The 144179-nt window shown below is 40.6% G+C and overlaps 2 protein-coding genes across 11 annotated transcripts; one reads left to right on the top strand and one right to left on the bottom strand.

Annotated features, from left to right (window-relative positions):
• Positions 1–12672: 12672 nt before the first annotated feature.
• On the top strand, positions 12673–23547 carry FAM151A (family with sequence similarity 151 member A). Of its 2 annotated transcripts, XM_087960321.1 has the most exons (7): positions 12674–13357; positions 15577–15723; positions 20655–20807; positions 20900–21059; positions 21953–22177; positions 22683–22822; positions 23205–23547. In XM_087960321.1, exons 1-7 carry the CDS (start codon positions 13222–13224, stop codon positions 23246–23248), a joined length of 1005 nt encoding a protein of 334 aa, XP_087816447.1. In that variant the 5' UTR covers positions 12674–13221; the 3' UTR covers positions 23249–23547. The 2 variants fall into 2 exon arrangements, with proteins under 2 accessions (XP_087816446.1, XP_087816447.1); XM_087960320.1 differs by lacking the exon at positions 22683–22822 and having other exon boundaries at positions 12673–13357.
• A 7846-nt stretch (positions 23548–31393) lies between these two features.
• On the bottom strand, positions 31394–132316 carry ACOT11 (acyl-CoA thioesterase 11). 9 transcript variants are annotated; one of them, XM_087960313.1, is made up of 16 exons: positions 132292–132316; positions 78065–78251; positions 71700–71769; positions 66861–66921; positions 63634–63735; positions 59532–59667; positions 57147–57303; positions 53998–54117; positions 53338–53482; positions 51202–51257; positions 39730–39796; positions 38755–38838; positions 35469–35602; positions 34410–34541; positions 33677–33803; positions 31394–32535 (listed from the first exon to the last, which is right to left on the bottom strand). In XM_087960313.1, exons 1-16 carry the CDS (start codon positions 132292–132294, stop codon positions 32380–32382), a joined length of 1737 nt encoding a protein of 578 aa, XP_087816439.1. In that variant the 5' UTR covers positions 132295–132316; the 3' UTR covers positions 31394–32379. The 9 variants fall into 9 exon arrangements, with proteins under 9 accessions (XP_087816439.1, XP_026521705.1, XP_026521706.1 ...); XM_026665920.2 differs by lacking the exon at positions 132292–132316 and adding an exon at positions 104154–104392; XM_026665921.2 differs by lacking the exon at positions 132292–132316 and adding an exon at positions 104203–104392.
• Positions 132317–144179: the final 11863 nt, after the last annotated feature.

Genomic DNA, 144179 nt, shown 5'->3' with positions numbered 1-144179 from the left:
GAAACAATCATTCCAGAATTGTACTGCAAAACAGCAGGTTTTGCAGCTTTTTGCCTCATCCACTTCCAAGCAGTTAACAGAATATTTATACAACATACAAACCCTCAGATATTGCTCTCTCTCTCTTTCTCTCTCCCTCTCCCTTCCTGTCTCCTCTTTTTCATTCCCTCTCTGTGTGTATGCACACACACACACACACACACACACACACACACCTCACATGGTTAGAACTTACAGTTCTATTAAGGATATAATACCTGGCCTGCAGACTCTTGGACAATCACCAGCAAAAAAATCACTTTGTCACTAGTAAGTCTTCTTTTGCAGCCCTGGACATAGTTCCTGTGTCACACAGAATATAATAGAATAATTCATTGGCCAAGTGTGATTGGGCATATAAAGGAATTTGTCTTGGTGAAAATGCTCTCACTGTACATTAAGAAAAGATACATTCGTCAAGAGTCAAGAATAATAAGGTGCAACACTTAATGATAGTCACAGGGTACAATAAGCAATAAAATACTAGGAAACAGTCAATATAAATTATAAGGATACAAGTGACAAAGTTACAGTCATACAGTCACAAGTGGGAGGGGATGGGCGATAAGGAGTGATGAGAAGATTAACAGTAATAGTAGTGCAGACTTTGTAATAGTTGAACAGTGTTGAGGGAATTATTTGTTTAACAGAGTGATGGCTTTCGAGAAAAAACTGTCCTTGTGTCTAGTTGTTCTGGTGTGCAGTGCTCTGTAGCGTCATTTTGAGGGAAACAGTTTATGTCCGGGGTGTGAGGGGTCTGTAAATATTTTCACAGCCCTCTTTTTGACTCGTGCAGTATACAGGTCCTTGATTGAAGGCAGGTTGGTAGTAATTGTTTTTTCTGCAGTCCTAATTATTCTCTGAAGTCTGTGTCTGTCTTGTTGGGTTGCAGAACCAAACCAGACAGTTATAAAGGTGCAGATGATAGACTCAATAATTGCTCTGTAGAACTGTATCAGCAGCTCCTTGGACAGTTTGAGGTTTCTGAGTTGGTGCAAAAGAACATTCTTTGTTGTGCTTTTTTGATGATGTTTTTGATGTTAGGTGTCATTTTAGGTCTTCTGATAGGATAGGACCTAGAAATTTGAAGGTCTCTACTGTTGATACTGTGTTGTCTAGTATTGTAAGAGGTGGTAGTATGGGAGGGTTTCTCCTAAAGTCTACCACCATTTTTATGGTTTTGAATGTGTTCATTTCCAGATTGTTCTGGTTACACCACGAGGCAAGTTGTATGACCTCCTGTCTGTATGCGGATTCGTCATTGTCTTGAATGAGACCAATCACTGTTGTGTCATCAGCAAACTTCAATTTTTTAACAGATGGATCATTTGAGATGCTGTCATTTGTATTTAGGGAGAAGAGAAGTGGAGAAAGCACACGGCCTGGGGGGCTGTGCTAATTGTACAGGTATCAGATGTGATTCTGCCTAGCTTCATCTGCTGCTTCCTGTCTGTTAGGAAGCTTATGATCCACTTACAAGTGTGTTCAGGTACCGCTAGCTGGTTTAGTATAGTTAAAAGAATATCTGGAATGATGGTATTGAATGCTGAACTGAAGTTTACAAAGAGGACCCTTGCGTAGGTATTTGGAGATTCAAGGTGTTGTAGGATGTAATGCAGAGCCATGTTAACAGCATCATCTGATGATCTATTTGCTCGGTATACAAACTGCATGGGATCTAACAGCGGATCCGTGATGGTTTTCAGGTGGGACAGCACTCACCTTTCAAAGGTTTTCATAATTACAGATGTTAGAGCAACTGGTCTGTACTCATTCAGTTCCCTGATGGAGGGCTTCTTTGACACTGGGATGATAGTAGAGCGTTTGAAGCAAGAAGGAACATAGCACATCTCTAGTGATCTATTGAAGATTCAGGTGAAGATGGGGGCCAATTGATCAGCACAGACTTTTAAGCAAGAAGGAGTTATCTTGTCTGACTCTGGTGCTTTTCCTGGTTTTTGTCTGTGAAATAGACATGAAATAGACATAAACCCAGAAAACTGAATTAACAGGATGCTTTAAATTAATTATGGGTACACCACCATTCAAACATAGCTTTTTATAGTTTTTTTTCCCCCTAATTGAAAATCTATAGGCTTTTTTTCTAATTGAAAATCTCATTTTCTAATTGAAATCTCCACATCTGGCAATAATAGTTTCAACCTATAGCAAAGGCGGATGACCTTTTGGTGGCCAGGCACCCCTCAACTTTTCAGAGCCCAGACTACAACTTCATGTACCTTCCATTCAAATTGCTTCATTGAATTTCTGTTAGCTATCTTAATAGAGCACCATTGGCTAGTTGCCCACTACCTACCAGTTGCAGGAAAGAAGAAGGGTGCAATTAGAGCCTTGCCGAAGGAAATGTTTTTGGTCATCAAATCCTATTGGGAAAGTATTTCCACCAAGGATACTGTGATCCTTGGAGGTTTCAAAGGATGCAACATCCTGAACACAGCCAATTGGAATGGAGGCCGGAAGGCAGCTTTCCAAGTTTTAACATCAAAAGGCCCCCAGGGGTATTTTGCCTTTAGCCTGGAACACAAAGTAAGCTCTGATACAATTTCATAGCCACTTTCCTGTCAGTCCTGCACAGGATTGTACTCTGAGAGATGAGCAATAGAAGAGAGACACAGCCTCCCCAAGGATTTTTCAGATAATAAACACATCCTGTTTGACAATTAGGAGGACATGAACATTGTTGTAGTTCTTTTCTTTTCTTTTTTCCTGGAAAAGTTAATTCAGAAGGACGGCAGTTCCTGTTCTGGTAATAAAAAAAAAAGTGAAACATTCTAGGTTAATCAAAAATGAACAGATAGAAATAAGGCCATGCCCAAATCCATTAATCTTATTTTTTTTTAAGACAAATGCTCGAAATGGGAATGGAGTCCAGCAGTGCAACCAAACATGTTTAAAAATAAAAAGGCTGACAAGGAAGTAATCTAGCTTCATAGAATTTCACCATTGCCAGGAAAAAGGGTTGTACAGTACATTTAACATACATATATTTTTCATGGTGTAACTAAATTTTTTTCCAACCCAATATTGTACTATAATTTGGAAAACCTTAAAAACGCCAAGGGTAAGCTTGTAAAATTATAAACTAATGCCCAAATAAGGAAATTCTACACTATTCTCAAAGTAAGTACAGTACCTTCGAAAAAATACATTCAAGAAATATGCATTCAATGCTAAATACATACATTAATCCAATGCTTTTCAAACTTGGCAACTTGAAGATGCGTGAGCTTTAACTCTCAGAATCCCCTAAGCATGCTTGCAGGGGAATTCTGAAAGTTGAGAGCCACACATCTTAAAGTTGCCAAGTTTGGAAAACACTGGTTTATATCATTACCTGTATAGTTGAGAAACAGAGAAAAACACACTGGGCCCCAATTATCCCATCCATGCTGGGTGGAAAATGCAAGCTTTTCTCCAATACATTGAAAAGTTGCTTGCTTGAGGAATAACTCCTATGCTAGTCTGCTTTAGCTGATTCAAACGAGATCCTTTGGGATCTCATGCACTCTTAAGCAGCCAGTTTTCTATAGAACAGGTACTCTGGGGCCAAAGGGGCAAATATTAACCCGACTTTGGCCTAGCAAGATTGTTATGAATTGGATGGGAAGCACATAACACCCTCCCCCCCAAAAAAAAAATCAGGAGAAAAGACCAAGGGTAAACAGGAATACTGTACATTAAAAAAATTGGGGAGTTAACCGTCAAAAATGCTACCAATCAAAATGATTATGCAGGGATTCCACTTTGCTCTTCTTCATAAATTTATTGCTGGTTAAAAAAAGATATGTTGTAAATACTCAAGAGGGTTGCAAATGAATGAGGATACCTGGGCCATCTCTAAAATTCTGTGAATGGTGTTTGGTAATTACATAATCAAAATCTTGTCTAGAGGCATCATTAAACCCATAAACGCTGAGTTTGTGCCATGGTAACTAGCTATGCTATTGTAGTAGCACATCAGTCTGCTATAACAGAATAACAGAATTGGAAGGGAACTTGGAGGTCTTCTATTCCAGCCTCTTGCTCAGGCAGGAAACCCTATACCATTTCAGATAAATGGTTGTTCGATCTCTTCTTAAAAACTTCCAGTGCTGGAGCATTTACAACTTCTGGAGGAAAATTGTTCTATTGGTTAACTGCTCTCACTGTTAGGAAATATCTCCTTTATTCTAGGTTGCTTCTCTCTTTGATTAGTTTCCATCCATTGCTTCTTGTCCTGCCTTCAGGTGCTTTGGAGAATAGGTTGATCCCCTCTTCTTTTTGGCAACCCCATAGATATTGGAACACTGCTATTATGTCACCCCTAGTCCTTCTTTTCATTAAACTAGATATACCCAATTCCAGCAAACGTTCTTTATGCTTTTTAGCCTCCAGTCCCCTAATCATCTTTATTCCTCTTCTCTGCATTCAAGAATCTCAACATCTTTTTTACATCGTGATGACCAAAACTGGATGCAGTATTTCAAGAGTGGTCAAACCAATGCATTATAAAGTGATATTAACACTTTGCGTGATCTTGAGTTATCCCTGTGTTAATATGCAGCCTAGGATTGCGTGACTTTTTTGGGGAGCTGCATTAATGCAGCTCGTATTTAAGTGATTGTGCACTGGGACTCCAAGATTCTTCTCACAGCTATGGCACACTGACAAAGATTGTATTACACAAGTCCACTTCAGCAGTAAATGGAAAGCTGTAGGTTGACCATATTTGGAGGATGTTGTTGTGGTTCGCTGGCAGCAGGTGTGGATGGCTGAGGTCTCGGAGAGCGAGGACTCAGACGAGCGGCCTGTGTGTGATGCAGGGATGGGGCCAGGACCATCAGGGAGTGGAATGCTGCCTTCAGGGATTGTGGAGGCTGGCAGCAGTGATGAAGAGGTCCCCGAGGAGCCTGTGCCCAGTGTGTGTGCACACAGGACTGCTCAAAGGAAAGAGCAACTGCAGCAGCACGGGCAACTCGGGAATAGTGAAAGGTAATGGTCCCTCCCTTAAGAGATAAAAGCCAGCTGAGAAACCGGAGTTCTTTGCAGGAAGCAAAGAAGTTTTTGCAGTCAACCCTTGTGGACGTTCGGAATAACTTGGTTGGTGTTTGGAGACTCTTTGTGTTTGAAATATTTCTTAGTAACTTTATCTAGGGTTCTTGGCAGCCTTGCACAACCTTGGTAAGGCTCGTTCTTATCAGAGACAATTAGTTTGAAACAGCCTTTTAACCGTGAAGGAACTGAATTCATAAAGAATCATTAAAAGATTTTGCTGTTACCTTTGCTTCGTGTTTGTTTCCTTGGAACAAGGTTTGGGTCATAACATTTTTCCCATTTAGGTGTTGGGTCTTGATAAGTGTTTGTTACTCTTGAGCAATTATCGGGGAGAGGGGGAGAACCATATCATCGAACAGCAGCTGTTCATACGAAATTATGTCTCCCTATTTTACCTATATGTCTCTCTCCTCAAGTGATGCTATGTGCCTGTTTACATGGGTGGGATTCATTTTTTTTAAACAACCGGTTCATGGCTTAGTTGGTGGGTATGGCTTGGTAGTAATGTGACTGGCTGGGTGTGGCCAACTCAATATCACTCACATCGAGGCACGCATCTCCTTGCCTGGCCTCTCATGACTGTGGGGATGCTGCAATAGTCGTAAGTGTGAAAAACGGTCATAAGTCATTTTTTTCAGTGCCATTGTAACTTTGAATGGTCACTCCACACAAGCAAAGTACCAGTAAAGGAGCGGGGGGAAAAACTCCAGAGAAGTTCCTGAGATAGGAAGTCTAGTCCTGCCAAGAATGTAATAAGAGTTAATGGAGAGCCAGTTTCTGTAAGCAACACCAGAATGTTTCCTTCCTGCCTTCCTTACAGGATTAGGCCAATAATTTCTTCTAACAACCGGTTCTCCAACTGCACATTTTCTTGAAATCATTTTGGCAAGATCTTATCCTCTTACCTTTGTGCTACAGGATTTTGGAAGCTGCACAGTGGGGAGACACTTTCTTATATATAGTTTATTGGAAGAAGCACTTTACTGATGCTTGACCTATCCTTTGGTCTGGATGTGTTTACACTCTCACCTTGATGTTATTCAAAACATCAAAGTACATACAGGACTTTCTAGAAACTTTATTACTACCCTTATTTTCCTACTTTACAAGTGTTAGAAGTAAGGTGACTTTACTCTGAAGAGAACACTACTAAAACAAACAAAAGTCACTGGAAACTTACTTTGAGAATTTTAAGGGTGCAAACTAAGTACAAATCTTTTTCTCTCTCAACCAAAAGCTCAGTTACCAAAAAAAAGCCCACCCCTTTCAATGACCAAACATCTGTTCTCATGGAAACTGTAACCAAAAAGGCAATGGCTATGATCAAGAGTTCTTGCTAGGTTCAATCTCTGCTGTTTCCATAGAAATGAATGACAGAATGGTAACGACAAGGAAAGGAGAAAGTACAATACAATGCAAGGTTTTATAAAGTTTGCCCTCTGGAGAACTGGATGAAAACCTAACGAGCTGAAAGCAGAAATGGGACCCTCAAGTGGCTTTTACAATACATCTGAGACTTTTAACCTGCTCCCAGTTTAATTTAGTCCTTTATAAAAGCAAAGGAACATCCCTGCCCAATATATGTATCACACTATCCTTGTTCAAATGGTCCATAAAAATATGACTTTTCCATCAACTCTGGCAAGAAAAGTGTTTTGACCCAAACCCTTTCCCAATAAAACAAATACGAACCAAAGGGAACAGAAACCTTTTAATGATTCTTACGAATCCCCGGTTAAAAGGCTGCTGCAAACTAATTAACTTCGGTAAGCATGAGCCTCACCAAAACCATGCGAGGCTTGCCAAGAATAACAGATAAGAAATATTTTACAAGACAAGAGTCTTCAAATACCAATTTAAGATACTGCAATGTCCACGAGGCTGGAGTTTCAAAACGTCTTTGCTTCCTGCAAAGAACATCCGATTCATAGCTGGCTTTTATCTTCTTAAAGGAGAGGCCATTACCTTGCAGCCTTACTCCCGAGTCCCCCGTGCTGCTGCAGCTGCTCTTTCCTGCGAGTAGCCCTGCGTGCACGTGCATTTGTCACAGGCTCCTCGCTAATCTCCTTATCGCTGCTGCCAGCCCCCACGATCTCTGAAGGCAGCAGTCCACTCCCTGATGGCCTTGGCCCCTCATCTGAGTCCTCGCTCTCCTCAGCCATCCACACCTGCTGCTGGCTAACCACAACAGAAAGACGTACAATGGGACAAATCTCATTTAACAGTTGTCTTGCTTAGCAATGGAAATTTTGGGCTCAGTGTGGTGATACGTCCAGGACTGCCTGTATGTTTGCAGCGCAGACTAGGTGCCGCTACCTGTTTTTCAGCTGAATGAGGAGGTCATTCATGAGAGATATATGTCAGATAGTAGGGACCTGATCCAATAATGTTAATATTTCTCATTTATTTCTCATTTATATGTTTCAAATATGATTTGGAGGAAGTGATCCAACCTTATGTGAAAGAAAACATCTGTCTTCTATTTGTCAAGGAAGCCCAACTTTTTTTTTTCCAGACGCTTTAAATCAGGGGTCTCCAACCTTGGTGACTTTAAGCCTGGTGGACTTCAACTCCCAGAATTCCCCAGCCAGCAAAGCTGGCTGGGGAATTCTGGGAGTTGTAGTCCACCAGGCTTAAAGTCACCAAAGTTGGAGACCCCTGATTTAAATGGTTGCAATGGGGTTCAAGGGTAGGGCTCTTTTGGAGAGTTTCCAAGAACGGAATCTGGACTCCGCCTGGAGAATTTTATTGCAGATCTGTGATCATTTGCAGCCATTCCTATCGGGCAATTAGGAAGAAACACAACAAAGGTTAATCCTTGGGCAGAACTCTTTGCTTCGGAGCTCGAGAAGAAATGGTGTTTAAAGTGATTTTAGAAAGAACAAAATGCAGTAGAACTGGCAGAGTTTGTCCCCATGCCAATAGGATTGCCAGAAGATGGCAGCATAAGGGAGCTTTTGAATGCCTGACAGTGCTGATGCACGGAGGTCTAAGAAAATAAATTAAAACCAACCTGCTCAGGAGCCACCCCTGCAGCCCATGAATCACGGATCAAGCTTCTTTTCCATTCTGTTTGATTGGGTGAAATGATGTCATTCCTCACCAGATGCAGATACATTTTTGGTATAAATTAAGGGACTAGGTGACAGCACAGGGGAGGGGGGGGGATGTGTTGCAGTTTGCACCTCCCTCCTTTCACTTGTGTGCATTAGCAAAACGCACGATTACCGAATCATTAGAATAACGGCAATATTAAAAGAGCAAAAGAAGACTGGGTCATTCAGGCGCAGGACTAATTACTGGATTTGTAATAGATATTAATGTGGTCTCCAACAATGATCTGCTGTTTGTATTAGACCTTAGCTCTATTGGCACGAAAATAATCAACTTGTTCTTTGTTCAAAAGCCCTGCTTGATACCTACATCCACAATTTACCTCTGATAGAGTAGGAGGAAATGGAAGCAATGAAAGGTATTTCATGCGTCCCTGCTGGGCAACCCCATAGCTTCCTGAAGTGTTATCAAGTAAAAGCTGTGTTTTTCAGACTAATTTACTTATACCCCTCCTTTATTGTTTTTTTAATCAATAGCTCAAGGTGGCAAACATACCTAATATTCCTTCCTCCTCCTATTTTTACCACAACAGCCACCCTGTGAGGTGGGTTGGGCGGAGAAAGAAAGTGACTGGTCCAAAATTACCCAGCTGGGTTTTTTGCCTAAGGCAGCACTAGAACTCAAATCTCCTGGCACCTTAACCAAACTGGCTCCTTCTGAATTGTTTCTCCTAAGAAGACCTTCTGAGTTTTAAGAAGGGAACCAGGATTTTCATTTAATAGTCTCTCTCTGCCCTCTCCCCGTCATTGTGAGTCATATTTTTTCATGTGACAGGATGAAGAGAAGCGTTTACTTATGCTACAGCAAAGTTGCTCTGGAATCCTCTTGACTAAAGAGAGGATGGTGTGATGATAGTGTGATGATGATGAAGATAGTGCGATGATGATGATGATAACCACATGGAAAATCTTTAATCTCAGGATAAAATTGTGTCAGGGAAACCACTGGACTGTAAATTGAAAACAAATCTGGCCATACAAATTGAAAACAAATCTGGCCATATGGTCAGATCAGTAATGATCTGGAAAATAGTACAGAAATGCTCAGGAAGGAAGAAATAAGATACTTATTGAGAAATTATTGCTGGACGAGATGATCACACCAAGCATGAACCAAACTGGTTCCATGGCTCTGTCAGGTTTAATGTCCAGAATAATTTCAGGTTTCCAAGTGATGAAATCCATTTAAAAAGAAAAGAACAAAGTCCATCTTCAAAAGAAATTTCTTTTATTTAGGAAAGCATCGAATTGGCAAAGTCCATGGTAATTCCGGATCTGACACAACCCGGAATTACCCCACAATATTACAAGTTAGAAACAACCCCCAAAAGTCACATTCTCCAATAGAAATAATTCAACGTTGCTCGATGTCATAAATCTCCACCTCAAGGGGCCCAAGCAAAGACAGCTCTTTCCCATTTCCCACGGGAAGGAAGATCACTCAGCCAAAACACTCTCTTTATCTCCACTCCTCCCCCTCTTAGGAATGTGGTGAGCACAAAACCCTTCCCCCATGACTGCCACAGAGAAAGTAAAGAAAAGAATATATATTAAGCCTGTTCTATATTCAGAGACTTGAAAGCCCGCATTCCCATTGGTCCATTGCAACCGCTACCTGATTGGACAGCCAGGGCAGTTATGATTGGCTCACTAAGAGTCTGCCGCGATTGGTTAAAACCAAGCGCGGGAGACTTAAAGCAGCATCATTGGCTGCCAAGCCACGGCCAGCTCTATAAAAGAGCCGCCGCGGCTGCTAGTTTTTTAGACTTGTTCCTGCCGATAAATAAAGAGCTGTTGTTGCTGAACTGAAGTCTCTCGTCTTTATGAGCCCGACCTTCCGAACATAACAAAGCCTAACTAAAATGGCTACACATATGTCAATTTCGGGCTTGACAGGCTCTCTCATTTTGGTTCAGGTGTAGATACCGGTATCTGATGCCTCTTTCAGTGATGCCTCTTTCCGGTTCTGTGGGCGTGGCTTGGTGGGCATGGCAAGGGAAGGATATTATAAAATCTCCAGTCAGAGGTGGTATTGGTTGGTTCTCAGAACTACTCAAAATTTCTGCTACTGGTTCTCCAGAACTGGTCAGAACCTGCTGAATACCACCTCTGGCCTCTTTTATATTTCTACCCGAGTCTTGTGGTCATCCATAGAAACCCAACTTAAATGTTGAAGTGGGCCAGGAGTGGGCCTTTTCAGTTCTGACCCAACTGCTGTCCAATGCATATTGATTCTCCAGACTTTTACATTGTGCTGCTTGTGCTGTTTTAAGTCAGTTTTCTGGCTTTAGCTGCTCTTTTATTCATAATTTTGCTATGTTTCTTATTATTTACTTAACACCCTGAAAACAATTCCTATACAGTGGCTAACACATTTTGGGAGGGGAAAATAAAATAATTACAGAATCTACTTCACAGAACATGTTGCGTATCTATAGCAGAACAAAACCTCTTCTGATCTTCTTGGATGTAACTGTAGTGCTGTGGATTTAATAATGGATCATGTCTCTTTTCAAACCACTTCAAAATAAGTGTCATAGAATTTAGCTCTCTCTGACTGAAGGCGAAGCAGCCAGGAACTTACAAAAGGGGAAACTGAGGAAACTTTGTGATCTTTAACAGTTGACACCAACTTGCTGGCATATAGTCAATGCGGCAGATGAAATTTGTGGGATCTTTCAAAATGCTCCTTTTTCTTTCAACCCCTCTCTGTGCTTGCCGCTGCTGATAGCTGGGCTACAGATTTACTGCTCTTATAGCAACAGCACTTAGACTTATATACCGCTTCACAGTGCCTTTACAGCCCTCTCTAAGCGGTTTACAGACTCAGCATATTGCCCCCAACAGTCTGGATTGTCATTTTACCAACCTTGGAAGGATGGAAAGCTGAGTCAACCCTGACCCTTGTCAGGATCAAACTTCTGGAGTGAGCAGTGAGTTACTGCATTCTAATCACAGCGCAGAATGCTAGACCTGATGTCAAAACCAGCATAATATATCATAGGCATGGAGCACTTCTCTGCCAGCAAAGTAGAGTTAATCTACTCTACTCTTTTATGAGCACCTAACCTCACACTCGATATTAAGAAAAGGGGTGTTTTCTTATGCTGGCATGTGATGCTTGGTGGGAGGAATAATGCCAAAGAGAACCATCAGTTGCTTAACTTGTCCCATATTAAATTTACAAAGATAGGCACCAGTCACTGGCCTCATTTCTGTGTCAGAATAGGGATTAGCATCAATAAGGGCAGCACAGTTTACGCTGGCATACTTTTCTGCCAGCTCATCGATTGGAGGAGAGCAATTTAATATTGTCACCTGGCTGTGCCCTAAAACACTTCCTCCTCCGTGGTGCTCTTGTAATTTTGCTACCTGGATCAGCTTGAGCTGGTTGCCATGGTTCTAACTTGACAACAATGAGAGAAGACTCAGGAGTTGGCCCAGTATATCAATTGTAAGCCCATCTTCACCTTGGGATATGCAAAGCCAGACAGATTCTGAGAGGCTTTATAGAGATTTGCTAGGGTTTTCCTCCAGTCTCCTGTATGTACAGTGGGATAAGTTCAATCTCTGCATCTCCCAGGATACATATAGCTGTAGATTAATATGTTTTTTTTAAAAAAAAAAAATCTGGGAAGGATAGGAAAAATGAAGATGTGATCTTATCACCGTGGTTTATTTATTTATTTTATTTATTTATTTGATTTGCCAATTGTTTACAAGATAATAAGTATAAATGTATACATAGTTGTGAATACATGAAATGGTTACATATAAGAAAAATAAAAGAATAAGAGAAACAATAGGACAGGGACGGTAGGCACGTTGGTGCGCTTATGCACGCCCCCTACAGACCTCTTAGGAAAGGGGTGAGGTCAATAGTAGACAGTCTAAGGTTAAAGTTTTTGGGGTTTGGGGAAGAAACTACAGAGTCGGGTAGAGTATTCCAGACATTGACCACTCTATTGCTGAAGTCGTATTTCCTGCAATCAAGTTTGGTGCGGTTTACTTTGAGTTTGTATCTATTGTGTGCTCTTGTGTTGTTATGGTTGAAGCTGAAGTATTCATTGACAGGTAGGACATTGCAATGTATGATTTTGTATACCATGCTTAAGTCAGACCGAAGACGGCGTAATTCAAGGTTTTCTAGGTCTAGAATTTCAAGTCTGGTGGCATAAGGTATTCTATTTCTAACCTGCTAATTTAAAAATGCAAGATTTTCTTTCTGCAAGATTTGGCGAGACCCAATATTTGCCCATGGAGTTTTGAAAAGCTTTCTGAAGAAAGCTCTCAACCCTAACTTTCACATCTATGGCTCCAATGCCACAAATATTTGACAGGAAAAACCTTCTTTCCATTTTCAGTTGTTGGAAAGATGGACTTTAAACTCAAAGCACTTGTTGAGTTGATTGACACGGAATGAAGGAGGGACTCAAATTCCATCTATAATAGGCATAACCAGAGAGGCTTTTTGCAGAGTTCTTCGTGAGCCACAGAGAAGTCATTGTTGTTTGGAGTTTCCTTATGAGAACCTGTTCTGTTCTTCATTTTTAAATCCTGCTCAACAGCCTATAATTATTAGCAAGCACATTCTGCAAGGAACTGAGTATCTGTTACAAGATTTTTTGGGAGGTGACAATACCAGATGATCAGAAATTTTTCAGCCATGTTATAATTCTTCAAGAAAGAATGGACAAACTGCATAGTGAAGTAACATGGGAATAGTATGACAGCACAAGAAATTTGTTCAAGAGAAAGCTCTACCATTACCATTGTTCGAATAACCACAAAAAGAATTGTAGATTTTAAAGAAGAGTTTTGATCAAGAAAATGCTCACTTGGACCATACCCTGTTGAATTTGTTTTGGATCCTGGTTTCATCAACCAGGGTTTCTTGCTGGAATGAAATTCTTCAGAATTCTTTTCGACTTCCATTGATTTTCTTGCCTTCCATTGGAAAAGAAGGTGTCATTGTTGAAACACAGATGCCAAGAAACTTTTGCACATCAAATATATGATCATTTCCAAGATGGGCTGTTCTTCTTCTGGAAGAAAAGGAACAGTTGTTGCTTTGATCAGTGCTGTGGCAGTGATTTCTGGCTGCATCGCTCTCTTAGTGTGGCTGGCCGTCAGAAAACAATTTCTAGAAGGTAGGAAATTCCAAGCTAAGCCAAACGCCTTTGAGCTGGGAGCCAGTGTTTTCAACGAGTGAATGATTGCAGGTTCAGGATTTCATATGATTATTCATATTTGGATTATATTGATAAGTGACAGCTGTGCTAGATTTTAAACATAACCTGACTTTTACTTTAATTCTTTATGTTCTTTATTACTGTACGCACAGTGTTTTTTTTAATTATTGCAAACTGCCAGAGTCAATGGTTGATTCAGCAGATTATAAAGGGCATTTTAAAAATTACCTTTTTATAACATGTCAGCTCTCCAAAAACAATGTGAAGGAGCTGTTCCAAATCTTTTCCTGACAAAATCTTGGCACATAAGAATCAGTTGTGCTAATAAGGAGCAATGAAATACATATGTATAAAACTTTTACATTCTTAATTCTGTTACAAACTACATATAGATATGGATACAGATAAAACAACTGTACAATATTAATTTTGTGAAGATTTGGCATGGTATATCATTTGTTTTCAAGGACTCAGTTGGGGTGCTGGAGATCTCCCCCCTCATTTAAACTCTCAAGTGTTTCATTTATTTATTTTTTCTTATGCTGGTATTAGAGATCTATGCTTTTATTTTGAATCTCACCATTTTTATTAACTGTTGGTTTTAATTTGCATCTTGTTCAGAGCCTAGGTTTCCTATTTCACAGAATATTTTGATTAGCAGATGATCCTAAGAAAGAATTATGTACAATATGAACACTTGCCCATTGTATATTGGACTGAGCTATTGGTATAATGAAAGATACCATTTAACTTTAGATTTAGATCTGCAGTAAAATATTCCTACAAGGTGCAGGTTTAAAAGTATGTCCCATTGAGAGAAAGAAGACTTATTTCAGTTTAATGGTGTATAGCCTTATAGAATCTCTCCTAGAGCTGAATTCATGAAGAAAATGACCTGAAACTATAGAAACTGTCTGTTGGTAGAATATACAGACTAACTCAGCTACCAACCATGGAGAAAGATACACAGTGAAAGTGATTCCAGATGGATGAGTGCCTTCAGAAGATACCTGAACAATTTCATCATTTCCTCCTTAAAATATTTTTTTTCTGAAAACAAAAATAAGCGGGGAAAACTGTAGGTAAAGATTAGAGGGTTTCACAAGGACATAACCATCTGTATCCAATAACATTTTGCAAATAAAGCAAAGTGATTGCATGCAAACATCCTACTAACCTACAATGCTCCTTTGAGTTCTTACTTTTCTTTCTCAATCAATCCAGTTTGTAAAGCACTTTGAGCTACATAGGCTCTGAATCTTTGCAATCTGAGTACAGAAGAAACTACGGTAAACCGTAGTAAGTCTTATGAAGCCAACTTTAGAATCCAAACATAGGTCCACTTAAGCCAGGTAATATTCTCATTGTTAGTCCAGCTTGGTAATTTCTCCATGCATTTGAACTACACAAGACTAAATGTAGGCTTGTTTCCAGAAACATACCTTATACGGGAAGAAAAAGTACTGAATATTCTTTCCTGACTGAAGAGAATGAAACGTGTTCCTATAAACAAAGATAAGAAACTTCGGGTAGTCCTCAACTTACAACTGAGCCCAAAATTTCTATTGCTAAGTGAGACAGTTGTTAAGTGAATTTTCCCCCCATTTTAGGACCTTTCTTGCCATAGTTATTAAGTGAATCACAGCAGTAGTTAAAGCAGTAACACGATTGTTAAGTGAATCTGGCTTCCCCATGGATTTTGCTTGTCAGAAGGTTACGACAAGTGATCACATGACCTTGTGACACTGCAACCGTCATAAATATGAGCCAGTTGCCAAGAGTCCAGATTTTGATTGTGAGACCATGGGGATGCTGCAATGGTCGTAAAGTGTGAAAATAATTCACTGTCTTCAGTGCCATTGTAACTTTGAATGGTCACTAAACAAAAAGTAGTCAAGGACTACCTATATGTGTTAATAGGTCCCAAATATTGATGATACCTTAGAGGTGGTTATGTTCCTTAAATGTTCCTCATCTTGGTCTGGAGCAGGGGTGTCCAACCTTGGTAACGTTAAGCCTGGAGGACTTCAACTCCCAGAATTCCCCAGCCAGCTTTGGGAATTCTGGGAGTTGAAGTCCTCCAGACTTAACGTTACCAAGGTTGGACACCCCTGGTAGAGATTAGTATGAATTGAATTGATTTATTTCTTGTACAATGTCCCGATTGAATCTTTCAGACATGGAACCGAGGCCCTCCTTTTATTCAGGCGGAGACGTATTAGATTATTTGCTTAATCTGAAGAGAATAGACAGAAAAGATGGATTGTTGGTCACCTGGTATCATGCTGCAAATAGTAAGAATGACATGGACGAGGCCTTAAAAGGTAAGATCCGTGCTTTCTCTCTAATTTGGACACGTGTAGCAAACAACATAAGGGACGTGGTGGCTCAGTGGCTAAGACGCTGAGCTTGTCGATCAAAAAAGTTGGCAGTTCGAATCCCTAGGTGCCGTGTAACCGAGTAAGTTCCCGTTATTTGTCCCAGCTTCTGCCAACCTAGCAGTTGAAAAGCATGTAAAAATGCAAGTAGAAAAATAGGAATCACTTTGATGGGAAGGTAATAGCGTTCTGTGCACCCTCGGCATTTAGTCGTGCTGGCCAGATGACCACGGAGATTTTTTTGGACAGTGCTGGCTCTTCAGCTTTGTAAGGAAGATGAGCAAAGCTCACCAGAAGCACTTTCATCAACAAGATGGGGCGCCGCTGATGTCGTAGCCGCCAAAAAGGTTGGGGATACCAGGCGTAGAGAGCCAGAAATGACTAGCATACATGTGCGAGGGGAACCTTTACCTTTAGCAAGCAACATGTGATCAAAAGTAAATCCCACTTAACTCAGTGAGTTCTCTTTCTAAATACATACTGTGTGTTTATAAATTTTAAGCCTAGATATACCAGAGAAAGAGAGAGCATCCCTATTTCTATTTTGGGAATTCTGAACCCTGAATTTGTTTTCAAAACAAGCATCATCACACACAAAAAGTCTCATTACAGAAAAATAAATCTTGGGACCAGAATAAATCCTGCAAATTTTTCTCATTTTTTTTTTTTTTTGCCATTTTCCATTATAATTGGCCAGGTTTTGTTCATGGGTGTATTGGCTGTTTTCACTGCATTTAAAGTGACTGCTATGCCAACAGTGCTGCCAGAGCTGAGCAGACAAGATGCCACAATTAGAAACTCCCAGATGCTCCTCAAATTTCTTTCTCTGGTGTGCTGCCTGTCTATTTTCCAGTCACTCCACTACACATTCCTCCTCAAATACAATGATTTTCCCAACCTTCCATTAGTTCCACACACCCAACATTTTCTTAGCAATCCCATCTTTTCCCATAACTACTCCAGTTCTTGTTTTTGTTCCCTTTATCCTGAAGTACTCTTTTCCCAGCCATTCCCAATGTAACATTTCCTTCTGCCTAACAACCAACCTGGCATTTGGTGTCTCCTCTCTAATCTGTTCTTGATTGGGGTTCTAACAGAAGTGGTGAGGACTGAGGAGCAGGGATGGGATCCGGTGGGTATAACTACGGGTTCTGTCGCTCTGCGTCATGCGTGCATGTGCAATTTACGAGCTGCTGAGCTGCCCAGATAGCTGAGCAGCGCTACGTGCAAGTGCGCAGCGGTTGCAAAAGCCCTTTTTTCCTGCTTTTTCAACCGCAGCTGTGTCGCGCAAAGCAGCTGCAGTTGAAAACGCAGGATATAAAAGTCAGGTAAGAGCCCAGGCGGGCGGGTGGGCCAAAACAGCAGCAAACATAGAACCAGTTCTACATATGCTCTCTTTTTGCTGCTCTCCAGAGCAACCGGTTCTACAGAAGTGGACAGAACCTGCTGAGGAGGCACTTATGTACACAGCAACTGTAGTGGAATACATTCCAATTTGTGGTGTAGCATTTAAGGTGCTAGGAGCTGGCAATCTAGGTTCTAGTCCTCTTCGGGATACACAAAATAGTTAGATAACCTTGGGTGAATTTAATTTTCTTTTTAGCCTTAAACAGCATTGGGTTCTGTGCCAACAGATAAATAAACCTTCTTATTGCATCATTCATTGATAAATTTCATTGCAAGAATTGATGAGGGAGCTGCAAAAATAAGTAAATACTCAATCATTGAATTAAATGCTAAGAAAAACAGCAGCAACAACTTATTGTAAATCAAAGGGTAGACTGAGCTGGCAGTCTTCCTTGTCCCACTCCTCCTTCTTTTATGCAGGCTGTCCAGTTTTGTTTTCCCCTTAAAAGTGAAGTGGTACATGGTCCAATTATTTCTGCATAATAAAATGTGTGCAAAATTGCTCTGGGGATGAGGATGTCACTTACACTGAAAACATTTCCAAAAGTTACAACCCTAATAGCTGTAATTGCTTCCAATTGTAGTGGAAATAGATTATAAATGAACTGGGAGTACGTCACTCACCATCAAATAACAACATGCCTGACTGAACAGGTTAGTAGCACTAAGTAAGCAAATCGTAACTGGTTCTACTTGCTTCCTGAAAAACAAATGCCCTTTCTTTTGTCTATTTGAAAAAAGAATCCAACGCTTTGAATTCTTAGACTCTTTGGTAACACAAATAAACATTATTTAATAGGCACAATGCTTGCAATATTTTATAAATTTATTTCAATAAGAAACAAACCATTTTTTAAAAACGTTCTGGTCTAATTTTAGTTTTATAGATAAAGACTGAACATTTCTTTAAATCACCAAGAAATGGATTATAAATTAAAAATTCTGTTAAATTTTAACACATGAACCAAATCATTCTTTGCTGTTAGTCAAGTCCTTGAAATCTTCCAGTGATGAGGAAAAAAGATGGATTAAACTCAGGGGTGGGATTCAAATGTTTTAACAACTGGTTCTGTGGATGTGGCTTAGTTGGTGGGAGTGGCTTAGTAGTCATGTTATTGGCTGGGCATGGCCAACTCAATATCACTCATATCGAGGCATGTGTCTCCTCGCCTGGCCTCTCATGACTGTGGGGATACTGCAACAGTCGTAAGTGTGAAAAATGGTCATGTCACTTTTTTCAGTGCCATTGTAATGTTGAATGGTCACTCCACACAAGCAAAGTACCAGCAAAGGAGGGGGGAAAAACTCCAGAGAAGTTCCAGAGACAGGAAGTCTAGTCCTGCCAAGAATGTAATAAGAGTTAATGGAGAGGCAGTTTCTGTAAGCAACACCAGAATGTTTTCTTCCTACCTTCCTTACAGGATTAGGACAGTAAATTCTTCAAACAACTGGTTCTCCAAATTGCTTAGAATGTTAACAACTGGTTCTAGCGAATAGGTGCGAAGTGGTAGAATCCCACCCCTGATTAAACTGGAATGATAATGATAAGTGAATGGTTTTAGTTGTACTCTACAAATATCTAGTATGCAAAACACTGCATTTTGTATGGAATTGCCTGAAATGACTTACCACCTTGTCATAGTTATAGGAAGGTAGAATCCTATGCCTTGTTTATCAAATTTATGTATTAAACCTTTTGAAACAAATCAAACATTTATTTGAGTATGAAGAAAATCACATATTTTATGAAGAATTGACGAATTATTGGGAGACAGGAACAATTGAAATTCCCTATTCATATAATAGATATGGTACAAAGTGTTATTCAGATGATGATTACCTAGCAAGATTACAGAGATGCCCAATAAGAGGAATCAAAAAATCCAACGCAAGCAGAAAATTAACATAATTTTACCTACTTAGGAAATTACTGGAGTTTAAAACTACTGTGTACTTTTTAGAATGGATTTAGAATGAAAAAAGAATCCCCAAAGCATGTGTCTGGTATATAATTTTTAAATAGTCATACCTCCATAATTTGGCTACCCCCCTCCCCCAAATCATTTGGGGAGCAGATGGAAAAGTGTTAGATATTCTGTTTTATATATAAAGCACCACACAAGGGCAAAAAAATAATACAGTCACCATGTACTTTACTGCTGGACTATATTACTGTAACAGGAAAACAAGAAACTCTACTTTGAACAAAAGAGCATAGAGCAGTGATGGTGAACCTTTTTGACACTGAGTGCCCAAACTGGAAAGTGTGAGTATGTGCGTGCGTGCCGGAGTGCTGAAACCTGAAGACCAGCTGACCGGTGCACAAGCACATGCCGGACAGGTGGCCTTCATGTGCACTGGAGTGCCAGAAACCAGAAGAACAGCTGGCGATGGTGCACATGCCCACTGAGAGGGCTTTGCGTGCCACTTCTGGCATGCGAGCCATAGGTTTGCCATCATGGACACAGAGCCATAGATCCAAACTTGTAAATACTAAAAAAATAGGGGCCAGATCTCAGAATGGTGGGTTGTGTAGCAAAAGCAACCAGGAGGCCTTGGCTATCTTCACAGCTTGTTAATTTTATGCATCCAAAAAACTGCCAGTCACTTTACATTTAGAAAACTGTGCCATCTTTTGCCTCATGTGTGCTGATTTTTTTCATTTTAAAAATAGCCAAAAATAAAAGTTGAAAGAGAAGCACAGACTTTATACAGTATCTATGGACAAGTAAGAAGTTATTTTACATTGAATTGGTCATTGACTTATCTAACTCATTAATGGATAGATGTTCTCAGTAATATTTTCAGCCCTGTGCAGTGATGCTAATAACTGAACCTGAGATTTGATATGCCAAAATCTGCTTGCAATTTCTCAAAAGCCCCTCACAAAAAATCTCCCTCCCTCCCTCCCTCCCTCTCTCTTGTTCAATGTTTGAGAATATCCTTTGAATTTTTCTTGGTAATGTTTCTGGGCTTATTTATTGTTGGAAGTGGCTTAGAATTAGCCCACATTTTCAATCTGAAGAAGACTATGGCAAAAGTGTTGTTATTGTGATATCCCTTGGATTTCAATTGAGGTATGGAAGTCAGGAAGGCTACAGATTGTTGGAGAGATGATGGTAGAATGTGATGAGTTATTGGACAAAATTGTAACTTAAGTAAGTACAGAACTATCAGACATCATTTATGAGAATTTCACTGAGTTTGTTCTTGTCTCTTGAAACAAAATCCTCAAAGCGAATGCTCTTTCAGGGAATCCCATAAAAGTTCTGAGCTGCATGTTAACAAAAATTACAGATGATTTGCTGCACAGCACTACTTTAATCCTTGTTCCCATCCCTTCCTAGGTCCTCAAATTTGAAATAAATCCTTGGTAATTTTTATGCATATAAGTTGTTCCAATGGAATTTCCATGAAAAGCCTCCCTTCATTTTTCAATGTTCTCTTTTTCTCCTTCTCTCTGAGGGCAGCTGATGTCATGGCGCTAGAATCTGATGTCACCCTTGAAGGATACAATACGCCCAATGAGACAGAGAAACCGATTATGGCCCACCCCCCTGTCATCTACAGTGACAATACACTTCAGGATTGGCTAACGACAGTGCTCAGGTTATCTGATAAAGGTATAACACTGCTATTAAAAAAGAGACATCAATTGGAATGAATGGGGAAAAGAAATAAAGCTTTCTCAAGGATTTCTTCTTCTTGCCGGTAGTGATCAAGCTGGACTTCAAAAACATCAAGACAGTGGGTCCATCTTTGGATATCTTACTAAAAACATCTTCTGAGTTGAATATTGACCGACCTGTTTGGCTAAACGCAGATATTCTGAAAGGGCCAAATGTTCCTATTGATATTGCAGTTAATGCAAGCCAGTGAGTAAAATGAACTTCTCTTATATTTATATAAAAGTATGTATTATACTACTTATTTCCAAGGACCATAAAAAGCCACCTTAAGCCAAGACAAACTATTGGTTCATTGACCACAATCCTATCTATAATAGCCTTTTTTTTCACTCTGGTGCCTTTAGAATCGTTAGCTGGAGATAAGAGGCATAACCCAAATATTTGATACCACGTTTAAAAAAAAAGTTGGTCAATGAAGCTTTGAATGGCAGTAATCTATTATGATAAACTAGGACTGAATCTATGACTTCTCATCCCTGAGCTATGACTCCTCCTTTCCTGATGCTATATATTAAGAAAATATTCTTTTATAAGAGGCATTAACTTTTATTGTTGTAGCCCTTATCTAAGACAAGTAACAGATTACTGTGTTTACATCTGATGAATAACAAGATAATAAACCTAATCTTTAATGAAGTTGTCCTAAAGATCTGAGATAGCAGATTGGCAGATTTGATTAGAAATGTACATGTGCCAGGATGTACCAGACACTTTGGCTGCCACAGTCAGAAAGTCACATGAGATGTCCACAAAGCACATGCCAAATCTGTCTTCTCCAAATGAAATTGTGGATTTATCATGTGAGTAAGTTGTCCCTGCATACTGATAAACTTTTCTGTAGTGCTTTCTAGATTTTAGCTAGGAAGATGTCAATTCAAGTCCATACCTTGTCAATAGAAATTCACTTGGAGCCAGACTGAATCTCTGGATATCAAATGTTATTTCTAAATCAAATTGTCCAATGGACATACTGCACATAAAATCATGCCTAGTCCAGTATGGAGAAGGCTTATAAATGGCTTTCTTCTTTTAATGCATATGGAACTGTGACTACATGGTTGTTACCGATTGCTTCTTAGATTCCTGACTCTCATTCAGGAGAAGTTTCCAAACTGCACTCTTTCTCCGGGATGGACAACCCTCTATTTAGCTCACTTTCCAAACAAGACCTATACGCAGAGTATGGTGGAGGAAATGCATTCCCTTGTGGGAAACCTCCCTCAGCAAATCACCTTCCCTGTAAGAGCTGTCATGGTAAAACCAGCCTGGACTCATCTGAGTTGGCTTCTGAGTCAATCCAAAAGGTGAGAGTTTTGATAGCATGGCTGTATCTTGATGTATTCAAACCATCCTCCCTCACTCATGTCTGTGCTTTACAAGTAATGAAAGAATGGTTCCTAGAATTCTTAGCCAAGTGACCAGACTGAATGAAAGTTCTGGAATTGGTGATCCCATCACATCTGGATTGAAAGCGCTCAATCAGAATTGGTTTCTCCCAGATACTTGAAGAAGAATAAAGAATAAATCAGAATTGGCAGAACAAGCCATTATTGCTTTCTCATCTGCAAGACTGACTGTAGTTTGTTCAACAAATCATGATTAAATCAAAGTCTCTCTCACTGTGTGTGTATGAGAGAAAGAGAGTGGGAAGGAGGGGAAAGAGGGAGGGCAGGAGGGAGGCCGGGAGGGAGAGAAGGAGAGGGAGAGGGAGAAGGGGAGAGAGAGAGAGAGGGAGGGAGAGGGAGAGGGAGAGGCAACTACATAAGTTCTGAAAATCTCTTTCAAGGCCCAAGTATCTTTTGTTTCTAGATACAGCCTGACTTTGTGGCAAGGGAAGACTGATCCAGTTACTGTGGAAGATCTTCTGTTTATTCGAAACAACAGCAAACCTGAACAAATCTACTATGACCTTTATGAACCTATTTTGTCTCAATTCAAAAAATTGGCATGTGAGTACAACAATTGTACTTCTTTAAATAAATAACAAGCCTTAATGTTTCCAACAAGATAAGAGCATCTGATTAGACAGCACAAACTTATTTGCATTTCAGGTAATCAAAGAGCATTACTCATTTTCCCTTTTCTAGGCAGTTGGTTATAAAAAGCTTTGCAGTAATATATATATTCCAGGAATCAAATAAAAGAAGTGTTTAAAACTATTATTTTTTAACTTTAAGTAATAAGTGATGAAATCAGAAATGATTCAGTCACAAAACTGTACATCAGAAACATACTTTAACAGGTATGGTTAATTTATTTTGATTTATTTTGATGTGGTTGATTTATTTTTCTTTCTTTCTTTTCTTTTTCCTTTTTACTATAACCTCAAAGTCTCTCAACCAGAGTCAAGTGCAAAAAGAAGATGGAGAAACTAAATGAAAAATTTTGGGAAAAAGAATGGAACCAATTAATGTACAGCCAATTTACAACACAGGGAATGTTTGACAATTTAAAATGGACTTTTCGGATTTTGGAAGATACAGACGTTGGAGACAACTTTATTACATGGATTCAATTGATACATACTTCACAAATTGTACAAATAAATATGAAGGAAGGTTGATCAAGCCTTGTCAAATACAAAAAGGAATGAGGCAGGAAAGCTCACTTTTTGCATAGTTATTCATTCTGGGTCTTAATGTTTCAAATAAAGCCAAAAGACAAGATAACAAAATTATCGGAGTGAAAGTTTTTTTTAAAAAAAGTGTATAAATGAAGGGCGCCTTTGCTAATGATTTGACTTTAATTTTGGGAGACCACCTAAAAGGGACAGCTGTATTAAAGAAAAAATCTTGGAATGTGGTGCATTGACTGGATTTAAAACTGAGGAAAAAATAAAGATATTGACAAAGAATATAAAGATGGAAGAGCAAAAGGAATTATCTATAAAAGCTAGATTTTGGATTGGGGAAAAAGGGAAATATTTGGGTATTACTATTACTACCATGTCTTGTTAGTTATTTCAAAATAAAATATGGAATGAAATTAAATTAAATAGGATTTATTAATGTGAGAAAAATGACAAATATCACTGTTGGGAAGAATGTCTTCATTAGCTAGAATGTTATTCTTATTTCAGACAATACCTGTTTTGAGAACTGATGTACCATTTGAACAGTGCAAACGAAATACCCAGGTTTAGAAGGCAGGAGAGAAAAAAATCCCAAAGATTAAATATAAGTTTCTCCAACATGGAAAAGAAACGGGAGGATTGAATCACCTGGTCTTAAATGGTATTTTCCTATCTGCAGTTTGGTTTGGATGAAGGAATGACTAGTGTTAAGAAATAAGAGACTTTTAGATTTAGAAGAACATGGTCTGAGGTTTGGATGGCATTGTTACTTATGGTATGATAAAGTGGTATGGTATTTTTAAAATGTAGATATTAAAAATAATTATATTAGGAACATAATACTAGGAATATGGAATAGATACAAACATGGGCTATACCATGAAATACCTTTGTTGGCCTCAACTCAAGAAGTGTTTTATAGACAAGAAACACCTGGCAAAAATAAATGGTTAACATATAAAGACTTCCTAGCACAGGAGAATGGGGAGCTTAAGTTGAAACCAAGCGAACAATTGACTGCAGAGGGATTTAGTTTTCAAGGGTTCTCATATGCAAATTAAGAAATTTTTTTAATACAGATTAAAAAACTACCAGGAATAGAATATGATACAATGGGATTTGAAAATGAATTACATACAAAGGATGAACATCTGATAGTTAAAATGTATGACTTTTTGTTGAGATTTGAAAAAAAGAGGAAGAGCAAATTTAATAGAATGTATGTTAAAAATGGCCCAAGAATTTTGGTGATAATATTCAGGTGGATCAATGGAATAGAATGTGATTAAAAGCAATAGCAACAGCACTTAGACTTATATACCTCTTTACAGTGCTTTACACCGTCTCTAAGCGGTGTCAGCATATTGCCCCCAAGAATCTGGGCCCTCATTTTACTCACCTTGGAAGGATGGAAGGCTGAGTCAACCTTGAGCCTGGTGAGATTTGAACTGTGAAATTGCAGCAACCGGCAGTCAGCAGAAGTAGCCTACAGTACTGCACTCTAACCACTGCACCAGCGAGGCCTGAAATTCACATTGTCTTACAATTTGGATAACACTTTTTAAAAATGGTATTGTGCTGTCCAGACAGTATATAGTTCATTGGGAATTGGGATAGATAAGAAGGAATTGGGAGCTGTCCCCTTAAGGGAATGCCTCATGGTAAATGTAGTTAATGCATCATGGGAAATGTAGTTCATGTCATGTGGTCACATCTGTAATCCTGATCGGTCATTGAATTGATCCTTGGTCGGGTTGGGGGAGTTTCCTTTACTCTTGCTTGGACTCCAGCATCGTGCTGGTGTCTCACCCTTTGCTCCATCATTATGGGATGAAGATCACTATATTTTCACAGTATGAAGTCAACTATGCAAAGATTTGGACATTAAGATGGATCTCGACATAACCATGAGTTTTGACTTTAACCATAACCTTGAGAATGCCTTGTGATCCAATAAAGAAACTTTGTATGGAAGCCTTTGTAGAGTTTGTTTGTCTGTCTTTATATTCAGCCAGCAGTAACAGGTATACTGTTGGTGTATGCAATCAGAGAAATTATCTAAGATGTATAAAAGTAATCTAATCATCATTGGAAATATGAAAAACACAAAGGGATATATTATCATGTATGATGGACTTGTGAAAAAGCAAAACAAATGTTTGATATACATATGGTAATGCAGGGAGTTCTAAAAATTAAATTTCAGATAAAAGCAGAACTTTTCTGATTAGGATTTATGGACAGTCAACTTTAAAAAATCTCCTGAACAATTAGTTTTATATATAACTGCAGTGAGGCTTTTATAGGCACAAAGATGGAAAACTATGGAAACAGCAGTAGGGGAGGAATGGGTTGTCAAGATAGCTGAGTTTGCAGAAATTGCTAAATTGATTTGTTTTGATTAAGTAGGAACCACTTTTATTTAAAAAAAATTGGAAACCTTTTATGGATTTTTGGCTGAAGATGAATAAAAATCTAGTGGGGATTTGGAGATTTACTGATTAAAAAGTATTTAAAAGATTTGTGTTTCTAACTGCAGCAAAGAAGACTGAAGTCGTTATTTTAAATGCCTTTTTCTTTCTTTTTTTGTTTTTCTTCACTTTTTCCATTACCCTTTCTTTTTCTTTTTACTTCGTCTTGTATGTTTCTGTAATTTTAAAAATCTTTGTAAGATATTCTTTCAATATATTTTTTAAAGAAGGAAAAAACCCACAAGGAATGGGAAGTTGTACAGATTTGTATTTTCGTTATCAAAGAATAGACCACCATACCACTGCTTTAAACCTGGTTGTCAGAATTACAAGATCTGGTGAAAAGTAACACACTTCTAAACAGCAGCTTTGCCAGCTGGGTAATACAGTGCAAATCTATCAGTAGACTGCAATTTATTTTCTGATTATGAGTTTTACATGAGCATTCTGCCAATTTCGTAAGTAGTATAATACTACACGTAAAGAGGACATAATGGACCTAAGCAGTGCTGGTGAATGTTTAAACTTCCCATTAAGAGTTCTTAGGACCACAAGGAATTTTAGGAGAGTTGATTTGTTCACCCCTATCAACATCAGAATGGAAAGTCCATCTGACTTTTGTTTAGAAAGTCATTCATTTCCCTACTGACTCTTGAAATAGGCAAATCTGTTTAAAACTACACAGGGGGATGTAATCTGAGAGTTCAGAGCAAGAGCCTAAAACACTCCACTTCAGGACATCACTTAATTATGAGCTTATTATACAGCCATAAATAAGCCAAGGATTCATAAGACCAGTACTCATTTACAAGATGGTGAAAAAAACCAGCACTTTTTGCACCTATGCAAACACCATAAAAAATAGTACTAACAGTGCATCTTGGAAACGGGCAGATAATTTTGCGCATGCCGATTCAGAGGTCCCAAGATTATTGAACCAAACTGTATCAAGGCTGAGTCATCCAACTCAGGTGGAGATGAAGTTCAAATTCTAAAGCAGGGGTGTCCAACCTTGGTAACGTTAAGCCTGGAGGACTTCAACTCCCAGAATTCCCCAGCCAGCTTTCAATTCGCTTAGCTGGACTGAATTCCCAAGCTGGCTGGGGATTCTGGGAGTTGAAGTCCTCCAGGCTTAACGTTACCAAGGTTGGACACCCCTGTTCTAAAGCCTCAGAGACTGTTTCTTGTTTTCAAGTTCTTGTAATATCAGAGCAAGTGAGCTAATGGCAAGCCAAAGGGATTTGGGAGCATTTTAAAAGCTTGGGCATTCTCAAACACGAACTGGATTTTCAGAGCCCGCTCGTATTTAATATGGCATTTATTTAAGATAGCTTTGGAGATTCACAAGAAACCCATCCTGCAAGCAGTTGGGTTGTGCATTTATAGATGTAAATACGAGTTGATACAGAAGGCAGCAGTTCACCTGCTTCACCCAATTGTACTGGTGGCTGGTAGGTTTCTCAGTACAGGGAGAAGCGCTGCCATTAATCTTTAGTCATATGTGGCATGAGTCTCTTTGAGGGAGATGGGTAATCCAGAAATGTGAAATATAAATATAAATAAATACACATCCTCTAAACAGACAAACACCCTCTTGTTTGTGCAGCTTTGAAGGGGATGTCATAGGTCTCCCATCTTTGAATATTTAAGAGAATGAAAGGCCAGAAGCAGAATAGCAGTAGCAATAGTATTTATACAGTATATATCGCTCCACAGTGCTCTGAGCAGTTTACAATGTCAGTATATTGCCCCCAATAAAGTGGATCCCGATTTTATTTTACCGGCCTCAGAAGGATGGAAGGCTGAGTCAACCCTGAACCATTCAGGATCAAACTCCTGACTATGGGCAGAGTTTGCCTGCAATGCTTCACTCTAACTACTGTGTCACCTTAAAGCACAGCTGTCAAACTTGCAGCCTGTGGGCCGGATACATCACATGCTGGCCACACCCAAACTCATGTGGTGACCATGCCCATACCAGTTTAGTGAAGGGGAGAAAAGTCCCAATATGTCACATCACAACATCGTGACAACGCGGGTTTGACACCCCTCTCTTAAAGGAGGGTCCTAGTCTTCTGGAATAATTGAATTCACAAGATGGCCCCTGATTTGTTAGCATTTCATCATGTGGGAAAGTATTGACCAGCTTTTCAGACTTCAACTATCTGGGCCATAAAGCTATTTTAAGGCTTATCAACCTATGGGTTGATTTGTGTTTTTCAGACAGCATTATAATGTGAGACAGAACTTGTTAAGTGATAGAAATGAATAAATAAAAAATGTAAATAATTACTAGATTTTAGTTGAATTTAATAAAAGCTAGCCAATTATCTGCCCAAATTATCTATAATACATTATTATATTACTTTACAGGTCCAAAGATGTGAAAAAGGCAGAGAAAATAGTGTCTGTCCTTGCATGCAGCCCTATCAATGGCAACTTTTCTTGTCTATCACCCAACTCTCAATGACTCCGTGGATGCTCCAGATTAATTAGCCACTGTATTAATTACCCAGTTCATTAATCAAATAACTCCAGAAGTTAAATGTAAAATAAACTATTGCAAAATTCTATTGTTTTAGGAAAGACAATTTCCCTCCCTCCCTTCTATGCATGCATGCACACACACACACACACACAGAGCAGGTTTGTAAAACACTATCTCCAAGAGGTGCTTTGAAGCACACAGAAGCATGAATGTAACACCTCTTTGTAACACCTTCATCACGTCAAGCTTATTTTTTCATACTTTCCATTAGAGTAACTCTACACTTCCCTGTAGCTGTCTGCAATGATTCTTCTCACTGTATTTCAAAATGCTTCCATATCTTCTTTCTTTACATCCACTTTGCATTAATTATCTTGGAGGATTAATTTATCTTGCTGTACTTTTTCATACATTGCTTCTATTTCCATTTTAGTTTCTTTCACATCTTTCTTTTTCTTTCACACTTACTTTTCCCCACAAACTATCCTGGTTTCCTGGAACTATCTGGTTATAATTTCTCCCACATTCAGTACTTACTGTACTTTTAAACTTTCACCGATTCTTTTACTATTTCATTATAGATAAGAAATTAATTATGCCTTTTGATTACCGTAATTCCTTCTTCAGGTACATATATGAAAAGAATGTACCTAGGCTTAAGCCATGTTTTAGAAATGGAAATTCAAAGAGTCACCATTCACATTCTTCAATCTCCAAATAACTAAATTGTTTCTTCTGTACTTTCTCAACAAGTTCCCCTTCATTCCAACTAACAGAATGATGTTCCCTGGAATGGAACATGTTAATTCAAAACGTTGCATTTTTCCAACATTCATCCTTCCATTATGTTCTATGTGCAGCAAAACTCAACTTTCACCAATCTGTCAATTCCTATTTTCATACATGCTCCCAACCACCTAGATCAGGGTCCCCAACCACCGGTCCGCGGACCGGTACCGTCCAGCGAACAAGTCCTACCGGCGCTGGTTGCTGGCGCCGCCATCTTTTATGAAAAAGTGCTTCCGGTGAGCTTTTCGGGTAGAAAGCTCACCGGAAGCTTTTTTCATCAAAAATGGCGGCGCTCGCACTTCGATGAGCTTTTCCAGGTAGAAAGCCATTTCTACCGGAAAAGCTCACTGGGCGCTGGCGCCGCCATCTTTTTGATGAAAAGTGCTTCCGGTGAGGTCACTGGAAGCACTTTTTCATCAAAAAGATGGCGGCGCCCAGCTGATGCGATAACGGGCCACGGCGCCCAACTGATGCCGGTGCCGGGCGCGGCATAAAAAAGGTTGGGGATCACTGACCTAGATGACACAATTACATACTTCTTACATACATTTAAGTCCTTTCTATTAAAATCAAAATTTTGTTTCTTTACATGTATTCACTTTATAAGATTAGGCTAGCTTCATTCACATCTATAATTCTTTTCCTTTCACTTACTTTCAGACATTAACCCCCTTTTCCTTTTCTCATACCATTATTCCTCTTATATTTGAAATTGCAGTCTTCCATATGCCATGGTCATTGTGGCTTTGTTTAATCCAGTAAGGCAGGGGTCCCCAACCACCGGTCCTACCGGGCCGCTGGCTTGCTGGGCGCCGCCATCTTTTTGATGAAAAGTGCTTCCGGTGAGCTTTTCCGGTGAAAGCTCACGGAAGCACGCTTTTCATCAAAAAGATGGCGGCCCTTGCTCGGTGAGCTTTTCCGGGTGAAAGCTCACCGGAAGCACGTTTTCATCAAAAAGATGGCGGCGCCAGCGCTTCGGTGAGCTTTTCCGGGTAGAAAGCCATTTCTACCCGAAAAGCTCGCCCAACGCTGCCCCTATCTGATAAGTGCTTCGAGGTCACCGGGCTGCGTTTTCATCAAAAAAGATGGCGGCGCCCAGCTGATGCCGGTACCGGGCCATGCGTAAAAAAGGTTGGGGATCACTGCAGTAAGGCACAAAGCACAAAGCAACCCACTTCTTTTTCCCACCATGCTCATATTATTCTATGTAAGATAGAATCTCTAATTTATACAATTACTTGCAAGACAACATATTATTGTCCATATCCCACAAATTAGGCAGTGCATGCAGTCTACAAACATGGACTTGAGATGCATTTATTATGATATGTTTTGAATCACTTTAATTTAAAGTCACCTTAGATCCCTTTCTCTGTTGTTGGCTGACTTAGAATTAATTATATAAAGAAAGAAAATTAAGAGTAGTTTTACTCATTTAACTTCCTGGCTTATATGGACATTAACCTTTGGTTTTTATCTTGATCGATACTTATTACAATTTTTCCACCAATGTATGCTTTCAGATTGAGTATTTAAAATGTCAATGTTACTCTGAAGATAAAAACTTGATATATGGAATACATAGCATAGCAAAAGAAATGTTGGCAAAGAAGCCAGAATTCACTGTTAATACTCATCCATTTTGGTTGTTGTTCACAAATAACACTAAACAGTAATTTAGCAAACCATAATGGTGGGATTTGCACATGATATTGAGCCTTAATACTAAGTAAAAACAACCTACATGGTAACCTTAGTTTAATACTAGAGTTATGTCAATAGAATATATAAATATCATAGATCATAGATTTTCCAGTGGAATTTATTCTAGTAATAGGTATATCCTTATCAAAATTATTAGCTATCTTTATTGATATACCACTGTTATTGGGACCAGAATCCAAGAATATGTGCATGAATGTAAGCCAGGAATGAGGAACTTAAATTCTTGAGAGGTTGTTGGACTTTGACAGGCTAGAAAGTTAAGGTCCATTGTCCCTTTCTGATTAATCTGTATTTATTACAGCCATGCTGGCTGGAGAATTCTGGGAGTTGAAATCCATGCATTTTAAAATTGGCTGGAAAATTTTGAGAGTTGAAGTTCACACATCTTAAAAGTTCCCAACACTGATTTATACTAAGAAAGGAACACATATGAATACTTGATATATTTTCCAGAACAAAAATAGGAGATATAAGATTCTTTTTCCTTTCACATAACTTTTATTGTCATTGATTTCAATAATCTTCCACAGCGATAGAAGCCATTTAAAAAGCTTGGGAAACTTGCATGACAAAATTTGTGCAAAACCTTAGGGGAAAAGAACCATCTACCAAAATAGATAAAGAGGTATTCTCTCATCAAAGAAGAAAATTTCTTCCAAAATACCAAAGATAAATCTGATAAACATTTTCATACAGGAATAATTCCTTTGTGACAAAATAATCAAATGTTGATAAAACATACCAGTAATTTCCTAACATTCAGGAGAAACTATGCACAAAGAATGTTTAAAATTTTTGTTTACATGTAACATGATTTTGGTAATTTGCTGTGTTTGTACAATGTGCTTTGAAGTTTCATACATATTTCATCGTATGATAACCCACCACCATCCCCAATGTTATGTTGTAGATTCTCCCGTTAAAAAATTCTTCCTATGACTTTTCACTCTTTCGAATCCTATTCCCTTGATTAAAAGGCACTTTAAAATACATTTCACATTTACAGCTTGCTTAAGCTGAATTTAATACAAAATTGCAATCTGTGCTTTAATTCCTAGTGTCCTGAACAAGGCAAAAATGGTGATAGAAGACCCTCACCAAAAAGTATCAAGTTTGAAGTTCTATTCTTCATCAGATTTTTCTGACCATCATAAATATAGGACTTCAACAGAAGCCAATGGAAGGCAAGTAAAGACTTGCAAAATCCCGGAAGAATCTTCCTATTTTGCTCCTTTATACTCTAATTACTAAAGTTTACTTAACCTGGATAGAAAATTCTAATTCAGCTCAGAGGCCACCATAAATGGGTTTTCTCCTATGACCGGCTATATAAATTGATGCATCCGAACAAGTCTGTTTCCAATTCTCCACTGTTCTTCACATACCCAATGGAGTAATTTCCGATAGTATTTGCAACATCATGGGACAGTTTTTTAAAAAGAAGGAGAAAGGATTGTGCAGCTAAGGATTCTGAAGCTCAACGGGGACTTTGTCTTTGTTCTTCAGGAGAAATTGCTCACAATCTTGAAATGTGCGATAGAAACTTGAAGACAGGCCAGCTATGTTTGTTGTGATATAGGAGAGCAGACCTGATGTGGCCTGATGATAGTATGACACCTAGAAACAAACAAAGTTTATCAGCCGATTCTTTGGAAACTCTGGGACCAAATAAATTCTGTTAATTTTCTCTTTCAACATAAGCATCAAATGGAATACCAGAAGATTCATTTTCAGGCTTAAACACAAGAACATGCTTAGCTGTCTCTGGAAATTGCAAATGTATAGACACTTAGCTCAAGAGTGAGCCATTCTATTGGCAAAGTGGTAGTGATCAAAAAAAACAACTCATGTAAGCATCCCGCTAGGGGTGAAACACAGCTTTTAATCTATTTTAACTGTATATCCTAAATTTATAAATGAACTCTTGCCTTTAAGGATTTCATAGTGGGTGCTATGTCATATTGAGGCTGAAATATTTTTGACTGGATGCAGTATCAACATGAGACCAATGAATAAATCATGGCATGTTTAAAACAATCATAATTGGTTGTTGGCTTCTTCAACCCTTAACTGTGTCGCTTACAACTTACTAATAATCATTACTGTTGGTTAAAAATATTTGTAAAGCCACACGTTGCTCATCCATAACTTGCAATGACATATATACCTATACAAATGAAGGCTGATTTCACGACATTATATATTTTCTACATAGCTTACAGAGAAAAACATTAACTGCTAGCATCAAATTACTTTTAAGAATAGATCCTAACAGTGTCCACATTAAGAATTCATCCCATCAAGAGTGCTCAGAAAGTGTCAAGAAATCTGAATAGATGTTTTCTTTATTAAAACAAAAACAGATGAATAAAATTAAAAAGAGGTAAAATTCATGAATAGAAAGGAAATCCCGAAGTAGTTCATTATTTAAGAGAGTTCACTCTGTGAAGAATATGCTAGGGAATTGAACTGAAATGCTTACACAAGTTGCAGTCCAGAGCAGCGAGGTGAGTTCTGAGATTTGTTGGCTCAAAGCTCACCAACATTTCAGGGCTCATATATCTTACAACCATGCTATAAATCATAAAAAATTAAGATTTCCAAACAATAGTTTGAAGGCTAGCAGAAACTGTAGTTGGTGTGAATTTGGTGCTGTAGAAAGCCAGAATTAGACTAACTGGGAGTGTGAAAGGGAACTTTTGCAAGTATGAACACTTTCATGATGCTACTGTTGTCTACTTCTAAGGCAAATGCTTACATTGGTAAATTTATCTGTTTCCTGCCAAAAACAGAAGCCAGAACATAGAGTCTCCCCTCGGGTATACTGTGGCATTATAGGATGTGTTGGCAATGTGACTGATCTGAATGCTAAAACAAAGGGGTCTCTGGAAAGGAAAGAAAAAAGAAAAGAAAACGTGGTCAGAACAAGCAAGGACAATCAATGCACCCTTATTCCACTTATCAAGTACCCTGGAACCCTTTTACTTAAAAAAAAAAAAAAAGGTTTCCAGCAGATGTTAAAATTTCAGCTTAGAACTAGCATAACCTCTGTAGATATGCAGGCACAAAACATTGATTTGGAGAATTCATGACAATTCAACTGAATCTCAGAATTCAATCAACTTTTCAAAAAATATTTGACAGTGTAGACTAAACTGTTGAGCAGAATAAAATTTGAATGGAATTTTGCAGATGAGTGGCCGTCTTTGTTTTCCTACTTCTACAAGTAAAAGGAACCATTCAAACTTCAGTGTCCATGAATCAAACTGATTCTCTATTGATTGTTTAAAATTCAAATCAGATTGGAGCTGATCAATAAACTTTGATGTATACAATATTAAAGCCAAACACAACCCCAACCTTCCCAATCTGGTGCCCCCAGATGAATTTGGGACAATACCCAATTGTAAATTCTGAAAGCCTTAGTCCAAATTCATTTAAAAGGAGGCCAATGAAAACAGGACTTTTGAGGAATAGCCTAGCTGACATACCCAGGGCTGCAAGGTTTTCTTCGTGATACCAGGACAACAAAGTCCATTGGCTTGTTTTCCTCACTGATAGTATGACTAATTACATGATAAATCATGTCATCTTTGTCAACTTGCTGGACAAGTTCACAGCTCCTGCAAAGAGAATGCAGACATATGAAAAGCACGTATTAACTCCAGCTACAACATTTTTATTTTTTATTCCTCTGAAGGTTGAAATATATAGATGTGTATTAAACTGTAACCATCACCAGAGAGAAAGCAATAAGTATTATTCTTGCCTTCTAATAACTAAAAAGTCTCATCCAAAAGGGGGAAAAGTTGCCCATCTCTGTTTTAGAATTACTGGTACAGTAATCGTCAACTTAGATCTGCATCCTGAATTATCCCATTTTGGGGCTGGCACAAAACATTAAATCAGAAATTAATTAAATTGCCAGTGTTCACACAACATGCACTCACAATAAACCAATATTTTAGCTAAACAAACTTGACATGTTGTATAAATGTAACCAGTAGTTTTGTAATTGGCTTAATTTAGTGTGTTGTATGAACACAGCCAATCAGATGTGACCTGTGTTAGGATTCTGCCAAATGCAAACAATGAATAGAACTACTGTAGAATTCTTTATTGACCAAATGTGATTGGACACACACAAGGAATTTGTCTCCGGTGCATAAGCTCTCAATGTACACAAAAGCAACGGGATAAATTATGATCATAATAACATATGATCATCATAAATCATAAGATACAGCATTCAGTGACAGTCATAGGAATATTAAATAAGCAATCAACATAAATCATAATAGGATACTAGATAAAAGCAATCAACATAAATCAGGAGATACAAACAACAAAGTTATAGTCATAAAATGCTAAGGAAATAGGTAAGATGACAGATGAGAAGATTAATAAGTAATATTTGAGATTATGAGAAACTCAAGATTTTTGCTATTATTGTTATTGTTAAACATCTGTGCAGAAATTTCCAAAGTTAAAAAAATGAAGTCACAACCTCCAATTTTTAAAAAAACACCAAGTTTTTCCAAAGTACTTACGCACAATGCCTATCCCACTCGTGTCTGTTCCGTAAATCAGACAGCAACAAGAAAGCTTGCAGTACATTACAGCAGATGGTCATCTCAATTCGGACAGAGAGAAATGTGTCCTCCTCCAGAATGTACATCTTGAACTTAAAATGATCGAGTTCAACATGTTACCACATAGTTTATCGCAAGTGTGAAAACATGCAATCATTGTTTTATTATCCATGAAATGAATAAAATAAGTGACAAAACAGCATCATCTGAATTCAATGAGGACCAGCATTACTTCTCAAATAATGTCCCTGCAAAGGAATTCATCTCATCAGTATAAGAGTCATTAGAGGAAGAACATTTGAGAATCATTAGAATATCCTCAACAGCTATATAGTGCCATGACGATTATTTAATAGCAATAACAATAGCAATAGCACTTAAGACTTATACACTGCTTCATAGTGCTTTATGGCACTCTCTAAGCAGTTTACAGTGTCAGCATATTGTCCCCAACAATCTGGATCCTCATTTTACCAATCTCAGAAGGATGGATGACTGAGTCAAACCTTGAGCTGGTCAGAATCAAACTCCTGGCTATGGGCAGAATTAGCCTGCAATACTGCATTCTAACCACTGCATTACTACAGTGCAGCCTTAAAGAACTACTTTAAACAGTCAGCCTTAGAGCAGTGGCCCCCAACCTTTTTTGTGCCACGGCCCGGTATCGGCATCACAAAATGATCCGCGGCCTGGTACTGGCATCAGCACGCATGGCAAGGCAAGCCGAGCGACCGGCCAGCCAACCGTCCCCCGCTTCTCCCCGCCACCTTCAACTCCTCCTTTGTACCTTTGTTGATGGGCTTCGGGACGGCTTCGGGACAGTCGCTCGGCTCGCCTTGCCTTGGGTGCTGAAAGAATCCTCGCGCCTTAGTTTTGTTTGAAGCCGCCCCCCCCCCCTTCGATGAAACTAAGGCGCGAGGATTCCTTCAGGACCCAAACGCCGCTTTCCAACTGGAAAAGCTCACCCGGAAGCACTTTCTCATCGAAACAAGATGGCGGCGCCCAGCAAACCGGCAGCCCGGTAGAAAATGTTCCACGGACCGGTCCCAGTCCAGGGCCTGGTGGTTGGGGACCCCTGCCTTAGAGCACTACTATCAGTTGCTATCAGGGCACTTCCATAGTATCACTGCCATCCACCATCATTTCTCTCTCTTTTTTTCTCTATCACTATTTAAACCAGACTATACAGACACAGGGATTTGCATCATGGCCTGAACCCAGTCCTGAAGTGGAATGCAGTTAGAAAGGTTAGCAGTTACTGCTAGAAATGTGTAGCTGATTTTTCTGCACCTTTTAAAAAAATAATGATTTCTGTTGTTAAGGACATCACTTCTACTCAACATGAATTTGATTTTTTTAATAATGGCAAGAGGACTGGCTATAAATACCCTGATGCATCTTACACATGCAAGCATCACTCCGGACCCTTTTAGAGACAAAGATGTTCTTGTCTCTTTGGAAAAGGAAAGTTCATTTGGGGCCTTTCCATATACAGTAGCTGTACTGAAGTGCGATCCATCCATCTGCCACTTGGCAGAGAAGTGTTATACTACTAAGATGAGCAACAATTTCAAAGGAGTGGCCAAAGCCCTTTAACTAAAGAAAGTAAAGTTCTCCTAACTCCTCTTCTGCCATTCAGCATTCCTATGCATTAGCTACATGAAGTGATATCTCCAACAAAAAAGGGGAAAGACAATGATTTTACTGATGAAAATAATCCTACATTTTAATTGATCATTGGGAGATATTAAAGCAAAGCCTGTTGCCAGGCTATATGGTGGAAGATGAGAATAAAGAATCAGCCTGAAACACCAAAACAATACACAGAAAAACTACAATACTAGAATGTTTTGTAAGGTTACCCAGGAGGACCAGTAAGGTTAACATTCTATTACTTTAAACTAAAAAAGATCACTGTGTACCAGTTAACTCAAATTAGCAATCAAAATGTTTAGAAGTCATTATCTCCCACAATGGTGTTGTCATCTGGGGCAATTTGTCAACTAGGATGGGAAGGAGACAAAAAACCCACTGATGTATAGAGGTTTTGAGTTTGATTCCGATCCAATGCAGTCCATAGCGAGAGTGGGTGGAAATGGTGGTTCAAACAATCTAGAGCAGCAGTCCCCAAACTTTGTGGCTTGGTGGCCCAGCTAGGAGGGGGAAGAGAAGAACTGGATCACATAATCCGTGGCCTATTTGGAGTAAGCGGCTGGCCGGTGCGCATGCACGCAGCTTGACTTGCATGAGTAGCGCATAGACTTGCAGGGCCGGCGCATTGTGCAACAAGGTCACATAGTCTCATAAGATTGGGACTGGGTTAGGGACTTCTGTCCTCACTGTGATTTGTGTTGGGGGGGGAGTGCATCAAGGGAGGCTCAGTCAATCTCATTGTACACATGTTGTATTATGACAATAAAGATAAGAATAATAATAACATACGCAAGTGCCCGCTGGCCCACCGCTTGCACAAGTGGAGCTATGTGTGCATGTGCATGCACTCTAGCCAGCCATTCATGTGCCCAATTCCAAATAGGCCACAGTCTGGTAGTAGGCCGTAGCCCAGGAGTTAGGGACCTCTGATTTAGAGGGACCAGACTGCCTTGTCTTAAAGATGGACAACGTTCTTCAGCCTCCTATCTTCAATCCCCAGAAATACAGATAGTCCTCAACTTATAATCACAATTGAGACCAAAATTTATGTTGCTAACAAGATATTTGTTAAGTGAGTTTTGCCTCATTTTACCACATTTTTTGCCACAGTTATTAAGTAAACCACTGCAGTTGTGAAGTTAATTATGTGGTTGCTAAGTGATTTTGATTTCCCTGCTGACTTTGCTTCTCAGAAGGTCGCAAAAGGTGAACACATGACCCCAGGACATTGAAGCCATCATAAATAGGAGTCAGTTGCCAAGTGTCTAAATTCTGATCACATGACCACAGCAATGCTACATTGGTTGTAAATATGAAAAACAATCCTAAGTTGTTTTTTCCAGTGCCATTGTAACAGTTCATTAAATGAACTGTTGTAAGTTGAAGACTAACCGTACAATCAAAATTGAGAATTCAGTTGGCTGTAATTTCAAGACACCTGGAAGACACCCAGTTGGGGGAAAGTGATCCACGATGATATTCTGTGCAGGGGAATTGCTACTTGGAGAGAGGGACCCTTGAGAACCTGAACACTTGATCATACATTGTGCCACTGGGGCTGAACAGAGCTGCTTGAAAATGGGTTAGTTACCTTTTCTCTTTCAGATGCAAGTTCCCAGTTGGCTTTAGCTACCAATGTTTTCAGTGCAGTAACGTTGTTATAGCTCAGATAAACCTGCATTGGGTATATATTAAAAAAAACAATCAACTTCGTGTCTTCTTCTAGCTTTTTAAAAAAAATGTTGCAACGCTATCTCCTTCTCTGATGTCCTCCCCTCCTCAGTGCTTTGACCTGTATGAAATCAGTGGACCATGGGCTTAACCATGCAGCTCAATGAAAGCACTAAATACCTGTCAAGGGCTCTAGTAATAAGATATGACTGCATTTTTTTTTTGCAACAGTTGCAACTACCGGGTAGAGGTGGGTGGGTTTGCGGTTCTAAAAATCCCAGAAAACATCAGTGGAATTTGCAAGTGTTTTTAAGTTTCTAAAACCAGGGTGTAAAATTAAACTGATCTCTGCAATGATAAACCAGCGGGAAATAAGTAAACTCTTTACTACTGAATGTTTGGTTTTCCAGACATATGAACAAGGTTGTGCCTGAAGAGATACATCACTGTAGAATCTGTATTTTGTATTCTGGATAGTGTAGTGCCGTTTCCAAGACAGCAGATAAGACACTGCATCTTGGTTGATAAATAACAATTCTAGGGCTTTTATGCCAGATAATTAATGCATGGAGCTCCTTACTGCTAGACCTGAACGTTTTGTTGAGAGCAACTGTAGGGCATGACTTATTTTGAGACCTCCCCACCCCCTACAAAAGCATAGTGTTTTGAAGATGCCATCCCATCAGCTCCAAGTCCCATCAGCTTCTGCATACAAAAGAGGCTAAAAAGCAAAATATCCCTAGGAATTTGAAGTGGAGGCTACAAAGGGAGAAGAAGAGATGTTTGGATCACTGTGGTGTTTGAAAGGAATGGAATGGAATCCCCAAGTCTAAAAATTGTAACAATAAAGTAAACAGAATCAATTGGAAGGTCAGAGAGGTAGATGAAAGCTTACCTTGTTACTCTGGTCCCAAGGCACAGATAAAGGTACTTCGGTATATTTGCAGGTAATAACGTATTTTCTGTAGAAAGCAAATGTAACATATTAATCTAACATGAATATGACAAAATGTATTAAAAACAGTTTCTCTCACACATGGAAAACAACAAACGTGCTTTGAATATCACCTTCCCCAGAAGAGTATGTAAGAAAAGACATATTTACTTTAGGGAACATAAGGCAAGTTAAGTAAGCCACCCTGGTATAGTGGTTAAAGAAACCAAGCTAGAAACTAGGAGGCCATGAGTTCTAGTTTCGCCTTAGGAACAAAGGTGACCTCGGGCCAGTCACTTTCTCTCAGCCCTAGGAAGAAGGCAACTGCAAAGCCCTTCTGAAAACCTTTCCAAGAAAACTGAAGGACTTATCTAGGTAGTCTACAGGAGTCAAAACGGACTCAAAATGGCTTTTTCTCATGAATTAGCAAAAGACCCACACTTGCACGAGGGATTATAGATCCTGTCATCTCTTCCCAGTCTGTTGCATATTTTGGCACTGAAAATACATCACTGTAGAATCTTGCCCAAGAAGCAATCTTGCTATTTATATGCTGGTTTCCAAAGAAAGCCGAGACCAGTTTAAAGACACTCAACTTTGTCTGCTGGGAAAGCAATCCTGGAGATTTTCCAGCTTTCTGAGCAACTGTGCTCATAGATATATGCAAATATATGAGAGGCCAGGTGCCAAACAAATGTGAGGCCAGGAAAGAAAGTTTAATTAGTAAATGATAACTACTAATTAAATAAGGCACCTATTTGTAGAATCCATGGCTGTCCCTTCTGTATACATGTACACAAAATATTATCATATAGAGAAAGGCATAAGTATAGACATATTCATGGAGAGGAAGAGAAACTGGAAATCTAGGCTCAGCAAGCATAAACATAGGAATACTTATTTTACAGAAACTCTCCTACCATTTAGTTACTCTCATTCTCAGTTAAGAATACACAGGCTGTCGTGTCCGTCGAGAAAGGAAGCTCGGAGTCAGTGACTTGGTTTCAGCTCTTTATTGGCTCCTGATACAGCTTAAGCTTGAAGGGAAAAACTGCGGCTTTTTATTCTCGAGCCGCGGCGGTCGCGGCCAATGACACCGCTTCGAATCTCCCGCGATTAGTTTCCACCAATCGCGGGGATTCGCAGCGACCAATCAGTGCGGCTCGCTTGACCAATCCGGTCGCCGCGCGCCTTAACCAATCGCGACGCGGGCTACGAGTATGTAAATTGACTTGTACAGAACACCCCTCCCCTCTTGGTTCGGTCCTACGTAATGTAGTCCCGTAGGTAGGCGGGGCTTCGTACTTGTCTACTTGACTTGCGCAGCTTAGTTGTTGTTTGGTTCCCGGCCGGTTCGGTCGGGACTTCTGTTTCTCTTGGCCCTGTCGATGGAACCTCCTGGAAGGTGTCGCTGGGCCTCTTGTTGCAGCTCCCTCCCGGTCTACCCGGGTTGGTCGAAACTGCGACTTTCGCCGCTCCTGCCTGGTCTTTCCGGGCTGGTTGAGCTGGCCTGGCTGTTCCTTCCTGGTGAGACTTCGGGCTGGCTGTTGACTGGTGAGTATTGCTGGTTATTTCCTATTTGATCCTCTGTGTCTTCCCTCCCCTCTTGGTTTGTGTTATCGGTGTCGTCTGTGTTTGGTTGCGTGTCGGTTGTGTTTTTTGTTCTTGATCTTATTTGATCGATGTGGCGTTTCCATGTTTGTCCGTCGGTTGTCCGTAGCCGGTAGGAGTGGGGTCCTGTCAGTTGGGTTATAGTTGCCGGTACCCATAGTGGGTCTCCGGTAAGGTTTTTTGCATAGACTGCGTCGCCTGGTGCAAAAACCCGGTGCTTGCTAGATGAGTCCGGGGTTTTTCCGGGTTGTATGTGGGGTGTAGTCTGTCGAGTGGTGACCTTAGTTTTCTCCCATTAGTAATTCTGCCGGGCTTTTGTTAGTCGTTGTGTTAGGGGTGATATGTTGTATTAGGAGCATTTTATTTATTTTTTCTTGTATGTCCCCGTGTTCGATCTTTTGGAGGGTTCTTTTTGTAAATTGAACCATCCGTTCTGCCCTACCATTGGCCGCCGGATGCGCCGTCGCTGTCAGTGCGTGTCGTATGCCTCGCCCGCTAGGAATCTTTCGAATTCCAGTGAGGTGAACTGGGGTCCGTTGTCTGACACGATGACATCCGGGAGACCGTGGGTTGCGAAGAGTTTGTTTAAGACCTTGGTTACTGCGTCTGTTGTGGTGGTCTTCATGTTGCTTACCTCCAGCCAGTTGGAGTAAGCATCCACCGTGATGAGGAATGTGTTCCCTTTTGTGGGCCCGGCAAAGTCTATATGGAGTCTCGACCATGGTCCCCTGGGCGTTTCCCATTCTAAAATTGGTGCTGCGGGGGATTTGGTCTGGTTTCTTGGCAGCGCGAGCACTTGGCTACCCAGGCCTCGATCTCCTTGTCCATACCTGGCCACCAAGCATAGCTTCTGGCTAACGCTTTAGTCCTCACAATCCCCGGTGCCCTTCGTGTAATAATTGTAATACCTTCCCTTGCAGTTTTTCCGGTATGACCACCCTGTCCCCCATAACAAACAACCTTTCTGTAGTGACAGTTCTGTTTGCCGGTTTCGGAATGTCCTGAATGCATCATCGCTGTCTTTCTCTGGCCATCCCCTTGCTACCCAATGTAATACCCGCGCCAGACGCTTGTCTTTATTAGTCTCTCGGGCAATGTCTGACGCGGTTATGGGTAGGTCCGGCAATGTCTCTATGCTGAGGGTGGTCGTCGTGGGAGCTGGATCGTCGTCTAGGTCGGGAAGCGGCGAGCGGCTCAACGCGCCTGCATGGGAGATCGTCTTACCCGGTCTGTGTGTGAGCCGGTAGTCGTAGGCGGCGAGGAACTCAGACCACCTTGTCATCCTGGGGGATAGGATGTTCGGGTGGCCTTGTTCCCCGCCAGGATGCCTAGCAGCGGCTTGTGGTCCGTGATGAGGGTGAATCGGCGGCCGTAGAGGTACTCGTGGAACTTCTTCACTGCTGCGACGATGGCCAGTGCCTCCTTATCTAATTGGCTGTAGTTTCTTTCGGGTTTGCTGAGTGTTCTTGAAAAGAAAGCGATGGGTGCTTCTTTTCCGTCTGGGAGTGTATGGCTGAGGACAGCGCCGACGCCAAATGGTGAGGCATCGCATGTGACGGCGATGGGTAGGGTCTCATTATACTGAATGAGAACGGCATCCGAGGTGAGCAGGTCTTTGGTATTCTTGAATGCGGTGTCCTCCCGTTTCCCCCAGGTCCATTTGGCCGTCCTGTCCAGGAGCCTATGCAAGGGCTCCGCCGCGGTCGCTTTTGGGGCAGGAACACATTGTAAAAATTTAGCAGTCCCAGAAATGCCTGCAGCTCTGTTTTGTTCTTGGGTGTGGGGGCTTCCTTTATGGCTTTGACCTTGCTTCCGGTTGGGTGGATGCCATGTCGGTCTAGGAGGTACCCCAGAAACTCGACTTGCTCTGTGTATAGCTGGCATTTCTCTTTCTTCACCTTTAGCCCGGCCCCTTTGAATTTTTCTAGTACCTCCCTTAGGCGACCCTCTAGTTCCTCCTGGTTGGCTGCTGACACCAATACATCGTCAAAATAGGGAACCACCCCCTTGATTCCTCGCAGCAGTCTCTCCATGAGGCTCTGGAAAATTCCTGGGGCTACGCTGACTCCAAACTGGAGTCGGTTGCAACGAAACGCTCCCCGGTGGGTGACTATTGTTTGCGCCTCGGCGGTTTCTTCATCGACCGGCAGTTGCTGATAGGCTTGCGCCAGGTCGAGCTTCGCAAAGACCTTGCCCCCCCCCAGCGAGTGCAATAGGTGTTGCACTACTGGGACGGGGTAGGCGCTTTGTTGCAGGGCGCAATTGAGGGTGGCCTTATAGTCCCCGCAGATCCTTACTGACCCATCTGGTTTGACTGGGGTGACTATAGGGGTCTCCCACCGGGCGTGGTCGATTGGCTGCAAAACCCCTGTTTGACGAGTTTGTCAATCTGCTCGTCTATTTTCTTCCGGAGTGCAAAAGGCACCCGTCTGGGTTTTAGGCGATGGGGGCGACATTTGGGTCTAGGCTAAAGGAGATAGGGGCCCTTTGTACTTGCCTAGGGTGCCGTCGAATACTTCTTGGAAGTCCCTCGCCAGCTGCTGCTCCCAGTCGGCCTCTGTGGTGTGGTTTACTCCCGTGACCTCGATCCCGAGTGGCGCGAACCATTGGAGTCCTAAAAGGCTGGGTCGGTTCCGGTCCACGATAGTCAGGGGAAGTTTCGCGGTGCGGTTTTTGAAAGTCACCACGAACTGTCCGGTCCCAATGACGGGGATGCGGTTCCCCTGATAGTCCTTGATGATCAGTTTCTGGTTCTCCAGTCCTCTTTTCTGGATGTTTGGCACCAGGCGCTTGAGTTCTTTCCAGGCGACCATGGAGAGGTAGGATCCGGAGTCTACCTCCATCCGGCATGGTTCGCCCTCGATGCTCACCTCCACGTAGACCTTCCGGGCATCCGTGGTTTCGGCATGGCCGATGGTGACCGTCTGGTGGGTTTCTTCTCTCTGTCGGCCTTCCCGCTCCGTCGTCCTCGGTTGTCTCGGCTCCAGCGATAGTCGGCTTGGCGATCTCTGGTTCTCGGGGGTGTCGTCTCGTCCCGGTTGCTTGGTTCTCGCCGGCGGGGGCTGTGTGTCTTTTGAGTCGGCAGACTCGGGCGATGTGGCCCTTCTTGTTGCACTGCCGGCAGATCGCGTCGATAAAACGGCACTCGGATCGAAAGTGGTTTCCCCGCACCCGGCGCACTGGTTCCCGACTTACGACCCCGTTGATCTCGCCGGTCCCGTCCTGTTTGTAGTCGGTGGACGTCTTCCTCCTCGTCCGTGGTATCGGAGGCGGAGTCCAGGTCCCCGTGGTGTGTGGTGGTTTCTCGTCGGCTTGTCTCGGGGGTTTCAGTGTGGTCCCCGTTGTCTGCCCTCCGAAGTCTGGCTGCTGACTTCCGGGTGGCTTCGGCTGCGGAAGCTTCGGCCAGGGCGTCCCCGAGGTCGATGTTGCCTTTCGCCATCAGTCGACTTTTTAGTGCCTGATCCCTGAGGCCTAGGACCACGCGGTCTCGGAGGACATCGTCCAGGTCCCTGAACTCGCACATCCCCCCTAGGTCTCGCAAGGCGGCTATAAAGTCGCTAATGCTCTCGTCCTGCCGCTGGTTTCGCCGATAGAACTCATCCCGCCGGATGAGGATGGGCACAGCGGGGGCGTAGTGGTTCCGAAGGAGTGGCTCGAGGTCGGCCCAGTCCATCGCCTTCACGTCCTCTGGCTTCGCGAGGGCTTTGGCCATCTTAAACACTGCGGGCCCGCAGTGTGTGAGGAAGACGGCCCTTTTCTTCTGCCCGTTCGCATCCTTCAAATTGCTACTTTCGAGGAACATCAGGAATCTATCCGTGTACGATTCCCAGTCCTCGGTAGCGGGGTTGAAGGGTGCTGGTGGGGTCATGCTGGCCATCTCGTCGGTCCTTTGTCTTCCTCGGGACACGTGCTCGGTGGTTATTCTCTGGATCCCACCTTCGTCGCCAGTGTCGTGTCCGTCGAGAAAGGAAGCTCGGAGTCAGTGACTTGGTTTCAGCTCTTTATTGGCTCCTGATACAGCTTAAGCTTGAAGGGAAAAACTGCGGCTTTTTATTCTCGAGCCGCGGCGGTCGCGGCCAATGACACCGCTTCGAATCTCCCGCGATTAGTTTCCACCAATCGCGGGGGATTCGCAGCGGACCAATCAGTGCGGCTCGCTTGACCAATCCGGTCGCCGCGCGCCTTAACCAATCGCGACGCGGGGCTACGAGTATGTAAATTGACTTGTACAGAACACAGGCTGCTTCTATGCTGCAAATGGATCTATTTACACCAGTTTCTACTTCAGATATTTCTACTTCATTTGCTAGACCTATACTTGAATACAGCTCATCAGTCTGGAACCCATATCATGTATCTGATATTAACACAATTGAGAAAGTCCAGAAATATTTCACAAGAAGAGTTCTCCGCTCCTCTACTCATTGCAGAATATCTTATGCCACCAGACTTGAAATTCTAGACCTAGAAAACCTAGAACTACGCCGCCGTCAGTCTAATCTAAGTATAGTATATAAAATCATACATTGCAATGTCCTACCTGTCAATGAATACTTCAGCTTCAACCATAACAATACAAGAGCAAACAATAGATACAAACTCAAGGTTAACTGCACCAAACTTGACTGCAGGAAATACGACTTCAGTAACAGAGTGGTCAATGTCTGGAATACTCTACCTGACTCTGTGGTTTCTTCCCCAAACCCCAAAAACTTTAACCTTAGACTGACTACTAACGACCTCACCCCTTTCCTAAGAGGCCTGTAGGGGGCGTGCATAAGCCTACCGTCCCTGTCCTATTGTTTCTTTTTATTTTTCTTATACGTATCCATCTCATGTATTCAAAACTATGTTTATACTTATACCTGTTATCTTGTAAGCAACTGACAAAACAAATGTATGTATGTATGTATGTATGTATGTATGTATGTATGTATGTATGTATGTATGGTATTCAGCTTTGTTTGGGTATTTTCCCACGTCATTATAGTTGTGCTTTTAAAGTTGTAGCAACGTTTCGGCAGAATCTCATCTGCCATCATTAGGCTTCTGTATTGTGTTCGAAACCCACACAGACGAACACAATACAGAAGCCTGATGATGGCAGATGAGATTCTGCCGAAACATTGCTACAACTTTAAAAGCACAACTATAATGACGTGGGAAAATACCCAAACAAAGCTGAATACCATACATGTAAGTACCCGCGAAAACTTAAGAAAACATGTATGTATGTATGTATGTATGTATGTATGTATGTATGTATGTATGTTTGTGGGGGTGGAGTGGCAAATTGATAAGAGATCTTTAGCATATCGAGCTGTGTTTTCTTTTTGTTTGCAGAAAGTAAGTAAATAAATAAATCCCTTTATACAGGTAGTCCTTGACTTATGACTTACAATGAGCCAAACATTTCTGCTGTTAAGTGAAACATTTGTTAAGTGTGTTTTGCCCCATTTTACAACTTTTCTTGGCACATTTGTTAAGCGAACCACTGCACTTGTTCAGTTAGTAACATGGTTGTTAAGTGAATCTTCCTTCCCTGATCACTTTGCGTGTCAGAAGGTCACAAAAGGAGATCACAGGACCTTGGGACACAGCAAATGATCGTAAGTATGAACCAGTTGCTGAGCATCTGAATTTTGATAACATGATCATGGGGATGCTACAAAGGTTGTAACTGTGAAAAATGGTCATCAGTCACTTTTAGCAGTGCCATTGTAACTTTGAATGGTCACTAAATGAACTGTTGTATGTCAAGCAATAGGATGCTTACTCTGTAACCAGTCCCACTTTTAGATACTTAGAAGAGTCCTGTTCAGTATCCTTTCTGCAGGTAAGTTTGTCCTACCAAAGTTTCGAGGATCCTGGTTTTTCTACAATCTTCACTATAGTAACTGTACTCCAAAGGCAGATTCTCCCCTGTAAGCTCACATTTTCTATGCATGGAGGATGGCAAGAGAAATGCAAAAGCTAAAGTGCAAAGACAGCAGCTCCTGTGTTTCTTTTAGCCACTGACTGCACCTCACAATCTCCAATCTTCTTCCAAATTCTCAGCCAAAGTAAGGTGACTCCCCACCCTCTCCAACATTTACAGATTTGGGCGAAATGTTTCATTTTCTTTTCAGATAAACAAAAGCCTTCATTTGGGGTTACTTCCAGAAAACATTTACTGCATACAAACGCTAATGAGAGTCCATTTTGGGAATCAAAAGGAAACAAGCTGCCTGCTGTATGACTCAATCCAACAGCCAGCAAAAACCTTGGACCCCAGGAACACACAAAGTTGCACAGTCACAATAGGCTCCTATGAGCTGCTCAACTATCAAGCCTTTACAATCTCTCATTCTCAGGGTCTTAGATAAAGAAATGTGGATAAGGAGAGATCTGGCAGATAACAGGTATCTATCATCTTCAAAAAGAGCAATGGTAAACAACGAAGTTCAACTTTGCCAAGCACAACAACTAGTCACTTTTTAAACGAAAGATCTGAAGAAGAGGGAAAAAGACAGGACAAAGTTCTCAAGCAAGCTGAACAAAGAACGCATGTAAGTTGCATGCATCTCTCCAGAGATACTGATTCTTAAGAAAAAAAATTATATATTACTTTCTGTTCCAATAGAGTAATCATTATTTAAAGATAAGAAGACCTCAAAGTTATAGAATATGCCTGTGTGTGTGTGTGTGTGTGTGTGTGGCTTATAGCAGCTACGGGTATGGATGACACAGTTCAGGCCCTAATACACTATCACACATACAGCAAAACACACACTGTGTCTCTCCCAAGGGCTTTCAACTTTAAAGCACTATTGTCCTCACCCCCACATAGTGGCTACAGCAGGGGCCTCCAACTTTTGGGCGCTAGGGACCTGTTCCGTGGAGAGAGGCTTTTCCGCAGACCGGATGGGGCATGATTTCGCATGCTGCCCGGATCACACGGATGGGGCTTCCCTTGTTTGCGTGGCCTAGTTTCTAGCAATGCCGCAGCCCAGTGCCAGTTCATGGACCGAGGGTTGGGGACCCCTGGGCTACTGGACTAAGACTAGAGCCTTCGTTAAGATCATATACCCAAGTCCATTTATTGAATACTTCTTTAAGACTTCTTATGGTGATTTACTTTATCAGGGGAATCACTTTTGAGAATTGAAGTCCACACACATGAAAGTTGCCATGGTTGAGAAACCCTGCTTTAGAGTATGGTGGCTTGCCTCTGTGAAATGGGTTTTGGGGACTAGTCATTGAGTTGGCCAGTGCCCCCAAGACTGTGACATAACAGTGAAGACACTGAACTTAGGAGAGAGCCCAAGTTCTAGGTCAGTTTCCATCATGGAAGCCCACTGAATGGCTTTGGGCCGGTCACTCTTTTGCAGTCCAACATATTACATGGATTTTTTTTTCTTGTGGAAGAAAAAGTGAGGAGGAAAGGCTATGTATGAGCATTTATATTGCTGGAGAAAAGCAGAATTTACCTCCATAAGCAATAAATAAATCTCATGAGAATGCCCATGATATTATCTCATGATTCCATCTATAGATCCTTTGCAACCCCCAAAAGACGGCAGCTCTTCCAATTTCCTACATTAAATGTTGCCTATCTTGACCTCTGACTCCTCCTAACAAATACATATTTCAGTCTAAGTGAAATATTAACAGCCTCCCTCCTTATCTCGACACTCCGGATATTCAAGCAAACAATTAAGATAAAGGATTCTTTAGATTATTTTTACAGTTCAGCCTGCAGCAGTTTCCCAATAGGCTGAATATACCTGGAATTCACAAGCTGGCCAGTGACAGAGACAAACGATTAAGCCAGAGAGAATGTCAAAAGAGATAGAATTCTCAAGCTGAAGAATGCTGTGAACCCTTAAGTTAGAGCAGGGGTCTCCAACCTTGGCAACTTGAAGACTTGTGGACTTCAACTCCCAGAATTGGAGACCTCTGAGTTAGAGCATCTTGTTTAATATAGTGGTGCCTCTTATGTTCTTCTCGTGTATATGTTCCCCGGCTCTTCCTAGCCTGCCTTTTCTCACTGATGCCATGAAGATGCATAAGCGCACCAACGTGCCTACCGTCCCTGTCCTATTGTTTCTCTTATTCTTTTATTTTTCTTATATGTACCCATTTCATGTATTCACAACTATGTATACACTTATACTTATTATCTTGTAAACAATTGGCAAATCAAATAAATAAATAAATAAAATAAAATAAAATAATCAGGTATTAATTCCTCAAGAAGAGTGGCCTCTAAGATAATGCCGGCTGTCTCCATCCATGTTCCTGGATAAATTATACATGAGAGATAACAAACAGTCAGGCTATAAATACACAATGAGAGCTCTGTGACATAACAACAGGCAAATGGGAGTGGGCTGTGCGGTAACCATAAAGCAGAACTGGAAGCAGGCAGAAATAAAGAGCTGAGGAAGAGGAATCCGTTTTATAAGTAATGTTGCAGCAGAATTAAAAATCTAAAATACAGAGAGATGAGTAAAGTGGAGGAAAATGCTGATCAGCTGTATTCTTCAGGCTTCTATATTTTCCTGCCTTTTGCTATCAGAATAATATAGGTTAGAGAAAATCCAATACGCATATACTGAAATCTTCGCCTACAATTCTCTTCCTGACCATTCTGGTTCAGTGGGTTTTTTTTTTTTTTTTGTACTGGAACATAGTACTGTAATTAGTGATCAACATAGCTCCTTAGGTGTTTTACATATAAATAAGTTTACATGTCTGTTTAAAGAAAACATGTGTCTGGACCTTATTCCTTATAAAATCATATTGGCAAGCACGCAAGCTGCGTTCACAAAAAAGCTGCAGCAGTCCAAAATCTGAAGTGTGCTTTGAGATGGGCGACAGACTGGCCTGCCCCTTCCAAGGAAGTAGGGGAGAAAAACCATAGTAAATCCTCAATTTAACAGATTGTTGGGTGAGAAGTGGTATGCTAAATCTAACAGCTGCTTTTTCTGCTCATCGTTCAAACCTCTGAAGCCACCATAGCAGCATGGAAGCCAACACACTAACAAGCGGAAACAGCAATATGCTAAGACTAGCAATGCAAGTGCAGAAGACAGAGATCCATTCCATGCACAGAAGAAATAATACTAATACATACAACAAAGCAAAAACTAACTGGACTATTTTGGAAGTACCAAACAAACATTAATTGCAGGCAGCATCCAAATGAAATATCCAGCTAATGCATCCCAAGTCCACTAAGTTGAATCTAAGCAGAAAAGCAAAAACACAAAAATCTGTCTCCTGTGGAATCCTCACAAAGCCATGCTGCTACTCATTAAAGCAGCCCCCAATTCTTTTCCGGAGTATGGGTGAGCCTGTAAAAAAAAAAACTTGCCCTTGTCTTAAAGAATCCATTCAGGTGACCCTTAAAGCAGCAGCCTCTTTTTTGTCAGGCTCAGCCGAAGCCTGGGGGAAAAAACCCCAGACTTCCTGTTTCCTTTAATGAAGAGCAGCCAAATGCTGTGTTTGTACTAGGTCTCAAGCACTTCTTCCAAATCATTTGTGAAGTGTGCACGACTCTAACACTCAGCCTCCACTTCCCTGAGGGTTGGTGGGTGGGGATGGCGGTTTAATTCACCGGCAAGTCTGAGTATGAAACCTATAGGTAGGAAGATTTAGTTATACATAAACTATTTCATCCTCCTAAATATGCACATAATTCTACCCTACAAATGTGCAAGAGGGAAAAAAAATCATACATGCAGTAATTAAAATTCTACAGTCTCCCTTTCACTTAACAGGCGTAGAGCTGTAGGGCAGGAAAAGAGTGCTGAAAGAGTAAGAAAACGTTTTACCAACCTGTCTAGTCTAATTTTTTGCCTTGCGCTAGCTTCTTTAAACCGTCTTTCTCCATCCTGTTAAAGGGAAATAAAATGAACGGATTACATTATGCACGCTGCCTCTTCAGGTCTCCTTATGGTGAAACTTTTGCCTCTGTAATCAAGTCCATCCAGCTTCCCGCTGGTTGCCTCTACTTCCTTTTCTTCTCTTTCCCCTTTCCCAGCATTATGGATTTCGCAAGGAAGCTGGATCTATGCACAGTATGCCCTCTTCACTTGACCCTTCTGTTTAATTAAAGCCTCACTATGTTCTTGTCTATTCAAAACCATAGCAGTTAGTCGGGTGAGAGAATCTAGAGAGGCTTTGTGGATGGCTCTTATAAGTCACTCACTGAGACTGGCACTGTTTTACTAAGAACCCAATTCAGTAAATATTGGTGGGATCTGCAATCAAACGTTAAAGGAGGAAGGTTTGTATTCAGTGTTTGCGGTTCCCTCTTTTAAAATACTTCATCCTATTTCGCTTTCAATCTGTGGGGTCCTTAGTACTCTCTGAGCTTCGTGGCTTTTTTTTGCAGTCGTTCCATTACCAAACTAGGTAACATCATCAGAGCACTGATGATATTATCTTGTTTGGTAATGAAACGTCTGCAAGAAAACCACCAAGCTCAGAGAGCACCAAGGACCCCACAGTTCAACCCTAAGCTACAATTATTCTCTTCTATTGGTCTCTTTCGGTCTGTTTATGAATTTTATGAGTCAATTCTTCCCAATTGGTCTTCCCAACGCTGCTGCCAAGTGAACATAGCAAATACAGCCATTCTATTGGAGGCAGACTAGAAGCATCTTTGCCTTGGGGAAAAATAACTCTTGAAGGATGACAAGTATAACCAACCAAGGAAGACTCTAAGGGGAAAAAACACAGCCATACATTTAAAAAAAACACCCTACTAGCTAATCAAGGCTGCTTCTACATAGGGCACTTATTGTAGTGAGGTACAAACAGTATTGCTGTATTTTCCTCATTGGTTTGGTTAGATTCATCTCACTATGTCCCACCAACTCTATAAGTATATTAACTGTTGTTTATAGCAAAGTAATAATAGAGGAAAAACAAAGTAAATCCAAAGACATATAGGCTGTGCTTGTGTAGCCTACCAATTCGGCTTAATTTAGCTATGGGTTCCTGAATTAACTCAGCTGCCTGGATTTGCACACGAGTGAGAAAAAGTACCGGCCGACCACATTTAGGACTGACACAGTGAAACAACAGCATATTTTAAATCTAAAGCTAGAAACATAAGAAGTCCTAGGATTCTGTCTTACTATGCAACTGAAACTTCAGCTTAGCAGTAACATACTTGAATCTTCTTAGGGCACAAGCTACTCTTAAATCTTCAAGTGCCGTAGCAAGCACTACATTTCACCAAGCAGAACAAAATAAGTGGGCCAAAAATAATTAAATATAGTTAATGACTTCATACATACAGGTAGTTCTAGACTTACAACCACAACTGAGCGCAACATTTCTGTTGCTAAGTGAGACATTTGTTGAGTTTTGGCCCATTTTACAACCTTTCTTGTCACAATTGTTAAGTGAATCGCTGCAGTTTAGTTGGAGACATGGGACGTTAAGTGAGCCTGGCTTCCCCATTGACTTGGCTTGTCAGAAGGTTGCAAAAGGTGACTACATGACCCCAGGATACTGCGACCATCATAAATATGAGACAGTTGCCAAGCGTCCGGATTGACCATGGGAATGCCAAAAGGGTCATAAGTGTGAAAAATGATCATGTCACTTTTTTCAGTGCCGTTGTAACGTTGGACAGTCACTAAATGAACTGTTGTAAGTTGAGGACTATCTGTATTGAATAGTTTTCCTTGCTATCATATTAAAAGTCACAGTTCAATGGCAACTTTTATTTTAAGAGAATTCTGTGGCTCCACCCAAGACTTGGGGAGAGTGTGAGCTTTCAAATGTCCATTCCTACCTTCACTCACAATTCTCATTCATTTTCCTCCAGGTGTATCATGTTTTTTAAGGTGGTTCCCAAACTGGAAATTGAATTTGCACTACAAATATCCTTGAGTCACACACCATTCTGGGCTACCAGTGTAATTTCAAAGCCGTGCAACACCATTTTCATTTTCTTACCCCTGGTTCTGGCTTCAGCACTGGAAGTATACGGGGCTGACGATTTTCATTCAAGACCACAAAAATCATGAAAGCACTATTTATATGTCTTTGTTTGAGTTCCATTTCATGTCGATAGGCCTCGACACACACCCCAACCTCCATGCTGCAATTAAGAACATTTTAAAATGAGCAAATAAGTAATTGCATGCACAAAATCTGCTGAGATCACACTGTATACGATGTTACAACCTGTTAGAATGAATTCTAGCCCATTTTGATTAACTATTTCTTGAATGAATTTCAAAACGCTTTCTAAAGAATACACAATGTCTCATTATATTTTTAATGTGCTTAGATCTAGCTTTCTATTTATTTTAAAGATGTCAGCAAATTTTAGAAGTTATCCATTCATGAAATAAGGGCTTATGGCTTTCCAGACATTGCCAAACCACAATGTTCTATATTGGGATTGTTTCGAGTTGTAGCTAATATAAGAATAAGTGAGGGGAATAAATGAGCCATTTCTTACCATCCTCTTTCAACCTTCCTCTTCAATGCTTTTGCATTTATTAGAGTAGATCATCAAATGGTTTAATATATGCAACTCCATCAAATTTCTACTGATTTCCGGACCAAATCCACTTAGCTCTAGATTAGAACAATGGTAGGAAGACATACCTGTTCTTAAATGCATTGTTAACAATGGCCTTGAACAGAAGGCGATCCCCAACCTGGGATGGTCCCCTGAACTGGAACATTTCAATGGTCTTCAGGGTGGGATAGGCATTGCACAATCGGCTGGAAGAACATAGAAATATAGAATCGAGTTTGATCACATTATAAACACCGTCCATCTAGCTGTAATGCATGTGCTGCTGAACAAACTATTTAAATACTGTTTGCCAATCAGCAACAGCTCAGATGGAAGTTATAAATTAACCCAAGTTTACTGTTACACTACAAGTGTCAAACTATGCCCGAGCTAGATTTATCAACTGGCCTGTTGTGAGAAAGGCTATCTGCCAGTTGAAAAGGTACTCCGGATGCCCGAGCAATGACAGAGAGAGAGAGAATGTGGGAAAGCTGCAAAGGACAGACTGAATTTCTCTTTTCCATCTTTTCCAGGTAATGATCATCCAAATTCCCAGAATTAATGGAGACACATCGCCACCTAAAGGGAAACAGCTAGTTTGTCACTAATAAGAATGAAAGACAATCTGGCAGTTTCAGAGCTTCAAGAAAAAGGGAGTGAAGAAGAATGTATGCTAAAAGATGAGTCAGTATGGAAGGAAGTGAATTTCTAAAACAGCTAGGCTAAGGTAGCTTCTGTTTTCCCTCACAAAAAGGACAGAATTTAGCTTTGGAAGTAGAAAAATCAGCATCTCTTGAGAAGGGATGTTTCCTGATGTCCCCATGAAATTCCAATGTGTCTCTACCAGAATCACACTTAAAAATATATCTGCCTTGATCTGATAATAACTAAGGAAAATTTATTAGCCAATTCATAAAGGTGCATTCACCATTATCCTTGGAAATTAACCTCTTGCTTTCATTAGCTTTACAAAAATTGCAGAAAGAGAGGAGAACAAAATTGTTCCAGCTGCATAGTTAAACACCAAACAAACTGAGGGGATGTGAAAACCACTCAAATAAATTCAAGATAGAATTAGAGCATATTAGTACTATTACCTCAATAGTTAAATGTAAATCAGGTGCAGTGGAAAATGCTGAACAATTACACCAGATCAACTGCAGGTAAACATAAGGCAACATATACTTGCAAATGTGGCCTTAAATGTGGATTTATTTGAATGGTATAAGAAATTATAATTCCAAACTTTACAAAGGACCGTTATCATCCATTTTTCAAATTCACACAGAGGCTGGTCTTTCCTTTCTTCCTATCCTCCTTCAATGACTGGACAATAAGTTTCCTTCAAGACTGTAGTTTTTTTTTGTTTTTTTTTACAAATTACAGACAATATACACTTCCTCCCAATTCTTTTTTTTATCCAATTAGGAAAAATAAACCCTATTACTACTGAAGCAAGAATGGAAGGTGTATAGGATCAGGAAATAATGATAATAAACTGGCCAATCAAGAATTGATTTCGGTCCAATACTTTCCCCTTATTTTCATGCCTCCTGACAAATCTAGAAATTGTGAAAAATTATTCTAATACTACCTATTGATTTTAAGAAAACTTCACAATATTAAGTCACAGTCCAAAAATTCAATGATACCGTTTATTATCTCAACAATCAGACTGTTGTGGACACAGAATATTTCCAAATAAAAGTTATGTATCACAATCCCGAAATCTGTCCCAGATTCGTCTGATGGTTCATGGACCTTTCTTGTGATCACAATAGCCTAATATCATCCAGATTATAGTCCATCTGCCTTCTTAAACCCTGCGCCAATTCTCTCATTTCTGCTTACACGTTCACTCAACCTGGCAGTCGGCGAGACATCAAGCCTAACAAACCAATACAGATCATTTATCAAATGTTTCCACATTGCTATCATTGGGATAACTGCTATCAGAGCTATAAGGGCCGTAGTAGCACAGTGGTTAGGATGCATATTGCAGGCTACGTCTGCTGACTACTGGCTGCCTGCAATTTGGCAATTCAAATCTCACCGGCTCAAGGTTAACTCAGCCTTCCTTCCTTCTGAGGTGAGTAAAATGAGGAACCAGATTGTTGGGGGCAATATGCTGACTCTGCAAATCGCTTAGAGAGGGCTATAAAGCCCTGTAATGCAGTACATAAGTCTAAGTGTTATTGCTATCAACCTTCAGTGGACTTCAAATGCAGTGCTTGTATCTTGGGTAAAAGGAAAATTATGAATGTTTAAGGCTGGAATGCTTAATTTCTATAGGTTGCTCCCAATTTTCATAAAGTGTGAAGAAAACCAGTAGTTGGATAACCTCAATATTGTTCTACTCCAAAAAAACAACAACTCAATATTCTTCTACTGACAATATTAATGACTCCAGTTGCCCTTCTTTGTCTTATATTAGAAAAACTTACAGTGCATGTATAGACAGACTTATTCTACAAGTATGAAAAAGTTTATTAATCTGAAAACAATGACCACGACAATCCCTAGTTCACCGCTGAGTTTTGCAGATAGTCTTCACTTAACAACCAGTCATTTAATGACTGTCTCAGGTTACGATGGATCAAAAAAAAGTACTTATGACTCAGATTCAAAGTTCTGACATTGCGGTCATGCGATTATATTTTAGGGGCTTGACAACCAGCCTGTATTTACAGCTATTTGCAAAGTCCTATAGTCATGTGACACTGATTTATGCTTTTCTTGTTGAAAACTGGAGTCTACAATGGGTTTGCTCAATGACCAGGGAATTTACTTAACAACTGTAGTGTTCACTTTATAATCGCTGTGTTCCCTTAATGACTGTATCAAAAAGAAAAAAGGCGTAAAATCACAATTGGTCACGTGATGACTCACTTAACAACTGGTATGTCTTACAGCTGTAATTTCAGACTCAATTACGGTGTCAGGTTGAAGGCTACCTATATATATATGTATTTGGGTTTTTAATGCTAAAAATAACAAGTTCCAGAAGGCAATATGTCCCATACTTCCTGTATAGTAATTTTGAAAGTGTGCCATATGAAAATGTCTTTATCATCAGCGTATAATGAAATGGGAATCCCTCAGTGAAGAAAGCAGGCAGTAAATTCATCCATTTAACTCTAACCTGATATGTAATTAGGACTAATTACATATAAAGCCAGATTTTAATCAACCACCATTATTTCATTTTTCCCTTCAGCAAGATGCAAGCACCTACCTTGCCGATATTGTGGCCACATTTTCCATCCACGCCATAATCTGCCCACCAAATGTATTTCCCTGATGGTTGGCATGTGGAGGTAAAATGAGTTCCACGCTTTCCACTCTGGTCTTTTCAGCAGGTATGGTCACATTGCATTCTCTGTTCTCGGGACCTATGAGAGGAAAAAGATACGCTCCATCAGAGGTGTATCTGCACAGGAGCAACCTTCTCAGGGTTAAACTACCAGGTAGGCACTTGAAGTAATGCTCAGGTCTCTTCTTTTATCCTCCAACTCCAGTATATGTAAGCTTCACCTGGTGGAGAGTGAAACTGCTGTCGACCTGTTGTCATACACAGCAAGCAGTCAGTATAATCTAAAGCTGCAGGATCCAATCTGAGTCGGCCATTGGGACCAGAGGTTTTATCTTCCAAGCTTTCAGACTGATATTGGAACCCATCTTCAGGAAAGCCCCAAAAGTGGTTTTTCAAGAGGCAACTGGATTTTCTTTCTTTTTCTTTAAAGATGTTTTGCTTCTTATTCAAGAAGCTTCTTCAGCTGAAGAAGCTTCTTGAATGAGAAGCAAAACGTTTTCAAAGAAAATCCAGAAAATCCAGTTGCCTCTTGAAAAAGCACCTTTGGGACAACCATGCACTGGATGACTAAGAATCTCCATAGACATCTTTAGGGAATTTCTCTCTCGCCTAGAGAGAAGGCTAGGCGAGAGAGAAGTTCCTTGAAGATGAGCTCCAGCATGAGTCTAAAAGCTTGGAAGAAAAAACCTCTGATCCAGTGACCAACCCAGATCCAATCCTGCAGCATTATCCTGGGGCACATATACCTACCTTTATTCGTGAGTACCTAAAGCATCCAACTTAAATATTGTATACTTTCTATATACTTAAAAATTAATTGCAGCATACAATTGGACTAGGGGTACCTGCATGAGACTATATTTAAGCATATCTTCCTACTCTCAGGTTTAAATTACAATCTGGATTCAACTTGTTGTGGAATTCTGAGGCTGCGTGTTGCTTCAAGCTTCACATCTCTGAATTAAATGAAGCAAGCAAGAAAGTACTTAAAATATAAAAGGGAGCTATGACTATTGCTTCTTCTATACCATGCTTTCCAAGTAGCCTCTCTCTTGCATGTCAACAGTTTGATCGCTTTCTTTTTTGGGCAGATTTATTTTAAAAATAATTTCTGCTTCTTCTTGCTATTTAGTGCATTATTATTATACTTGTCCCATTAATTCCACCCCTTGCAGCACAACAGGTGGAATTAATGGAACCAGCAACTTCTTGTACTGGGGTCTTCCTGAATTAGTTACTGGGAATTAAGATCAGCTCTGCAGCTCAGCTGATCCAAGGCATCTAGCAGGGCTAGTGGCATCATTGCTCACTTTCCAGAAATAACTTGTCAACATCAGTGAATGGATTCCTGGCCAGAGATGCACATCCTATTATAACTGTGATCCTTTGTGGATTGAATAACTGTAAACCAAAGGTAGCTTTTTAGTAGCACTTTCCACTATCACAACCACATGGATGAGCTGTATGGAATTCTTAACAACCATGTTTACTAGCAGATGCCACCATAAATACTGTTGTTTTATATAAACAAGCAGCAATATGGTCAAAAGATTATCTCTACAACACAATTCAACCGTTTTCTTCTTCCTAGCAACAAACCTATCATCATCGTTTCATGTAATTTTTACCATAGGAAACCAGTGCACATCATGTACTATTCATCATATAAAAACAGCTGGTAGGAAGATCCACTGGCCTTACAAGCATGTGTTTTGTAAGAGAGAGAGAGAGAGGGAAAGAGAGAGAGAGAGAGAGAGAAAAGAAAGAAAGAAAGAAAGAAAGAAAGAAAGAAAGAAAGAAAGAAAGAAAGAAAGAAAGAAAGAAAGAAAGAAAGAAAGGAGAAACTGATCCAAACTAGCTTTGTGCCCAAGGTAGGACTAGAACTCTCGATCTCTCAGTTTCTAACCGATGCCTTGACCATTACACCAAACTGGCTGAATATAATTATCACCAGTACAAACTAGGAAGACTAGTTTAATATACTGAAATGAATTTACATAAACACTGAATTCCCCAAGCATCTATGGGTGATTCCCAATTTTCAGTGAATGCCATGCTTTCCAAATGGCCAACAATGGTAAGCTCATCTTTCTACATTTTGAATGGTTGAGTTCTATTTCCTGAACTGGAGAACACCTTGCCAATTTAAATATTGACTGGAATTTCTCCTCACATAAGGATTTATGAATAGCAATCAAGTGTTTTAAAATGATAGAGATGATGTAAAATGAAGTGAACGGAAATAAAGCCAAGGTAACCCATGACACACAGCCGAAGCCCTAGAAAGAATGTTAGAAGATACTCTACCAGCCTGCTCAGGGCTCTTAGTAAGCAGGTCTTTTATTGTATCTGTGTGCACCAGTCTCATACGGCGACGTTCAGCAGCAACGCTGTATTCAGTTTTCTCCTCTTCTGTTTGAGGATCCAGGGGCCTTAACTTTATCTAAGAAAAAGGGAAGATAATATGTAACATGCCTCTCACTCTAGACCAGGGGTGGGCAAACTTTTTGGCTCGGGGGCCTCATTGACTTTTAAAATTTGACAGACGGGCCGGGTCAGCACAAGATATGATACATATAAAAAACTGCAAAATCTCTGCAAAATCAAGTCACTGCGCCTAATGCACCACCTGGTGTCGAAATGCCTGTCATTACAAGTCAAAATCAAATGAATGCAATCATTCAATCATTCACATCAAACCTTAATTCTGTACCAATCTTCAGCGGGCCGGATTAAAAAGACCAACGGGCCGGATGTGGCCCGCGGGCCGTAGTTTGCCCACCCCTGCTCTAGACCATTTGCTTGTCTAAAGTATCACTGTTCAAATCTGCCTTACCCTCAACGTAATCAAGTAACTGCCTTGCAGATTAGCTGAGCGTAGAATTTTAGAGTTTACACAAATAGCCACTCGATGTATTTCCCGCATTCTTCAGTTGTTCACTTGGATGGGTTCTGTAGTTTGATTTCGCCCCATCTGCAAAAGCTTATTAAGGGGTTGACTAGACTAGAAGACTAGAAGGTACCTTCCAACTCTTGTTATTCTGTTAAGATTCAGGGAATTCTAGAACTGGCCAGTGATCAGTGATCTGGATTTAAAATGGAATAAGTGACTTGGAGTATGCATGGATATGTACCTAATACTGGTCAGCAGAACCCACTTGAATCGATTGTATCATTTTCTGGGATCAGACAGCTCCTGTGTATGAGCCTGGAAAGGAAGACAGCCCCTAGTGTATGAGCCTGCAGCTGGCAGGGATTATCTGAGCATTCACAATTGTTCCAAATGGAGATATTCAACCTAAAAATAAGGAGGAATTTCCTGACTGTGAGAACAATTAATCAGCAGAATGGCTTGCCTTCAGAAGCTGTAGATGTTCCAACACTGGAGGCTTTTAGGAAGAGACAGGACAGCCACTTGTCTGGGATGCTATAAGAACTTCCGCTTTGGCAGAGGATTTCACTAGAAGACCTCCAAGTCTCTTCCAACACTGAAATTCTGTATTCTATAAGGCACTTTTCTATCTTTGAATCTGGATCAATGCCCAATCCTAATAAATATTCTATTCTCTTGAATGGAGTGGAAGATTGGAAATAATTTTCAAGAATCACTTTTAGGAGATGAAGGGGTTTCTTAGTGGGTAAATACCTGGAAAAATTAAATCCTCTTCCTATACAATTGCTTCTTGTTACAAAAAGGACATGCCTTGTCCTGAACACAATATTAAAACTTACTAGCATAAATATGTAGTTTGGCTATGGTATGCCCAGATATATTACTTAATGCAACTTCAAAAAGAATTATTGATTTGGCGGCCTATGAAAGTACACATTAATAATGATGGGATGACAGAAACACATCCAAGCAATTTGTGGACAGAAAAATCTGCCCCTGCAGAAGAGATACGGCTTACTTAAATCCTGAGAGGTCTGCTCTGTATGTCTCCCCATGGTTTGCCAGTGTGTTTTAAATTCACAAATCATGTTTATAACAGGGATGATGCTTGAATTATAAAAAGGTCCTGGTTATATTAATTTACTAGCAGGATACCCATGCTTCACTACGAAACTATGTGATCGGGCAAGTTTTGGGGGAAGGAAATAAAGAAAAAAAATGTGCCTCTGGCTACCAGCATCCATTGGTATTCATCTGGCTGGCGTCCTGTCAATGTGTGAGAGAATTGAGGGCTGTTTGTGTTTTGCATTTGGAACAGATTTCTTTTCAGGTGGGGAGGGGGAGTAGAACTCCTTATCATCAGAGCGTGTTAATAATAATATAGGAAATACTAATGTTGTGATGGTCATTTCCAAAAATCCTTTCTTAGTGAGCATCTAGAAGTCAAGAGGAACATACGTGCCAAACTTCAGGTTTGTAGGCTTTATGGTTCTGGAGATTTTGTGATGATGCATGAGTGTTATTTCACACACACACACACACACACACATACACACATATTAGATATAACTTCCTGGTCTAATCTATAACTCTAGGGTTTGCTGATGGCTTCCCCTGAAATAGTAAACAGGTTTATCTCAGCTTAGTTTCCCCCCACCTAAGATGCAAGAACCTTCTTTATTCTGTAAAGGTCTCTTTATTTCTGAGAACATGGTGCCCAGAATCTTATGCTGTATTCCAGGTGTAGTCTCACAATGCCAAGCAGAAAGGAATAATGACTTGATACTAATGCATTTGATTTTCTACTCCACCCAGTACTGTGTTAGCCCTTCTAGTAGCTGTTTCACAGTGCTTGTTCAACTTTCAATGACCACACCTAAATCCTTCTCAGATGCAACATTTCCAAACCATGGATTCCCCTTTTCACATGTGACTCCTATATTTTCTCTCCCAAAATATGGACAAACCTTAATGGACAAACTGATCTTCTCAATCTTCCAACTTGTCCATATTACACTTCAATCTTATTTTTTTGTCTTGGGCATTGGCTAATCCTTCCAATGTTATAAGTGCCGATAAAGGAGAATATTTGTAACTCAGGGTTGAAATGAGCAATTGTTGGTGCTCTCTGAGCTTGGGTTGTTTTCTTTCAGACATTTCATTACCCAAACTAGGTAACATCATCAATGCTAAATTGCTGATGCTAGTACTGATGAGGTTACCTAGTTTGGGTAATGAAATGTCTGTCAGAAAACAACCAAGCTCAAAGAGTGCTCAGCGCCCTCCCAAATTTCATAAGTTGCCTATCAATTCTATCAGATACTTTTTTTTAAATGTTGAATAATCCTGGCTCCAAGACAGACCCCAAAGGAACTCTACTTGTCATTGCTCTCTAAGTCAATGCAGACTGAAGAATCATTCATGCAGTTTAGTTTAGTTCTGAGAGGAATTTTGCTTTCTTTTTACTTAATAAAAAATGGGAAAAAATCAAAAGAAAAAAAGAAGCAATGCAGCAACAGCATTGCAACAGCAGCATGCACTACATCACACACACACACAGAGTCCTCCGTTAGCTATACACTACACAGGAGAGAATTTCAAGAAGTTATTTGTATGTAGCTGTAATAGTTTCATTGTAACCTTATACATACTTATTTTCAAACAATTTTAATCATAGCCAGACTTCCTGCTTTATAAAGATGCAAAGAGTTGCAATCTTGGCATAGTTTACAAATACTGTGCAATCAACTTTCATTTGGTATCACCCCATCAATCAAACCACACTGCCAATATGTTTATCACTCTGCACCAACCTACACATTCTGAAAATAAATGAGCAATAGCATCCTATTTCAGTATTGCAGAACTCTTTTCAGAAATGTATACACAAAGCACCAAGCTCACCTTAGCTGGTCTCAAAAAAGTCAGCAGGGTTAGTACTGATTCATAAATTGATGGGAGACCACAGAGATATACTAGACTGAAAAATCAAAGGCATCTTGGATGAAGTCAATTGCAAAATTTTCTGGTATACAGCCAAGAGAACTGTAGGTTTGGGCCCATGGAGTCACATAACTTCATTTGAGGGTGTGTTTAATTTTTTTTTAATTTGATGAGCTTATAACCCACATAGGAGTTAAAATATCTTGATGACCCCTGCATTAGCCAGCAGTGCTGTTGCAAATAAATCAGGGTTTTAAGAAGGCCCTGAAGACCTGGTTCTTAGCTCAGGAACAGAGCCAGAAAGTCTGATAATTTTGCTGTCTGCTTGAGTTGTGGTCTCTGGTGCAATGTTTTGTGTTATTAAATTTTATCACTTTACCATTTTCCTTTGTCAATGTTGTTAATTGTTTTAAACCTTGAGAGCCACCCAGAGAAGTGGGCAGTTGTATGAATGGAGTAAATAAGAAACATAAAAACAAATATTAGTAGAGAGATGAGAGAGAGGGAGGGAGGGAGAAGGAGAGAGATATGAGAGAGAAAGCAGTGAGAGAAATTATTTGATTGTACACCTACCTTAGCAGTTAGTTTGTGTTCAGTGACAAATGTTGCGTATGCTTTGCACACACTCCATTGCTCACCACTGCAGAGATCCTCACAGCTGACCTGCACCCCAACCTGAAAACCATCACCAGGAGAAAGGATGAAAACCCTCTATGAGAGAAGTCTTTTTTTTAAAGCCCAGTATCTATTACCTTTCACCAATCAATCAATTAAAAAAAATATTACAGTTCCCTTCCTCAAAGGACCACTTTGTACCACCTGAAGGAATTGCACTGCTCACTATCTTATTGTTTTGTTCCAGTGTTTAATCCAGTTTGGGCAACTCATACTGAGAATGAGTAGAAGACAGTAGGAAGTGCAATGATTGTGTTTCTGCTACTGTTTTCTAAGCAAATGAATTACTGTACAAACCTTTGTTCACTGAGGCAGCAAAACAAAACCTGACATTCCTTAGATCAAACTGTTCCTTTCACCTATAAAGGAAGCCAAATTACACATAAAAGGAGTGGAAATGGCCCCTTTGAGCCTGCATAGACACTTGTGTATTATTACAAAAAAAGCAATCAAAATTGAAAGGAAAATTAACATTATGCAAGTTGTGTACATGACATAGCACAATGCTTGGCATTCAGGAAAGTGTTGCTTTTCTGTTTTACACACTTTCAATGAACATTCTCAAAGTTTCTAGTCCATATAGAGGATAGCATCATGAAATCAAAGGCTATATTCCACGGACGACACTGAACTTTTACAGAGGACATGAGCACAAGTAAGAAGAAACATGCTGGCAGTTCCAGGGTTCCTGATTTTTCCACCATTAAGTAATGGATACCTGAACTGGCAGGTAATTGCATAAGATGACCTCCAAGTCTTATCACAGAAAAAATCTGCAGAGGAGCTTCTACTTGTATTATCCAAACATAGTTTGTTTGCACAGCAATCTCTTTTACCCTCAAGCAAATACAATCAGTTCTCAACTTATAACCATTCTTTAGTGACTGTTCGAAGTTACAAGAGCACTGGAAAAAGTGACTTACAACTGCTACTCGCATTTACGTTGGTCATGGAATTCCTCACAGTCATGTGATCAAAATGTGGATTTTGACAATTTTGCTTGAATTTACAACAGCTCAGTGTTCTGGGGTCATGTGAATGTCATTTACAACCTTCGCAGCTGGCTTCCAACAAGCAAAATCAATGGGGGAAATCTGGATTCACTCAACAATCACATTATTTACTTAATGATTGCAGTGGTTCACTTAATAACCATGGCAAAAAAAAGTCCTAGAACTGGGTGTGACACACGTAACAACCACCTTGCTTATTTGTGGTTGTAAGTCAAGGACTAGCTATATAAGCCTAAGTCTCCATCAAGTGTCTCTGTTGAATGAGAATAAGAAAAGGCACTGAAGTTGAGCCAACATATGTTCAACCATCACTGTGTGTGTTTGGGTGTCTTGTTCAACTTGAAAAAGACAAATAGAAACAACTTCCTGCCGAAGTGCGGACACTGTTCTTAAGAGCCTCACATCTTCTCCCAACCCACCTGAGCAAACAGGATATTTGCATTTATTATGTTAACGTTTCTTAAGTATTCCACAAAATGCTAACCTAGCAATGTTGTTGCTAAATTGCAGGATTTACAGAAGCAAATCCAAAAGACCAATTAGATGAGCTAGATACAATTTTGATGATATACAATGCTAGTGTGTGAATCTCAACAACTATGGGATGTGCAATACACAAATTGTATTTCAATTACAATAAAGGTAACACCCCAAGCAGAAATTGACAAATCTGATATGCTTTCTGGTAAAACTCTTTTTTTGCTGACAGGAAGCTTGATATGGAATATATACATTTGTACACTGCTGTATGACTCTAAACCTGCCGGATACAGAGCAGTCTTAACTTTTTCTAAAACTTCTGTCCCAATGTTGTATTTCCTTCCCAAGAAACGTTTTCATAATCCTCTAAATTCAAGTTTTTGGCAACAGGTTGAAGCATGATGATTATATTATTTTAGTTATTCCACCCCTATTTGTGATTTTAACTGCAACTGTACAACTCTGAGCTGTACAAATTTCATTCCCATGTTTGTTAGTAGTGCTAAGTTGTTAATGCTGGCTTTTTGTTTCATAAAACAAAATTTGTTTTGATTTTACAAGTGTTTTTACAGACTAACAAGTGCCTCAATCTTTTTGTCTTATAGTGGGGAGGGGGAATAATTTATTTATCAAATAAAAAATACAGCCAATGACATGCAAGCAAATAAAGCTCATACTTTGGACTGCAATGAGTTTCACTCTGAACCAATGTACAGATTGATCATCTGATAGAACTGTGTCCTAGGAACAAGTGGAATTCAAATGTACTTCCATAAGAAAATGTAATCATAGTGCAGCCAATATCTCATTTCTTCAGAAGACAGAAAAGCCACTGAACAACAGCAACATAGGGGGCGTGCATAAGCGCACCAACGTGCCTACCATCCCTGTCCTATTGTTTCTTTTTTTCTTATTCATATACATTTCATGTATTTATAATCATGTTTATATTTATATCTGTTATCTAATAGTTTGACAAAATAAATAAATAAAATAAAATAAACTTAATGCCATCACATCAATGAGCACCTTGGGGTTGCAAAAATGGAACAGTATGGTCAGTTGTCTACCTCTGGCTTGAAGATGCAACCTGTATATAATCAACTCTCAGTAGACAATTCAGAAGCATGTAGGGAAGAATTTGGACACTTAATGGGGCAAGATGCAAACTGTATCTGAAATATAGCTTCCAAACTCAAGGCAAACAGTCACCCAAGATGATGTTGAAGCATACATACCAGAGGTGGTATTTAACAGGTTCTGACCTGTTCTGGAGAACCAGTAGCAGAAATTTTGAGTAGTTCGGAGAACTGGCAAATACCACCTCTGACTGGCCCCGCCCCCATCTATTCTCTGCCTCCCGAATCCCAGCTGATCGGCTGGGTCTTCCTTTGTTGCCCTGCATAGGAGCTGGAAAGCAGGTTAGTGGGATGGGGAGGGAATGGGATTTTGTAGTAATCTTCCCTCAGAGTAGGGTGGGAATGGAGATTTTACAATATCCTTCCCCTGGAGTGGGGTGGGAATGAAGATTTTACAGTATCCTTCCCCTGCCACACCCACCAAATCATGTCCACCAAGCCATGCCCACAGAACCAGTAGTAAAAAAATTTGAATCCCACCACTGATACATACCTCCATGCTAGTATTAAATGCTCGGTTCACTTTAGCTTTGATGTTGACAACTTGCCCTACCCTAGGAATAGGGGGAAAAAATGAAAGGTAAGATAAAATTCTCCAAAATGCCATTGATAGAAAACATCTTGTAGTTCTAATATGTAGTTGATCTGAGTGGGAGGTACTATTTTACAAACATGCTGGCAAGCTTCATTTGTTAAAAAAAAAAAAAAGGCTGTGAATCTAAACACTTCCCATGGCTTTAAAATAATAGAAAATACTTGTAGTTCGGATTTAGATTTTGGAATGGTTTGCTCTCCAAGCTTGTTTCAATTTAGTTTCTGAAAGTTTCACTATCAGACAAGGTAACATCATCAACAGAATTGTCCTGTCCTATTCTCCATAGCTTATAAATGTCTTGTGTGCCAGTTTGGTCAGTTGGTCGTTTGGTTGGTTGTTCATTTGGAGCCATATTTGAATTCTGAGCAGCTGATTGGTTCTTTTGTTGATTGTTTGTCACTTCCAATGGCTGTCTAAAAACCCACACACTTAAAGTAATTCTTGCAGGCATCTGGACAGAAGGATTAAGATACTGTTCTGGACAGACAGGTGACTTGTGGATAAATATTATTTTATTTTTCCTTTCTCCCTAACGGAAGACTTTGGAAGCCAAGAGTTCCAGGGCATTTGGGTTCACTGGTTAGGACACAGAGATAAGATTTCACATGTGACTAAATATACATTTAGTCATGTCTGATACTCAGTAAATGAAAAGGAACATGCCATCCCTTGGCTATCTTTCTAGACTCACAGATATTCAGGTTTCATTCAATGCTCCAAACCAGTATTGGCTTTCTCTCAACTTTCAGTTGCCTAGTGTAGAATCAAATGGTGAAGACATAAGACATGAGGAGGATTCTTCAAATGATATTGGGACCTGCTTTAATATTTCATTCCAAAACATTTTGTTGCAGGAGTTAAGGTGTTAGACAGGAATTGGTGAGGCCACAAAGATTCACTGGATGATTTTGGATCAGACATCCTTGAATAACCCACCACCCTGTATGGTATTAGGATGGAGGGAAACAGAAGGGAATGCTACCTTGAGCAAAATAAATCTAGCCAATAAATAGGAAAAATAAATAAATCCTGAATAAATTCATAACATTCATAACTACACTCACCACAACCATGAATACTGGAGTGTAAAGACTGCAAGCTACTTCTTGTTCCCTAATCACCAAAGAACATAAAACCCATCTTAGCATGTCCTCAAGTGAAGGTTAGGTACAGATGGTCCTCGGCTTACAACCATTCGTTTAATGACCATTTGAAGATACACCAGGACTGAAAAAAGGGGCTTATGACCGATTTTCACATTTACAACTATTGCAGCATCCCGATGGTCATGTAGTCAAAATTTGGATGCTTGGCAACTGACATGTATTTATGACGATTGCAGCATCATGGGGTCATGTGATTACCATTTGTAACCTTCCCAAATGGCTTCCAACCAGCAGTCAGTGAGGGAAGCCAGATTCACTTAATGACTGCATGATACACTTAACAACTGAAGTAATTTGTTTAACAATTATGGCCAAAAAGGTCATAAAATGAGGCACAACTCACTTAACAACTGCCTCACTTAGCAATGGGAATGTTGGGCTCAAATGTGATATTAAGTTGAGAACTACTTATACAGCTTTAAAAAGGATGAAACATAAATGGAGCATATATGGAAGATACAAAAGCCAAACAAAAAGTGATCTACTGATGAAACCAAAAGCAGTATTCAAAACACTTAATGTTTTATATGAACCAAAGGACAGAATGAAAATTGAATTAATGGAACATAAAACAATGCACTTTTATCTAGATATTAGCTGTCACAGTGTAAGAGTTGTTTTAGGTTTTGCAGAACATCTTCTACTGTAATCGTAAATACTTTAAAAACAGGATACACAATGAACACAGTCCACAATGAAGTAAGTATGGTTTTAAAAGACTAAACAAATCTGAAGTCATCTGGATTATAATTCCTCTAGTAAATAACTTCTTCCTGTTTCAGTTGGGACTTCTAAGAAACTTAGTCCAAAATGGTAGCCAAATAACATTTCACCTATTTCTACCCAGAGTAAACCCAAAATTTGTTATTTCTTGTGCCTTAATTTGCTGTGCAACCCAAGCCAACTATAGTTTGTATAAAGAAGCATGGTTAGCGTGGGATGTTAGTGTAGTTATAGTTCACTTAAGCAGAACTTATTCCCAGGAAAATGCACACACAAAATCAGCCATTATCTTTCCTTCTGTTCTCCTTCCTATTTCTCAGAAAAATTACGATACATGCACACATTTTAAAATATTGCTATAAAATTACATCAAATTCAGAGTTAAAAGAAACTATTTCTAGATTCTTTATAGAAGCCTAAGCTGTAGGACATAATAACTGAGTTACATTTCTATCAACTGACATTGGGAAATGCACTGATATGACAAACAGGTAGAAAATGTAATACTCCATAATTGTACTTCAGCTGAGCAATGTACTTTGGATGATTTGATCATTAAAAAACATCTCAAAGAAGCTTGATTCTTCTCTGGAGTTTAGAGCATAAAAATGAACAACCATTGTGGGCCAACTGAGTCATCTTTTTGATGTTTAGTTGTACCCTAGAAAAAGGAAACCACTTCCATTTTAGAGCATCAAGAAGGAAGTCAAACACATGTATAAAATGAGCTCCTCATTTGGCAATTGTGTGATTTCTAGGAGCTGAAATAATAGATGAATTAACCCAATTTTATGAACTTTTTTGTGGCAGTTCATTATGAGCTGTTTTGCCAAAAACTGAAATAAACATTGGTTTTCGGAAAAAAACATCAAAAAATATGGTTACATAAATGTAAAGATGCTGCAAACAGCCATTAATGTGTGCTAGTTCTGAGAGCCCAACATGTGGCCACAGGTCCAGAGGTCCCTGGACAATGGAATTGGATCATAAGTACCACCTGGAGGTCCATTCTAAACTCAAATGGTCACTGAGAGACCATGATAGTGACAGTTTCACAGTCACCTCTGTGCCCCCAAATAGTCAGTTTCTTTTGAAGTCTAGACTGAAGGAACATCGAGAAGGTGCAGAAAACGAGTAGGGACATTTAGCTATGCCAGGGCAGCAGTGGGTTAGGAGACCAGTAGTCTATTCTACTGTACAAATGTGTACTGCAAAGTTTCATACCAGACTTCATTCTTTCCACATGAGTACCAAGGATAATTTATAAGCACCTGTCTGACATAAAAGTGGGAGAAGAAAAAAATGGAAGTGTGGAAAAGAAGTCACATATCACAATAAAAAGATACTCTCCATAACAGGGGTCTCCAACCTTGGCAACTTTAAGACTTGTGGACTTCAAGTCAAAACTGGCTGAGGAACTCTGAGAGTTGAAGTCCACAAGTCTTAAAGTTGCCAAGGTTGGAGACCCCTGCTCCATAAAACAGTTTTAGTAGGATCCAAGGGATGTAATATTTCATCAAGGAATAACAGAATTCCATCCGTAGTTCTGAGAACATTATTGTCAGATAAATGTACCGAATGACACCCTATCATCCATTGTCCAGTGTCTCTTCCTTTAAAGTTCTGCCCAACAATTACTTTGTTGGTGTTTTTCTTTCTTCAGATGCCTTAACTTGTTTCATTTTAATGTCAGGTCATGAGTCAATAAGAATTTATTGATGGGAACTTCATATTTTAAATTTGGAATAGTTTTCCCCCACAATTTACCCTGTTCAAAAATATTTTCAAGTATTTTATGCTTTTAATGTTTATTTTCCGCTATGAAAACAGGGATTTGTGTGCATTATGCCTTATGGCTATCTATTTTTGGATGTTATTCCAGAGAGCTGTGGCATAGGATAACAAATAAAAGGAAAAGAATGTATCAATTAAAAGAAATAACTCACTCCTACAAGAGTATTATGCCAGGCTGCTCTTAAAGTTGTATTAAATTATTTCTGTAGAGAAAAAAGATGAGGAAGATATTAAAAATAGCAGACAAAATGGTAGGAATGCCCATTTCAATTTTGCTTATGTTCAACCATTTATCTATTCACAAAAAAATGAGACTTATGACCGTTTTCAGGACATTGTTGATACAAGCCCTGGGTTTTCCAATAAAATGAGTAAATAATTCCATGCTAGATAAGAAAACAGTCTGACCCAAGAACAAATATGTCTCCTTTAGGCTGGAATAAATACAATTGCTTAATTGAAGGGAAAACGACTCTTGTTAAAATGCATAATTACTCTCACTATCATCAAAACACGCTGGAATCCCATATTTGGATGTTGGCTCCTTCTTAATGAGCAAAATACCAAAGTTGTATCCTACGTTCCAAAATCATCCTTTTCTAAATGTCTGGTGCACAACAGCAAAGGCAGCATGTTTTCAATGGCTGAAAGCATTTTTCTGGAGAAATAACTTGAAACTATTCCAAAATGGACCCCTGCAGTTGAAACAACCCTGTGGTTCTCCTGTTCTTGGGAGAAGCCTATACAAATGCTTTCAATATTAAGAAAAGCCAAAGACTATCATTATTTGCACAGTATTCTCAGTTAAGCATGTAAAATGCCACCACAGTTGAAATACTGTCCCACCCTCCTGCTTAACTAATAGGTCGCATGCACATTTTTCCCCTTAGTTCATTGGCTCCATGACTGAGAATTGGCAAAAGTTATTCAGGCTATAAAAAAGCTAATTAATGTGATACAGATTTCGTCTACTTCTTCATTTGCTGAAAGCACCAGGGAAACATCCATTTAAAAGCCAGTTGAACAGCAAAAGGCAAGGAAGTGAGGCAGTTACCTAATTGTGTGCTCAAAATAGATATCATCCACTGACGCTGTGACGCAAGGGCGGCCTGCATGCCTCTCAGCTGAAAAGTCAAACAAACCACATTAGTTATGTACATCATTGCACCAAAGAGAGCTCCCCACCCCCCCGGCTTCTTCATTGCAATTAGGTTTAGAATGGAAACAAGAAATTCTAGCTGCTAGAGCACAATCTGTGCCCCATGGTACACATTCTACTGTGCATGAATTATGGGATCCAATTCACGAGGCTTCTCCAGAAAAGAGGATTTACAGGACTGGGAAAATTCCAGGCACGTGAATACTCTGTTGCCCAGAAAGCTTATTGATGAAAGGCCACTGAATCTGAAAAGAGGGTTCAGCTCTCTTCGAGAAGAAGATGCATTGCTAGTTTTCCAACACTCCCTTTATCCACCTCTTCTAATACAGGGATTATTTCTACAGTTTTATGGGCAGTTCTAACTTGCAAGCCCCAATTTCATTCCACAGGCAGTTGTTTAAGAATTGTACAAGAAACTACACAAGAACAGCCTCCATCAACAGATGTGTTAGATCACATTGAATGTGAGAACAGTCAAAAGCCTAACTATTTTAACTGCCATGTGAAGGTTTAACTGAGGAAACTGTAAGGGACAATTTGAATTAACAATGCTTAGTTTACTTGGTGGGAGTAAAGAGGAGCTTCCACATATACAGCATATTTTTTGCTCTTCAGAAGATTGTTAAGTATGGCAGAACAGTAGGAGTCTAGTCTCACTACCTCTTTCTGACATTATTCACCTGACAAGATTCAAGAGCCAGGTGCAAGGCGCAAGCATGCTTTTATTCTCTGCTGTAATCCAAATGCCAGTTGCCAGTTTCAGAATTCTTGTTGTTAAAGATTTTAATCGCGAGCAAATGGCTGAGATTTGTATCTTTGGTTATAGTCCCTCACCAGCTAATCGTATCAGCTGGATTAATCAATCCTAACCCTTTAGAGACAGGAGGCGTGCCCAGGCTCTGATTAGAGATGAACATTCGCAAAAATATTCGGATTATGGAAAACTGCAATTAATGGGAAAATGTTACAAAAAATCTATTCTGACCAGATTTAATTTGAAAGGGAAATAATTAATTTCAACAACTATAAAAATGTTTCTTTAGATGAAATTGAAAGCAGAGAACATTTTATCAGGAAGCTTGGAGGCTTACTGTCTCAGTTATGTACACTATATGTGTGTGTTTAATCACTGCTTAGAAAGAGTCCCAAAATCAACATGATTAAATAGTAATATGAAAGAAACTCAAGAGTCCAAAGCTTTCAAATGCTTTCTTCCCAGGGGTTTCTCTAGATCATTATCCTATACAACTTTCTTCTACTATATTATATAAGACTGCTAATAACTGTAACCGAAAAAGAGGAGAGCTTAAAAGACCGGGCTCAACAGTTTTATTGGGGCCATTGACGACACTAATATGCTGTAATAAAACATAAGATGATTTTGTTATTTATTTTTATTTCATTTTTTTCTCCCACAGTTATTATTTTTATAAATAACTCAAGGTGTTGAGTATTTCCAATATACCTTCCTTCTCCTATTTCTCCTACAACAGCCTTGTGAGGTAGGTTGGGCTGAAAGAGAATGCCTAGGCCCAAAGTCACCCAGCCAGTTTTTCAACTCCCTAAATATTTGAACAGTTTATATTTTAATAAATACACAGTAGCCTTTCAAAAGTCAGATTAAATGTGTTGCCATCAAATACTGTATGGTAGACTTTAAAAAAAATCCAATTTCTTAAGATATTTTGTCCCTGTAATGACATTGATCCTGAAACAATAAAATATAATATTTTATTGTATTGTGAATTTTACTAGAAACTATATCTGAACTATTGTTTTGGATAAAACATCTGATTAATCATATCAAAAATTCAGGTAGATATACTATTATAGGTTCATTCAATAATTCCTTTAAAGACTGTGTAAAACTTATTAACTATCAATATTCTATTTATTTTCCTTTTTAGTCTCTTTTCAAGTTTTCAAAACCAGACAGCAATGAGGAAATTAGTTATTCTTAACTTCTACCTCAGACACTAATAGAAAGTGTTTTTCTAAAATAATGTTAGCATTTTTAAATATATAAACAAAAAGCCCTTGCTGAGGAACAAATTAGTATGGCTTCCTGCCCAGGAAATTTGTAAAACTGATGTCAAATTGCCTAGCATGAAAATTATGAGAAATGAAGTATTTGCAGGCTTTTTTAACTGAAAAACCTTTGCAACCAGTTTTATTCATCTCACTCAGAAGTGAGACAGCTAAATTAATGTAAATTATTTCAAATGGAGCTGTCTAAGTTGCTTGAACAGGCAAAATAATGGCAATTATGATTTCCTACATATAAGTGTAACATTGTATCTTGAAGAGTGATATAATAATCAAACAAAACAGAGATCTTGTCATGGTCACTCACTGAATGAACACTTAGCAAAAGAAATAAAATGAAGATTGAACACTCAGGTGACATTTAAGTAGCCATTCTCTCTCCTCTCAGCAAATCTAAGCAGGGCTGATGTTGAGGGAAACAACTAGATAAACAATACAGGTAGTCCTCAACTTAAGTGAATCACTGCCGTTGTTAAATTACTAACCCAGTTGTTAAGTGAATCTGGTTTCCCCATTGACTTTGCTTCTCAGGAGGTTGCAAAAGTGAATACTTGACCCCAGGACACTGCAACCGTCATAAATATGAGTCAGTTATCAAGCATCCAAATGTAAACCACATGACCCTGCGAATGCTGCAACAATCATAACTCTGAAAAATGGTCATAATTCACTTTTTCCAGTGCCGTTGTAACTTCGAACGGTCATAGGTGAACTGTTATAAGTTGAGGACTACCTGTATGTTATATGAAGAATATATTTGACATTCAGACTGGATATATCTTAATACTTTTCATTAACTACGTCCCACTAAAGTGTCAGTACATTTTTTTTGTTGAGCACCAAAGATGATTAAAAGAGCAAAATGACAGAGGTATTTATAATGATGATATAGATAAAATGAATGCATTTTTATTAAAGTCTAAGTGCTATTGCTATTCAGGAAATCATACGGCAATAAATTCAGGCAAAGAAATATACTAATATCTAATTAATTTATGGAAGTCTCTGCCATCGTGTCTGGTGGTGACCGCTAGTTTAAGGCACTTTTTAAAAAAGTAATGAACAGCTTCAAGAAAGAGCACAGCTAAAGGAAACCTCTCTAGTCAAAAACAGTTTGCCTTTGAAACCTAGATACCAGGAAAGCTAGGTGTTGTAGCCTTCATATCCTAGCTGCAAGGATGCCTCCAATCTATTGTAAAAAAAAAAAAAAAAGGGTAGATCCTATTATTTTCTTACATATTAATCTGAAAGGGATCTTATGGTTAAGACAACCTTTCTATGCAGCTTAAGTTGTGGCATGATAATATTCAAGCATTCACAACCATAGGATTATTTATAAAATTGAGCTGGACTAGCAGACTTAAATTCAATGTTGTCAGTCTCTTTGAATTAATTGCCTTACAAATGAAGAAGCAGGAAAATTTTATAAAGCTATAAGAGTCTGTAAGAGTTAAGGTCCTTTGTTCTGTTAATTATCAAGGGTTTATCCAATTATAGCTTTCTGTAATTTCTGGTTAGGACAGAGGCAAAAGGTCTGCAAAAGCAAATCCTTGCATGTTACAATCGGTGGCCACTTTTCTTCAGTTGTTTCTGTGCTAGATCTGGCAGGGTAGCATACTCTGATTCCTGCCTATTAAGAAGTGTCACTTGGCAGGACCCAGGAAGTGGTCCTTCTCTGTTGAAGCGTCCACCCTTTTTTTAAACAACACGCACCCTGAGATTTGTTTAATCCCAGTTCTGCTACCATTTCATAAGTTCTTGAAGACTAGATATGGAGCCTGTAGGTTGAGTAAGTCTATCATTGAAGTTTTCTTCAGCATGAGGTGGCTGAGCTGATTGCTTGGAAGCGTCACTGTGTTATTATTGTTTAAGTTGTTAGTCATTGTTTTTGTTTTGTTGGTTTTTACTTCGGTTTCCCATCCAGAGTTAAGGTGGCAAAATGGGTGGCTATATAAAATTGATAGAATAAATCCTCCTCCCAAGTATTTTGGACCACAACTCCTGTTCTGGACCTTACAACCACTAGTTGATTATAAAGCAGACAGTTAATTCCACAAAGCATCCATACAAAGTCTTTTTATTGGTTCATCAGGTATCCTCAATATAACTCACAGTTACGTCGAGATTCATCTCAATGTCCAACTCTTTGCATAAAGGATGGTATTCTCTCATCCCATATTGAAGGAGCAAGGATGCCAGCATGATGCTGGGTTCAGGCAAGAGTGAAGGAACCTCCCACCAAGGGTCAATTCAGTGACCAATCAGGATTACAGATGTGGCCACATGACATGGACAACATTTCCCAGGATACCTTAACTACATTTACCATGATGCATTCCCTTAAGGGGACAGCTCCCAATTCCTAACTAACTATTCCAATTCCCTATTAACTACTGTATAACTGGCTGGACAGCACAAGTCCTTTCAGACCCATCCAGTAATACCAAAATCCAAGGATTATACATAATATTCCAATAATATTTGGAGGAAACTGGGTTCCCATTTCACCACCCACTGGCTGTTTTCTGCTTCTAACCTTGGTGATGGTCAGCAAGCAAAGTAATGGGAGGATGGAGAGCAGAGGGAGGTGGGCCATCTTCGCTACCCACTCCTCCCATATCCTGTCATAGTTCCTACATTCATTGACTACGGCACATGGTCTAACTAGACCTTTGAATGGCTAAACCCTAATTTTGCTTTCAGAATACAGAATAACAGAGTTGAGAGGGACCTTGGAGGTCTTCTAGTCCAACTCAAGCAGGAGACCCTATATCATTTCAGGCAAATGGTTGCCCAATCTCTTCTTAAAAGCCTCCAACAATGGAGCACCTAGAACTTTTAGAAGCAAATCGTTCCACCAATTAATTGTCCTCACTGTCAGGAAATACCTTCTTAGTTCTTAGGTTGGATCTCTCTTTTGATAAGTTGCCATCTGCACAGATGCTTTGGAGAATAGGTTGATCTCCTCTTCTTTGTGACTGCCCCTCAAATACAGGTAATCCTCACAACAGTTTGTTTAGTGGCTGTTCAAAGTTACAATGGCGCTGAAAAAAAGTGATTTATAACCATTTTTCATGCTTACAACCATTGCAGCATCCCCATGGCCACATGATTAAAACTCAGAGGCTTGGCAACTGACTCATATTTATGACAGTTGCAGTGTCCCGGGGTCATGTGGTCATTGTTTGTGAACTTCTGACAAGCAAAATCAATGGGGAAGCCAGTAACAATCTTGTTACTAACTTAAAAACTTAACAAGTGTGGGAAGAGAGGTCATAAAATGGGGCAAAATTAACTTAACAGATGTCTCATTTAGTAACATAAATTCCGGGCTCAATAGTGATTGTAAGTCAAGGACTACCTGGGTATTGGAAGACTGCTACCATATCACCCCTTGTCCTTCTCTTCCTTAGACTAGACAAACTTGAACTCTTCCAAATGCCTGACTTAACGATTTTTGAAATCTGCATTTAGCCAACCATCCACCACCAGCTATCCATTGCAAAGCAGGCCTGGAAGGGAATGGAACAACTTGCCACAGCCAAGACAACTCATTGCAGGGCAATTTAACAATTTTATTTAATTATTTAAAATAAATAAAAATTAATGTTTGCCATTCACGTTTCATTCCGTCCCTCCTCTTGCATCCTTTCTTTAATGATTCTATTCCACCACATCTTCTATATTAGTGTAACTCAAGAGCTCTCCAAACTTGGCAACTTTAAGACTTGTGGACTTCAACTCCCAGAATTCTCCAGCCAGCGTAACTCCCAGAATTCTCCAGCCAGAATTCTGGGAGTTGAAGTCCACAAGTCTTAAAGTTGCCAAGTTTGGGAACCCCTGGTGTAACTTTTGTCCTGCAGCGGGTTGGACGTGGCGAGTTGGCTGAGGCAGGTTTGCCATTGCGAGCTGGCTGTGGTGAATTGTCTTAGACTCCGCCTGGAAACTACCCTGCCACTCCTGCCGGGCGACTGCGCCCGGGCGCGAATCTCCCGCAGACCTGAACGACGGCGGCGACGACTCCCCACTTCGAAGCGGCTCTTCCCCAATTCCTCCGGTCCACCTTAAGAGCGACGCGCGGCCGCGCTCGGCCCACCCGCAGCCTCGCCCGGTTGATCCAGCCCAGGGCGGGTTGCCAAAAAAAACCACAAAAACCCGCGTTCCCGCCCCTCCGTCTGTCAGAAGGCGGGAGAGAGAGAGCAAGCGCGGCTTACCCGAAAGGCAGGCGGCCGTGTCGATCCACTTCAGCAGCTGCCCGGTGCTGAGCTCCCCGCGGTGGTTGGTGTGGCACGGCTGCACCATCTGAGTCATCTGCACCTCGGTGGGGTTCCGGTAGACTTCCATGGCGCCCTGCGGAAGGTCCTCCTGGGGAAGCGCCGAGTCTGCCGCCGCCGTGGGAGCCTGAAGGGGGGAGCGGGGGAGGGAAAGAGGGAAGGCAGAGCCGGGGAGGAGAAAGAGAACAAAGCGAGTCACCCCCTAATGAAAACAAAACAAAAAATATAATAATAATCAAGCGCAACCGGAGCCTCGCAGCCGCTGGAGCCTCGCTCCTCTCGTTCGCGAATTAGAAGCGCAGCGCTTATCCCACCCACCCCCGATTCGCAAAGCCGCGCCGGCGGCTCCTCTCGTAATTCTCGCCTCAGCAGAACCCGCAAGTTCAGGCTTCGGGAATTGCCTTCTCCAAGTCTGGCCCGAAATAATTCAGCCAAGCCAAGCCGAAGGGCCGGCAATTCTGGAAGTTCGATCCCAACCCAAGGCGAGAATCCCTTCCGTCGTTTCGCCCATTAGGAGCGCCTCCCCTCTTTCCCCGGCTTTACTTTTCCATGGGAAGCACTCCCTCCTTTCTTTGAGTTCACTAAAAGACGGCAGGTAAAATTACTCTCCTCCCCCCCCCCGCCCTCCGTCCTTTAACCAATGTCAGGCGAAGGAAAGGTGTGAATGGCAAAAACCCACCGCTCCGCACTGCATCGCCTTCCGGAGAGTGAGTTTGCCAAAGCAACAGGGCAACCTGAGCTTTCGCGGAAGTTGGGCTGTGTGCATGCAAAGAATGTAGTAGGGTGGAAAAAGTGAGGCACCGACGCTTGCCATCCAATGTTTTCCAACCGCCTGAAGAATTCGCCTACGGGAGAGAGAAACCCTGGTGGCACTCCTTAATCACAGCCAATGTTGGTCAAACGAGTCCCGGATGAATCCCGTCGTAGGAAGAAGGCTCCTCATGCCCTTCCCCTACCGAACTTGGACCCACGCTCACTTTTTTTTCTAACTTGGCGTGTTTGATGCTCTCTGAGCTTGGTTTTCGTTTTGTTAGCCATCTCATTGATCGGGGTCGCCAACCTTTTGGACCTCACGGACCACCAAACTCATAATTTTAGATTCCCAGGGACCACTAACCGGTCCTGTGGGCGCGGCCTAATTGGTGGGTGTGGTTTAGTGGTCATGTGACTGGCTGGGCATGGCTTGTATGTAAATATAAATATTTATATAAATATTAATTTTTTAATAAAAAAGCAACTTTTACCTAAAATCAGGCAAAGCAGGCAGATTGAGTTGCTCACAGAATCACAGATTCATTCAGAGATCTATCTGCCATTGGCTAGCTCAGTCTGTCACATAAAATTTGCTTGCAAGCAAACTCATCAAATTAACTCACAACACACCATGCGTGTAAATATTGATTTTTTTTTTATTATAAAAGAGCAACTTTTACCCCAAATCAGGCAAAGCAGGCAGATTGAGTTGCTCACAGAATCATTCAGTGATCTGCCATTGGCTAGCTCAGTCTCAAATTTGCTTGCCTTGAGTCTGCACTGAAATTGCTTGCAAGCAAACCTTCAGTCCTAAGGGAGGTTTGGCTGTGCTGAGCTGAAGATCTAAAGACTAGCTAGAAATCAAGAAAATCCAACCATTTCCTGCTTCCTAGCTAATCTAAATCTCCCGGCACAGCAGAACAGATGATGGTTGGAAAAAGGAAAAATAGCAATTTAGCAGGAAAGTTTACTGGATAAGGAGTCAGTGGGCGGGGGTTCCCATGGGCCATGTGGGCTTGTGTTTCTGCACAGCCTGGATTTTTTGCTTTGTGGGGCTGCTCGGGGGGTGAGATTTCTCTGCGGCCCACCAAAATTTTCTCACAGCCCACCAGTTGGTGACGGCTGCCATAGATCATAGAATAACAAGAGTTGGAAGGGACCTTGGAGGTAATCTAGTCCAACTCCCTGCTGGAGCAGGAGAGCCTATTCCAAATATTAGCCTCTACCTAGGATCGAACTCACAGCCTCCTGATTGTGAGGGGGGAGTGCTCCACCTCTAGGCCACCAGAGCTGGCATCTAAGTATGAACATCTTCACTGTGTGTTGATAATGTTACCTAGTTGGGTAATGAAATGTCTGCAAGAAAACCACTAAGCTCAGAGAGCACCAAGGACCCCACAGTTCAATCCTGAGCCACAAATGTTCACTTCTTCATGTAGTCCTTGACTTGCAACAGTTCATTTGGTGACTGTTTGAAATTATAACGGTATGAAAAAAGGGACTTATGGTCATTTTTCACACTTAGCACTGTTGCAGCATCCCCAGGGTCATTAGATCAAGATTTGGATGCTTAGCAACTGGTTCGTATTTATGACAGTTGTAGTGTCATGTGAGCACTTTTTGTGACCTTCAGATAAGCAAAAATCAGTGAAGAAGCCAGATTCACTTTAACAACCATGTTACTAACTACTGCACTGATTCACTTACCTGTGGCAAGAAATTTGTAAAATTGGGGCAAAATTCGCTTAACAAATGTTTCAGTTAGCAACATCATAAATTTTGGGCTCAACTGTGGTCATATGTTGAGGACTACCTGTACTGGCTTCTTTTCATATGCCTGCATTTTTATGCTGGGGGCAGACAATGTTTTGTTACATCCTAATGGAAGTCAACGCCATTCTAAGCAATACTGTGTTATTAAAAATGAATGACCATACTCCCTTCCCCAAGAAGTATATGTTGATGGAGTTTGATTGTGATTCATCCCATATCTAATGTTCCTTCATGGTCATAAGGCCAACGTGAAAAACATGATGTATGAGAATGGGAAATTCTTCCTCCTCGCTTTTTATTGGTTAATGATGTTTGATACAGACCATGCAGTTTCAGGAGTATGAACGGTTCTTTCCCAGAAGACAAGTTTAGCAATAGCACAACAATATTAAGAGCTTTTCTCATACTCCAGGGCACAACACATTTTCTATTTTGTGTCACAGAACTGTGCAACCTGTAGCCAACAGCCTTGAGAATAAATTTCCAGAGTTGTTAACAGGTTGTAATGTAACAGGAGTGGGCCAAATTAAGAACCTGGCAGTGACAGTCCCATGGCACATTTATCTTTGTAGGAGTAGCAAGAGCCTACAAAACATAGGACTATAAAAATATTCCCCGGCCTTACATTCTCCAATACAATGCAAGGAATAAATTGAAGTATACACATAATAAAGTAGCAATAATGTCTTAAATGCATTTAATTTGGGGATATAGAATTCTCTGATTTTACTATTCCCTTCCATATTTTCAGGGTTTTTTTTAAATATGGGTCCCCAAAGTTTCATAAGCCCTAGGCCCTGCATATGTTGTGCCTAGTGGATAACACAGGCATGACTCAGAGGGGGAAATGCTAAGGCTTTGCAAACCAGTAAAAAATGTGTAAAATATGCCTTCAAAACCTCTTCACAAAGTGTGCCTCCATATCCTAAAAGTGAAGCGAAGGAGCTGCAGTGCTTTGCTCTAAAATACACAGTCTGGGGTTTTTAGTAACTTGGAAAGGTTTCAGTTGTTGCAACAGCCAAATAAGGCCTAAAAGTAACACAATGTAACTTGATAAAGAAAATTATATTGCCTCCCTGGTGTAAATTGCATAGTTGGGATTAAACATAGCGTTCATTGGGGATAATTTTACATGTAAGATTATTTAAATTTGTACCTAAATTAAATACGGGTAGCCCTCAACTTACAAACACAGTTGAGCCCAAAATTTTTGTTGTTAAGGGAGACAGTTGTTAAGTGAGTTTTGCCCCATTTCGCAACCTTTCTTGCCACAATTGTTAAATGAATCCCTGCAGTTGTCAAGTTAGCAACTTGGGTGTTAAGTGAATCTGGCTTTCCCATGACTTTGCTTGTCAGAAGCTCACGCAAAGGGATCGCAATGTCCCAGGCACTACAACTGTCATAAATATGAGTCAGTTGCCAAGCATCTTAATTTTGAACATGTGACCGTAGAGATCCTGCAAGGCTCATAAATGTGATCGATGGTCATAAGTCATTTTTCTCAGTGTTTGTTGTAACTTCGAACAGTCATTAAATGAGCTGATGTAAATTAAGGACTACCTGCAGAGTCTGTCCTTCACTAGTGGAACTCTATGGGCGCAGTTTTGCTGAAAACTGGTCAGTTTTCTTCAAAACCATGGTAAAAATGCAGTCACTTAACATGGGATACTACAAATGGCTGAAAATCCAGCTATGTTCCCAATTGCCCAAAGTTTAGTCATATGAACATGGAGAGAGAGCTCGGCCATCAGAACTTCGAATTTGGTTGTAAGCTTCCTTTTTCAGGTGAGTCTTAACTTCAAACAGTCGCTAAGAAACTGGCTGTAAGCACAAAGAAGCACAAAGATATTGGCAGAGAATTAAAACATGGCTGGAGGAAATGACGACAGAACAGACTGAATTCAAACCAGAGTTCTTCCTATTAGGGATCTTTAATAAACAATTTCCAAAAAAAAGTGAAGTATACAATATTACATACATTGATGGCAGCTAGATTGGCTTTTGCACAATGTTGGAAACAACCTCATACTCCATCAGAGGAAATGATTATTCAAAAAATATCAAGTTGTGCAAAAAAGGATAAATTAACCCTAGCATTAAAAGACAAAGAAACATCAATGTACTATGAGAGCTGGAACTGCTGGTATGAACGGTTAGATCAAAGATGGACTACATAACATTGTAAAAGAGGATAAGCTATAATTGTAGTGGTAATTATATATTCGCATTAAAGATTACTTGTAAATATGGCATAAAATAAGGATAGAAATACTGACCCACAAAAACTGTCAAGGATGAAATAGTTTTTAATCACTTTTTGATTTTTCTTTTTCTTTTTCTTCTTTTTCTCTCTTCTCTCTTTTACTTCTCTACTCTGTTTCTTTTCTTCTTTTCTACATTTGTGTATGTGTTGTTTGTTTATTTTAATTGTAAAATTAATACAGTTTGTTAAAAAAAAGAAAGAAACTGGCGGTAAATTGAGGACTTCCTGCAAAAGGAGATTTTGTTTCTGTCCTGCCTCCATCCAGTTTTTCTTTTAGTGCAGTCCCTGATATGCCCTTCAGAGGGCAAATTCCACCCTTGGTTGGAGAACGAGACTCCTTTTTCATAAAGGGCTCACAATCACATGGTCAAATTAGTTGGGCACATAATTTGGCACTTCCACAAAAAAAAACAAAAAACGAAATTATAAGTCAAGCTATTCTAACTTCTACCATAATATCTACTCGTATCTCTTACTCAGCTAGTGGTAACTAATATTCATAGTACTAAGCGTCAGGCTAAACTGGTAAACCCACTACTATTCAGAAAGGACAGCCTAGTAATTTTTAATATTATTTTTTTAATATTCTAGCTACAGGTTTAGTCTTCGACAGTTCATTTAGTGACCGTCACTGAAAAAAAGGGATTTGTGACTGTTTTTCACACCACCATTGCAACATTCCCCCTTGTCACGTAATCAAAATTCAGAAACTTGATAATGGACTCGTATTTATGACGGTTACAATGTCCCAGGGTCATGCGATCACCCTTCATGACCTGACAAGCCAAATCAATGGGTAAGCCAGATTAACAACAACCGTGTCACTAATTTTAACAGCTGCAGGGATTCATTTAACAATTGTGGCAAGAAAGATTGTAAAATAGACAAAATTAAGTTAACAATTATCTCACTTAGCAGAAATCTGGGGCTCAATTATGGTCATAAGTCAAGGACCACCTGTGTACTTCCTAGATACAGCAAGCACAAGCACTCCGATTCTCACATTGGGCAGGATTAGTGTGGAGAGTACTGTTAGTGTAAGAGCACAGAGCAGCTAGCAGATGGGTCTAGGTTGGAATCAGACCAAAGAACATGGCTAGGATATCTGTTGTGTAATCCTATTCAAGAGGGTGATAACAGTCAAGGATTGTGCTCTCTAAAGGAGGCGATGTCACCTTTGCTCTAACTATTTCAAAATGAGATAGCTTTGAAACAATCCCATTCTTTTTCAGAAAGTTTGTTGATCCGGTGCAATATGGCTAGAGTGTTTTTACTAGAGCTGTGAAAATGACTTACTTTATTAAAAGTGGGGAAGGGAGAAAACTAAAGGGGCTTCATACACGTTATATTCCTATTCAGAACCAACAAAGGTAGAAAAAAATTATTTTCATGATTAAGATGGTTTAATAAGCTACTTTTTCTCACTATCAGAGTTCGGGAAAAGGGTGTGTCTTTTGGCACAAACATTGGCTTCTGATATATATTAACAACTTAGGTGTGCGTATCCGACTAAGCTTCTTTCATTTGGGCATAGCATATTGTATATTAACCCATTAATTGAATCCAGCTAATTCAGCAAACTGTGATAAATGAATCCAACCAATTGCCTCCTCTTAAATGTTCCAGAATAATAATCTTAAAAGTACTTGTTGCAGTATTCTTTGTGGTGTTGGATACAATCAACAATATTGGGCTTTCTAATTTTTTTTTAAAAAAAGTAGATTTAAAAAAATAAACTTGGATCCCAAGCCCTTCCTAAACAACAACAATCCCATTCCTGTTGAAACAGACACCCTTTTCCTATAGGCTAGGACATGAAAAGCAAGCAATTGTTTGCTTAGTTGAAAACACAAAAGCTGGGATTTGCAGAGAGGTTTAGGTGCTCCAAAACCACTGATATTCAATGACCCTCCTAAGCCACAAACACACAAAACAGGCCTGTTCTGACTTAGAATAATTCCATGCCATGGCCCAACTCATGGCGTTTCTACATGACCTTGACTTTTCGAAGCAGTCTGACAAAATGTGAGTGAAGCCCGTTAAATTAGGATCAGCACTATGCTGTTTTAGAAGTACCTTTATTTTTCACTTTGCTTTTGCCTAGCTGAATACAATGCTGGATCTCGGTTCATGAAATAAATGTTCCTGAATATTTCTTTTCCAGACTTCACCTGAAGGTGACCCTTTAAAGATGGCTAATGCTATTCAAAAGAACTATTACAGATTATTGGGAATTGAAGTATACTAACAATAAAATCTTCAGTCAATTCTAAGCCTAGGATTAAGGATTCGTCATCCCCAAATCTAGTTTTAAATATTTGAATAAATAATCTGGATATCTAGCTAGCAGTGATAAAAATGGCAGCATATAAATTTAATAAATAACAACCATAATAAAAAGTTACCACAAATCATGCATATTTCTACGTTCCTTCTGAACTGCCTTAAGGGGTCCAGGTGATGAAAAAAATGCAATGACTTGAAGGCATCTGAGGTGATACATTAAACATGTTTATTAAAACCATATACAAGACAACTCTAAGAGATTACTTGAGGAAAGAAGTAGGAATGACTCATCTACTGTTCAAAATAGATCAAACTGCTTCTCTAAATCCTTGCTTCTTTTCTCTTTCTGTATATATCACCATACCTTTTGAACAACTAATAATTTTGGAAATTAAGACAAACTCTGCATATTTCTTGTCAGAAATAAGTCTCCATAAAATCAACAGGATTTAGTCCCATAAAATGCAGCCAGAATGGTTTAAAATTTAGCCACTAATTTCTTAGTAAACAGCCCTGTGAAAATGAAGTCACTTAAAACCACAGAGGATATGAGTTGTCATTTAAATTATTTTGGGTTCAAACACCATGGAAATGTCTGTTTCTTAAGATGGTAATGATGGTAATACAAAAACTTCACCTCCTCCTAGGCCAGGTATTAACCCACAGAAAAATAACACCTTACCTACTTTCACCTCTTACTCCATGATATCATATCCGTGAGATGCTTAATCTTAAAAATCACACTATTCTGGCCCACTGAAATAGTCACAAGTGTTCTACCCTTGGACTACCAGGAGGAGCCTACCAGAAGAGCATCAAGAGAGAGTCAAGGATTTTCTGTCTTCTTTGACAAGGACATCCATCCTCTCGCTCTCTTTAACAACCCACAAAGGTCCCATGCCAACAACTGCAGCATCAGGAGCGAAGCACCGTAAAGCTGCTGCCTGGGGTTTTGCCACACAGATTCCCATAAGGGCAGTGAATCAGAGAAAATTTCTGCTGTGCTCAGTTCAAAGGAAAGGAGTAGCTAAGCGTCCCTGCCATCACAAATTGCCATCATCAAAGGCATTGTTGCTTCTACAATGGAAAACACGGAGAGCCTTTTAAAATACAAGAGAGTTCAGGACCGATGCCGAAATCTCAAGTCCTTGGTTCTTGTTTCCAAATGGTTCAGAATCAGACGGTTTCCTCAACTTGCTTTCTCTCAGGCTGTGCTTTTTGAAAAGGGACGGCGAAATGCCAGAGGCAAAAATGTTGGCGGCACATTAAAAGAAAGCGTCTCCGCATTTATTTTCTGATCAGGCTCTCCCGAGTCCAAATGTCTCCTGGTTTCTTGCTGAATTCAATTTACCACTGGAAAAACAGGATTCTCTAAACTACAGGTAGTCCCCAACGTGCAACCACAATCGAGCCCAAACTTTATATTGTTGCTATGGGAGAAATTTGTGAAGCGAGTTTTGCCCCGTTTTACGACTTTCCTTGCCACATTTGTTACGTGAATCACTGCAGTTGCTAAATTAGTAACCTGGTTGTTAAGTGAATCTGCTTTCCCTAGAGGTGGTACTCAGCAGGTTCTGACCAGTTCTGGAGAACCGGTAGCGGAAATTTTGAGTAGTTCGGAGAACCGGCAAATCCCACCTCTGACTGGCCCTGCCCCATCTGTTCTCTGCCTCCCGAGTCCCAGCTGATTGGCTGGGTCTCCTTTTGTTGCCCTGCACAGGAGAATGGAGCTGGAAAGCAGGTTAGTGGAGTAGGGAGGGAATGGAGATTTTACAGTATCCTTCCCCTGCCACGCCTACCAAGCCACGCCCACAGAACCAGTAGTAAAAAAATTTGAATCCCACCACTGGGCAAAAGATGATCAGATGACCCTGGGACACTGCAACCGTCATAAATGTGAGTCAGTTGTCAAGCATCCAAATGTAAATCGCACGACTATGGGGATGCTGCAACAGTCATAAGTCTGAAAAATGGTCATTGTTCACTTTTTTCCGTGCCGTTGTAACGTTAAATGCTGTAATTTGAGGATTACCTGTAGTAACTCAACTTATGACCATTCTTGAGCCAGGAATTGTGGTTGTGGCAGTCATTAAACGGCTCACCACGTGATCATATCCAATCTTCTGACCTGTTTTGCAGTGGCGTTAAGTGAACATGATGGTCATTAAACAAAACCATTATCCCCAACAGGCATTTGGTTTTGCTGGAAACCAGAAGTAAATGCCAGTTTCTGGCACACACAAAAAAAAGTGGCAAAAATCACGGGACAATGCTAACAAGCCATGAATGTGAGCCAGTTGCCAAGCATCCCAAATGCGATCACTTGTCCAGAGGGGGTAGGGGGTGAGATCGACTGTCAGAATTTCAAAATTGGTTCTTCAGTAGCTCTGGCCAGGTCCATCATAGCTTCATATGGTCACTAAGGAACTGTTGGCAGGTTAAGGATTACCTATAATTCAAAAATAAGCCAAGGCAGCAAAGGTAGAGCCAGGGAAGCAACTTGGGAAAATGTCTGGAAAGCCATTCTATCCCAACTTAAGTAGTCAACCACTACCCAACAGTATTGTAGGCAGCACAATTGGAGTCAACCATAAAATGTGATCATAAAGTCAGTTGAAATGACATTCTGCAAATACAGGTAATCCTCGACTTAAAACAATTCCTTTAGTGACCATTCTAAGTTACATTGGTCCTGAAAAAGTGACTTACGATCGCTTTTCACACTTATGACTGTTGCAGCAACCCCATGGTCATGTGATCAAAATCCAGGCGCTAGGCAACTGCCTCACATTTATGACGGTTGAAGTTTCCCGGAGTCACATGATCCCCTTTTGTGGCCTTCTGACAAGCAAAGACAATGGAGAAACCAGATTCAGAAGTGTGGCAAGCAAGGTCATAAAATGGGGGCAAAACTCACTTAACAACTGCCTCACTTACCAACAGAAATTTCAGGCTCAATTGTGGTTGTAAGTTGAGGACTACCTGTAGCAGTAGGCACGTTTTTCATTCTGCTACAGATCCAGTCCTCTCTAAGAGGCTTACAGAGTCAGCATATTAACCCCAACAATCTGGGTCCTCATTTTATTGACCTCAGAAGGATGGAAGGCTGAGTAAACCTTGAGACCCATCAAGGTCGAACTCTAGGCTGTGGGTAGAGTTAGCCTGCAATACTACATTATGACCACTGTGCCACTGGTACTCTTCATTTGCTCTTTTCTTTGCAATCCACTATCTCCTGAGTTCTAGCCTGGTGCTTTAACTATTAGGCCATTTTTACCTAGCATCCATCTCTCTGCTCCCTACTTTACTTCTGACCATTATGTTGTGATCGGTTTCATGTTGATCTTTCTGCATCTCAGCAGTACCAGCAGACAGCATATGTGTTGAAATGATTCATTTGCAAGAATTTCCTAAGTCAAAGATTGGCAGTGCAGTGCCCAGAGGCATCAATGTATCTGCAAAACAAAAAAAACCCTCCATATAAAATTTAACATAGACATTTTAAAAAGTTGTAGATTTCAGCAGTCCTTTTATGAAAGTATGGGGCTTTCAAACTGAGATCACATGAAGGCTTGGCAATCTCATGAAGGACACCTATAAGACACCTGCAAGACACCTCAGGATCACAACCAATACAACCTCTTGAGATCTAGCAACCATGCAGAATCTCAGCAATTTTTAAAGTGTTCTTTTATATTTTAGCACCAGAAAAAGCCACTAAGTACTTTAACCAAGAATCCTGTTGGTTTTGCCTAAAAATAATGACAAAGTCCACAAACTGAAAAAGGCAACGTCAGTGGCTTTTTACATTACTCCTTCAGATGTTTATTATTACTGTTCTTCAGAGAAATTAAATGTAAAAATAATGAGTACAATATTGTATGTTCAATTACTACATTAATAAAAACAAGTACAGATAAAATGCTGATGGATATGATCAGAATGTTGTCAAAGTCCAGCTAATATTTCTTGGGTCAGGTCGTAGTAAGAGATATTTTCAAGTGTCAAATTTATCTGATGGCACGACTACATCTGGATCTTCCCTGTGCTTTATATTTTTGAGTCAAAATACCAAAGAAGTTGTTCCGACCCAAACCTTGTTCCAAGGAAACAAACACAAAACACAGGTAACAGCAAAACCTTTTAATGATTCTTTATGAATTCCATTCCTTCACAGTTAAAAGGCTGTTTCAAATTAATTATTTCTGATAAGAACGAGCATTGCCAAGGTAGTACAAGGCTGCCAAGATAAGTAGATAAAGTTACTAAGAAATATTTCAAACACAAGGAGTCTCCAAACACCAACCAAGATACTCCAAACGTCCACAAGGCTTGAGTGCAAAAACTTATTTGCTTCCTGCAAAGAACTCTGGTTTCTCAGCTGGCTTTTATCTCTTGAGGGAGGGGCCATTACCTTGCAGCCTTACTCCCGAGTAGCCATACTGCTGCAGCTGCTCTTTCCTTCGAACAGCCCTGTGTGCATGTGCACTGGGCAAAGGCTCCTTAGGAACCTCTTCATCACAGCTGCCAACCTCCACAATCTCCGAAAACAGCATTCCACTCCCTGATGGTCCTGGCCCCATCCCTACATCACATGCAGGCCCCTCATCTGAGTCCTCACTCTCCGAGACCTCAGCCGTCCACACCTGCTGCCAGCGAACCACAACAGAAGTACAGTACGTAATCTCATATTGCAACAACCAAAAATACGCCTAAAAATTCATGTTGGGGGGTCTGTGCGGGGAGGGGGGATTTGAGTGACAAATAGCTAGACTGTTTGATGGGTCTTATGCAGCTCCTGGATACCAGTTCCAAAACAGAAATGCCCACCTACCAATAAAAAACGGAAGAGATACACAATGCTAATTTTTCTATCCAGGAACTATTTCTAACAGAGGTTTTGATCAGTGCTTGGAAGAGAGGCTTTTGTTTACTTGCCCTTCAGGAAACGGAAAGCTAATGATACTAATAAATGACTATTCAATACATGAACAATGAGGCAGAGGAAAAGTGACAAGCTGTTAACTAGACACGCTGTATAATTAAGGTGAAGCTGGTGGTAGAGGCTGGTGGCGTTTTTTTCCCCTTTGAGAATACAAGGAATTTGGAGCTACAGGAAAATGTCTCCCTTCTAACAATGAGGCTATAAAATGAAGAACATTTACTGTAATGAAGACAAACTTGACATCACCTTTGTTGTCATATTAAATTGCCGGTCTCAATGTATTCAACTACATAAAAAAGGAATTAAGGGACAGGTTCTAATTGCTTCAGCTTCCTACAAGAAATTTCTTTTTCTTCGGTTCTAACAGTGATTATGTCGGACAAGATCTCTGCCATTAATCAGTTATCTTCTCTTGAAGTTAACTAATCCTGCTTGGAGAATGGTTGTGGTGTTAACATTGGGGAGGAGGGGTGTGACTAGAAGGGATGATAAAACCTTTGATAATTGATTCTATTGAAATTTGCTCTCTCCAAGCAGGAGTCAAAATCAGGGGGTTTTTTTCTTACCAATTTTTCTTCTTCAAATAGTCACCTCTGCAGAGAAGATATTAACAACCAGCCTAGAGGATGCTGGAGAAGACACTGCAGGGGAGAACTTTGTCCTGGTATTAGGATGGACATTTTCCCCATCACTTGGTTTCAATCACATGCAGGATCAGGACAGCAGACGTCCAAAGTGCAGGAATGCAATTTAATATTCATGGTGCAGCGTTCATAAGGAGTCGCAGCACGTCTGTGTCACCACACAGGCCGGATATTTATGTATGGTCCTCTAAGTCATATCGAGGAGGGGTGGGCTTCTATGCTCATGGCTACTTTCCAATTCTTCCCTGCCTAGGAGAGAGACAGCATGCAGATGCTGACATTTGGGAAGAAGAAAATGAAAGAAGATAAATGAGAATACAAAGAGCAATGCTGGAAAAAAACAGGTTCTCTAGATTAGAAAATCCAGTACACTTAACTCACACTATCCAATTTTTTTAAAAAATGCCAGAGATCTAATCCAGACACACAACTTGAAGGGTAAAGGAGTATGACCATATAGGAAAAATAGATGGATGTGCACATTATTAAATTGTTACCTGTGAATATCAGCTTACAAGAAACACCTGTATATTGGGGCTTTTAATATAGCCATTGTACCACAATTTGTGTATAAAGGATTAGTCTATATCAAGAAACATGGATGTAATTAATCTTTAAATTTCTTAGGATGATCTTGAAACAATCACCATTGCTTTGGCTAAATTACCTTCATAGAATTATAGCTGAGGTTAAAGTTGGAGAGCCAGTTTGGTGTAATGGTTAAGGCATCAGTCTAGAAACCAGGAGGCCATGAATTCTAGCCCTGCATTAGGCACAAAGTCAGATGAGTGACCTTGGGCCACTCCCACGGCCCTAAGAAGAAAGCAATGAAAAACTATTCCTGAAAATCTTACCAAGAAAACTGTGGGGGTTTGTCCAGACCATCACCAGCAGTCTATAAATAAATAAAAAAATTAAGTCTACCAGATTGGTCCTGCAAAAAACAGAAAGCAAAACTAGCTAAAAGGGATTGATCCATGTTCATGGAATGCAAATGAAGATCCTTTTGATTCAAAGCAGATGCAGGTTGCAGAGTAACAGGAGATGATGAACCAAGAAGTAGACTATAAAGAATGTATGGAATGTTACAGTAAAAAGGACTGTGATATAACAGGGGCTCTAGGAGTACTGATGATGCCGGTATATTACACCTGCTGAAAGAGAACTTCCTAAAGGTCTGGCCCTTGCAGGTAATCCTAGAATCTTTCTCTCTAAACCAGGTGGCACCAAGGCTCGGCTAAGAGATAGATGATTTTAGAACAGTAGGGGTTCACATTTTTGGCACCGAGTGCTGAAACGTGCAAGCATGCACTGGAAACCAGAACAGCTCCCCGGTGCATGCATGCACACTGACCACCTGGTCTTCCGGTTTCTAACAGGCACGCGCGCACGAAGACCAGCTGGCTGGTGTACGCATGTGCGCTGGGAAGCTGCTCGCTCTTCCAGTTTCCGGCACTCCCGCACACGTGAAGACCAGCTGGCCGGCGCGCATGCGCACGCTGGAACTCGGCAGAGCAACAGGCCATGGCTAGTGTGCCCAGAGAGATGGCTCTGCGTGTCACTTCCGGCACGTGTGCCATAGGTTCACCATCATGGTTTTAGAATGTACAGTATATGGCTGTGAAGTGAATGGTTACTTCCCAATAAAGGAGTATATTTGTAGTTCAGGGTTGAAATGAGCAGTTGTTGGTGCTCTCTGAACTTGGTTGTTTTCTTTCAGACATTTCATTAGCCAAACTAGGTAACATCATCAGTGCTAGTAGTTTGGGTAATAAAACATCTGCAAGAGAACAGCCACGCTCAGAAAGAACCAAGGACCTCATAGTTGCTTCCAGTAGGACGAATAAGACTGAAAAAGTTAAAGCATCCGGCAGGATAACCCAAATTACCTGGGACAGAACATCTGGGGAAGGGGTGGGGACACATAAGCACACACTCAGTACTGAGCATAGAAAGCTGGACCATGAAAAATTAAAGCACATCTGTTTGTAAAAACTAAGTTAATGATAGGCTTTATCCTCCCACTCCTACATCTCCATTACAGGAGAAACCTCCTGGCTCTCTTTAGGAAGAGTGAGAGAAGGTTTTACAATGCTGAGAAAAGGCAGACAGGAAAGGAAAACAGGGCTCACAGCTGCTGAAGGCTTTCCCTTTTTCTCCTTCCGTAGCTGCCGGCTGGCAAATTTTGGCACAGATTACAAAATAAACAGCAGTTGTGCTTCAAGGAACATACATAAGTAATTGCACAAAAGCTAGCGTTTCCATTTCGGCGACTTGTTGAACAGTCTGCTTTGTGTGTGAGCAGCTTGCTGACAGAATAGTCTAAGCACTCAGGGGGTGAGTGTGTGTTCCTGTGAGCAGGCACATTCCACATACAGAGGCTCCGATCAAGCTAGATCCATTTTACTTTTGAAAGCTTTCTTAATGCAGTTTTCATTCAATCCTTCTCCCTGGTATCTCTCATTAAAGCTTTTAAAGGTATTCTTTCCCTCAGCACAGAATAAGTACAATATGCATTGTTGCTTTATGCCATGTTTTCCTTTTGGAACAAAAAGGAAATCACATTTCTAACTTTACAAATTCTTCCAAAAAGGATTTACTTACCATCCCACTTTTTGGTATGAAAAAGAGAGCAGAAATAACATATAGCACAGGTAATCCTTGATTTACTACCACAATTGAGCTCAAAATTTATGTTGCTAAGTGGGACAATTGTTCAGTGAGTTTTGCCTATTTTATGACCTTTCTTACCACAATCACTGTGTTTGTTAAAATCATGCAGTTGTTAAGAAAATGTCTTCCTCCATTGACTTGGTTGTCAGAAGATTGCAAAAGGCGATCACATGACTCCAGACACTGCAATCATCATAAATATGAGCCAATTGCCAAATGTCTAAATTTTGATCACATGACCACAGGGATGCTGCAATGGTCATAAGTCTGAAAAACAATCGTTAAGTCATTTTTTTTCAGTGCCATTGTATTTGCCACCAAACAAATGGTTGTAAATCAAGGACTACTTGTATTATCATTATAATATGAATAATATTCGGCTTTCAGGCAGTACATTAATGCATCCAAGATTCATTATTCTTGTTTATTGTTTAGAATTGTGCTACCATTGCCCAGTTCAGGTTCCATTCGTTCTCCTGATTTTAAAAGGAATTTGCTACTTTAGGAAGTAAGGCAACACAATGTAGGACTCCTCTTTGTGTATTGCAGACACAATGGCAATAAATAGAGAGCAGGAAGGACTTTCATCCCTATAACCACCAGATTTCCTAATCTCGGTTGATTCATTAGATGTAGATGTTTGCAAAGAGAAGTGATTAGGACTGAACTCAAATAGCCTTTCTAAATTCACATCCAGATTTAGAGTGGAAATTGGGTGAATGAGTTCTATCAATTTCTCAGGAAAAAGAGCTATTTTTCAGCAGTTCCACAAAAGCAAGAGTCTGCTCAAAAGTGACAGAAACCCTACTTCTGAAAAGCCCAACAGGAGATATACCAGGTGCCTTCTAGTGGGTTTTACCAGAAAAGCTGCAGATCACCAAAGAGAAGATTGTATGGTGAAAGACTAGACCCGGGAGCTCCAAACTTGGTGACTTTTTAAGACTTATGGACTTCAACTCCCAGAATTCCCCAGTCAGCACAGACTACAAGTCTTAAAAGTCGCCATGTTTGGAGATCCCTGAATTAGAGAATCATACATAGACCTGTCCTATACAGTGAAAAGTGAAAGTTTCACTGAAATTTTCTTCTCTGATACAATTTCTTGAGTCATTTTTTTTCATTATAGGAAATAAAAAAGCAGGAGAATTTTCCTGCCCAGTACAGTTTCAGGTCCTCCAATTACCTGTAGAAATCTATGAGAAAAACTTTAGTGCAAACATCTAGACCTATCTTAAAGATGACAGAAGTATGAGACACTCTAGGTCAGGGGAATGAAACTTACATCGTCATGGCGGCGTCACATGACGTATCAGGACTTTCCCCCCCTTCACTAAACAATGACGCACCCGACCCTTGGGCCCTGTGGGCCGGGAGTTTGACAGCCCTGGTCTAAGCAATGCCATAAATGTGAGCTTACTATTTTTTAAGGTGACCAACTTTTTTACAATGAGAAGGAGGACAAAAATTGAAGAAAAAAAAAAAAAAGCCACTTGCGTGCGATGCACTCTTGCATGCGGCGCACTCTCTCAAAACAATTCTCCTGTGTGGAGCGCATGCGTCTCATAATCGCATCTCACCGCCCTGTACCGAACCTTGAGGAATCATCATGTCAAATACAAATACGTCACATCACACACAATGGATCGGATCAGTATCGATCAAATCTGGAGATTTACAGATTAGTTGTCAAATATCAAAAAGGAGGACACATAGGAGGACACTTTTCAAGAGAGGACAGAACTTACAAAAGAAGGACTGTCCTCCCTAAAGGCGGACGGTTGTTCACCTTATATTTTTGGTCTCCCAAGCTATTCTTACTAACAATGCATGAAAGATGAATTTAATAAAGCTGAGATTCCCAACACCCAGGCCGTAGCCCAGTACCGAGCTGCAGCCCGTTTGGAACTGAGGCCACGCAAGCTGCAAGCAAGCACATGAGGCTTATTTGACTGGATCAATCGATCCTTTCTTGTCATTCTCACATTACATGAATCCCCTTTAAATGCAATTAAGGATGTTGTAGGAACCTGGCCAATGATAAATACCTACAAAAATCCCTGATAAATGAAAACTGGAACTAAGAAGTTCATTAAAACAAATTATTTTAGTTGTGATGAATGCTAGATGAGCTTTAAAACCAAAGAGCTCCTAATGAAAAAGTCATCCAGTGGCAATTTCACTGCTGAAACTGATTTCGGCACATCTCTCAGATTTGCCCAGGCCACAGGTTTAAACAATCTATGTTTTGTTTGATTTAATTAGAAAATGGAAAGTACTGCTAACTTAATTAAATAGCCTCTAAAGAATTACTGGTATTGGGATATTACAGCATTGATTTAGCCAATTAAAATAAGGCAGTGAAATGAATTTGTTTAATTGGTCAACAATCCTCTTTAATAGCTATAGTTGCTCTTCGGAGGAGGCAGTAGGCCATCCAAGTTTACAGATGGGGTCCAATGTGCTAGAATGTGGGGGGGGGGGACACGGCTTGGTGGGTGCTACAATGCATTAACAATTAATATGAAGGCCCAGAATAGTAAATGAGACAAAATAAAACCTGCCATTAAAAACACCAATGTGGAACTAATCACATTACCTGCTCTGCTAATGTAACAAAATACATCTACATTATCTCCAAAAGTAATGAAAAGGTAGACTCTTCCTGTACAAACAACCATTATTCTGGGAAAGAAACAAAAAAGACCAGTAAAACACTATCTTATGACTTCCATAATAAACTAATAAACATCTGAAACTACATTGCTTAAATAATGCTGCTTCAGGTACCGAAACTGCAAAGAGGACACCTCCATTATTAATTTATATTCTGGAAACATTAATAAAGTTGAAGAATATTTTCCAAGAAATTGATTATTGAAACTAACTGCCTGTCCTCATTAAAACCTTCAATCTCAGCCAGCTGTCAAACTGTTGAAAGCTGATGCAGCCTTTAGGGGCACCATAGCAACAAGACCCATTACCTAGGCGATAGCGCTCTTATTCTAGCAACCCTTGAGTGACCTAATTCTAGCCCTCCTCATTAAAAATTTTGCATATTAGTTTGCACATAAGCTTACTCCAAGCGGACATATTAGTTTTTGTTGTGATTAGAGAGGTAATCTAATCCCAAAACCCTACAATGAGGAACAAATATTTTTTCAAAAAGTGGTTTGTCAGGTCAACTTTAGATCATGTTTGCTATCTATCTTGTTACTATGTACATGTCTGATGAGCAGCCTCATCAATTTTTTGATCATGTTTGCTATCTATCTTGTTACTATGTACATGTCTGATGAGCAGTCAACAATTTAAAGTTCCTTAAAAACAAACTTCCTATTGGGCCTCTCCAGATTTCTTAGCAAATTTCTGTCATCTTCTAGTTTCCTCCCAAGTCGGCAGGTCATGAAAATTAAATCAACTTGATTATACCAGATACTCTCAAATAAACATAAATCATCCTTTACAACAGTGATCCCCAACCTTTTTACGCCGCGGCCCGGTATCCCCAACCTTTTTATGGTGCGGCCCGGTACCGACATCAGCTGGGCGCCGCCATCTTGTTTTGATGAAAATGGCTTTCTACCCGGAAAAGCTCACCGAAGCACTTTTTCATTAAAACAAGATGGCGGCGCCTACCAAGCCAGCGGCCCGGTAGGACTTGTTCCACGGACCGGTGCCGGTCCGCGGACCGTGGTTGGGGACCCTGCTTTACAAGATGTAACCAAGTTTACGGATTGAACTAAGCTACTGATGACTTCACTGTAGTTGCTGAATAAGCCACAAGGACCTGGGTATACACTACACTAAGTCAAAATCAAATAATGTATTATTTATTGGGATGCGAGACTCTTTTTTAGCATCATCTCTGAATGTGGTTAGCAAATTTGTCTCACCTGGTATCTGTTGGGACTGCTATTTTTAGAATTACCAGTGTGCATGTATTCTGGAATTCAGTCCAGAATACATTCAAATCAGGCAATTGGTTTATCTAGTTTGATATTTAAGCCTTATATGTTATTCCTATGGATAGAAACCCAGATGGGGAAGATAAAGGAGTAAATCATACCTACCAAGAGTAATATGTATTGTGACACCCAGAAAAATACGGCATATTTCACTTAATCCTCCAAGGAAAGATTGAAGGCAAACGAGGTTCAGGCAGAAAAAGAACATCATGGCTTCAACATCTAAGGGACTGCTTTGGACAAAACTCAGCAGCACTTTTTCATGCAGCTGTTGATAAAAATAGGCTCGCCAACATGATCGCCAATGTCCGATGACGGATATGGCACAAGAAGAAGAGAAGAGTAACAAAACATGTATTTACATGCTTCAAGGAACAAACTTGCAAAAATAGAAAAAAATAATATGGCAAATATAGTCTAACAATATAATTCCTCACCCACAAAACAACAAACAAAACCATGATGACACTGACTACAGTATCGGTAGCTATGAAGTATCCTGAAAGTCAGTATGGCCCCTAGATGACATAGGACTGAAACTGCAGAGATGCGAGACGACCAAAATTTTCCCAGAACTGCAGGCAAGACTGAGAGGTTGGAAAACCTCATGAGAGCAAGAGGCAAACTATTTCCATACTGCTCCCAAGAAAACATCAGGGATGCATTCATGTACCGCTCATTCAGCAACCATTTGAAGTTATGATGGTGCTGGAAAAGGAGATTTATGACTGGTCCCGAAGCTGCCAGCTGTCACAGCATCCCTATTGTCATATAATCGCAATTGGGGTGCTTGGCAACTGATACACACAACGGCCACAGTGTCCCACAATTTCATAATCGCCCTTTGCTACCTTTACAGTTGGTTCCCAATAAGCAAAGTCAACGGAGAAGGCAGAGGAAGTCACCAGTTGCAGTCATGTGATGTCACCCTTAATCACCACTGGTGATTCATGTAGTGGCAATGTGGAAGACCACTGTACTTAAGAGGAATTTAGTGACATATTCTTATTTCTCCTTCACAGTAAGAAAAGTCTAGAGTCAATGAGTTTAGAACTAACCTGCTTGTGTTTTGTTTTTTTTAACTTTTCTTTGGTGAATAAAGGAGAACAGGAGGGAACTTCCCATTGCTTTAAACCTGGAAAAGTCTGACTTTCTCTTCCATCCCAGAATCATGTACCATCCAGTCAATGTCAAGTCTTGTCTCATGACCGCAGAAAAAGGACCATAAATTCTTGGTGCCAGGTTTTAAGAAAAACTTTAGTATTGACCTTTAAGCTGGGAACTTCTTCACAAAACCTAGCACCGAGTACGGGCAGCTTTCAAGTATCTCTAGTATCATTTTAAAGAAACTCCTGACAGCTTGTAGGAGATTTGGGTATCATCTTGCTTGGTATGTATGCTTTTTATGTTAATAATAAAGCTTAAACTCCCTTTATTCACTGGTGTGCTTATTGTCTCTGGATCCAAAAGAACCAATTGCCTGGGCTCCTGATCATTGCCCTGACACTTGGCAAAACAATTTACCAACAACCGGAGCCAGAATTGGTCACAGGATGTTTTACTTTACAACATTTTATATTCACATGCTAGTTTCCGGTTCAAATTGCATTTGGTAAGTGAGGACTACCTATAATCACCAGGAGCTGGTCTGAATTTAAGAAAGTCTTCACCTTGATCATTACTCTGGAAAAAAAGAGTGGCTGCCAGACTGGGCCAAACAAGAAATGAACAAAAATATCCTATAACTCTATTCATCCAGGTTCTTCATCTCAAGTGGCAGTCATTTTCAGACTCTTTAGGAAACTCATTAGCAGCATGGGCAATCTAAAACATTCCAGATGGCAGAGCAGACATGAATTCATTTCCCACTCTCTAAAATATATGGATCCCCTACTCCAGAGAGGAGTCTGGCAATCTGTTTTGGAGAACGAATTCCATCAGTCATAGCTACTACAACAAATGGTAAAGACTGCAAGAGCTATTGTCCCCAAAAGCTAGAAGGGACTGGTTTGGCTACCTTAATTCTATATACAAGAAGGACCATCATTGTCTTTCCACATTGCCACTTGTTCTGGAGTGACATCTTGTCAAAGTTATGTCTAAAACATTAAAATGGCAATTATATTGGAGTAAAGTATCTTCCTCCCCCTCCTCTCACCACCACCACCCAAATCAATGGATGGGGAAAGTTATAAAGGCTGACATAAGAGACCAAAGCTTTCACAAATTGCCATACATATTTTGTCCTATTTTAACAGTGTGTATTTAATCAAGTTATCTTGAAGGTCGTATCTCCTTCAGATATATATTACTTTAGGTTATTAAGCAACCTTTCCGTATGGCCCCCTAAACACTTCTGGTTATAAAGTGCTTCCCCAAATAGCTATAAAAGATCAAGCCACTGTGGGATGCAGCAGGAGCAAGGCTGGATCTGTTCTGGGTGCGGGGTCCTAGACCTCCAATCTCTTTTGCTTGAGATCACTGAATGTTGCATCCAATCTTTTGGAAAAGAAGAATGCAGCAATCTCAAAAAAAAGAAAAGAGAGATACTGCAGAAAAGTTCAGTTCACCAGCATTTGCACTTTAAATGGAAAGTACCTGTAAAGTAAGTAGGTCAAGTCCTGGGACAAGAATTTTGGTCATTGACCGTACATAGCAAGCTAGCCCACATAAACAGTCTGATGGCACTTTAACCCTACATTGATTGGGACACAAACTCAGATAAGCATGATCCTACCAGGAAATTCCAGATCTGTCTTGCCGAGAAATTTATTTTTCAGAGGATGGAGGAATCAATAGGAAAGACATAACTGAGGAAGTAGAAGTAGCAAGCACACTGAGTAAAAGTGATTTGTAACACTGAAGTTTTGGATTTTACACCAACACTGTAGTTAGTCAAACACCCACCTTTAGACTTCAAAAATGTGGGTTTTAATGAAATCAGAGCAATGCTAAATAAGATCCAGGAGAGGAATCCTAGCAGAACTTCAGATGAAGAGAAAAATGGAGGACAGCAAAAGAAACCAAAGTGGCAGAAAGATGTGAGAATAAGAAAAGGATGCAAACAGGAGATAGATAGGTAAGAGAGGTTGCAGAAGGCTGTTGGAGAGATGACTCCAGATTATAGGCCAATTGACCTGAATCATCTCTTCAGACTGGTCCAGTGCTATGATTTCCATCACCCTTTCTGACAGAACAAAAATAAAAAATGGAGAGGATTAAAATAGCTCAAGCAACACTATTTGCCACCACCTGGGAGACTTTTGCTTTTCTAACCTGTATCTTAACCTAGATTCTTCTATGCTTCTTCTAATATATTCCCAATTTATACTTACGGGGAATATTTAAAAACAGAAAAATGAGCAGCAATTCTGATATTCTCAGAGGGGATTATTGGTGTATAATTAAGCAATATCCATAGTAACAAGTAAATCTGCATTAACCTGACCTACTTAAAAAAAATTCCATCAGCTTTTGGGACAATGACATACAAACTGACTGAGTCTCCCCAATTCTGCATAAGAAGGGCAGAGTGTGGAAATATTAGCTTCGTACTTACATTTACAGAGATAAAATTTATTTATTTATTTATTTATTTATTTATTTGATTTGCCAATTGTTTACAAGATAATAAGTATAAATGTATACATAGTTGTGAATACATGAAATGGGTACATATAAGAAAAATAAAAGAATAAGAGAAACAATAGGACAGGGACGGTAGGCACGTTGGTGCGCTTATGCACGCCCCTACAGGCCTCTTAGGAAAGGGGTGAGGTCAATAGTAGACAGTCTAAGGTTAAAGTTTTTGGGGTTTGGGGAAGAAACTACAGAGTCGGGTAGAGTATTCCAGACATTGACCACTCTATTGCTGAAGTCGTATTTCCTGCAATCAAGTTTGGTGCGGTTTACTTTGAGTTTGTATCTATTGTGTGCTCTTGTGTTGTTATGGTTGAAGCTGAAGTATTCATTGACAGGTAGGACATTGCAATGTATGATTTTATATACCATGCTTAAGTCAGACCGAAGACGTCGTAATTCAAGGTTTTCTAGTTCTAGAATTTCAAGTCTGGTGGCATAAGGTATTCTACAACGAGTAGAGGAGTGGAGAACTCTTCTTGTGAAATATTTCTGGACTTTCTCAATTGTGCTAATATCAGATACGTAGTGTGGGTTCCAGACTGATGAACTGTATTCGAGTATTGGTCTAGCAAATGTTTTGTATGCTCTGGTTAGTAGTATGTTGACCTATGATGAAAGGAAATCCCACAGAGAGGTATAGAAGCAAATGAACAAAGAAAGACTGTTAGATATATATCATTTTAGATGACCAGAAAAGATGCAATGTACAAATAAATATTGCAAACCCACAACCACCAGTTTGCACTTTTCTGCATTTGTTGCTTCAGAGGTAAGAGCACTGCACATTCAAAAGATTTTTAACTACTCTGCTAAAAATGTAATTACCAATAACATCCAATAAATCTACCAAAACCCACATCTTAGATACAGTACATATCTCCACTGCACTTCATCCTTTCTCTTCCTCTTCCCCACAGATCACAGTGCCCTTAATAACCTGGGAAACACACGGCAATAATGTCCTTGAGAAACTAAACATAAAAGTCATTCTGCTTAACAAAAAGGTTCAAAGTCCCAATTGTGTAAATGAGGAGCAGCATGATGCAGGGACAGGAGTTTCCTTGTATTAATGTTTAAAGAGTTTGGGCAATGACAGGACATGAGTTTATTGTCTGGCTGAAGTTTGAGGAACACGTTCACTTAAGCTCCTGCATTTCTTCAGGGGGAGGTACTGAAAGGTCTTAGTTGCTCAGAAACTAACTTTGCCAAATAGCTGCTCTCTCCTTGTGCTGTGATTCATTTTCCCACCGTACTGTGGCAGAGATAATTAAAACACCCTATTTTTGTAAACCCTATATTTCTATCCTAGTACCATTGGCCAAAGTCAAAGCAGGTCAAAGCAGTAACATCACGATCAGCATGCAGAATTAAAATGAAGGAGTTTTGTAGAAGTCCATATGCGTATTTGGAAAGAGTTTAACTTTTAGATGCACTGAATCTATTTCATGCTTTCTTTGTGTTTTATTCATAAAATCAGTGGGAAAGTGCACTTCTTTGTTGTGGTGTTTTTCCACCACAGACAGTCTTTGAAGGCAGCAAAAAAATAATAATAATTGGCCTGAGACTTGACGTCTGTCCCCCTCTGGTGTGTGTAAATGGCATCACAGCCTCCCCTTAAGCACCTACAAGATTCAGAAAAAACATTTTCCTGCATATTAATTAGGGCTTATTTTAAAACTAAGGTACATTCCATCTGCACAAATCCATAACAGAAAAGAATGCCGCAATGTATCTTATAAGTACTAGGAAGCTGCTAATGCAGTATACAAGATGGAGATTTCTGCTTACCCATTAAAAACGTTTTGCAAATTTGGTCTCAATTTTGTGAAAAAAGTTCAGCAACTCAGAGAACTAATAGTCTAACCTGGATGTCTCATATTTCCCCTGTATTAAAAAAAAATCCTATCAATGTAGTATATCAAGTTGGAGTTGGAATTAGTATTTAAGTCGTCCTTGGTTAACAACAGCAACTGGGACTTAAAATCTTATTGCTATGTAATGTGGTTGTTAAAACACAGCCTCACATACTTGAGTCGCTTAGCAATGGCAGTTCCAGCGCTTCTGGTTATCATCATTAAGCAAATCCCATGCTGCCATCGAGCACAATGTCACATGCTCACCATTTGGGACCTCCTGCCAACTTCCCTACGGACTTGGCTTGTGGCAAGTTGACAGTGAAGGTCACAAATGGCAATCACATGACTACAGGACACTGCAACATTGAGGGTCAAGCCCAAATCACAACACATAACTGTGGTGATGCTTTAACAGTCAGAACTATAAAGTTCAATCGTAAGTAGTACTTGTTCAGCACTACCTGTAGGTAGATATACAACAAATGAGAGAAGGAAAATAGAACGTACACAGCACTTACAAAACATCAAATTCTTCTTTAAATCAGAACTGGTCATGCTATTCCCAGCCACATTGAATGTACACTTTTTGCAAGAAATCCATTAATTTAACTTCTCTGAACAGAAACCATTCAAACTTTTCGGTTATTATTCACAACTGCACATCCGCATATCTTATGGCAAGTACCTAAACAATGTCAAGTACTATTCTTTGATGATTATCAAGGAATGAGAAGCAAATCATGGCTTTAAAAATCTGCTCTGCACACCTTGTCTCAGATCCACCCTATCAATCAGTTGCAAGTGAGGAAGGAGCCTGAAAAATGTGAGTGTGTGTGTGTGTGTGTGGTTGCATTTGTATATTTCTCTTGTGGGACAGTCAAAAGAATTGGAAACTTGCAGTACTCCATTCTGCCAAGTTTTCCGATTGCATCAAAGTTGGGGTTATGCCAAGAAACAAGAACAAAAACACCTTTCAAACTCAAGTTGGTTGGCATTTTAGGTTTACAGAAGCTGCTTCTAAAAAAGAACACGCCAAAAATAAATCTGTTTTATGTCCCGTCCAAAGGACCGCTCTTATCAGGAAAGAATTATTTAGCTCCACTAGGTAATATACATTCTTCTAGCATAGTAACCATGATAGTAAATTCATCAAAATCTAGCAGAGAACTGTGGCTTCATAGCCTCACTTTCTATTGCTCTCCCCCCTTCCCAGTTTCCCCCAGGCTCACCTTCAGCAGAGCAAACTGAATACTGTATATTGCAAAGAGGTTTTCTTACATAAGGGAGCTGCGCTTGCAGTGAAGGATCAAACCAAGCAATGGCTTTTGCCCAAGAAGGAACAGCAAGCCATCTGCTTCCAGTACTTTGGAAGTTTACTCAGCCTCCAATTCACTCTCTCTGGCTCCTCCCACCCCTGCACAGGCTCCTCTAGAGCTTTCCAACTTCGAAGTAGAACTACAACAAATCTGCCTTTCGGATCTCTAGGGAGCAATATACACACGGACTTCCCTTCCCGTTTTGAAAGAAAAAAAAAGAAGTTCATTAAAGCTTTTTCTTAAGGTGGAACTTCCTATAAACTTCTCCCTAGAAATTTGACAAAACCCCTTTTTACTGGAACTTGTTTCCTTCTTACGAAAGAGACATCTCCTTGCAATTTTCAGATATTTTGACCATTATTGGTTAGTAAGAAGACCCCCGTTTATGTACTAGTTCCTCCTTTTAATCTATTTTTGTTAACTTTAATGTTTTAATTTGTAATGTTTTTAGTATTGTTATATTGTAGTTTTGTAAGCCACCTTAAGTCGCTCAACAATTGAGATAGGTGACAGATAAATTTAATAAGTAAACCAGGAATTCTGGTCTTTATATTGCACTTTTTAAACTCACAGGCAGAAAGTAAAACAGAAAACCTTGGTTTGGGAACTCCTGGGCATATTGTAGTTGCTGTTTTATTTTATTTTTTTTAATCTTTTTGGCCCTTAATTATGTCCCATCAAGTCATTGTGAACTCTTAAATATCCACATAGTTTCCATGATATGGCTCTTAGTAAATTTCCCAAATTTGGGATCAATCTTGTAAAGCCTGTACAGAGGAAGAGGAATTTGATTAGGGTTGGAGAAAGTAGAGACCATCTGCTTCCTTTTTTCCCACCTGGTATCCACGGAAGTGGATTAGAATAAAAAGCAGTGAAGGGGAAGATTTCTTTTCTTTTTGACTGGGGAGAATGGAAAACCCTAACCTGCATCTTGTTCCCGATAGACCGGTATAGCACCTGCAATCACGGGGGAGAAACCATAATTGTACATAGGGAAGTTCATTTGTTTGCACTTGGTCCTTTTGATCCAAATTGAAAGACAACTAAGGCATGCAGAATAAAAAGGCCCTGCAAATAGCCAGGGCTTGCTCCAAGCACATGCAATAAATGAGCAACAAAGGAGGGAGTAGAGGCCACAGCTATTGCACTTGCAGAATGATTGTGAGTTCATGACTGCCAAGCTACATGAACAAGGATTCACTTGTCCCCACTTTGTGGAGCCATTGTGCAGTGTATTTTCTACATTGATTGGCAGAGGCTCTCTAGGGTAGCCAACAGGCTGGAGAAGGGGGCGGGTAAAAGCTGTCAACCGATCAATGGGGTGCATAGTCGGCCCTTGCAAAAAAGAAAAAGGAAAAAAGGCAAAGAGAGAACTGGGTTCATTATGCAAGCGAGCAGACAGTCAACATTGTCTGCAAAGGAATATAGGTTACGATATGAGGAACTGGTTTCATGGACTTTAGTGATACTTGTGAATACAGAAGGAGGTGCTCGTAATTACATTTCAAGCCAGGTAACGCAAAGCAAGTACAAAGTAATCTGGCAATATCTAGCTGACTTTGGTTGATCTCAAACAAGCACAGCTAGGTTGGACATGATTAATACTTGATGGAAGACCACCGGAAATGTCAAGGTTTTAGGTTAAAGTACGAGATTGGGACATTGTTGGGAAGAAAGCAATGGAAAGTTTCCCCATGTTGTGAACAAGTTAACAAAATGGATGTTTAACTAAAGTCAAGCATTACTTTAAGATGATTGTACCTTTAATGACTGAATTGACTTGCCTCAAACCTTTCTAAACCAGCTTTTATTTTTAACTGAGCTCAAGTTAAAGTACAGTAGGTGAACTGTATCTCAGTAAGTATTTACTGCTGATCCCCACTTTGAAGAAACTAAAGGCTATTCTCCATGTCTTCCTAACCATGGCACTAACATGTTCCAATAACTAGGATTTTATTTTTTTTGCCAAGAGATCATGACACGCCTTTATGTTATGTCCAGTCAATGCCAAGACTGCTTGAAGTTATCCATAGCACTTGGTGTTTTAATATTTTCCTTCTTCTCCTAACACTTTTGGCTGTAGTTATAACCTGGTTTCGGTGATGATATGGTTGTTGAGGTCGTTTTCAGGGAATCCACTCAACTTCTATATTAAGATTTTGTGGCCCTGGACAAAATGCCAGACCATAGTCCTGGTCAAGTCTAATCCAGGACTCTTATGAAACACAGATTTAGTATTCTTTTGAAATAGCACTCATATTGTTTTTTAAACATTGGAGTTAGATCTACATTGCACAGAAGGTCGATTCAAACCATGAAGATAGCCAGGTTCTGACAGCAACATATTGTTAAGTCTGGCACTACTGAGCAGATTGTAAGTTTTCTACTGCTATTGCTGATAAAGGATTTGAAGCGGCTATACTATTTTAGTGCTACAACAGCCAAAATAGAGTAAGCACTATTGGCCATGAAGTCAAACTGGATTCCTTGATTACTCATGCCAGCACTTCCCTTGCATATTACTGTTACTTCTTGTTTCTGTTGAGTGATGCAATAGTATTTTCAATTTTGTGACTGTAATTATAATGAAAATGAAAAGTAAACTAAGTTACCCTCAATGCATCAAAAGTTGTCTTTTAATAGCCCAGCAAGGATATAGATATATTTTCCACTGCACAGAAATACAACACACAATTTGTCTAGCCCTATGGATAAGACAGTATTTCACAATAAGTCTTGCTGGTGAACAAGCCATCCTGCGAATATGCACTTCACTTCTGCTTTCTATTTTAAATACATTGTCACTAAGTTGCGTCCAGTGTCTGGATTTTTTATGGAAAATTTGCAGACTTCAAATTAAAAACAATAGCCCAGTGGAAGCTTTCGGCTACTCTTATGCATGAAAAATTGAATATCACTACATTAAGTACAAACACTTTTATTATTATTTCTTGGAAATTAGAATCAACATTAAATGCTTCTTAAAGTATGTTCAACTCTGGCAATGGACTCTGCATAGACATGGCCATTTCACCCTCTCCAAGCAATCTTGAAATGAAGACGAGATGTTTTTGTACCAAGTCACACTTTAGTTCAAGCCAGATGTAGATATTGGAGACAATAATTCCTGGATAACATTCTAAAGCCAACAGGCTCATTTGCCTTTGAAATCTGGGTACTTTTGAGGAATTTTATTACAGCATATTTCAGTTACAGAAAAGGTTAAAAGGGGATTGAATAAAGCAATCACATCTTTTTGTCATGATTCATGGGAGAGTAAGGCTTTGGCTTCTAAAGCTTTGTGTTTGTTATCCATATGCCTACATTTCTTTAGAGCTGTTCTTTCTTTTCTATACTTGGATGTTTGCTCTCAACCTTGGAGACTTCCTGCTGGGTGTTGCCTGACTGCATATATTTGGCATGAGTTTCAAGAGTGAGAGTAAATAGAGGGTTACATAACCAGGAATCTGGATCCAAAAGACAATTCTGACCAGATTAGAACAATCTGCAAAGAATTACATTAGTTCCTGTTCTTAACAAAAACTAAGTAAAAAAAATCAAATTTACAAAGATGAAAATATTAACCGATTGCAGTTCATTTTGTTGTACTTATGATGACAATATTTAAGGCACTTAGGTTCTTCATGAAGCTAAGAAAAGCTCAGAAAAATACATACTGTTGTATGATTTCAGTTGATCTAATAAGGTTATTGTGCTAAAATGCATTTAGGAACTTTTTTCCCATATAGTTAACTGGATTTTCTTTTCTTTTTTATAATTTAAAGCAAACTTCTTCAACCTGGATGACTTCTGGGTGTGGAGTTCGATTTCCAGTATTCTCTACCATGACTGAGAGCCACAGTTCTGAAATCTGAAAGTCCATACATCAACAGGTTTAGCAAACTGGAGCAGATTGATATAGAAGATAATGAATTGCATGATTTAACAATTCTGGGTAAGGAGGATTTTATATCACTGAAAGCTGGAATTTTATTTTCTAGAAATACATCACCTCTAATTAATAAATGACCTAATTTGGTTGCTGAATTTTTTATATCTTGTCATTTGTCAAAGTTCTCTCCAGCTTTGCTCCCATAAAAATTCCCATTTTCTTTCTGGCATAATTTTCTATCTCACCTATTACTGGTATTTCCAACCTAATTTCCAGCAGCAGTCATTGTTTCTGGAGAGTTTTTCCCCACTGGCCCCCTCCAGTGGAGTTTTTCCCCACTGGCTCATTTTCAAGCAAGCTCTTTCTTTAGCCAAATTCTTCCCCTCACATCAAATTTAATCCTATTTTCTTCTGTTTTCAGAGAACTGAAGGATGGACGGACTTCTGACTTACCATTGTGCAATTGCTGTCCAACATTCTGTTGGGTTGGAAGAAATAAAACAGAAACATTTAACCTCTTCCCTTCTCAGTATGAGATATCTTGCTCACACAAAAGGACCATCTAAGGCAGAGGCCTCCAAATTTAGCAACGTTAGGGTGCTGGCTGTGGAATTCTGGGAGTTGAAGTTCACAAGTCTTAAAATTGCTGAGTTTGGAGACCTACAAGATTGCAATGCTACTGGAACGGTTGTCAGGATGGCAGATGAAAAGGGTATCCAAGAGAAAATAGAGTAAGGAGAAACACTCCACCTTGGTACCTCCATTAATCCTCAATCAGAAGCATAGGGAAGGAAGAGCCATTTCTCATTTCCTGGGATTATGAGGTGCATTACACAAATCTACTCATCAACTTTTGGGCCAGGAGATAGGATAATAAAAAAAAAGTTAATTACATCACATTGCCTTTTCTGCTAGATTGGCTATCTCAGAGTACAGCTTGAAAGTGGGAAAGAGCTTTTGACAAGATGTAATGTAATCAAGGTGAGTTACAAGTGGCAGTTATCTTCCCAAGAATAGGTGTATATGCATAATAGAAAAAATTCTTGCAACATAGCGAACATGGTTTTTCTTTGCAGGAGAAGGTAGCAAGAGAGTGGGCGTTGGTTCTTACCTGATACGCCCCTTCTCGGCGAGCCGCGAGGAGCATCCAGAGACTGGGATGTGCTTCTGAGTCCTCTTCTTGCAGGCTGAGCTTTAGATGAGGAAACGCTCCGCCCCCTCACGTGGTATCGCGCAGCGTCTCCCAGTTTTTGCGATAACGAGAAGAGAGGTTATTAATTCTATCTAATCTACTATTGGCTCCTTGGCTGAAGCAAGATTCCCCACCAGACGGAGAAATTAGGGTGGGGCTGGATGCTCCGCGGCTCGCCGAGAAGGGGCGTATCAGGTAAGAACCAACGCCCATTCTCCCTCGAGCCGCTCGGAGCATCCAGAGACTGGGACATACCAAAGCTGGGCTGTCCCTACGGGTGGGACTCCGTCTGGCCCGAAGGCCCCTCCGGATCACTGATGACCCTCTGTAAGACCCGTCGGCCAAAAGAGGCCTCCGCTGAGGCGTACGTATCTATTTTATAATGTCTGATAAACGGGACGGAGAGGCCCAGGTGGCTGCCCGACAAATGTCAGCGATGGGGGCTTGCGTGGCCCAGGCCGCCGAGGTGGCTGCACTTCTGGTGGAATGGGCGGTTATTCCACCCGGAGCGGGCAGAGAATGGGAAAGGTAGCACCTCGCAATAGTAGCCCTGATCCAGCGACTGATGGTGGAAGGAGAAACCTTAAGCCCCAGTGACCTGGGTTGAAAGGATAGGAAGAGGGATTCCGACCTTCGCATGGGTTGAGTGCGCTTAATATATATACGCAAGGCCCTTCTAACATCTAGGGTGTGCCAGAGGACCTCCCTGCCCCTGGAGGGCCTAGGGCAAAAATTTGGTAGAACCAGTTCCTGTGACCTATGGAAGGGAGAGTTAACTTTGGGTAGGAATGTGGGGTCAGGACGAAGGACCACCCGATCAGCGTGGAATACACATAGATCGCTCCTAACTGACAAAGCTGCTATTTCCGAAACTCGACGAGCAGAAGTAATAGCTACTAGAAAAACTACCTTAAAGGTGAGAAACTGAAGGGATGAGTCTCTCAAGGGTTCGAACGGGAACGTGTGAGAGAAACGAGGACCTTGTTGAGGTCCCATGTGGGGAACCTGTGAACAGTGGGAGGGCACAGGTTGGTGGCGCCCTAAGGAAAGATCTAATTCGGGGGTGATGAGAAAGGGAACCGTAGTTATCACAGGAGACCACGGTTGAGAGGGCAGAAACTTGTCGTCTCAGGGTGTTAGGTGCGAGCCCTTTACGGAGGCCTTCCTGAAGAAAATCTAGGATCTGAGCCACTGAGGAGAGAGGGGATCAATCTGAGACCCGCTACACCACTTGCAGAACCCCTTCCAAGTGGCATCGTAAATTCGTGTAGTGGAAGGTCGCCTAGCGGCCAAAATAGTGTCGATGACTTGACTCGAGAGATTCTCACTAGTCAGACGGATCCGCTCAACCTCCAGACGGCTAACTGGAGCCATTGAGGCTCCGGATGCAGAAGGGGCCCCTGAGAGAGGGAGACCCTGTCCGGGGGATCCTCCATGGGGCGCTACCGATAAATTGCGGAGATCCGCAAACCACGGTCGCCTGGGCCAATAGGGAGCCACCAGGAGAAGGTCTGCCCTCTCCTGAAGAAGTTTCTGTATTACTCTGGGAACTAACGGGAGCGGAGGGAAGGCATATAGTAGCCCTGGGGGCCATGGGCAGCGCAGAGCATTGTGATTCTCCGACCGGTGAGATGGATACCGGGAGAAGAACCGTGGAAGCTGAGTGTTGGACGGGGAGGCGAAGAGATCCACCACCGGAAGGCGAATATTCTGGACGCTTCCTCGAACAGGGATGGATGGAGACGCCATTCTGCCTGGTCCACCGTGGCCCTGCTCAGCCAGTCCGCCTGAGTATTGTCTACTCCGGAGATGTGTTCGGCCTTTAGTGATAGGAGGTTGGATTCTGCCCAGCGGCAAGGCGCTCGGCTTCCCTCATTAGCTGGATGGACTGGGTGCCTCCTTGCCTGTTGATATGGGCCTTGGCCGTGGCGTTGTCCGTGAGAACGAGGGCGTGATGTTTGCGGATCTGAGGAAAACTGCGCAGGGCCAGATGGACAGCGTGAAGCTCTAGCCAATTGATGCTGCACCTTTGCTCGGACGGCGACCATCTGCCCTGAGCCGAGAGCGAGTCGAGATGAGCGCCCCAACCGGACAGGCTTGCGTCCGTAGTGACGGTGAGTCGTTGAGGTTCCGCGAAGAGATGGCCTCTGTTGATGGCGGGATTGGTCCACCATAGAAGAGACGTGAGGACCCTTGGAGGGACCCTGACTCTGGCCTTCGAGTTGCTTCTTCCGGATCGTTGGAATGGGAGCAGGAACCACTGGAGGGATCTGCTGTGTAGACGGGCCCAGGGAATAATAGAGATGCATGACACCATTTTGCCCAACAATTTAGAGAGGTCCAGTAAGGCCACCCTCCTTGAACGCCTGATCTGTTTGACCAGGGCCTGAATGCTAAGGAACCTCTCCTGGGAGAGGAAAACTCTTTGAGAAACCGAATCAATTATGGCGCCCAAGTGGTTGATTCGGGTGGAAGGGATAAGTTGGCTCTTTTGCCAATTGACTAGGAACCCGTGTGCCTGTAAGGTGGAGAGAGTGACCCTGGTATCCCTGACTGCCTGGGATTTGGACGGGGATAGAATAAGGATATCGTCCAAGTAGCAGTGGAGGCGGACAGGAACGCTCCTGAGATGAGCCGCCAGAGCCGCCAGGACCTTGGTGAAGATCCGGGGGCCGAGGCCAGTCAAAGGGAAGGGCCACGTATTGATAATGAAGGCTATTGTGACAGAACCTGAGGAATTTGAAATGGGAAGGCCTGATTGGAATATGGAGGTATGCCTCCGAAAGATCTATGGAAGATAACCAGTCTCCCGCCTGGTGCCTAAAAGAATTGATTGCAAAGTGTGCATTTTGAATCTACGCTGGATAAGGTGACGGTTGAGCCGTTTCAAGTCCAGGATGGCTCTCCAACCCCAGAGTGTTTGGGCACCACAAAGAGATGGGAGTAAAACCCCTTTCCTCTCTGATCCGGAGGGACAGGTTGAATGGCCTGGATGTCAAGAAGATGATGGATGGCTGCATCCATTAGTGCACGTTGGAGGGGTCCCTTGAGGAGGGGAGGGGAAGAAACAATCAGGGGAGCGGACCTGAACTCCAGGGCGAGGCCAAACCTGATTGTGTCCCTAACCCATGCATCGGAAGTGGATATGTCCCATTGGGCGGCGAAGTGGCTGAGGCGGCCGCCAACGGGGGAGGAAGAGGCTCTACCTTCTGCGGTAGGGCCTTCCTCCCGATCCCCGAAAGGGTCTCTTGTAGCCGCCACCGCGTCTGGATCTGTCGCCCGGTCCGTGCGGTCCTGGGATCGGAAGGAAGGGGTCTAGGATATCTGGGCGGGAAGGGGGTTGGTAGAAGGGGCGTGGAAAGCTCCTCCGAAAGGGCTGAGAGCCCCTGGCCTCCGACCTTCCGAAAAAGGGAGGGCAAATACTTTCTCTTACTGCGGCCCTCGACCAGCAGTGGTTCCAAAGCTGGGCCAAACAGTTTATCTCCCGTAATGGGGGCAGTGGCCAGCTTGACCTTATTCTTTACGTCCGCCTGCCAGTGTTTGAGCCATAGCATGCGTCTAGCCGTGACATGCGACGTGATGGCCCTGGAAGAAAATTTTACCGACTGGTAAGTGGCGTCAGCCGAGAACTCGGCTGCAGCCACTAACTTCGCTATATCCTGGTGAGCTCTGAGATTGGAAGCAGGGATGTGGTCCTTGAGCTGACGTAGCCAGCGGATAGAGGACCTCGTGAAAAATGAGGCGGCCGTAGCTGACTTAATGGCCCAGGCGTCAGATAGGTGAGCCCTGCGTAGCGCCTGCTCCGCCCGCCTGTCCTCAGGTTTCAAGGCCTCTAGGGCCTCACTAGGGAGTAGAGGAGGAGGCTAGACCCACAATGGGGTCATCGACCTCCGGGATATTCAGGAGGTTAGACAGAGCCGAATCGAGATTAAAGAATCTCTTGTCTTGGCTAGAGGGAGTGGGAGGGGTCCCTGAGGAGGTAAGTTGCTTCGCTACCAGATCAACGAAGATGGGAGGGGAAGGGATGACCTCAGCTTCCACCACTGGTTGGGTGAAAATGGAGTCTTCCGGGCCCTCTGGGACAGGGGGTTTCTGCAGCGGGCTGGGAAAGAAGGCCAGAGACATTCTTGGCCTTAAGGAGGAGGGACTTGAACATATGCGGTTTAAACAGCCCCCAAAGGAGGGTTGGTCGGGAGAAGGGTCCTCGTCCTCCGACATCTCCCCTTCCATGATGTCAGCCTCTAAGAGGGGTTCACTGTAGCGGGAGGATCCCATCCGGGAATCCTCTTCCTCTTCCCTGAAATCCCCAAAGTCCCCTTCCTCCTCCACCTGGGCCCCAATCGGAGGAGGGCTGTCCCTCTGAGAGAGTACCTGATCAACTGGGGGACCGGTTGTGGAAGGGATCTGATAGATATCGAGTCGTGCTCGGAGGCTCGTGGAGAGAAGCCTGATCTTGTCATGTGTTGTAGTCCCTCTGCTATGCCCTGGCGGATGGCTGATTCCATCCAAGCCCTGATGTGAGGTGGAACCTCGGAGGTAGAGGGTTCATCGTGGCGCAGACCAGCGGCTGTGGGAGTAAAGGTGGCTTCGGGGTCCGTCTGGTCGGAGGTCCGGGGTCGGAAGACCCTGAAGCGAACTGCGCCTAGGTAGGGAAGAGGGGTCTGAGGAGAGAGATTGAGCAGAGGTAGAAGGGTTTGGAGGAGGAGGTATTGACGGCTCGAGCGGGACTCCCTTGAACGCCGGTCAAACTCTTTTTCCAACGCTTTGTGGCGCCTTAAGGCGTCACGTTGGGCGGCCTTGGAAGGTTCCTTGTCCTGTCTAGAGCCCTTAGGTTCCTTGTCCTGCCTGCGCAAGTAGTGGGACTTTGCCTTAGCCTTCAAAGAAGGACGTTTAGAGGGATTGTCGTCTGCCATGTTAGATACAATTACTAGCAAAGGCGGTTGGCTCGCCCAGATCAGGCCTGGATGAGGCCGGGTGAAGGTGAAGCTGGCCCTCTCCCCTTTTGGAATTTGTTGTGTACAGAGATAACAGTAAGGTATCTAAGAAATATAGTATGTACAGAAAAATAGATACTCTAATTATAATTCTTCCTTATCCTTCTGATTGATTTTTATCTTTATTATGCTTTTGTACCAAAAGTATATACAGGTTATCCGTATATATTTATATATGTACGAAAAAATATTATTGTACAAGACAAAAGTTATTATTATTATAATTATATTTATTTATTTTTTTTTTTTTTTTTTAATATATTCCTTCTGTATATGTATTAAGTATATATATATATAGATAGATTTTTTTTTTTTTTTTTTTTTTAAACAGTAACCGTAACAGTGAGAACTTCGTATATCTCAGTACAGGCCAATTAGTCAAATAAACACCTGAGGCCTATGGTAGAAGAAGAGCCTCTGGCAGCAGGCCTCAGACAAGAAAAATAAAACCGGAGGGGGCTGCAACCGCGCCGAAAAACGGGCTGCGGAGGCCAACAAGTAATACAAGGGCCAGCCAGGTGGAAGAAATGGGCAGCTAAGCTTTGACCCAAGGCCTGGGGCTCCAATTCGCCGCAGCTAAAGAAATTCAAAATGGCGCCCGACCACGATGCGGAGCCAAAATGGCGGCCGCAAGCTGAACCGTCGGGACGCCTTCGGGACGGAAGGGAGGGCTTCGCTGGTCAGCACAGCGCCTAGGGCCCTAGGGGCGATGACCCTCCCGATCGGTGTTTAAGGTGGGGGGAATCCAGCAGTAAAAAAACGCGTGCCACGAGGCAACGCGGAGGCAGCGACGATCAGATAAGGGTGGGGGGTCGCGCTATCGCGCTGCGAGCCCGCAGCCTTGCCCCAAGGACGGGAACAATTTTCCCTTAAGTCCAGACCCTTTGCGCAGGAGGAGGAAGGAAAAGCAAACCTTATCAAGACGAGAGGGTTGTAATAGTAAAGAAATGTGCGATCAGCCAAGGAGCTCTCTGAAACACAGCCTGACTCTTCGAGGCTGAGCAAAAGACTGGGGAGACGCTGCGCGATACCACGTGAGGGGCGGAGCGTTTCCTCATCTAAAGCTCAGCCTGCAAGAAGAGGACTCAGAAGCACATCCCAGTCTCTGGATGCTCCGAGCGGCTCGAGGGAGAAGCGAACAAGCTGAGAGGACATCATGGGAAAGAAGGGAAATCCAAGAAAATTCCTCTATCCAAGAAAAAAGGAAAATTAAAAGTGGAATTCATAATCATAGATAATCCTTTGAAAAACTGGCTGAAATGATTTGCTCTTATTGGCTTAATACCAAAACCTAGCTACAGTATGGTAGTTTATAAAATCTTGCTTTACGGCTTAGCATTGTATATGAACTCATTTCTTATTAACAAACCATATATACAGAAAGCATGGGTGGGTTTTTTTAATGTGAAGAAATTTATATAAATTTACATTCATATAAATTAACTACTATTATCTACCAAGCTATCTTTATATGACGATAGCTTGGTAGATAATAGTGAGATAGAATCTGCTACTGGCACCAAAGTAGTCATGAAGTCAAATTTATAAATCTAAGTAGGATTTGAAAGCCAAAATATCCACGCTTGTTTTCCCTGAAGTGCCTTATCTTCCATGTATTAGGGGGCATTTTGTGCTAGGTACTAAAAACATGTTGGAACAATTTACATATAAATACATGGGTGTGCTTCATTTGAAATGATCTTGAAATGGAGCATAAAATCAGATTATACAAATGGTCATTGTCAATTCTCCTTACATGGATGGCATTAGTGCATGTTTTGATCACAACAAAGAGACAAAAACCTCTAGATCCTGAAATAAGAGACAAGCAGATTTTAGGCTCAGAAGATTCATGTTGCTTTTTTATCTGAACCCTGAGATCCATTATTCAGAGCTTTGAGAAAAAGATACATACTAAGCAATAATGAATTCTGAATCCAGAGATTTCATTTTCAAACAAACCTAAACGGAACTGGTAGCCCTTCTTTCAAAAATCCACTCCTGGTTTCCCCAAACTTTCCTCAGATTAACAATAAAGGATGCAGGTAGAATTTTGAGAAATAAATCACTAACATTACTAATATCAACAATACAGTATTATATAAATAAGCAGAATATAGATAATAAGATAATTAAATGAGTACTAAAGAAATGAGGAAATTGGTATGGCCATGCATGTGTATTCTTTGCTTGTGCCTACACTGACATACTTCATATACATAAGTATATACTTCATATACTTATGCTGAAATGATAAAATAATTAGCCTCCGAAATTGAAACTAATGATAGACTAAAATGAACAGATCATAGGACTAGATGGTATTTGTCCAAAAGAAGTTCTAAAGGAACTTAAATGTAAAATTGCTAACAAAATAATTGTGTAAGATATTCCTAAAATTGCCTCTCCATTATTTAATTAAATGATAACCAATGTAATATCAGTTTTGAAATAACTATTTATAAAATTAGAAGCTAGTTAATGACACCTTAAGAAGAATGAGCCTTATTAAAGAGAAATGTTCAACACTAAAGATACCTCAGCATTCATTGATTTGGAATGAAGGGACAGATGATTTTATGAAATCAATAACAGGGTAAAGAACAGAAAGCAGAGAATAGGAATAAATTATTATAAATCTATAGTTCTCTTAATAAAACTATCCAGTACATTCAATTCAGATTTGAATATTATCAGCTCTCACTCCATAAAAAATAGGTTGAGGAGGCAGAGAAAGATGTTTTATAAAATAGTCTCCTCCCCTTCTGAGATCAAACTGATGGCTACCCAGGTTTATTTTTAAATTCAGCCAAAATGGAGTTACATATTCCAAATGGCCTCAAACTGAGGTGACCCTCTGTTGATTGATCTATCTATCTGATGATGGAAAAACAGTGGAAATTTACTCTTTGTTTTTATCAATATTGTCTTATATTTTAAGGTCCTAAATTTCAAGGAGTGCTTGGATTCTGGTGATATAAAAATACAGTAGGTATAATAAGTAAACTTATAGGTGCCTTGAGAAGTCAGTGGTGGGACCCCAAGGGATTTCTGAAAAGCATGCAGCGTAAAAGTCAATCCTCCCTCCTTTTTGAAGCATTAAAGTAACCATGCTCTTTGGAGGACTCACACAGCTGCTTTGAAGAGAATGGCTGATCATCTGCAATGCTTATGTATCCCCAGATAACACTAGTGAAGTAAAACAACTTTGCGGTCATGCTGACACCCAAAAACAGCGATGGCATATGAAGGAGAAAAAGTGCTTCATTTACCGCCATACATAGCTAGTCCTCAACTTATGACACTTGAGCCCAAATTTTCTGTTGCCTAAGTGAGACATCTGTTCAGGGAGTTTTGCCCCATTTTACAATTTTTATTACTACATTTGTTAAGTGAATCATTCAGTGGTGGGATTCAATTTTTTTTACTATCAGTTCTGTGGGCGCGGCTTGATGGACGTGGCAGGGGGAGGATACTATAAAATCTCCAGTCAGAGGTGGTATATGCCAGTTCTCCGAACTACTCAAAATTTCCGCTACCGGTTCTCCAGAACTGGTCAGAGCCTGTTGAATATACCACCTCTGGAATCATTGCAGTTGTTACGTTAGTAACACGGTTGTTAAATGAATTTGACTTCCCCACTGACTTTGCTTGTCAGAAAGGTCACAAAAATGGATCACGTGACCCAGGGACACTGCAACCGTCATAAATGTGAGTCAGTTGTCAAGCATCTGAATGTAAATCACATGACTATGGGGATGCTGCAACGGTCATAAATATGAAGAACAGTCATAAGTCACTTTTAACTTCAAACGTTGTAACTTCAAACAGTCTCTAAACGAACTGTTGTAAGTTGAGGATTACCTTTAATTTCCAAACATTTCTTTCAAATATTAAAAATACCGTAGATAGGTTGTAAACTTCAAACCGTTAAGCATAAGTGTTCGTTTCCTGAAAAATTAACTAGTAGTCTGGATTCTTCCACTTTTCCTTAATATAGTGGTTAGATTATTTTAACCTGATTATATTACACTAAAGAGAAATATTATCTCCTTGGGAGTTTTTTTTTTTACAGCTAGCTATTCTTTTACTATAGCATGTAATTTTAAGAATCAAATGCAGAATAGAATAGAATTCTTTATTGGCCAAGTGTGATTGGACACACAACGAATTTGTCTTGGTGTAAATACTCTCAGTATACATAAAAGAACAGATACATTCGTCAGGAGTCAAGAATCATAAGGTACGACACTTAATGATAGTCAAAGGGTACAATAAGCAATCAAATCATACTAGGAAACAGTCAATGTAGATCGCAAGGATACAAGCGACAAAGTTACAGTCACAAGTGGGAGGGGATGGGCGATAAGGAGTGATGAGAAGATTAACAGTAATAGTAGTGCAGACTTTGTAATAGTTGAACAGTGTTGAGGGAGTTATTTGTTTAGCAGAGTGATGGCTTTCAGGAAAAAAACTGTCCTTGGGTCTAGTTGTTCTGGTGTGCAGTGCTCTGTAGCGTCATTTTGAGGGAAGGAGTTGAAATAGTTTATGTCAGGGATGTGAGGGGTCTGTAAATATTTTCACAGCCCTCTTTTTGACTCGTAAAGATTCTTCAACAATCAGAGCACCTACCCAATTAGAATTTCAGCATGGCTATATTGCCCAGAGAAAGAGGAAGAGCTGCACACTTTTCATTGTTGTGCAATCAATATTGAACAGGAAACCTGTTAAGCAAACACTGGCTTTGCCACTGAAGATGAAGCACTTGAAGCAACTACATCAGAGTGTTTATGGCATGCCATCCATCTGGCTCAGATTCTATCTGGAATACATATCCAGCACATCTCTCCAGAGATGGCATTTTCCAGAAGATTTTATAGTGTTGCTTTTTTTCAACCACAACCCCCCCCCCCACCAACTTCTGCTGGCTTGTTTACAGTATATATTCTTTTACGGCCGAGGAAAGAAAACAACCTTTGTAATCATACAAGGCAATCAACCCTCATTATTTACTCTTAATGATTTTACAGTAGTTTTACACTAGTCCCTGAGAAATTTTAGTCCTCCCAAAGAGAACAGGTTGCTTGTAACTATTTGTTAATTGCAAGTATGAATGTCAATTAATTCACTTAGCTAATTATCCACTCTATGAGCATCATGGCCCAAAGAACTGTAAAAAGTCAGGCATATGGTAATAGATTTTGAAGAGAATACAGCTTGTTGTTGTGTATTCATTCAGCAACTTAGAGGAACACTGGAAGAAACCCATTAACAACATGGAACTCATCATGACAAAATTGATTTTAGCACTTTGCTCTTTAGAAGTCAGTATATATGGAACTGTAAATCTCATGTATACTAAAGTGATTGACTAAAGTTTGGCAAAAGGCAGACTGTCTCCGTACAATAATGTACAAACTACAGATTGGCAGTTCCAAACACCATTTAATCATTGCTTTTCTGCTATTAGCAAGACTGAGGAACAGCAAATATTTTTCCTTGGCATTTGAAACACAGCATTTTGTGTGCCATGTTTGTGTGCCATGTTCTGTCCACATTAACAAGCATCATGACTGGGAAAGAGTCATACAACTTAGGTTTCTAAATATAAGTTTTACCATCTTTTTTAAAAAAAGTTAAAGCATATGCTTAATGCAATAATGCAAAACAGTATCTATCTACCTATCATCTATCCATCCATCCATCTCTACAGAGAGATAGACACACAGAGAGAGAAAATGGAAATTGCACATCCATGTTGTTTTCTTAGCAACAAGATAGAAATGCAACATTCTATGGTAGATCCCATGTTGTATTATTATAATGAAAACAATCAAGTTGTCTCTGGAGTTGTTTTTGTTTTAATAAGCACTCTTTCCCCAAGCACTTATTAGTTATCACTTGATTACTTACAGTATGGCACATGAGTTTATCTGGCTAGTTCATACTTAAATAAACTAAAAAAAAACATGATCCTTCCCTTCCCCTCATCAACACATATACCTGCACATAACTTGAGTTACAAATTCCTTACTGATACAAATAAATTTATCTCACTGAGGGCTGTCAACATTTATGTACTTATTGGCAACAATGTATTTTAGGGATGTTATTTCAGACCTAGGCTACACACCCAACAGAAGTAGCAATAGCAACAGCAGTTAGATGTACATACCACCTCATAGTGCTTTGCAGTACTCTCTGTGCCGTCTACCATGTTCACCTATTGCCCCCAACAATCTGGGTCCTCATTTTACTGACCTCGGAAGGATGGAAGACTGAATCAAACTTGAGCCCTGTCAGAATCAAACTCCAGGCTGTGAGTTGAGTTTGCCTGTAATAATGCATTCTAACCCCTGCCCCACCAGCACAAAGCATTGATAAGAGAACTGATTATTTAAAACTGTCTCCCATCAATCTGTACAATGTACCAACCGATTACTTGTAACATTTCTTCCAAACCAAAGAAGGAGTGGAAAAAAGTTATAGCTAAGTCATCTTTTTACTATACAGTGAAACCTCAGAAGCCTGACATAAAATTTGAAGTGGTTTCAAACCATTCCTTCACTTTAAAACTCCAGTACCTCAACTCAGTCTCTACGTATTCTGTACGGGTGTAGATTTTATTCTATAAGTACTACATTTGTTTCAAGATAGAACTGTTTTACCACCTCTATTTCTTTTAATCACTTCTGACATCTTCCATATCGGCTGATGAATTCTGGGAGTTGAAGTCCACAAGCCTTAAAGTTGCCAAAGTTGGACAACTTTGCACTAGTGGTACCCAGACATTAATCAGGTGATAGAAAGCCTCTCTTCGTTACAGTTAAAATGCTACAATGATAATGAGGGGTCCTTGGTGCTCTCTGAGCTTGAGAATCTCTAATGAGGAGACAACTTAAACATGGGGTGTTTTCTCTGTTGTGGCACTTGCCCTCTGGAACAGTATCCCCCAGACATTTGTGACCCCTTCTGCCTTGTTGGCTTTTATTGTTTTGTGCATGTTCCGCTGTTCAAGTTGGGCAGTCTAGAAATGTTATGAATAAATACATGAAAACATATCTACATACATTTTAAAGCTCAAAGGGCTGGCTACCTAAGGGCACTCTATGAGCTCGTGATTTGAATTCCATGCTACATTATTATTGTGATGTCATTTCATATATTTATAAGAGAAGTTGCAAGATGGGTTTGTGCAGGCTCTTGGAAGCTGGACATAAACTTTAATCTTCTTTTACAGATGAAGAGGAGCTAAAGTACCACAATTGATCCAGTGGTGGGATTCAATTTTTTTTTACTACCGGTTCTGTGGGCGTGGCTTGGTGGGTGTGGCAGGGGAAGGATACTGTAAAATCTCCATTCCCACCCCACTCCTGAGGAAAGGTGGCCACCGGTTCTCCAAACTACTCAAAATTTTTGCTACCAGTTCTCCAGAACTGGTCAGAACCTGCTGAATACCAACCTCCGATCTACGGAGCTCTATACAAGAACTTCTTGGAACTCAGAAGTCAGTGTTAAGAAACTCTCATATTGCAAATGGAAGTACACCCCATCCGGCTTATCATTTGGACGTTCTTGGTTCTTCTAGTCCTCTTTTTTAATATCAGTTACACATATGGAGATTCTAAAGAGCTCTTTTGCATTTTTATAGAAATTAACCAACTTTAAATTCCGGATCTGTTGTCCCTTCTATATAAGCATAACTTTCTTTTTTTCATTTCTGTTAAATAACAAAGATTCTATACAATGGTCATGAATTGTCATGAGTCAAATCAGATCTGTTTTCTACAGACAACACGAAAACCACAAAAATGTACAGAAACAGAAGAATATGCTTCACATTGTCTCAAAAACTGGCTCATTGTAGTGCATATTATACTGTATATAGTATAATATTGTTAAAGGTGTTCACAGCAGCCACATTCAAAGCTTAAGTTAATTATGAACACTAATGCACAAGATTTCTGGCTTTTCTCCTTCAGCAAAATAATGAATCCAGATTAGTTTAATTTTGAATTGGGAAATTCTCCTAGCAAGCTGGAATAATAAACCAAGAACAAACCATAATTAGTTCTTGGGCAAACTAGCTTCCAATTCAACCATAGTTGAAACAAAACAAGGACTGAATCATCCAAGTTTGCTTAGTCAGACATGAGAACAAAAGGTGCAAAAAAAATTTTTAACTGTATATTCAATCAACATGCCATTATTCATAAATTACGAACTGAGACCAAATAATTTATTATTCAAAACCATTACAACTCCAGATCACCTGGAATTTCACATGTGTTCAACAAGTTTTTTTCAAAAATACTGAACAACTAACATTTTCAGAATGAATTGCAAGAACCAGCTTTCAAATAAGATGGATGATACAATTTTCAGGTAGTGAAGACTGTTCTGCATGACATATAACATTCAGTAAACATCACCAACTTACAGGGGCATATGCTATCGGCGTTCTGAGAAAATGCATGCACTTGGAAAGAAGAGATGAACAACATATACTGGTGTATACCCCTGTCTCTCAGCCTCAACAGCTCTAAGATATGTGAACTTCAACTCCCCAAATTCCCCAGTCAGCATGTTGAAGTCAACACACCTTAAAATTGCTGAGGCTGAGAAACACTGGTGGATACTGAACATTTGTATGCAGGCAGCTTAGGTAAATATTAGAAAACAATAGCCTGCTGAGAATTCAGCTGCAGTTTTTTATACACATGTAGTTCTGCCTGTTGGTTAAAGATCTGGCTACTTTGAAAGGCACCCAACATCACTATTCCCCAGGTTTTCATCATATCTATACTTAGTTTTAACATTTAAGAATTACCCCACACAAGCTACTCTGTTTCTCTAGCACAAATTCAATTTGAGATGTTGGAGGGGGCATGTAATGAAGTAAAATCTTATCAAAATAATTACCACACTTATTTTAGAAATGCAATGTTTTCCCTGTGGGTAAACAGCAGGGAGTTTCTCCTGCCAATAACAGCATTATTCAGTATATGCTAAATCAATCATATGATTGATCTGGTTATATCCTCAGTTTGCAGCACAACTCATGTTACAAGACCAAGAAGTGGAAAAAGACAATTTATGCAGTCAATGCTTCTTAACCAATAAAAAGCAGCAATGCTTTATTATTTTTCTACTGATTTCTAAACACGACTAGTTTTCTGCTTTCAAAGGTGACTCTGCAGCAATTTACTTTGTTCTCCTACCTAGTGTCTCAAATAATCTTTCATATTTCTTCTTGGGAACTTCCTTCCCAAGGAAGTAGGTAGAAATGAAAAGTTAATTTAAAAGGATTATTTGCATGCATACATGCATGAGATGCATACTGTGCCATATAACCTCTGCCAGTCCTCTCAAATGCAGGTAGTCCTTAACTTATAACAGTTCATTTAGTGACAGTTCAAAGTTACAACAGCACTGAAAAAAGTGACTTATGACTGCTTTTCACACTGGTGACCATTGCAGCATTCCCCATGGTCACGTGATTAAAGTTCAGATGCTTGGCAACTGATTTATATTTATTATGGTTGCAGCATCCTGGTAACTTTCTGACCAGCAAAGTCAATGGGGAAGCCACATTCACTTAATAACCATGTTACTAACATAACAGCTCCAGTGATTCCCTTAGCAACTGTGGCAAGAAAGGTCGTAAAATCGGGCAAAATTCAGTTCACTAATGTCTTGCTTAGCAACAGAAAATTTGGGCTCAATTGTGGTTATAAGGCGAGGACTCGCTATAACTCAGAGCAAGGCTCTCCAACCTTGGAAACTTTAAGACTTGTGGACTTCAATTCCCAGAATTCCTCAGCCAGCCTTGGGAGTTCTGGGAGTTGGAAGTCCACAAACCTTAAAGTTCCCAAGGTTGGAGACCCCTGACTTAGAGCATCTTAAAGACCAACACATTTCTTATCCCCAAAGGTTCCACAGTCTAGTACTACGCATTCATCAGGTGCACAATTATCCAAGTAGGATTACATTTAACAAAGGAAAAGGTAGTAACGTATTAAAAAGCTGTTCTCCCAGTCTAAATTTCACTCTTCTGGGGGAACATATTGATCACTTGCTCAACCTGGTAAGAAAAACAGATGAAAAGGACAAGCAGTTCAGAAAGCCTTAAACTTGTGCATGTATTTCTGCCCTCTCCTGGAAACAACTGAATATTGTAGTGAACAAAATATGCACAAAGATTTTTGCTAAGCTACACTTGCCTTTTGTCCCACCACAGTGATACCCGTCTCACCAGCACAATACAAGTTCCCTGATGCTTTTTCTCTCATCTGAATTTTCCTCCTGAATGCCTTTATTTCTGAAAATCCTTGTAGACTGTTATTCTAGTGACTGCAATTTCTTTATTTTTCCAGGTACATTGTAACTCAAACCATTGGAAGGTGTGGGGTTTTTTTGCACTATCCTCTTCCCCCCCCCCCCTTTGTCCATGTACACGCATACACACACTCCTCTGCATTCAGGCATGAGGGGGATTAGTAGGCAGGATTTCCATGATTGATTCCTCTGCCAACTTCCGTGCTATTTTTTTTAACTGCATACCTACACAACCGAGCCACAGTGAATAACCTACACAATCATCCAACTGTGAATAACTATCCATCTCACTGGGTTCCTCTGGAGCCTGAACTAACAACATAAAGCCACCTGCGTAGCTGTGGAGGTACCTTAGTACAAATAAAAAATAAAAAGAGAAAACAATTGGATATGACAGCATTGACTCCCACGATTACAATCCTAGAGATGGCTTGTGATATAATACTCACATAATAGTCTGCATAATCCTTCTAATTCTATCTTATTGCAAAAGGGTACACACTGTTGGATAGCTCTAGGTTAAGTAACACATAGCATTCACTAAAGAGTGCTTTACTGAGCAGCAATTAAATTTGGAGAAAAATATATCAGCCTAATCATACTACAGAACCCAGCACTTATTGTGCCAGTGTTTACTCCCATTATTTACCCCTAAGTACATGGTAAAATCATCTTTGAATCCATTTCATTATAAATAGCACTGTTTAACTAGAATAGGGCAGACAAAATTTAAGGAATCAGGATCGATTAAAAACAAAGCTAGAACATAAGACGTTCACCAATTTAACTAAATGCAATTTATTTACTAGAAAAGACCTTTGTGCTTAACATTTGTTTCCTACTGCCCGTGCTGGAATTGTCACACATGGTTCTCATACCACCCTTTCTTCCAGCCCACAGGCTAAGGGAGAAGCAGTGTTTTTATTGCTGTTCTTAAAAGTTAGGAGTCACTCAAGGCCCCATTTATCTAGGGGGCCTTGATCGACCTTGATCATGCAAAAAGAGTTTGATCTACTTTTTGTCATATTGGAACAGATGAATCCAATTAAAATAGTTTATTTCAGTTTACAGATGCTAGAAATGCAGAGACTTTTAAAAAAAATCATTACAGAAAACACACCTTTTCAATTTAAGCCTAAAATGACAGTTTAAACTCAAGGCTTAATTTTTAAAATGAAATAATTCTACCTTATACATTATATTTGTTGGCACATTGGTCAAATTCTCAAGCTAGACCCTGATTAGATCCTGATTATGCTAAAATGTCTGTATGGCAGAGTGCACTTTCAAAGTGGGCACGTTGCAATCACTATCTCTCCTTTATTTCAACATATCTGCTCCTTATTTTATATATATAGTACTGAAAGTACAAATCAAAATAACAAGTACCCATTCTGAACAGGTAGTCCTGGACTTACAACAATTAAACCCAAAATTTCTATTGCTAAGGAAGGATATTGTTCAATTTTGCCCCATTTTACAACCTTCCTTGCCACAGTTGTTAAGTGAATCACTGCAGTTGTAAAGTTAGTAACATGGGGTTGTTAAGTGAATCTGGCTTCCCTGTTGACTTTGACTTTGATCGCAAAAGGTGACAACGTCCTAGGGCAGTGGTGGCTAACCTTTTTGGGCTCCTATGCCAAAAATTGTTCATGCACTTGCACGCTCGCACTCGCGTGCCCGCACCCAGAAGGCAATGCACGCCCCCACCCCCTATGCATGCGCACATAATCTTCACCCACCCACCCCCGCTGCTCCCTTACCTGCACTGCACTTCACAGCTGATTTTCGACAAGTTTGAGGCCTTTTTCGGCCTCCCAAAGGCTGGAAGAAGGCTTCTGCAGGCTTTGCAGGCCGAAAACTAGCCCCGTTTCGTCACTTCCAGTATTTTCGGAAAACAGGAAGTGATGAAATGGGGATAGTTTTCAGTCTGCAAAACCTGCAGAAGCCTTCCTTAAACCTTTGGGAGGCCTCAAACCGGCTGAAAATCAGTTCTGAGGCAGCGCATGCCCAGTGAGGTAAGTTTGCCTGCAGCTCGTTTGCCGGCACAAACGGCTCTGCATGCCACCTGTGGCACACATGCTCTAGGTTCGCCATCACGGTCCTAGGGATACTGCAATCGTCATAAATACTATATGCCAGTTGCCTGGTGTCCGAATTTTGATCATGTGACTATAAGGATGCTGCCACGGTTCTGTGAAAAAAATCTTGTCACTTTTTTTCAGTGCCGTTGTAAGTTCTAACCGTCACTAAATGAATGGCTGTAAGTCCAGGATTAATTATAAGATCACTGTCTTATTTATGGGTTTACGTGTAGAGGTTAAAGATGCCAGAAACTAGGAGACATTGGGTTCTATTCCTGCCTTAGGCACAAAGCCAGCTTGGTAACTTTGGGCCAGTCACTTTTTCTCAGCCCTATGAAAGAGGCAACAGCAAATCGCTTCTAAAAATATTGCCAGGAAAACTGCAAGTTTCAAGCCAAGAGGTTGCCAGAAGTAAAACCTTATTGGAAGGCACTAAAAATAGGCTATCCTGAAGTTTCAGTTCAAAGAGTTACTGTGGTCTATGAAAGAGTTTCTCTTTTAATAAGAAAATTAAAAGTTTTAAAGATTTCAAAATATGTTCGTATTCCAATGTAGGCATAACAAAGTATCGTACAGGAATTCAATGGCAATGGGTTCACCACTCCTGACAATTCTACCATCTCTTCACAGGTTATATGTTTATTTATTTATTTAAATAAAAATAAATACTCATTCTCAGGGTCTCTGGCCAGCTTACCAAAACAAAAACCCAATAAACGGATTATGTTGCTGGGAAATGCTCAGCTATACTTAGTACCTTCTTAAGATGGAACCATGCCATAAAAGAAGAATTGGGCAATCTAGCATTATTTTATAAATTTAGCTATCTGGGCATTGGGACTGGAAGCCCCTTACCTCACAGCTCACTGGAACTCTTTGAGGCATCATTCTCTCAGCCCAATCTACAGGTAATCCTCAACTTACGACCATAGTTGTGCCCAAAATTAATTTTGTTAAGTGATAAATTTGTTAAGTGCATTTTGCCTCATTTTACAACTTTACTTGCTACATTTGTTAAGTGAATCACTACGGTTGTTAAATTAGTAACAAGGCTGTTAAGTGAAACTGGTTTCTCTATTGACTTTGCTTGTCGGAAGCTCGCAAAATATGACCCTGAGATACTGCAACCGTCATAAATGCGAGCCAGTTGTTAAGCATCTGAATGTAAAAAACGTGACCATGGGGATGCTACAATGGTCATGAGTCACTTTTTTCAGTGCCGTTGTAACTCTGAATGGCCATTAAATGAACTGGTTGTTAAGTTGAGGACTACCTGCATTTCACAGGGCTATTGCTATGGGGATAAAAAGAAAGGGCAGCCTCACAGATACCCTGCTGAGCATCGTAAAATTTAAAAAAAGAACAATTTCTCTGTAAAATAAAAAAATTGAGATGGAATTTTGAATGATTAATGAAATGATATGAATAGATTAAACTGTAAACATGTAGAATATATGATTAAGGAAGATATAGAATGAATAAAAATAAAGAGGCTAATACAAAGTAATTTATGAGAATATAAAGACAAAAAACGATAATAGATAATGAAGTGATGTTGGAAAGTTGTATTTGTGATTATAGATATGATTGATTTAAAATGTAAAACTCCTGAAACCACACTGTATTTAAATAATTAAAAAGTAAAAAACTTTTTGACAGAAGAACAATTTCTGATGGGCACCCCAGACTTTGAAACGGTTTTGAAGCCAACAGCTTCAACAGTAGAGACAAAAATGGAAAATACAAGACATCGTTCATCTCCATTCAACTGGAACCCTGGAAATCCTGGCTCAAGATGAGTCATAATCCAACATATCTAGAGGGAGATTTAGATAACACTAATACAATGTATGAAGACATCGGGTCCTGCAGTCAACCAGAAGAGTTCAGGATGGGATCAGAATTCAACAGGAGAATCACTGCTACATATGCAAGTTGGGAGGACAATCATGAACACAATTGGGAAACAATCTGGATTCCGCTAAGCCAGGACATCATCCTAAATTAGATGAAGCCCCCGGGGTTTCTCATTCTAAAGTCTTACGATATATTTCTTACAAAGCCAATCGGGTTGAAGCAGCAAAATAAAAACAGTTTCAGAATTTAAAAGAGTTTTTAACGTTATTCTGGAAAGCGCTGAAGGAAGCGAGGTGGTTAATTGTACGGCCTGCAATTCTTTTAGGCCAGCAGGGGCCACTCTGGCAGCTCCAGAACAACGCTAATGATTATTATTATTACCAAGGGCCTCAAGTAGTTCCTAGCATAACCCACATGGATGAGGGAGGGCTGCTTTGCAGGGAAATCAGATTTCAGGGGACTGTGCTGTGCTAATAATTCTGGCTCTCTGATGAAACAGGTTGAATTCCTCACTACCAGGCCCCGTGATGTTCAGGGTGCAAGCTCAGACCTGGGCGACCACCTTTGGAGTGATCAACCTCTATGCAGCAGCAGTGCTTCCTCCCTAGCATTGCCCAATGTCTTCCAGAAACAGGGATGCCTTCTCTTTACTATTCCCAAAGTCTTTTGTTGCCTGCTATCATCACCACCACCATCCGGGTTGCATCCGGCAACCTCTGGCCTATCTTGCATGAAATGACTGAGGTAAGCTAGGATCCGTTGTAGGATCCACATCATTTCTGCAAGACAAAGAAAGCTTCCTAGAGAGAATAAAGACCTGCTTCATTGGAGGCGTCTAGGTGTAGCTCCCCCGCCGCCGCCCTCACCCCCTCCTCCCCGTTGCCTTCCCGTCCCCCAATCTCCTGGGCTCTATAAACCAGTTGAGGGAAGGACGACGACTGCTCAGAAAGTCAAATTAGTCGCGGCGGCCCCACATGGGCTTGAAAAGGGGCTCCCAGGGACATCGCGGCAAGGATTAGTTTCTGCTCTTGACCTCCCCCCTCCCACGAGCTCAATAGCGAGCCTTTCCCGCTCCCCGAGAATTAGGAAATGAAATGCATTTTCTTTGAGGGTGGCGAACCCGCGGGTCATGGGTGCAGGGCGGCCTGTGGGTCTCTAGGGGGCAGTGTTGCTCCGATATTTTTTATTTATTTATTTATTTATTTTTTACGGCTAGTCCAGTTCACAGAGAATATACTGTATTCCTGTTCTCAGAAATATCCTCCGCTGCCGCTGCTGCCACCCCGCCTTTCATCCCCAGCTTTGCATCCTCTTTCCTCCCTCCCAAAGTGCCAAATGTCAGCCTCAGGAGGAATTAGCCATTGCAAAGCCCCAGGGAGAAGAAGAGAGCCGCTGTTACAAAGCAGAAAATGCCAGGGTTTTTCTGCCCTCTTCCCCAAGGCGCCGCGGTGAAGAAAATCGGTGGCAACAGAGAAGGGTCATCATGCCCACGGTCCTTCTCCGTTCGTTTTGATGTGAGGTGGCGTGGGTCTACGTTGTGCGTTTGAGTGGCTCTCTCGCCTGATCTCGCAAGTTAAGATGCAATGTATATATATGTGTGTGTGTGTGTGTTTATATATATATGTATACATATATACATACAGCAGGCACAAAGCCACACACCTCTTCACGGTAGCACCGTTCCCCGTTACATAAAATAAATAAATATATAAAAGATCAGAATCTCGGCCCCAAATCTGCAGGGAGTCTTTTTCTCCCAAGGTTTTCTCCTCAGCCTTCTAACCTTAATATTTAGCTCCAGCAGAAGATACAAATAGCAAGCGGCGGAGCGGCTCCTCAAGCGGGAGCGCGTGTGCGTGTGGATGCGCGCGCGTGCTGAACCTCTCCAGATGAATGAATGGTTTCTTCCCCACGGAGGCGACCGTGTATAACTCAAAACGTTTGCAGCAGATCAAGGGAGACGGAGAGGCCGGGAGGGGGGGCGATGTGTTCTGCGCTACAGTCCCCACTTGCAATACGGGAGGGGAGAGAAGTATAGCCAAACGACCCCCCCCCACCCCAAAAAAACCAATCTCATTAATATTATTGACACTCATGAAAGTGAAAAATAAAGGTTTACGCCGAAATTGGCTTTGCTTGTAAGCACTGGGGGTGGGGTGGGGGAGACGACTTTACAAAAGAGGAAGAAAACTATTATCCACGGAGCCCTTTGATTAAAGCCATCCCTGCATTGGGAAAGGGGGGGGGAGTATTCTTCCCATCCACCCACCCGCCCTTCCTCCACCCAAGCATGGTATGAAATCATCATTAAGAAGCGTGCGGGGAAGAGGGACAAGGTTTCTTCGTATAAAAATTGTCCAGGCTCCGGGAATAGTTTTGATACTATGGTTACTTGATCTGACCAAAACACGCAGCAAAGACCACCGACAACAACAATAGATCAAGCAGCAAAGGAAATTCCTTCCGGGATGGACAGAGTGGAGGGAGGTGAGCTCCATGGCTGGAACGCTGAGACGCTCGCCTCGGCCAATCAGCAGACGGCAGCCAGCAGTTTCAAAATGCCCCTGCTCTTCCCCCCCCCGCCTTCCCCCTCCCTTTTCCCTGCTCCACACAAGAGTTGCTGAGACGTTTCTCTACACACGTCTCTGTAACCCTGCGTGTGCTGCGGCAGGAATAGCAGCCGCAGTCGCGAGATTTGCGGCTCCCCTCTCCGGAAAAGCGCAGCGCCCGCATTCAAGTTTGAAGCAGACTTGCGTCTCTTCAGCCCACCTACCCTCTCTCTCTCTCTCTCTCTCACACACACACACCCGCTTTTCTCCTGTGAAGCGGGAAAAAAGGAGGCGCGTCCTGGGGGCCCCCCACATACCTGCGCGTCCCTCAGAGCTAACTTGCCTTCCTGACTAGCGCGAAGGGTTAATTCTGCCAGAAAGTCTGGCTGTGTTCGTATTGGGAAGGTTTAAGCCGAGGAAGTATAAATTTGGATAAATAGGCTAAGAAGCCAAGGAGCTCAAAACGAGGCAACAAAAATAAGGAGTAATAAAAGGTGGTTTTTGTTTTGTTTTTTTTGCCCGTTCTGCCGATTTTCAGAGAGATTACATGACTAGACAATTTCGAACACAACGTGCCAGGATCCATTGCATTTAAGAGGCAAATGTATGTGTGGCACAAGGGAGGAAAAGGCAACCGGTTGAACAATTCAGTGAAAAATACAAGTAATAAGGAGAGAAAAAAAAAACGAGGGAAAAGACATCTGGTGGAGCCTTAACCATGCTTGTTCCTGGGAATATATTCTCTGGTTGTTTGGCTTTTATAAAATAGGTGAATAAGTTGTCGTGACTTATTGCCTGCTTCACAAGATACTAAGATCACAATAGCTCTGCATTCCGGTTGTAAGCCAAGAGTTGTTATTTTTAAAAGAAACCTCCCAATTTTCCTCTTTATGAATAAAAAACTGTATTAATTATGCATATGTAGGAGCTGCAAGCAGATTGCTACTTTCTTCCTCTAACTACTTGATTTTTTTTAAAAGGGCAAAAGAGGCCATAGCATTTGCTCCACACTGCCAAAAACTTCAAGGACCTTTCATTTTCTAAAGAGAAGGAAAAGTAAACATTTATAGGATCTTTCACCCAGCAAAAGAGTGTTTAGGACAGAGCTAGAGGGGCATAGCAAAGAGAAAAGTTATTGTGCTCACCATTAAATAACTGGGTTCCCACCCCCACCCCAGGTTCATAAAATCGTCCCTGCAGCTGCTCTAGTAAACAGGAAATTACCAGTAGCTGGAGTGGGTAGCATTGCTGAGGCTTGCTTTCCTCTTTACTGATCCCTTGAACAAATAATGCAGAACATACACACGTTAAGATTCTGATAGCTGTGAAGTCCAGAGTGAGCTTCTAATGAAATAAATAAATAAATCTAAGAGCCATTTCGTTTGTCATTGTTTGCACATTAACTAGGCAGCAGCACTGTTAAGATTTCAGCTGTCCTCCAGCTTTTTGACAACCTAGAGATTCTTCCAGTGTGTGGATTTCTACCCACAGGTGTTTCGGCATGAGTCTGTGATGGTTAACAAATTCCGAAGGTGAAAATACACCCAGAATTTATGTCCCGTTCAGGTGGCAGGAGGCTATTCAATTCACACAACTGATCATCATGTAAGCACATCAAGAGTGGAAGGTGGGTTGGAAAGCAGAACTTGTTCATTCAGAGGTGCGCTTTGGATATAAATGTGGAGCCACCCTTGAAATGCTTCCAGAAGGAGGAGTTTTGATCTCAACCCATCCAAAGACACGTTTCTTGTTTAAGGAGGGGGAAAGTATTGCAGATCTATAAAGGCATGGAGGTTGCCTTGTTTGGAAGAACCAGTTGTCTTCTCATAAAGTCTTCTCACATCCATATAATCCAGAAATCAGATGGCAGCATCCAGGCACTTGCAAATCAGATGCTGAGAAACAGGGGACATTCATATGTTTGAGGAAACCCCAAAGTTGGATCAACTACCTTTTAGAAAAGGAAAGAAAAATGACCATCTTTAGAACTAAGGTCAATAGTTATGGGGAAATGTCATCATCAAGGGGTGGAGTATAAATTGAGGAAAGGAAAATCCTGTAGAAGACATGTCTTTTTACCTTTCCAGTCAGAAAATGAGAAGCAATTCCATTTACTGGTACAAGCCCTATTTATTTAAGTTTGGTGCTAAAGTAGTCTGTCACAATTGCAATACGACCGTGGAATATAAGCCTAAAGCATTCCATTTTGCAAATAGCTGCATGTCAGTGCATTTGCTACTACTCTTCCTGAGCAAAAGAAGTGAGAAACATTCAAATACAGGCCCATCCTAAATTATCTATATATCTGCACTCTCACTCCCTTTAGGGATACCAGCATTAAAAAACAACAACCTGAAACAGGTTGAGCTGTTGGGTCTGCACTTACAATGTTAAGTGGCGTCAAGATCCTCAACAGATATCTGCATTAGTAATTATGCCCTGTGAGGCTGAAAAATTGCTAGGGTTGTTCCAGATAAGTCTTACAAAGCCAGTTTTACCACTTGGTTTGCAATTGTGAGTCAACTGGGATGTAGATCTGTATTCGCAGCTTTGCTCTCACAACTAAGAATGCATACTGACTAGCCAAGAAGCCCACACTATGGAGCCCACAGATACAGGATCCGGGCTCCATAACACCTAAGTTGCTAAATGGAAAAAAGGGTGCCACCTGGTGGGCATTGGGATTTTTGCAGACCTACAGTTGTCACGCACAAAGGATCAGAAAATACGTTACATTGCAGATCAAAATATGTATTGCTCAAGCCTATACACAAGGATTTGGTCAACTAAAGTTCAGTAGTAAACTGGCACCCCAAATAAGAATCAATAGAATTCAAGAAAGATTGGATTTAGATCATTTGTGCGAACGTAACAATTCTAAGCTGATGATATATTTAACTTCACCTCCCTGCTCTACCTGCTCTTTTATATCAGTGCACTCAAAGGATTCATTTCTGACTGTGCATATGATTGAGATGGGGGAGGGGGATTTACAGCTCAATTTTCCAAATTAGCATTATTTGCGTTCAGTTTTTATCCAATGAGATAGATATCAGACCTTCTTATTTACCATGTTTTAGAGTAGTCTTTCATAGAGAATTCTGCCAGAAACGTATCAAGAATAAACGGTTTGAAATAACCATGCAATTCACATAAAAATCTAGCACAAAGCATTTTCTCATCAGCTGGTGTGCTCTTACATTACACAAAGCCATAAACCATGATTTAAAATTTAATTGGCTAAGTTCAGGCAACATAAAGGCAGGTAGATGCCATATTATGGTTTAATGCAAAATGTTTGCCTGTAATTTGCATAGCCACTCACAGTATTCCAACAACAAAAACTCTGAATTTTGCCAAGTTGTATAAGGGAAAAAAATGGCAGCACAATTTTTTTAAACAGATAAAACGCAGCTTCTGGTGGGTTCCATTGCAACAAGAATTATAATGAAGTGTGACTTGGGGAAAAACTCTCTTTCTTTCTGCAGTTTTCATGGCAAGAGTTCAGAAATGGCTTGTCATTACCTCCTTCCTAGGATTGAAACAGAATGATTGGCCCAAGATACCCCAGCTACCTAAAGCAGGACTAGAACTCTCAGTCTCCTAGTTTCTAGCAGGGTGCCCTAACCACTCATCTCACTTACTGAAGCCCTAATTTTCATTATGCAGCTGCATTTACAGTTGCTACTGGGGTATAAAAGGGAGGAATATCCCACAATAAGACATCTTTAGAGTTACAGATAATTTGGCATTTGGTCTGGCCTAAAGGTTGGTTGGCCCTTGATAATTTTTTTCCAGCATTTTTAAAAAATGGGTACTCTTCCAGGGTTCTATGCTCTGCCTTGAAGTGCTAATTAAACGAGTCACTTATAACACAACCCATGAGCCACAGATCTTTTATAATAATGTTCTCAGGACGTCAACTTGACAAGCCGGTTGACTAATCTCTGAACATAGCAACTAAAAAAGCAACTACATGCAGGAGACAAGTATGTTCAACAAGACATATACAGGGAGTGGTCCATATGGTTTAGGAGTCTTCATGGTTTGCAGGCTTGTGCTTGCTTAATTCCTGGTCTGTATCAACTCTCAGCCAGCAATGATTTGCTGGAAACTCTTGATCAGATGCTAGTTTTGCAAAGAATCACATGGGAGACCATTTTAAGTGCTGCGTAACTTGTTCATCCTTCCTTGGTTGGCTAGCACTTCCAGCACAATTATTTAGGAATCGTAAGAGTCAGACAGTAGCAGCACCCCTCCAGAAGTCAGATTTCACTTCAAGCCTGCTAACTTTTCATCTTTATCAATTCCCCTTCTAAACATCCTTTCAGAACATGAAGCAAATAGGCCACAGGAGAAGACCCAACAACAACAACGGGCAAACTCGGTTCAAGGGCTGTGGTGTGTTGCTTTCTGGCAGTGTTTTCTCTCTCCTTCTGAAAAAACTGAGGGTCTCAGAAGACTTAGCCAACAACCGCCAAACGACTTTCAGCAAATATGTTATTGTATTGTGGTCGCTTGTGTCTGCACTGCTAAAGGAGAGCTCAGAGCCAAATTGGGGCTCTGACTAATTTTTTTTTTTTAAAAAAGGATTCTAACTACCTGCAAGTAGCAAACACAGCCAGTAGGCCCACAAGGAAAAGTGCAAGATTTTATTTGGAAAGCAGCTTTCAAATGTGTTTTCTGTATCAGCTTTACAAAGGGATCATCACCTTTTAACTGTGAATAAGAAATGGCTTTCCTTCCATATTACCAATAGGAGAGAGAACTCAGACTGTACGTAGGGAGGATATTCCTAGTCCTGGCTATTTTATTCCTGAATTGCTTCTACCATTCATCTAGTCCTCTTGGGAGCAGTTCCCCCAAACGATAAATCACACGTCCCTACCAATCCACCCCCCACCAGCTTGCCTGCATGTGTCTTTGCCAGAGAAAGAGCCAGGTTGCTTAAATAAAGAGCAGCCCCCGGTAATGCGATAGAGCATTTGCAGGCATTAAGGAAATCAGGTAAAGATTTCAGTCTCTCCAGACACTATCTGGAACAACTCCTTTGCAAGACTTCATTTAAATGCAATCGGCAGTCAGTATTTCCCTCTGCCGCTGAGGTGTGGAAGTCTCCCAGAGAACAGGAGTTGCAGCAAACGTTGTAAATGGTCCAAGTAAATCCTTAGGCAAAAATAATGGAAACCCCGGTAGGTGACAGGCAAGCACGTGCATTTTTAGCATGGTGCCTTTTTACATGATGTATGTTTTGGTTAGCTGGCAGCAGGTGCAGACGGCTGAGGAGAACGAGGACTCAGATGAGGGGCCAGGAGCATTAGGGAGTGGACTGCTGCCTTCAGAGATTGTGGGGGATGAGAGGCAGTGATGAGGAGGTTCCCGAGGCGCCTGTGCTAAGTGCGTGTGCGCGCAGGGTTGCTCGGAGGAAAGAGCAGTTACAACAGCACGGACGACTTGGGAGTAAGGCTGCAAGGTAATGGCCCCTCCTTCAAGAAGATAAAAGCCAGCTGTGAACGAACATACTTTGCAGAAGGCAAAGTTGTTTTGATCTCAGCCTCGTGGACATTACAGTTAGTATTTGAAGACTCTTGTGAACTATTTCTTATCTGTTGTTTCTTGGCAGACTTGAAAAAACTTGGCAAGGCTCTTTCTTGTTGGAGCTAATTAGTTGGAAGCAGCCTGTTACCTGTGAAGAAACAGGATTCTTAGCTGAAACATAAAAAGGTTGTACTGCAATACCTTTGTCTTGTGTTTGCTCTCTTGGAACCAGGTTTGGGTCAAAACAGTAGGAGAAAACATTTGGAAGCAGTGGAAGTTCAGATGACCCCCTCCTAAAATAAAGTCCTGAAACATCCTATCATAGCACCTTCCAATTGTATTAGATGGCCCATTGCACTAGGGCCATTGCTTGAACTAGCTTGGATTTGATTAGTTTGACTCGGTTCCACCAAGTAGATGTTGACTTTTAGTGCCCACGCCAACAGATTTTCTCCTTGACAACGTGCCCCTAACCTAGTCCTTGAGGTCTTCCACCAGTCTACTCATTGCCATTGTAACTGAGTCCATCTATGTTTCTGATCTTCCTCTAGCGCAGGGCTGTCAAACTCCCGGCCTATGGGCCGGATGCGTCATGAATTGGCCACGCCCACGCCCAGTTTAGCAAAGTGGGAAAGTCCCAGTACGTCACGTGATGCTGCCATGAAAGACATGAGTTTGACAGGGGCCCTGTTCTAGAGCTTGCTGAATCGGATCCTTCTCCAGAGAACTAGCTACGGTCTTTGCATAATGTCTCCAGTTAGGACTCATCTGAGCTGAAATCCAATATATCTGGCAAAGCCCCAATTGTGGAATGCTGATAGATCTCTCGAGCATCCCATGAATCTGATTGGCAGAAGGATTACAACACACAAACAAAAGAAAACACCTATTCCCCACAGTTGGTGCATAACTAATCCACAGACTCTCCCACCAGAAGATGTGGAGAAGGCTGTTTGCTTAGATGTCTTCATAAGAGGATTAACCAAATTCATGGAGGATAAGGTTTATCAGTAGCCGCAAGTAATGCCGGGTAGAGGGAAACGTCACATTGCTAGAAAATGTAGCCCTAAATACTATTAGCAGGAGAGCCATGAGAGAGGCAGCTGTTAACCTCTTCTGCTTGCAGGTTTCCCAGGATTATCCGCAGGTTTGTTTGACTAGCTGTCAAATCCAGCAGCCTCTTCCTATGATCTTAAGGCAAAGCTGGGGAGAAATTCAAAAAGATATTGCCATGAACCTAGACTCGCTTAACCAGAAACACAGCACTAGTCAGCTTTAAAAAAAAACACCAAAAACTAATCTTCCCTTAAGGTTTAAAATAACTGCAGGCTTAGACATAGTTTTTTTGGCTATTCATCCAAGTTGTATGCAATGCCTTTTCATACTGTGTAAAGAATTAATCTCCTCATTTACATGACTATCTCAGTCTTCTCTGTGGCAAGATTCAGACCAGACCATGTATTCACTGAAATCTGCTTTACTCATTCCTTGAGATTTGTTAATGTTGGTTAAAGGCTTTTAGTTTGCTAATTCTCAGTCTCCTACATTTTTAATACTATCAAGCTTGCTTATATTCAGATGTTTTTGTATTGCTTTCTCTGTTCAAAATGCACTATTGAGACCCTCCCTCCCTGTCTTTTGTACATGAAATTTCTGAACTAGCTGCAGCTCCTAGTAACATGCAGCCTTGCTGAATTTTCATGGATCAAAAAATATCTCTAGGAACAGTGGCCAGAATAGGATCCTCATAGCAGCAAACAGAGTGGTAACTAATGAGCCATCTTTCAAGAGCAGATGTGAAAAGGGATTGGTTTCAGTGTTCCTCCGTACAGGTATTACTTGACACTTGTAACTCACTGTTGCTTATAGTCTACAATCTCTATTGTGAGAATGGCTTTGAATTGCAACTTCCTGACTGAAACATCTACTCCAGGGGTGTCAGACTGGGTTTCTTTGAAGGCCGGATCAGCATGGTAGTTCTCCTCTGTGGGCTGGCTGGAGGACGGGAGACAGGAAGGATGCCTCCTGCAGCACCCTGCCGGCCAAAACAGGGCACGGGGGGGGGGACGGGACAGAGTGTTGCAGAAGGCCGTCCAGGCCAAAAACAGGATGCAGGGAGGCTGCACGCGACCCCCATGCCCCATTTTGGCTGCTAGGGGCACCGTGGGCCGGTCCTTTGCTATTTCCAGGCACCCCCATAGGACAGATTTAAGCACCCCGCGGGCATTGAGTTTGACACCCCTGATCTAGCCTAATGTTTGAATTTTTCTTCCCTGGTGATGGTTTCTAGAAACTCTACAGCTTTTTGTTTTCCTCTCTGGATAAACACAGCTATAATAACAATAACAACAACAACACCATTAAGGCAAGCAAGGGTACTACCAATTGTAATAGGCACCTTGGGTAGAATCCCAAAACAACTGAAGTACACTTGAACACCATAGACATTGACACATTTGCCATCAGTCAATTGCAGAAGGCAGCTTTACTTGGAACAACTTCCATCCTGTGACGATATCTCTAACATCATCAAACATCCTGATTTGCCTATCCCAGGTCCTTGGTAAGAACTCAATAAGTTGACAAAAATGTTAAACCCAGTCTGAACATCTGGCTGACTGTGCAATGATCTATATTTATTAATTATAATTGTTGTTATCATTTGTTTAAATTGGAGGGTAAGAGCTTTGACTGCGTGGCTTGTAAGCATAAAAGATAAGGAGAGAGGAAGGAAACTTGACACTAATAGTTTTCACCTACTTGGAAATAATGGTTTCTCAATACTGTACATGTGAATTGAACCATCCAAAGTTTGCTTGATCGCTATATAAATAATGGGAAGAAAAATACCAGCTTCATAAATACATTTAAAATGTGTACTTTGCAGGAGCAAATCAATTAGACTTAAGAATGAGAAAGGCATAGATGGCCTTCACTGAGGATGCATAGGTAAGATTTAAAATGCCCTTAAGGAGTCTTAAGTTTGTAGGAAAGAAAAAAGGCACACCCACCAAAAGTTATTAGTGAAAAATCACACTACTTCTCTAATGTATTTGATAATCCTATTTTCGTGCCAAAAATTACAGGGAATTTTCCTTTCACAACTACTCATTCAAGTCCATTCAAAGTTATGACCGCACTGAATGAGGCTTATGATTGGTTCTCATAGTCATGCAATTACCATGATCATGTCATAGGCAACTAGCTCACAGTTACAATGGTCACAGCATCCTGCAGTCACTTGATTTCCATTTGCGACCTTCACCATCGGCTTCTGATAAGCAAAGTCAGTGGAGAATTATTGGTCCAATTATAAGCAAGGACTATCAATGTCTCATGCTTCATAGTTTCATTTTGCAGTTGCTGCAATTCGTTGTGGTTGTTTATTCTGCTGTTCTTCAATAGTTGCTATATAAAGTGGCGCACTCACTTCATAGTAGTGACCTATGGCACCACTTTATAGATCAGGGGTGTTGATTTCATTGAGGGCCGCATCAGGGTTGTGTTTGACCTTGGGGGGGCATGGCCAGGGGGCATGGCCAGCTTGACATCACTCATGTCAGGGGCATCTATAGTGGCCCGAGCACTCTGCCAGTGAAAACGGGCTCCCGATCTCTGTTTTCGGCTGGGATAGCCTCCTGCAACCCTCCACCAGCGAAAACTGAAATGTGGCCCTCCAAATCTCTGTTTTTGCTTTGCGGAGGGTTTCAGGAGGCCGTCCGCCCAAAACAGAGATCGTGAGCCCATTTTCACTGGTAGAGGCACCAAGGGCTGGTCCTTCACTGTTTCCAGAGTGGCCCCACATGCCAGATCTAAGCACCTCGTGGGCCTTGAGTTTGACACCCCTGTTATAGACCATCATACTGCTTTATGGGAGACATTTTGCCTGATGATAGATGTAGCCTCTATTGAGAAAAAAATTCCCAAAAAAGTCAAAGAGCCATGACTGAGATTTGTTGTATTGAACTAAGAACCAAACTGGGGCCTGTAAAAGAGTAAAACATTCCAATTGAACAGAACTTTTCATCCTTTAAACTAACTGTCCCTTCATTTGACACATTCTGTACTATGATCTTGAACTGGTTTAGCAATTACTCCTATCAGGAGGGTTAGGAACTAGCGTAGAATTTTCTCTCTGTATGTGGCTTCTTCAAACTACAATTTCTAAAACTATGTTTTTGAGAGAAGATGCAACAGTTAGTGTAGTGCAAAACCAGCATGTGTTAAGAGATACCCTGTTGAAAACAAAAGGCTAAAAATTCACCTTGTTAGCTTCCCTGTTATTAGATCTTAGTAATGATAGTATGGTAAATGGTCAGTCGCTAGTAGGCAATCGTGAGATTAGGGCAAAGCTGCTAGATTCATGTACTGTTATTATCACAAGAGGAAAAATGCTAGCAATTGATCACAGAAGTGTGGCGATATTTAATATAACCCAGTATTAAGATAATGACAAACACTGGCAATTCTTCCTTTGTATGACAATGTAATATAATTAGGAACACAATCTGGAAACTATTTGGACACATTATTCTATAGCAAGGGCAATATAGCATGCTTAATCTATTAATGTTATTACTTTTACATTTTATTAATACTATTGATTTTTATTTTAGTAATACTATTATTAATATCAATGCTTTTTAGCAATAAAATATTTTTTTTAATTTTATTAATAGTATTCTATTAATCTACTAAGCTAGTGGGAATAGCTAACATTTGGGAAGATAAACTCAAGATTCGGAAGGATCTTGACTTGAACACTGGACTCTATTTAAGAAAATGCAATTGAATGGCGAGTAAAGTAAGATGCTACATTTAGGCAAGAAAAAAAACAAATGCACAGCTATAGAATAGGTGGTACCTGGCTCAACAATAGTAACTGTGAGAGACATTTAGGTGTCCTACCTAGTAGACAACCACTGAAGTATGAACCAGCAGTGTGCTGCAGCTGCCAAAACAGCCAATGCAATCCTAGGGTTAGGGTTAGTCTACCAAAGAAAAAGACCTATTATCCAAAGTACATGAGGGGAGGGCAAGATGGACGGCAGAATGGAATATTAAATTATTAAAGAGAATTATTAAAGAGATACAATCTAGAACTAAGGAGAATTTCCTGTCAGCGAGAACAATTAATCAGTGGAACAACTTGCCTCCAGAAATTGTGGGTATTCTATCACTGGAGGGTTCCAAGAAGAGAATGGACAGCCATTTGTTCAGAATGGTATAGCATCTCCTGCTTAAGCATAGGGTTGTAGTAGAAGACTTCCAAGGTCCCTTCCAATCCTATTATTTTATGTTCCGTGTGCTAAGGCAAATAGTAGTACTTTATATTAATGTTCTGTTTATGTATTTGTAGGTAAATTGTGGGTGGAAAATAAGCTCTTTTGTATTAAATTGATAGCAGGCAAGCAACAAGACTTTTATAGAGCATAAATGGCAACCTATCTCACTGTGACATCTGAGGCCTGATCCACACGTCCTGTTCACACATATTGAAACATATATGTATAGTAACAACCCACTGCACTCCACAGGGCCATTAGGCTTTCATATAGCCTCCATTGATATTAATGGAAGTTGTTTTAAAGCCTCACATATATTGGAGAAACATTAGGTCAACTGGAGATCAGAAAGAAAAGAGGAGCTGGAGGTTGAATGTGGAAGCCCCATAAGTTTGGTTCAGCTAGCAGGGGGGAAATTCCCATCCCTTCATTTGGTGCAAGTGGCTTTGTAGTGAATTATCTCTTAGCTAATATGGCAGCATTGAAAATATGGTTGAACTGTAAATGCTGACAATATCAATTTGGTCTTCTAGTTTAATTTATGTTTCCAAAAACAGGTTTGTTTTCAGACAATCAGGGTGGACAATTCGAGAACCCCAATAAACTTGGGTACAGACACCAAAGAACTAGAGTCCAGCTGTAATATTTAACATGACAGAAGCAGTTAATCGTTAAATACACGACTGGAGAGTAATCACAAGGATATGACTAAATTATACTTAAATTTAAACACAATGAAACAAAGCTTAGTTTTTGCCCTGGCCTAACCCTCTTCTTGGGAGAGAGGTGTTGAAAAGGCAAGTGTGGCTGTCAGTGCCTTCCATTTGCAACTGAACAGCCTTGTCTTAAAGTAACAATTACCTTGTGAATTGAGGCTTTAAAAAAAAGTTAAAAGGGGAACTGCTCTGAATGATCACTATCTCTGAATCTAGCTTTATGTCCTGCAAACTAGTGTCCTAAGGACACAAGTCAAAGAGATGTCTATCAGACACCAGGAAATCATTTCATTTTTTTAACAAGGTAGGACCACTCCCGGAGACAGGAATGTGGTGACAACATCTGGTCTGGGCTGTGTTGAAAGTGCTCAATGATTTTAGGTAAATAGGATAAAGCAGAATGAATGGCATCTTATTAAAAATAAACATGGCTCTGTGGGAATAGACAACTGGATTGAGTAAATAGGGAAACTGAATTGTATGCTATATGACTGTTACGTCATATGACTTGCAAGCTGTAGTTTAGTTTCCATATTATCTTTTACACAGGAATTTTAGCACTTCCATTCAGTATATTGACCGTGTTTTGTAATCATCCTTGTACTAGAATTATCATTTAGTTCAAAGGTGGGCTATTGAGACTGCAGCTCAAAAGTGGCGTCCAGATTTCATTTTGTGGCTCCAGAATGTCTTCTGAACATTGCCCAAACTTTTTTTACTATTCTGAGGCAAGGAAAGGCAGAAAAGCTGTAATGTTAATCCTTAAAAAAGGGCTAACCTGTTTTAAAAAGAAAAATCTTTCAAAAAAAAAAAAAGCCCCAGAGTAAATAGAAAACCCCAGTCCTATTCATGTACCAGACAAAGCTTCATCCACTTTCCATTGTTACTCTGTCTATTGAAAATAATATGGGCTGATCTCAGAAACTGTCTGACTAGGAATTCTTAGAAGTGTAGTCCAGATTGGGAAACTGGAAAAAAATATATACTGGAAAAAGACAATGACAAACCATTGCTGTACTCTTGCCAATAAAAGTACACGGGAGTGCTGATATGTATCACCAGAATGGGAGCTCAGCTGAAAGAAGTCATTATCTTAATCATTGGGAATCATTGTTCCTCATCCTTGGCACCATGAAGATGTATCCACTTCTACTCTCAGAATCCTCTCAACAGCACATTCTTCCAGCCATATCTACCTAACAATTTTATTATTGTAAAGTGGAGATTATGTATACATGTAATGTCGATAAAAGAGAATATTTGTCACTCAGGGTTGAATTGTGAGGCCTTGGTGCTTTCTGAACCTGGTGGTATTCTTGCAAACGTTTCATTATCAAACTAGGTCATGTCATCAGTGCACTGTATACCACGTAGTGTTTGGAGCTACTGGAGGAAAGAGGGAATATAAATCTAACAAACAAATAACTCAGACTGAGGAGTGCTGAGTGCTGGGTTACTTTCCATTTTATAAATCCTTTGCCATCAAACACTGGA

The sequence above is a fragment of the Notechis scutatus genome, chromosome 3, assembly GCF_049901735.1.
Source record: "Notechis scutatus isolate UNSWTSFEM ecotype Mainland chromosome 3, rNotScu1.2, whole genome shotgun sequence".
Lineage (NCBI taxonomy): Eukaryota > Metazoa > Chordata > Lepidosauria > Squamata > Elapidae > Notechis > Notechis scutatus.
The sequence above is the reverse complement of the archived record's forward strand: the minus strand, read 5'-3'. Positions and strand labels throughout refer to the sequence as shown.

Coding starts and splice junctions, on each gene's coding strand:
- ACOT11 (XM_026665919.2), bottom strand. CDS start 78,938: ATGGCAAGCGTCGGTGCCTCACTTTTTCCACCCTACTACATTCTTTGC. Junction 78,252..78,803: donor AGGCGATGCAGTGCGGAGCG/GTGGGTTTTTGC, acceptor TCCCCCCTTCAG/GCTCCCACGGCGGCGGCAGA. Junction 66,922..71,699: donor TATTTTGAGCACACAATTAG/GTAACTGCCTCA, acceptor CCCTATTCCTAG/GGTAGGGCAAGTTGTCAACA.
- FAM151A (XM_087960320.1), top strand. CDS start 13,222: ATGATCATTTCCAAGATGGGCTGTTCTTCTTCTGGAAGAAAAGGAACA. Junction 21,060..21,952: donor ATTGCAGTTAATGCAAGCCA/GTGAGTAAAATG, acceptor ATTGCTTCTTAG/ATTCCTGACTCTCATTCAGG. Junction 22,178..23,204: donor CTTCTGAGTCAATCCAAAAG/GTGAGAGTTTTG, acceptor ATAACCTCAAAG/TCTCTCAACCAGAGTCAAGT.